The sequence below is a fragment of the Phyllobates terribilis genome, unplaced genomic scaffold (assembly GCF_046119375.1).
Source record: "Phyllobates terribilis strain yellow unplaced genomic scaffold, ASM4611937v1 Scaffold_306__1_contigs__length_2273795, whole genome shotgun sequence".
NCBI lineage: Eukaryota > Metazoa > Chordata > Amphibia > Anura > Dendrobatidae > Phyllobates > Phyllobates terribilis.
Window position 1 is genome coordinate 340,622 of NW_027363066.1, and position 144,179 is coordinate 484,800.

The following is a 144,179-nucleotide window of genomic DNA, read 5'->3' on the forward strand; positions in this document are numbered from 1 at the left end:
GGCCTTTGTGAGGAACCACGTTGCGCAGACTGTAGAGAAGCAGATGGCATTTGTGACTCCTCATCCTCCACCTCTTCCAAAACCTCGTCCCTTAGTGCTTGCAGTGTTTTTTCAAGCAGGCAGATAAGGGGGATAGTCATGCTGACTAGTGCATCATCTGCACTCGCCATCCGCGTGGAATAATCGAAGGCACGCAAAACGTGGCAAATGTCCTTCATAGAGGCCCACTCAGTGGTGGTGAAGTGTGAACAGCGCGCACTGCGACTTGTTTGCGCCTGCTGCAGCTGGTACTCCATTACTGCTGCCTGCTGCTCACACAACCTCTCCAACATATGTAACGTTGAATTCCACTTGGTGGGTAGGTCACATATGATGCGATGTTCCGGAAGACGTAATCGGCGCTGCAGAGCTGCAATGCGTGATCTTGCGTTGCTGGAACGCCGCAAGTGAGCGCACTCTATGCGGACCTTGTGAAGCAGTGCATCAAGATCCGGATAGTCCCTCAAAAAACTCTGCACGACCAAGTTGAGCACATGTGCCAGACATGGGATGTGAGTGAGGTTGCCTAGGCCCAGAGCTGCCACCAGATTTCGGCCATGGTCACACACTACCATGCCTGGCTGGAGATTCGCTGGCACAAACCACACGTCGCTCTGCTGCTTGATGGCATTCCAGAGCTCCTGCGCTATGTGCCTTCGATTCCCCAAAGAAATTAATTTTAATACGGCCTGTTGACGTTTGGCCACGGCTGTGCTCATATCGGTCATCATAACAGGTAACCGTTCACGGGTCAATGTGGAGGTAGACCGTGACGGCTCCTGCAACGCTGATTCAGAGGAACTGGAGTATGAGGAGGAGTCAATGTGTACAGACTGGATTCCTGCAATCCTTGGAGTTGGCAGAACACGTACAGCGCCACTCTCAAGATCTGTACCCGGCTCCACAACATTTACCCAATGGGCAGTGAGGGAAAGGTATCGTCCCTGTCCATGCTTACTGGTCCACGCATCGGTGGTCAGGTGGACCTTGCTACTGACGGCGTTTTGTAGCGCATATTTAATTTTTCCCTCCACATGATGTTGCAGGGCAGGGACAGCTTGCCTGCTGAAATAAAAGCGGCTGGGCACGTTGTATTGTGGGACTGCCAATGCCATAAAGTTACGGAAGGTGTCAGTCTCCACCAGCCTGAATGATAGCATTTCAAGGGCCAGTAGTTTAGCAATGCCAGCATTCAGAGCCTGTGCTCGGGGGTGGTTTGCCGAGTATGGGCGCCTTTTCTCCCATGCCTGTGCTAACGATGGCTGTAGACTGGCCTGGGAGTGTGAGGATGACTGGGAAAGTGGTGCTGTGGGTGGAATTACACTGTGTCTCTGTACAACAGTGCCAGAGATTCTTCCATGGCGATCCTGTGAGGAAGCCGAACCAGCTGTGTGTGAGCTGGAGGAAGAGGCTACAACACGAGCTGAAGAGGTGGCAGGTGGCGCTGTAGGTTGGCCTAGGTCTTCAGTGTGTTTTTGTAACTCCACCACGTGCTTGGTCCGCACATGTTTCCACATATTTGTGGTATTGAGGTTGCTGACACTTTTCCCTCTTTTCACCTTCTGATTACACAGCTTGCATTTGACAAAGCAAATGTCATCTGCAACTGTGTCAAAAAAGGACCAGGCACTGCAAGGCTTGGGAGCGCCCGCTTTGGATTTTGGAAGAGCCATGCTCCTAATGGGTGCCGAAATGGAGGCTACAGGCAACCAAGTCTGCCCCCTCCCTCTCCCTCCTTTTTGGGCTGTTTGGGGAATCTCTTCCTCAGAGCTGCTCCCACCACCTTCCTGTCCCTCACGCCATGATGGGTCAAGGACCTCATCATCTACACCACCCTCTTCAAACAACTGCTTCTCCTGGGTAGTCTCGACAGCACAGTACGCACCAGAAAGTGGCACCTGAGTCTCATCATCAGATGCGTACTGAGGTGTGCTGCTGACCATAGGCACTGGCCCACCCGCCTCTTCAGATTCAGAGAGACAAAACGGTTGCGCATCACTGCATACTACCTCTTCTTCAAATTCTCAAATTCTGCTTGGCTGGCCCCCTCTTTCCAAGCCAAGAGATTCAGAGAACAGAAGTAGAGATGGCTCCTGTCCAGGGCTCTCTGACTGCCTGGGCAATTTGGCAGGTGGTGAAGAGACAGATGGGTGCTCTTCAGTGCTCAGGACCTGAGAGGATCTGGAACTAATTGAAGTCGATGCGTTAGCTGCCATCCATCCGACAACGGCTTCAATTTGGTCCTCCCGCAGCAGTGGGGTACAGCTAGCTCCTACAAAGCTGCGCATAAAGGACTGTTCCCTGGTAAAACTGGGGGATGCTGAGTCACTGGTGCCCGCAGCAGGCACAGAATCCCCACGTCCTCTCCCTGCAGGCACAGAATCCTCACGTCCTCTCCCTGCAGAAACTCCATGCCCACGCCCACGACCACATGCCTTACTCCCTGCCTTCTTCATCTTGGTAGACTGAAAAAGATAGGCAGAAAAGTACTAAGGGCTTAGTGTGCTTATTCCTGAACAGCTGCTAACAGGTATAAGAAACACTAATTTTATAACGTGTGGACTAGACTTTAATATGAGCTAATGTGGCCTACACAACTGTAAAGTGGAGTGTTTGGTGAACTTTATTTAGTTTTTTTTTGTCACAAAAAGACACTGGATGTGCCTAAAGATGTAATAACGATAGTATCACAAACTTTTTGTAGCTATTACAATGTAGGAAGGTAACCTACAATGCAATAGATGAGGCTGCAAAAAATAGGCTAATACTAATCTGGCTGGGGCTGCAGGGCCCAATGCTGCAGAAAGGCTCCTCTAACTACTCCTATATAGTGTGTTTGGAACCAATTTAGCTGAATACGGATGGAACCACCACACTAATAGGAGAAATCAGGAAAAATTATGAATTGGCAAAAAAGGACAATGTATGAGGCAGTGACACACACTTAGTGCACTACAACCAGACGTGGTTGAAGCACACACTACAGGGTGAGCTGCACTCACACACCAGACCTTGTAGACAGCGGTGAACAGTACAGAGAACTGTGCACTAGCACTGCAAGGCACAGCGATTTATAAAGTAGCTTGGGTAAAGCAGAATAGACCAAATAGGTAGCTAAAACTGTCCCTCAGAACAACAGCGTCCTATCCCTAACTGAATTCACAGCAGAGTGAGCTCAAAATGGCGGCGGCGGCGGCTTTTATAGTGCATCATGACATCATTTCAGCAGCCAATAACAGCCATGCCATTAGTTAAGATGCCTACATGCCTAACAGGATGTGCCCACACTTCTTAGGATCCTCATTGGCTGAATAAAATGAAAATGGCTCATTGCATTATGGGAACTTCCGATTCTGGTATACGATATTGCAAAAGTATCGGAATTAAGTATCGGAATTCCGACACCGCGAATATCGACCGATACCCGATATTTCAGTATCGGAATGCTCAACACTAATTATTACACATAATGCCAGTAATTACTCATCGGTGTACTATGGTAACACTTCCTGGCACAAGTCATTCTCACACCCAGTACCAGTAATTACTGATCGGTGTACTATGGTAACACTGCCTGGCACAAGTCATTATCACACCTAATACCAGTAATTACTGATCGGTGTACTATGATAACACTGCCTGGCACAAGTCATTATCACACCTAATACCAGTAATTACTGATCGGTGTACTATGATAACACTGCCTGGCACAAGTCATTATCACTCCTAATACCAGTAATTACTGATCGGTGTACTATGGTAACACTGCCTGGCACAAGTCATTATCACTACTAATACCAGTAATTACTGATCGGTGTACTATGGTAACACTGCCTGGCACAAGTCATTATCACACCTAATACCAGTAATTACTGATCGGTGTACTATGGTAACACTGCCTGGCACAAGTCATTATCACTCCTAATACCAGTAATTACTGATCGGTGTACTATGATAACACTGCCTGGCACAAGTCACTATCACTCCTAATACCAGTAATTACTGATCCGTGTACTATGGTAACACTGCCCGGTACAAGTCATTATCACACCTAATACCAGTCTTTACTGATCGGTGTACTATGGTAACACTGCCTGGCACAAGTCATTATCACTCCTAATACCAGTAATTACTGATCGGTGTACTATGATAACACTGCCTGGCACAAGTCACTATCACTCCTAATACCAGTAATTACTGATCCGTGTACTATGCTAACACTGCCTGGCACAAGTCATTATCACTCCTAATACCAGTAATTACTGATCGGTGTACTATGATAACACTGCCTGGCACAAGTCACTATCACACCTAATACCAGTAATTACTGATCCGTGTACTATGCTAACACTGCCTGGCACAAGTCATTATCACTCCTAATACCAGTAATTACTGATCGGTGTACTATGATAACACTGCCTGGCACAAGTCATTATCACTCCTAATACCAGTAATTACTGATCGGTGTACTATGCTAACACTTCCTGGCACAAGTCATTATTACACATAATACCAGTAATTACTGTTACCATAGTACACCGATCAGTAATTACTGGTACTGGGTGTGAGAATGACTTGTGCCAGGAAGTGTTACCATAGTACACCGATCAGTAATTACTGGTACTGGGTGTGAGAATTACTTGTGCCAGGAAGTGTTATCATAGAACACTGTTCAGTAATTACTGGTATGACCCCCCAAAAGAAATTCAGCAAATTCTGTGCTCCCAAATCCACATCCCCCCTCCCTTCTGAGCACTGCAGCGTGTCTAAACCACATTTAGTGTCCACATGTTTGGCAGGGGTATTATTTCCAAAATGAGGTCACTTGAGGGGGGATTCTGCTCTTCTAGCATTTAGGGGTTTCGGTATATGGAGTCCGCAAACTATTCTAGGAAAATCTGCGCTCCAGCAGGCAAACAGCGCTCCGTCCCTCCCGAGTGTCGCGGTATGGCCAAGCATTACTGTACAGACACATATGAGGTATTACCACATTCAGCAGAAATTATGGGACAAATGTTGGTGCCATTTTTATCCATTATCCCAGTGTGAAAATGTAAAATCTTGGGCTAAAACAAAATTTTTGCGGTAAAAATGTAATTTTTTTTTCCTCACTGCCCAATGGAATAAAATTCTGTGACACACCCTTGGTGTCAGTATGATCACTGCCCCCCTAGATGAGTTCATTGAGACGTGTAGTTTGTAAAATGGGGTCATTTATGGGGAAATCTGCTGTTACGGCACCTCAGGGGATCTTCTAGTGGGTCATGGCACCCTCAAACCATAACAATAAAATCTATACTATAATATGGTGCTCTATCCTTTCTGGCCTTTGCACTGTGTCTCAAAAGTAGTTGCCAATTACATGTAGGGTATTGGCGTACTCAGGAGAAATTCCACAACAAAATGAGAGGCCATTTTCTACAGTTACCCTTGTGAAAATAAAAAATTGGGGGCTAAAAATACATTTTTGTGATTTTTTTTTTCACGTCTCTATGTTATGAACTTCTGTGAAGCACCTGAGGGTTCAAAGTGCTCATCACACATATAGATAAGTTCATTGAGGGGTCTATTTTCCAAAATGTGGTCACTTGTGGGGGTTTCCGCTGTTTAGGCACATCAGGAGCTCCCCAAACGCAACATGGCGTCCGCTAATTATTCCAGCAAATTTTGAATTCAAAAAGTCAAATGGCGCTCCTTCCCTTCCGAACCCTGCCGTGCGCCCAAACAGTAGTTTTCTGCCACATATAGGGTATTGGCTTGCTGAGGAGAAATTGCACATCAACTTCTGGGGTCCATTTTTTCCTGTTAACCTTGTGAAAATATAAAATTGGGGGCTAAAAGAAAATTTTGAGATTTTTTTTTTTCACGTCTTTATGTTATAAACTTCTGTGACGCACCCACAGAGCACGCAGCATGCCCCTCACAGAGCCACAAGCCCATAGCATGCCCCCACAAACCCACAGCATCCCCCAGAGCCTCTACAGAGCCTGCAGCATGCCCCCAGAGCTGCCACAGAGACGTAGCATGCCAGCAGCATAGCACCCAGAGCCAGCAGCATAGCACCCAGAGCCAGCAGCATAGCACCCCCACGCGTGCATCTCCCCACAGAAACCCGCAGCATGCCCTCACCAGCCACACAAAGCCCGCAGCATGTCCCCACAGAGCCCCCAGCATCCCCCCAGAGCCCGCAGCATGCCCCCAGCATCCCTCCAGAGCCCGTCCCCACATAGCCACCACTAGCCCCCACAGAGCCCCAAGCATGCATCCCCCCCAGAGCCCCCACAAACCCGCAGCATCCCTCCAGAGCCCACAACACTGACTTCCTCCTGCAGCTTCACCGGCAGCTGTGTCTCTCTGCCTGAGACTATGGAGTCTGGTGCTAAACTAGAACACGCCCATAATGCAGTCAGGACACGCCCCCCGGAAATGACGCCAGACCTGGAAGGAGTTAATACATTCTAGCGTTTACCGTGGTGGGAGACATGGCGGATGACTGCGCACCCCACACTGAGCTCCTGGGGGGGGCAGCCTGGCTTCCTGTGGATGTGGTTAGTCCTCTGCACTATAGAGAGCGGCACATAGACTGCTGTATAGCAGCAATGGTTGGTGACGGGTCAGAGCCGGGGATTACAGGGAGCCGCAGCCTCTCACCTCTCAGCAGTTGGACTATAAACCAGGTTTCCAGTCACTGACAGTATGGCTGGAGCTCTGCCCATGATGCACTGTTAGAACTTAGCGATTTCTGCCATGTTTGGAGGTTCCCGGATTCTGTATTTTTCTGCTCAGTGTTTGTCCAGGAGGAAAAGGACCACAGAGCGCCAGTCCTGGCCACAGGTTGTGTCTGGTACTACAGCTCTGGTCTAGTGACGTGACAGGTGCTGAGCTGTAATGCCACACACAGCCTGTGCCCAGGGGTGGCGCTGTAATCCAACAGCTCTGGCTTTCTACTCTGGGAAAACTTATGTAAGGCTGAATTCACACATCTGTGCTCCACGGACCGAGCTCAGATCTGACAACCGCGGGGTCACCAGTGCTGATCTGTGATTATCTCCTAGGAATAGATGAGGCATGGATCAGGTCCGGAGGGTCGGGCCGGGTGGTCTCGTCCCACCACGGATGTGTGAATTCGTCCTTAAGTTAATATCTTAGTGTTGGAGTTCTCCTTTAGAATTTGTGTTTACATGAGAGTAATTTATTATAGTTTATTGTGTAACTTTCGAAAAAGGTATCGATTACTAATCCTGAGTTACAGCCAGTGTTATAGTCTAGAGCTGCGTTCAGAGATCTGCAGGCTTCTGAGCTGAAATCTCCCAGCAGTCCTTGCTGAGATCACTATTGTTAGCGTTGAAATGTTAAGGCAGGTGCATACAACCGTGTCTTCGGTCGGAGTGCGATCTGACAAAACATTGAATCGCACTCTGACCAGTGTTTGTCCAAGGAGAAAAATCAGACATGTGCACGGCCCCATAGACAGTCTGTCCGAGGACAAAAATCACTATGCTTGAGTTTCATCTAATATACGGATCGCGCTCGGCCATGCGAGTTAATGAGTCCTTGGATAAGATCGGACTGCACTCAGATGACATCTGAGTGCAGTCCCATTTTTCATGGATTGACGTAATGGAAGAGATGGAGAATTTTTTTTTATCTATGTCTTGTATCTTGTTTTGTGTCACTTTATGTACAGTCGTGGCCAAAAGTCTTGTGACTGATACACAATTGTGGTGTTCACTTCAGTGTTTTTAGATCTTTTAGTCAGATGTTTCTGTGGTTACTGTAGTACAATTATCTGCATTTTATAAGTTTTACACTTTTATTGACAAATACATCAAGTTTATGGAAAGATTCAATATTCACAGTGTTGACCCTTATTTTTCAAGACTTGTTCCCTTCGCCCTGGCAGCTGGATATCGGCTGCTGGGCCAAATCCTGACTGACGACGGACAATTTTTGTCTAATCAGTGCTTGGAGCTGACTACATACATTTCTGATTGTCCACCTGCTTTTTGAGGATTGACCACAATCAAATTGAGATCTGGAGAGTTTACTGGCCATGAACCCAAAATGTCAATGTTACCCAGACACTTAGTTGTCACTTTTGTCTTGTGACATATTCTCCGTCATGCTGGTAAATGCATTGTTAATCACCAAAATGCTCCTGCTGTGTTCTTAGGCAAAATTGTGAGTGAACCCACTCCCTTTTGATGATGGATAACTCCACACATGACTCGTCTCGGGGTGCTTTACTGTTGGCATAACACAGGACTCAAAGTAGCGCTCAGCTTTTCTTCTCCGGACATTCATTCTTCCATATGCCCCTAACAGCACTGACGCCTGCCTGCTGCCATTCTTGAGCAAGCTCTGCACTGGTGTTGAACCAATTCCATAGCTGAATCTATGTAGGAGGTGATACAGGGACTTGCTGGACTTTCTTCGGAGTCCTGAAGTCTAAACAGCAAATTAACCTCCCCCCTATTAAGTTATTTATTATGGTGCCATTTATTACATAGAGCTTTACATGTGAAAAGGGATATACATAGCAAAAAACAAGTACAATAATCTTAAACAAAAACGAATCACCGACTGGTACAGAAGGAGCGAGGACCCTGCCCGTGAGGGCTTACATTCTACAATGAATGGGTGAGGATACAGTAGGTGAGGGTAGAGCTGGTCGTGCAGCAGTATGGTGGAGCAGTGGTTACTGCAGGTTATAGGCTTGTCGGAAGAGGTTGGTCTTCAGCTTCCTTTTGAAGGTTTCCACGGTAGGCGACAGTCTAATATGTTGGGGTAGAGAGTTCTAGAGTAGGGGGGATGCACGGGAGAAATCTTGTGTGCGATTGTGGGAAAAGAAGATAAGAGGTAAGTAGAGAAGATCTTGTGAGGATCGGAGGTTGCGTGCAGGTAAGTACAGGGACACTAGGTCACAGTTATATGGAGGAGACAGGTTGTGGATGGCTTTGTATTCCAAGGTTAGCGTTTTTAACTGGAGTCTCTGGATAATGGGGAGCCAGTGAAGGGATTGACAGAGGGGAGAGGCCAGGGAATAGCGGGGGGACAGGTGGATTAGTCGGGCAGCAGAGTAGAGTTATCTGACAGGAGAAAACCAACTCCTTTGCCATGCTTGCCGATGGGGCGAGGGGTGTGGGAAAGGTGGAATCCAACGTATGAAAGTGCAGCTGAAGAGGCCATGTCAGAGGGGGTGAGTCAGATACCATTGATGCCAAGGAAGGAAAGTTTGTTAGTAATGAAAAGGTCATGGATGTAGGAAAGTTTGTTGCAGACAGAGCCAGCGTTCCATAGAGCTCCTGTTAGTGGGATTGGTGAAGCGGGGGATGGGCAATAGGTATAGGGTTAGAAAGGTTGCGGAAATTTGATAGATTGTGGATGAGAGGTAGAAGTGACTGTGGGGATGTGGTGAGGAGGGCCATGATTTGGAGAGATATCGCCAGCAGTGAGGAGGAGCAGAGAAAGTGATATTAGTGGGAGCAGGAGAGCGTGAGGTGGCTGTCTGTGTTTGGAGACAGAGGATTGTATGTTGAGGAACAAATCTGAGGAGGTGAGATGGAGGGAGAGATGACCACTTCATTACTAGGTGTATGGATGAGAAGGGTTAGTAGAACGTGTAGGACTATAGTGGTGAGAGTGAAAACCAAGAGAAACATTTTTTACTATGGCTGTGCAGTTACCTTCAGTTATCTTCTGGTTCAATTCTGGTCTAACTCAGTGCAGCACACTGTAAGATTGCTGCCGGACAGGTCGTGGATGGGATCTATATGTCCCCGAAGTGATGGTGATGTAGGACCCGAAGAAGCAGGCTCCAGCACACATAGTGTAGGGAGTTAATGGGCCCAGATTAAAGGGCCGAGTTTTACGAGCAGCTGAAGGGAGCTGTTATGTTCCAAGTTCACTGATGAACATCTGCTTTCTTCATGTTGCGTTGCGATCTACCAGTGTCTCCGTAAGATTTGGCCGCTCTCTACTGTTATATGCAAGAGTGTGCCAATTTTCCAAAGGAACAAGGAGATTGAGTAGCTCAACAGCCTCTTGCCACTGATCGGCAAACTAATTTGGAGAAAATAATTGGACAAAGCCTGAAGGACGCTGTAATACAGGGCTGTGTTCTGGGGGATGGGTGAAGACATACACTGTGTTCCAAATTATTATGCAAATAATATTTTCTCAGATTTTCCCAAATTACCTATATGAATTGCAGTCATTGTAATTTTCCAGTCAAATAACTATTAGAGTACAATTGAAAGGTTTTTGTACAAACTGCCTATGATAACAGTATATTTTTAAAAAAATAAAAAACTCAAACTGCATGTTCCAAATTATTATGCACAGCAGAGTTTTCAACCTTTTCATTTTAATAAAGAACAAAAAAATTGTCATTTTTGAAATTATAAGCATTAGCAGGTTATTACAAACTGAAATCAAACAGTTTTCAACTCAAAACTTTATTCTAGGTGATGTTACATTTGCACATAGGACCGCTTGTTCGAAAGGAGCTTCTGAACTCTCTCGTCCATTGAATTTGTCAGGTTTTGGATGGTTTCTGCTTCAATTGTTTTGCATGAGGACAGAATACCCTCTCAGAGCTGTTGCTTAGATGTGAACTGCCTCCCGCCATCATAGACACTACTTTTGATGATGCTCCAGAGGTTCTCAATGGAGTTGAGGTCAGGGGAGCATGGGTGCCACACCATAAGTTTGCCCCCTTTTATGCCCATAGCAGCCAGAGATGCAGATGTGTTATGTGCAGCATTAGACGGCATTTAATTTGTCTTCAATGAAAAAAGACAAAAAGAATTGTCCTAAAACCAAATTGGATACAATTCCACACCAAACCTAAAAAAGGGTGTGGACAAAAGTATTGGCACTGTTTGAAAAATCATGTGATGCTTCTCTAATTCGTGTAATTAACAGCACCTGTAACTTACCTGTGGCACCTAACAGGTGTTGTCAATAACTAAATCACACTTGCAGCCAGTTAACATGGATTAAAGTTGACTCAACCTCTGTCCTGTGTCCTTGTGTGTACCACATTGAGCATGGAGAAAAGAAAGAAGACCAAAGAACTGTCTGAGGACTTGAGAAACCAAATTGTGAGGAAGCATGAGCAATCTCGAGGCTACAAGTCCATCTCCAAAAACCTGAATGTTCCTGTGTCTTCCGTGCGCAGTGTCATCAAGAAGTTTAAAGCCCATGGCACTGTGGCTAACCTCCCTAGATGTGGACGGAAAAGAAAAATTGACGAGAGATTTCAACACAAGATTGTGCTGATGGTGGATAAAGAACCTCGACTAACATCCAAACAAGTTCAAGCTGCCCTGCAGTCCGAGGGTACAACAGTGTCAACCCGTACTATCCGTCGGCGTCTGAATGAAAAGGGACTGTATGGTAGGATACCCAGGAAAACCCCACTTCTTACCCCGAGACATAAAAAAGCCAGGCTGGAGTTTGCCAAAACTCACCTGAGAAAGCCTAAAACGTTTTGAAAGAATGTTCTCTGGTCAGATGAGACAAAAGTAGAGCTTTTTGGCAAAAAGCATCAACATAGAGTGTACAGGAAAAAAAAAGAGGCATTCAAAGAAAAGACCACGGTCCCTACAGTCAAACATGGTGGAGGTTCCCTGATGTTTTGGGGTTGCTTTGCTGCCTCTGACACTGGACTGCTTGACAGTGTGCATGGCATTATGAAGTCTGAAGACTACCAACAAATTTTGCAGCATAATGTAGGGCCCAGTGTGAGAAAGCTGGGTCTCCCTCAGATGTCATGGGTCTACCAACAGGACAATGACCCAAAACACACTTCCAAAAGCAGTATAAAATGGTTTGAGAGAAAGCACTGGAGACTTCTAAGGTGGCCAGCAATGAGTCCAGACCTGAATCCCATAGAACACCTGTGGAGAGATCTCAAAATGGCAGTTTGGAGAAGGCACCCTTCAAATATCAGGGACCTGGAGCAGTTTGCCAAAGAAGAATGGTCTACAATTCCAGCAGAGCATTGTAAGAATCTCATTGATGGTTACCGGAAGCGGTTGTTCGCAGTTATTTTGGCTAAAGGTTGTGCAACCAAGTATTAGGCTGAGGGTGCCAATACTTTTGTCTGGCCTATTTTTGGAGTTTTGTGTGAAATGATCAATGATTTGATTTTTGCTTCATTCTCTTTTGTGTGTTTTCCTTGCAAGCAAATTAAATGAAGATAATAATGCCAAAGAATTTGTGATTGCAATCATTTTCAGGAAGAAACTGAGTATTATCTGACAGAATTGCTGGGGTGCCAATACTTTTGGCCACCACTGTAAGAAGCATGATCTGTGCTGAACAGTATGGATTGTAATCCAAAGCCTCCATAACCAAGCTTGGCATGGAAGGCACTCGGGAAATAGGAGTGTGAGTTGGGGGTCTCCCAGTGGTAATACAGTTGGAATCACTGCCTTATTAATACAACGGGGAACTGTTTTTATTTCAATTAACAATTTAAAGGGGTTGTCTGAAACCAACACTGATTTAATTCTAAATCTCTATTTAATTTAATAATCTAATTGCTTTTCTAATATACTTTAATTAAAAGTTAATCTGAATTTATCTAACTGGGGTGTGTTTGTATGTGTGTGTATATATTTGTTTTTTTTACTAACATCCTGTTTGATAAGATTTAGTTTGAAAATCCCCAGTGCATCCTGGGCTATGAAGACGGACGCGATCAGGGAGCAGAGGCTGCGGTCACTGCTGCTGCCTCTTTCCGCACCCTGAATGAAGCGTCATCAGTGATGCCTGTTTCAGGGGCTGGGCTAGTCCTTGCTACTCTGTGCATGTGTCGGTTGTCAATTCCAACTCTCAGTTGCTCAGCAGGATCTTGTCACTGTGCAATATTCTTTTTAATGCGCAGTGTCAGGGATTCCTCAGACGACACCGGGGCGATCACGCAATATCTCATCCTGCCGTCACTGTGTCACGGATTTCGTCCTGAATCGCGAGCACACGATCCAGATTACTCGACAGTTCAGCACTTTTTGGGGATTATGAATCTCAAGACTGCTACCTACCGGAAGCTAAAATGCAATAAATGAGGGGCCAGGTGAAGAAAGCCATAGCAAATTCTGTCAGGTCCCTTAGAGGTGCATTGTACCTGTTGGGTACCCTGACATCGTGCTTCCCAGGGGTTCTGTGAGCACAATACCATTCCAGGGTTCTACAGTGGGATCTGCTACATAATGAAGTTTCTCTTAAGGGGCACTTGGAAGGGAAGATGTCCTTATCACCCCGGTCAGTAAAATCTTTATAGTGGTGGCAGGATGAGCCTAACCTATCTCGAGGGGTTCCTTGTGTACTTATGGTCACTAGAACAATTACCGCAGATGCGAGTCCCAGAGGGTGGGGAGCCCATCTGGGAGACATGGTAGCCCAGGGGACCTGGTCAGATATCGAAAAGGGTCTCTCCTCCAATGCAAAAGAACTTCTGGCGGTAGACAATGCGGTGAATAATTTCTTACCTTTCCTTCAGGGCCAGAATGTAAAGATCCTCTTGGATAACCTAGTTGCGGTAGCATATGTGAACCACCAGGGGGGTACATGGTCAAGATAGCTGATGAAAGGGACAGATCATCTCTTCCAGATTACAGAAAGTCACCTCCTTTCCCTGATGGCCCTCCATATAAGGGGAAAAGAAAACACCAGAGCAGATTTCCTAAGCTGCTATCCTCTGATGCAAGGGGAATGGGAACTAAATCAAGGAATTTTTACCCAAATAGCCTCCTGTCAGGTAGATCTGCTTGCCACAAAACTAAATCGGAAGACAAAGATCTTGTGTTCCCTAAATCCCCTAGCTGTGGACGCTCTCCTGATACATTGGGATTTCAGCCTGGCGTATGCCTCCCCCACCCTGGTTGGCTCTTCTTCTCATGGTCATAAGAAAGATCAGGGAGGACAAGGCCAGGGTTCTGCTGATCGCACCCTTTTGGCCCAGGAGGCCCTGGTTCTCATGCCTGAGGAGCATGTCCATCTCCGATCCTTGGGTTCTTCCAGAGATTCCGTATCTTTCTCCAGGGTCCGATATTCCATCCTCAAGCAACTGGCCTCCACTTGACGGTGTGGAACTTGAAAGGACACTGCTAAATCGGAAAGGTTTTTCCCAAGGTCTAGAAACCATCCTGATGCACAGCAGAAAACCTGTTGCAACCCATATTTATGCCAGAACTTGGAGAAAGTTTTTGTCTTTCTCTGGTTCTGGGGTTGATGGGGGGGCGCCAATAGGAAACATCTTGGAGTTTTGACAAAAAGGTCATGAACTAGGGTTATCCACCAGCACCCTTAAAGTTCAGGTTTCTGCCTTGGGTGCCCTATATAGCTGTGATCTAGCGGGTAACTACTGGGTTTGTCTGTTCATTAAGGCAGCTTTTAGATCTAGATCTATTGAAAGCAGCTTGGTTCCCTGGGATTTAAATTTGGTTCTAAAGGCCTTGACTAGCTCGACCTTTGAGCCAATAGTCAGCAACCCTTAAATCCCTCTCCCTTAAGACCACTTTGTTAATAGCTTTAACCTCGGCCAGGAGAATTAGTGACATCCAGGCCCTGTCTATGGCCCCGCCGTTTACTCAAATTCTGGATGATAGGCAGGATCTGGTCTAAAAATCACTCTCTCGCCCTAAGGTAGCCACTCGTTTCCACAGACTTCAGGAAGTCCTCCTACCCTCCTTTTGTCCAAATCCTAGTAACCAGAAAGAGGTGGAGTTGCATACTTTAGAAGTGAGGAGATGTGTGGTTAGGTACCTTTCAGTTACCAAAAGCTTTAGAAAAGATAACTCGTAGTTTATATCCTACCAAGGGGCTAGGAAACAGTCTTAAGTCACGAAGTCCACCATAGCTAGATGGAATAGGGAGGCCATTTCTCTAGCATATACATCTAGCGACGAGGAAGTGCCAGAAGGGCTGAAGGCTCATTCCACCCGGGCTGTGGTGACCTCCTGGGCTGAGAAGACAGGTGTCTCAACAGAAGACATATGTAGGGCTGCTACCTGGTCCTGTCCCTCTACATTCCATAGACACTATATATGTTAGCTATGGGTATATCGGCTGACCTCACCTCTAGGAGAAGTGTTCCAGGCTGTGGTCCTTCAATAGATTACTTCATCTCTGTAATTCTCTCGCGGTGCTGCCATGGTCGACCGATAAAATCGTAAGTTACTTACCGGTAATGGGATTTTTCGGAGACCATGACAGCACCCTTACATTCCCTCCCTTCACGTTTGTGGGAGCACTCCCCTTTTATTAATTATAATCTCACACTCAATAGGTGTCGTGTGGTATGGCAATTTTGTGATGGTTTGCTGTGTTCATTAACCTGGCGGTCCTCTCAATGCTCTGTAATCCAAACTGAGGCGGGAGAGAGGTGGCGCCCTTTTAAGCCTGTAGGTTTCCTCTCCTTGGTGGGCGGATCCCCTCTCTCGTGGTGCTGTCATGGTCTCTGAAAAATCGTCGTTACCGGTAAGTAACGACTATTCATTTGATGGAGCAATCAAAAAGTTGTTCCCCAAAATGGTAAGTATTAAAAACGGGTCTTAGAAAATTGAAACACAAGCCAAACAATTTGTTTGCAAAGTTTAGAATTTTTTAAAAGCAGTAAAATGTTTTTGTTTTTTTCTTCTGCACCATTTCACTTTATTTAGAATTCATTGCCCTTGTTTTCTATATCTTGCACAGTAAAGTGAATGGTGTCTTTCAAAAATGCTGTAATTTTGTCCCACAAAATACCTCTCAACCCTGCTGTATTGAGTAGTGTCTGTGTTATTCAGCAAGTAAGAAAAAGATCTTCAGCTCACCTGGCCCAGCCTGCCAGTCCTCCTTTCCATGATCTCGGTGCTTGGAATTAGTCCATCCCCATCTGGGAGAAAAATCCTCAGTGAAAGTAAAAGGGCTCATTTAGATGCGGGCAGAAGTCATGTGGTTTATGCAAATTCATGATAAATAATAACAAGTCTGTCATAAGTAATGAGGGTCAAGTATTTAATCTTAAGACTTTCATGAACTGTGCTACTGACCACTGGGTTTATATCATTTTTTGCACGATATGCGGAAAACAATATGTGGGATCTACAAGCCGCAGTGTAAGAAAAAGACTGTCGGAGCACATTTATGACATTAACAATGTCACTACCCGCAGTCTTTCGGAGGCTTCCAAACATTTTTTGTATGAACACAAGGGGGATTTAAGTAGCCTGCGAGTAAGTGCTTTGGAATTTGTTTCTGCTTCCCGGCGAGGTGGAGATAGGGTTAAATTACTCCAGATGACTGAAGCTCGATGGATTCTAAAACTAAATACCAGATACCCAGCAGGACTAAATCTAAGACATGAATTGATGTATCTATATTAAAAAAGTTGGAACAAATTGAGGAATTTATTAAATACATTTTTTATTTTTTTTATTTTTGTGATCAATCTAGGGGACTCTATAATCAATAGTATACAAAACAAAGCATGCTAATTACGTTTTGTAATAATTTCCAGCCATTCTCATATGGTTTTAAAATAGAGATATTATTTTATTTTTTTGGGGGAAAAGTATGCCCTTGAAATCAAATGTTAGAACAATAATTTTTAGAAAATAGGTAATCATATCTTTAGAAGCTCTTATTGTTACATATATATTTAAATAGTGCATCAATTGTTTATTCAATGAATTCATATATATAAAAAACTTGGGTAAAAAGTGATCAAATAATTAGTGCATTACTAAGTGACAGTTCACATTGTAATATGTTTGTAGAGGATGGATGTAGTATAGGGTTATACTAGTGTTTAGATCACTGCTAGCCTTGAATTAGTGAGCTAATATCACAGCTGATTTTGGTGGGTGTTACCCTTGGCAGCTCCCTTGACTGTTTTCCTTGAAAAGTGCAACATTTATTCAGTACTTTATGCTATGACTAAGGGTCAAATATGATCCGAAACGCGGAAGCTTACACATGCTTTTATCTCTGTTGGAATTGTATTTTTTAACGATGGATTAAATAAAGGCTTTTTCTAATTTTTCTACATCGTGTGCTGGAAAACTATTTTTTACTTTCACTGTCTGTGTTATTCACTATGTAATATGTTGTTGTTTTTTATGGTATACTAATGTATATTGACTAGTGATGATCGAGCGTGTTCTATTAACCTCTTCGGCGAGCACGCTGTCTAACAGCCGTGGCACTTGCAGGCACGTCGACCTTAAAAGAAATTTCGAGCATGCCAAAATATTCAGCGAGCACCCGAACGTGCTCGCCGAAGGGGTTGATAGAACACTCTCGATCATCACTAATAGTTACCAGATGCCTCTAAGGATTCGTTTTTGGCCTCTGTTTTACTGATGCTTGAAGTGAAAATTTTTGTAGCGCTAATGATTAATTAATATACCCCTCCCTCCTATTCCCATTCATGACCATGCAGGATTTGGAAAGCTAAATCCATAGACACCTCTATATCTTTTATCTGTTGCTGCATTTGAGTGCTCTGGGTGTAACGGAGCACTTACCGAGCCTCAGCCTTCCAAGGTTGCTTCCCTGCCCAGCACCAGCCTCTTTATCTTGATTGATAGCTCACTGTCTGATTTTCCTTGCCTGGTGCCTGACGTTCCAAAAAACTGTGAGCTATCATTGACACCTGAGGCTAAGTTCCCACCATGAGCTTTCGTGAGTTTTTGATGTTACAGATTTAAAGCAAAAAAAAAAACAAGTAACCTATTTTACTTAATAGGTGCAGGAATGCTGTAGAAAATCTGCAACATCGAAAACTCCCCAAAAGCAATGGGAACGTAGCCTAAAGAGACTGATGCTTGATGTGGGAGATAATCTCAGGAGACAGAGACTTAACTCCTTATTTGCATGTGAACCAAAATGCTATTTACTTAGAAGTGCAGCAACAGATAGAAGATATAAAAGTGTCCATTGGTTTAGATTTACATTTCAAAGGCCTGCATGCCCACATCTGAGGTTTAGAAGATTTCCTTTTAAAATTAGTGTGTTGCTTTGAACTGGAGCTATTGCTCAATCAGTAGCGCCACACTTAGTCACAAGGTAGCCCTAGCCTAATGGAGCACCATAGACACTAGCACTGGGAACTTTCCCTCCGTACACGCAGAACATAAACAAAAAAAAAGCAATTTGGCACATTACTTATTTATGTAGATTTATAGAATGAAATGTTGGATCTCGTACGAGCTCTATCCTTGTTTTTCACAGAGCTCATATCTATTATAGTCTAGGGCTGTTCACATATTTCTGCGGGCCGCGTATTTTTCACCGAAACACGTTGACCTGTCGGATTTTGATCCAAATCAAAGTTTAGAACTTCTCGGATGCAAAACAAAGCTGATGAAAATCGGTCTTTTTTTTTTTTTTTTACCTACAAGAGAAATCACTGTGGTCTGAATGAGGCCTTACTCTATTGTTTATTTTTTTAAGCAGCGTTCATTCCAGGCTGCTGTACACATGAAGAGGGTTTACACACCTAAAATACATATATAAAACACAGAAACAAGCTACCATTGACAGACTATTATGGAGGGGGACACTGCCACCACGAGCTAACAGTGTGGATTCTGGTGTCTCGCTCCTTCCCTCAGGGTGTATTCCAAAAGCCGCCTCCAATAAGCAAGTTCTGGCCAAGCTGCAGGTGGAGAGGGAGCCGGGATTACGGTGAAGGCCCAGACTGCGTCTCTGCTTTACACTTACCAGGGAAAGAAGTATCTCCTGAACCTGATCCACACTCCGGTGAGTGTGACGTTTCTTCTTGATTTGTTTCTCTGTGGTCTTGTTGCGGATGTTCAGATACTGAATGAGTTATACAAAATGCAGCAGCTGCTCTAATAATAATAATAATAATAATAATTAATTTACAGGGTGGGTCATTTATATGGATACACCTAAATTAAATGGGAATGGTTGGTGATATCATCTTCCTGTTTGTGGCACATTAGTATATGGGAGGGGGAAAACTTTTCCAGATGGGTGGTGACCATGGTGGCCATTTTGAAGTCAGCCATTTTGGATCCAACTTTATTTTGTTCAATGGGAAGAGGGTCATGTGACACATCAAACTTATTGAGAATTTCATAAGAAAAACAATGGTGTGCTTGGTTTTAAGGTAACTTTATTCTTTCATGAGTTTTCTACAAGTTTATGACCACTTATAAAATGTGTTCAAAGTGCTGCCCATTGTGTTGGATTGTCAATGCAGCCCTCTTCTCCCACTCTTGACACACTGATAGCAACATCGCAGAAGAAATGCTAGCACAGGCTTCCAGTATCCGTTGTTTCAGGTTGATATCACCAACCATTCCCATTTAATTTAGGTGTATCCTATAAATAGCCCACCCTGTAGATCAGGGGTCTCAAACTCGGCTAACTATATGGGCCACACATAGAAAAAATGTGAATTTGAAGGGCCGCATTCTTTGCAGGATGATATGACATTTTTAATGATACCATATTGTTTTTTCTATACACCTTTTGATTATTTTTTGACCATTGTTTTTTTTTTTTTTATTTTATTCTTTTAAATGGCATTCATTTTATGGCCTATGGTACAGTTTTATAGTTTTTACAATTTGTATTTACTTTTTGTGCCCCCTAATTGGCCACATACAGTGATTTTTTTTTTTCTCACAATTAGCACCATATAGTAATTCTAACCAATTTCTTATAGTAATGTCCCCAGTCTTGGTCCTCATCTTGTAGTAATGTGCCCATCCTGGTCCTCATTTTGTAGTAATGTCCCCCATCCTGGTCCTCATTTTGTAGTAATGTCCCCCATCCTGGTCCTCATTTTGTAGCAATGTGCCCATCCTGGTCCTCATCTTGTAGTAATGTGCCCATCCTGGTCCTCATCTTGTAGTAATGTGCCCATGCTGGTCCTCATCTTGTAGTAATGTGCCCATGCTGGTCCTCATCTTGTAGTAATGTGCCCATGCTGGTCCTCATCTTGTAGTAATGTGCCCATCCTGGTCCTCATCTTGTAGTAATGTGCCCATCCTGGTCCTCATCTTGTAGTAATGTGCCCATCCTGGTCCTCATCTTGTAGTAATGTGCCCATCTTGGTCCTCATCTTGTAGTAATATGCCCATCCTGGTCCTCATCTTGTAGTAATGTGCCCATCCTGGTCCTCATCTTGTAGTAATGTGCCCATCCTGGTCCTCATCTTGTAGTAATGTGCCCATCCTGGTCCTCATTTTGTAGTAATGTCCCCCATCCTGGTCCTCATTTTGTAGTAATGTCCCCCATCCTGGTCCTCATCTTGTAGTAATGTCCCCCATCCTGGTCCTCATCTTGTAGTAATGTCCCCCATCCTGGTCCTCATCTTGTAGTAATGTCCCCCATCCTGGTCCTCATCTTGTAGCAATGTGCCCATCCTGGTCCTCATCTTGTAGCAATGTGCCCATCCTGGTCCTCATCTTGTAGTAATGTGCCCATGCTGGTCCTCATCTTGTAGTAATGTGCCCATGCTGGTCCTCATCTTGTAGTAATGTGCCCATGCTGGTCCTCATCTTGTAGTAATGTGCCCATGCTGGTCCTCATCTTGTAGTAATGTCCCCCATCCTGGTCCTCATCTTGTAGCAATGTGCCCATCCTGGTCCTCATCTTGTAGCAATGTGCCCATCCTGGTCCTCATCTTGTAGTAATGTGCCCATGCTGGTCCTCATCTTGTAGTAATGTGCCCATGCTGGTCCTCATCTTGTAGTAATGTGCCCATGCTGGTCCTCATCTTGTAGTAATGTGCCCATGCTGGTCCTCATCTTGTAGTAATGTGCCCATGCTGGTCCTCATCTTGTAGTAATGTGCCCATGCTGGTCCTCATCTTGTAGTAATGTGCCCATCTTGGTCCTCATCTTGTAGTAATGTGCCCATCCTGGTCCTCATCTTGTAGTAATGTGCCCATCCTGGTCCTCATCTTGTAGTAATGTGCCCATCTTGGTCCTCATCTTGTAGTAATGTGCCCATCCTGGTGCTCATCTTGTAGTAAGTGTCCATGCTGGTCCCTAACTTGTAGAACATTCAACTGAAAAGAATCACTGACTTAAGCGGCCCTCAGGACCAGGCCGCAATCATTACGGGGGCTCCGGTGCCTGGGGGCCGCACTAAGCAGCCTCAGGGGCTGCATGCGGCCCTCGGGCCGCGTGTTTGAGACCCCTGCTGTAGATATAACACTGTTTTTTTTTTATTTTTTTTGTTTTTTTATAGACGCCCATAAGAGCTATCCAATATTTTAACATTGAAAGAGTTTGCTCTCAGATTACAACTTATCACTTATCCACAGAACAGATTGCTTGCTAATTGCTGGGGGACCCATCTCTGGGACTCCCAATCACAGGAAATCAGGTGCACGAGCCATATTACGCCCATGGATTGGCAGATGAGCGTGTGCACTGCTGCTCCACTCAAAGGCTAATGGGCTGCCGAAGATGGCCGAATTCACAGCTCAGCTATCTCCATCTGTCCCGTAGACAATGGCACCACTCCATTAAAAAAGGGGATGTGAGACATCAGTTCTTCTGATCATTGGAGGTCCCGGTTGTCACACCCGTACAGAATAGCCATAAAGTTGGGATCTTGGCACAGCCTATTTAAGAATGCTATAGAAAAAAAAAACCCAGCTCACCCACAGCGGCTCTCGGCGTGCTGAAGCCCGGAGATCGTGTGGCCTCACGTGTGTAAATCACAGGAAAAAGAAAAGGAACTCCAGCTCCATAAAATCCATCTTCATTATTTCATCTTTAAAAGTCCATTAATCCACAAGGTTCAAGTGAAAAACTTATGCAACATAGCAACATGTTTCACACGCTCAGCATTCTTTGTCCATCTACATACGAAATGACTCCCCTCACATTTAAATATGGTTATTTAAGAATGCGCCTTGTATCCATCAATCCATATTTGTCCAACATGTTTTCCCTTTTAAAGTTTTTGTACTTTTGTAGGGTCATGTTGATTTTAGCTATGAAGTTTCAAGGTCCCTTTCTGCATGCCAAGGTGTATTATTGGTGGTCGACGCAAATGAGGTACTTTTTCTTAGTGACGTTGTATATAATTATAATGCATATGCTACCTGTAAGGTAGATATAATTTATGATATACTGTTACTTCTTTATTGTTCCAGATTTATTGTACACTTGCATCTATACTCTTATTAGATTCTGATTATATAGAGACAGAGACTCTGATTCCAGCCATGTCTCAATAACTGGCTGCTTGTTTTAGTTTTATCACTCAAGGACTAGTAAACCTGCTACCATGTAGTCCTCCACATTCATGAGCTCTATATATAACCCCACCCGCACCACTGATTGACAGCTTTCTGTGTGCCCTGTGCATAGGCAGAATATCTGCAGCTAATAAAGGGATTTTATCAACACTGCATCAAGCAGCTCAGTAAGTGACACATCGCTGGAATCCAGGTACCACGGGTTTACCGTAACTAGAGGGGCCAGAAGTCTGCGGCGTCTGAGCTCCTGCACTGATTAGAAGCACTTCACTATCATATTAAACCGTGAAGGTTTCTGCTAGCAGTGCAAAGGTTAATCTGTTCAGTTGAGAGCTGCTAGAGCTTTCCAGCTGTTCAGTGTTGGCCTCTCCCCTCTCCTATATATGCTCGCCTCTGGCATTCTGGAATTCCCAGTGTTAGATTTATGCTGCCTAGTTCTGGAGTCTGAGGTGTTGGTTTTTTGAAGAGGCGTTTGTGTGTTAACCGCCGTCTTTGCCAGAGACATAAGGAGACACTCCAATTTCCAGGGGGCCTGGGGTCAAGGGCACCTAGGTTTGAGTTAACTGAGGAACCCATGCTGTTGGGTGTGGCATCTTGTTCTGTTGGTCCAACTGTAGTTCGGCAGAAAGTGTGTGCGTGCGTGCGCAGATATCATTGTGTGATGTCTGTTTATATGTATTTTTGTGTTTCAAATGTGTTTATGCATGTATGTATATGTCTGTATATGTTTGTGTGTGTGCGTGACTGCATACATGTGGCCTCCTGCTGACTATAGTTGGCACCGTGCGGCCTCCTGCTGTCTCTGGGGGGGGCGCCGTGCGGCCCCCTGCTGTGTATAGATGGCGCTGTGCGGCCCTCTGCTGTGTATAGAGGGCGCCGTGCGGCCCCCTGCTGAGTATAGTTGGTGCCGTGCGGCCTCCTGCTGTCTCTTGGGGGGACGACGTGCGGCCCCCTGCCTTGTATAGATGGCGCAGTGCGGCCCCCTGCTGTGTATAGATGGCGCCGTGCGGCCCCCTGCTGTGTATAGATGGCGCCGTGCGGCCCCCTGCTGTGTATAGATGGCGCCGTGCGGCCCCCTGCTGTGTATAGATGGCGCCGTGCGGCCTCCTGCTGAGTATAGATGGGACCATGCGGCCTCCTGCTGTCTCTGGGGGGGGTGCCGTGCGGTATCTATACTCAGCAGGAGGCCACACGTAGCCATCTATACACATATACTCAGCAGGAGGCCGCACGTAGCCATCTATACGGTGCCATCTATACACAGCGGGAGGCCGCACGTAGCCATCTATACACAGTGGGAGGCCGCACGTAGCCATCTATACACAGCGGGAGTCTCGGTGCTTTGCAAGAGCAGTCAATAAATTCTGCTTGACTAATTCTGAGCACCATAAAGTCTGGTTCGCTTCTAACCTGCTGTCTTCATTTTCAGCTTGCTGAATTCTAACTCATTTACTGTCATTCGAGACGATGCCTTTGCTGGTCTCTTTCACCTTGAATACCTGTAAGTGCTCCACTTAATGTCATATTTTTGATTCTGTTCTTCTTCATCTTTTGGCATGTGCAATTGTATGAGCAAGTATTCATATGAATTTATGACCTACTTAAACCTTGGAGGACCTTAAATTTTATTCAATCAAATTTTTTTCCAGTTTAAAACTATGGGACATATATGTGCCTTGGTCCTCAAAGGGTTTTTAAAGGGGCTGCAAACATAAATACGAAAAAAATAATTCAATTAGTGCTTTTTGTGTTCATTTAATTTTTATTTGAAGTCCATTTTTTTACATACCTTGAAATTAAGCCCTACCCCATGGAATGAAGCCCTACCTACATGACATCTGAGAGCTACATGGATGCCGCTTGTGAGGTGCCTGTCCGTCACTACTATTCAGTTTTAGGGTCCACTCACTAAGCCATATATTCTCTCATGCAAGAGAATAGGGCCAATTATGCTAATGACACTCGGCTCAAACTCTGTGAGAGTTTCAACTGAGTGTGATCTGATTCTCTCGCAGCACAGATATGGAGAAGATGGAGAACTTAATTTCTCCATCTTCTCCATAGTCTCTGTGAGTGTTCATCGGACTGCACTTGGATGACATCCGAGTGCAGTCCAATGTTTTACGTGCACCCATAGACTTGTATGGGTGCACATGGTCCGAATATCGAATGAGATTATTTTCTCATGCCAATAATCGCAGATCTGCACTGTCCCATAGTATAACATAGGGCCGAATCCTATCCGATAAAACATCACATAGCATTCGGCCGTGTTATACGACAGTGTGAGCGAGCCCTTAGAGTCCAGGAATATTTACATGCAGATGATGATATTACTCTCCAAGTGTATATTTTTTTAGGCGAGTTCATAGTAAATGCTTTGCCTTTTTTGACATGTGATCAACTAAAGAACAAGAAAGATTTAGGACCTCCCCTATAGAGAAACGGAAAATAGTTTGGAGGACTTGCATGTCCTTTTTTATTTATTATGAGAAAATCATAAAAGATCCCGTTTTTTAACCATGCTGTGACTTTCTGCTGAGGGAGAGGGAGAGAGCTGCCCTATTCAGAGTCTGTAATAAGACCTGCTGACAAAAGTGTTGAAGATACAGTCAAATGTGAATTAACCGGTTCCCGACCGCCCACTGTAGATAAACGTCGGCGCTTGCTGGGCTCTGTGCAGCGCCGACGTTTAAAAACGGTGGGTGGTCTCGCAGCGCTCAGGACCCCCCAGGGTCCTGCAAGTGCTGCGATTCCGGTGCAGAGCGTTAGCTCTGACAGGGAACATCATCGGGACCTGATTGGATCAGGTCCCAGTGATGTTAACCCTTTGCTATGTTCTATATGCCGCGATCTATAGTGATCGCGGCATATAGAAGATAGAAGGAGGAGAGGGGGTCGTCTTACTTACCTCTCCGACGACCCCTGATACCTTCCAGGACCTGGCGTTGCTATGGCAGCTGGAGGTCACATGACCGCCTCCAGCTCTGCCATATATGGTGTCCTGCCTGGCTCAGCCTGCAGCTGAAGCCAGGCAGGAGACTGACTGTGACACAGTCAGCGAAGATCTCATTTAATGTAATATATGTCTATTACATTACATGAGATCAGTGATCAGAAAAATAAAAATTAATGTCCCATACAGGGACTAAGTAAAAATGTAAAAAAAAAGTTTTTAAACTATTAAAAAAAAATCACAAAATAAATAAATAAAATATTAAACCAATAAATCCGTATATTTTTACAAAACCAAAAAAAGTACACATATTTGGTATCGCCGCGTCCAAAACAACCCGAGCTATAAAAGTGTCACACTAATTAACTCCTTCTGTGCACACCGTAATAAAAATAAATAAAAAACGGAGCAAAAAAATATGCTTTTTCATCATATTGCCAAACAAAAAGTGGAAAAAAATGCGATCAAAAAACAAAATAGAAATAAAAATGGTACCGCTGAAAACTTCATCTTGTTCTGCAAAAAAAAAGCCGCCATACAGCTCCATCAGCCAAAAAGTAAAAAAGTTATAGCGCTCAGAATAAAGCAATGCAAAAAAATTTTTTTTCCTATAAAATTGTTTTATTGTGTAAAAGCGCCAAAACATAAAAAAAAAATACAGTAAGTGTAGTATCGCTGTAAACGTACTGATCCGAAGAATAACGCTGCCTGATCACTTTACCACACGCAAAATGGCATAAAAAAACCCTCAAAAAATCATTCCTGAATTGTTTGTTTTTGTTAATTTTACCTCCCAAAAAACGGAATAGAAAGCGATCAAAAAATGTCACGTACCAATAAAAATGGTACCAATAAAAATGTCAACTTGTCCCGCAAAAAACAAGCTGTCACATGACTCTGTCGGCCGAAATATGGAAAAATTATAGCTCTCAAAATATGGTGATGCAAAAACTAGATTTTGCAAAAAAAAGCGTCTTTTAGTGTGTGACAGCTGTCAGTCATAAAAACCCGATATAAATCTGGTATCTCTGTAATCGCACCGACCTGAAGAATAAAGTAATCTAATCAGTTATATCACACTAGGAACGGCGTAAAAAATAAATAAAACAAATTCTTCACCTGCTACTGATTTGTTTATTATGTCTCCCAAAGATCGCAGTAAGGCTCTGCTCACATTTATCCTGTGCTCTGCGCTGAGCGCTTACACCAGAGTTTCCGTATAAATCTCTGAAATACGTGATTCAGCTGGAACCCATGATGGAAGATTCCCTGTAATGAGGCAGATATAGGATAGGCCACTGTGGACGCCGTCTGGCCTGTGATCCCACGGTGTCATTTGTTTTAGGCGTGCATAAAAGTGCGGTTGGCCACAGTTTTGTGCACTTCTGAAAAAAAGGACACCGCTAAACAGAGGCCAGACAGAGTCCAGAGTAACTCTGCTGCCTCATTACAGTGAATGGATCCGGCAGGGGTTTCATCTGAATTACATCACTTGGAAATTTAGATGGAAACCCCGATGTAAGTGCTCAGCCTAGAGCGCCGGATAAATGTTACGTAAAATGTTCCCAATAAAAGCTTCAACTCAGTCCTCAAAAAAAGCTAATCCCCACTCAGGTCCATCATCTGTTAAAAATATAAGGGACTTCCAAGTTACTGGTAGCAGAAAGGCTCTGGAAAAGCGAAATGGCCCTTGCCCCCCCAAAAGAAATTCAGAAAATTTTGTGCTCCCAAATCCAAATGCCTATTCTACAATAATTTGTTCTCCAATTGTCAAATAGCACTCCTCCCCCCCAGATCTCGCCGTATGGCTGAGCGGTACGATACAGCCACATATGGGGTATTGACACTTTTAGAAGAAATTGTGTGACACATTTCGGCACCATTTTTACCCGTTGCCCTGTGTGAAAATGTAAAATCTGAGAGTAAAACATTTTTTTGTGGTAAAAATATAATTATGCTTTTTTCACTGCCCAATGGTATAAATTTAAAAATTAAAAAATACTCACTACTTCCCTAGATGAATTTCTTGAGAGGTGTAGTTTACAAAAAGGGGTCACTTGTGGGGGTTTCTGCTGTTTCGGCATGTCAGCGACTCTTCAAATGTGACATGGTGTCTGCTGCCTATCCCAGCCAACATAGCGCTCCTTTCTCTTCCGAACCCTGCCGTACACCAAAGCAGTGGTTTTCCCCCACATATGGGGTATCAGCGTGTTCAGGAGAAATTGCACAACAAATTTCATGGTGCAATTTTTCCAATTACCCTTATGATAATACAAAATTAAGGGATGAAAAACGTTTTTGTGGGAAAAATGTAAACATTTTATTTTTACAGCTCAATATTATAAACTTCTATGAAGCACCTTGGGGTTCAAGGTGCTCACCACACATCTAGATAAGTTCCCTAAGGGGTATAGTTTCCAAAATGGTGTCACTTGTGGGGGGTTTCCACTATTTAGGCACATCAGGGGCTCTCCAAACGCAATATGGCGTCTGCTAATTATTCAGACAAATTTTACATTCAAAAAGTCTAATGGCGCTCCTTCCCTTCCGACCCCTGCAGTGCGCCCAAACAGTGGTTTTCCCTCACATATGGGGTATCAGCACGCTCAAGAGAAATTGCACAAAAAAATTTTGGGTCCATTTTTTCCTGTTACCCCTGTGAAAATAAAAAAAATTGGGTCTAAAAGTAACACTTTTGTGAAAAAAGTTAAATGTTAATTTTTTTCTTCCACATTCCAAAAATTCCTGTGAAGCACCTGAAGGGTTAATAAAGTTCTTGAATGTGGTTTTGAGCACCTTGAGGGGTGCAGTTTTTAGAATGGTGTCACTTTGGGTATTTTCTGTCATAAAGACCCCTCAAAGTGACTTCAAATGTGATGTGGTCCCTAAAAAAATGTTTTTGTAAATTTTGTTGGAAAAATGAGAAATCGATGGTCAACTTTTAACCCTTATAGCTCCCTAACAAAAAAAATTTTGGTTCCAAAATTGTGCTGATGTAAAGTAGACATGTGGGAAATGTTATTTATTAACTATTTTGTGTGACATATCTCTCTGATTTAAGGGCATGAAAATTCAAAGTTTGAAAATTGCAAAATTTTCGCCAAATTTCCGATTTTTTCACAAATAAACGCAAGTTATAGCAAAGAAATTTTACAACTGTCATGAAGAACAATATGTCACGAAAAAACAATCTCAGAATCAGGGGAATACGTTGAAGCGTTCCAGAGTAATTAATTCATAAAGTGACAGTGGTCAGAATTGAAAAAATTGGCCCGGTCACGAAGGCAAAAACAGGCTCTGGTGCGAAGTGGTTAACAATGAAAAAAAGTTAATTTCACAAATGGCTTGTATTTTTTTAATGCAAACTTTTTTTGTGTTTACTGCTCCTTTTAAAGGGAATCTGTCATCAGGTTTTTGCCACCTAATCTGAGAGCAGCATAATGTAGGGTTAGAGGCACTGATTCCAGTAATGTGTCACTTACTGGGCTGCTTCGTGTTGTTTTGATAAAATCATTGATTTGTCAGAAGGTAATTATCACTAGATGACTAGTAAGTTCTGTAGGACCCCACCCCCATCACTGATCAGTAGATTTCTGTGTACACTGAGCATGGGCAGAAAGCTGCCAATCAGTGGTGTGGGTGGGGCTATACAGAGCGCAGCATTCAGAGAGCTGCTAGATCTGCAGCAGATAAAATGGTGATTTTCTCAAAATGACAACAAGCAGCTGAAAAAGTGACACATCGCTGGAAACAGGGCATCTGCCCCTATATTGTGCTGCTCTGATGGGGCAGCACAATTAATATTGTGCCAAATTAATTTCCCGTGAACTATCACATGATCTATCACAGGGGATCATGTGACATGTCACGTGATAAATCAGGTGTGTGTGTGTGGGGGGGGGGCCCGCGACTTCTAAACTGCCCAGGGCCCTTGCTACTCTTAATCCACCCCTGGTCATGAGTCTCGGTTGGCAGGTCATCCAGGAATTTCTGAGACTAAGAGACTTATAAGTCGCAGTTTTTGGTGGCCTGGATGGCAGAAGGAAGTCATCAAGTGGGTGCGTCAATGTACTGTGTGTGCCAGGTCAAAGGCTTCACATACCCCTGCTGCGGGGTTGCTTTGCCCTCTGGAGTTTCCTAGTGCGCCTTGGATGCATCTCACAATGGATTTTATTACTGATCTTCCTGTGTCCGAAGGTTTCACTGTCATCTGGGTGGTCGTGGACCGTTTTAGTAAGATGTGTCATTTGGTTCCATTCATTAAGTTGCCCTGCGCCAAGACACTCGCTAAGGCGTTTGTTAAGGAGATTGTCAAGCTCCATGGCGTTCCCACGGATATTGTTTCTGATAGAGGACCTCAGTTTGTGGCTCGCTTTTGGCGTGCTTTTTGTGACAGGTTGGGAGTCCATTTGTCATTTTCGTCTGGGTATCATCCTGAGTCTAATGGACAGACTGAAAGAAAGAACCAGGATATTGAAGAGTTTTTGCGTTGTTTTGTGGCAGACAATCAAGAGGTGTGGTCTGAGTTTCTGCCTCTCGCAGAATTTGCTCTTAACAACCATACATCCTCCTCTGCTGGGTGTTCTCCTTTTTTTGTTGTACTGGGAGACATCCATCTTTTGGTTTGTTCTCCAAATTGGGGTCGGCGGTGCCGGAGGAGGAGAATTTTTCTGGTGATTTGGAGAGAGTTTGGACTAATGTACGTTGCAACCTTCAAGAGGCTAACAAGAAGTCCAAAAAGTATTTTGACAGAAAACGTAAGGAGGTTTTGTTTACTGTGGGTGACATGGTTTGGTTGTCCTCAAAGAACCTGCGGATGAGGATTCCCTCTAAATAATTGGGTCCTAAGTTTGTGGGGCCATTTAAGGTGCTTCAGGTGGTTAACCCGTCTGCTGTTAGGTTGGATGTCCCTACTTCCTGGAAGATTAATCCTGTGTTTCATGTTTCCTTGTTGAAAAAGGTTGATGTACACTACCGTTCAAAAGTTTGGGGTCAATTAGAAATTTCATTATTTTTGAAAGAAAAGAACATTTTTTTTCAATGAAGCTAACATTAAATGAATCAGAAATACACTCTATACATTGTTAATGTGGTAAATGACTATTCTAGCTGCAAACGTCTTGTTTTTATTGCAATATCTACATAGGTGTATAGAGGCCCATTTCCAACCACCACCACTCCAGTGTGTTAATGGTACATTGTGTTTGCTAACTGTGTAAGAAGGCTAATGGATGTTTAGAAAACCCTAGAAAACCCTTGCACAAGTATGTTAGCCCAGCTGAAAACGGTTTGGCTGATTTGAGAAGCTATAAAATTGACCTTCCTTTGAGCTAGTTGAGAATCTGGAGCATTACATTTGTTTGTTCTATGAAACTCTCAAAATGGCCAGAAAAAGAGAACTTTCATGTGAAACTCGAGAGTCTATTCTTGTTCTTAGAAATGAAGGCTATTCCATGCGAGAAATTGCCAAGAAACTGAAGATTTCCTACAACAATGTGTACTACTCCCTTCAGAGGAGAGCACAAACAGGCTCTAACCAGAGTAGAAAAGAAGTGGGGGGGCCCCGCTGCACAACTGAGGAACAAGACAAGTACATTAGAGTCTCTAGTTTGAGAAATCGACGCCTCACAGCTCCTCAACTGGCAGGTTCATTAAATAGTACACGCAAAATGCCAGTGTCATCGTCTACAGTGAAGAGGCGACTCCAGGATGCTGACCTTCAGGGCAAAGTGGCAAAGAAAAAGCCATATCTGAGACTGGCTAATAAAAGGAAAAGATTAATATGGGCAAAAGGACACAGACATTGGACAGAGGAAGATTGCAAAATAAGTTTTATGGACAGACAAATCCAAGTTTGAGGTGTTTAGATCACACAGAAGTACATTTGTGAGACGCAGAACAACTGAAAAGATGCTGGAAGAGTGCCTGATGCCATCTGTCAAGCAGGGTGGAGGTAATGTGATGGTCTGGGGTGGCTTTGGTGCTGGTAAAGTGGGAGATTTATACAAGGTAAATGGGATTTTGAATAAGGAAGGCTACCACTCCATTTGGCAACGCCATGCCATACCCTGTGGACAGCGCTTGATTGGAGCTAATTTCATCCTACAACAGGACAATGACCCAAAGCACACCTCCAAATTATGCATGAACTATTTAGGGAAGAAGCAGGCAGCTGGTATTCTATATGTAATGGAGTGGCCAGCACAGTCACCAGATCTCAACCCCATTGAGCTGTTGTGGGAGCAGCTTGACCATATGGTACGCAAAAAGTGCCCATCAAGCCAATCCAACTTGTGGGAGGGGTTTCAGGAAGCATGGGGTAAAATTTCTCAAGATTACCTCAGCAAATTAACAGAATGCCAAAGGTCTGCAATGCTGTAATTGCTGCAAAGGGAGCATTCATTGACGAAAGCAAAGTTTGAAGGAGAAAATTATTCTTTCTAATAAAAATCATTATTTCTAACCTTGTCAATGTCTGGACTATATTTTCTAATTATTTTGCAACTCATTTGATAAATAAAAGTATGAGTTTTCATGGAAAACACAAAATTGTCTGGGTGACCCCAAACTTTTGAACGGTAGTGTATCTGATAGGGATGCCACTGTCACAGTTCCTCCTGTGGTGGAAGACGGCGAATATGAAATTTCTCGTATCCTGAATTTGAGATGGCATAGAGGGAGATTGCAGTATCTCGTCGCATGGAAGGGTTTCGGTCCCGAGGATAACTCCTGGGTAAGGGCGGATGATGTCTCTGCCTCTAGACTTGTCAAAGCTTTCCACAGGAGGTTTCCGGATAGGCCTGGGCCTGGAGGATCTGGAGGATCCTCATAAAGAGGGGATACTGTTAGAACCCTCCTGTTTGTTTTCTTTTCCTTCCTGTGTTTTGCGGTCATGTGACCATTTGCCATTATATTCCAGCTCCGCCCTTTTGGCTGTGCTGGACTTCAGTTTTTGACTGCTTCTCTAGCCAGGTGCTTCTGTGCCTATCTGGCAGCTCACTTGGTCCTTCTGGGACCTTTAGTACCTTTTTGTCAGTTTGTATTTTTGTGTTCTGCAACTACTTCTCTGTTTAGGAGGTGTCCCATTTTTGTCCCAGTCCTTAGTTCTCTTAGGGAACCCTTCCTTAATGCTATAGGTCTCTGTTCAGACTAGCGGAGGACTAAGGTGGGTCTGTTTGCTAGGAACAGACAGCCCGCTACATAGTAGGGATTCAGCTTAGTCTTATTGTAGGGACAGCCTTCCCCATCTTTCCTTAGTTCATGTTGCAGGTCATGACAGCAGAAGTTCCCCGGTCCTCCCTTCACACTTGCCGTTGGGAGATCAGCGGCCCTAGCCTAGCGACTGGCGCAACCTGGCCGCGAATTGGCGCCGGATTTGAAACACGCAGGCCACCATCAGGAGATCAGCGGCGACGCAGCCGCGAGATGACCGGTGCTAGCCAGTCATCTCCTGGCTGCTCGCAGCAGAAGTACCACGACCGGCGGTCTCGCTCCGCGGTCCTCCCTTCACACTTACCGTCGGGAGATCAGCGGCCCTAGTAGGGGGGCTGTGTGCATGCTCATACTGTATAGGGGGATGTCTTCTGAATTAATTCAGAATGAAGTATGAATTAATTTCAGCCTATTGGCTCGGCCCTCCACAAGTCACGGTGTCTCATGTGGCCCCAGGAAAAATTAATTGCTCACACCTGATCTAACCCAATGTTTCTACCAGTGCCAATTAAAACTATGTTCACACGTTGCGATTTTGCTGTGTTTTTTAATGAAAATTTATGTAACATTATATGTTGCATTTTACAGTACCAGCAGAAAGCTACGAGATTTCTGAAATCTTATGCACACACATAAGATTTTTTTTTCCTGACTGCATTGGAAAACTGCTGCGTTTTTCAAAAAAAAGGCAGCATGTCACTTTTTTCTGAATTTTTGCAGCGTTTTTTCTCCTAAAAGAAAGCAATTAGTAAGTGCAAAAATGCAGCAAAAAAAAGCAAGTATCAGGTTTTGCAGCGTTTTTAGTGAAAAAAGCGGGTACAGCATTATGTGAAATACATTTATTTTTGTGATTTTCCCAAGTTTAAATCATGATGTCTTGATGTCCTAACATGAGCATTGCAATTAGGATTAGTACAGCTTAATTAAATTAGTGATATGTGAAAGGAATCATTGGCTCACCAAGGTGTTAAATTGAACAATACCTGAGCAACTCAAGGGCTTACCAAAGGGTGAAAGTAAACAGTGTCCTACAATCTCAATGCTTTGCCAATGTCTAAAGGAAAATATTTCCAACCAATTCACCTCCCTCCGGCTGTTACATTTGTAATTGTGTATTTTTTCATGAACTCATATGAGCTTTTTTTGTTCACAAAAGCTAGTTTAACATCCCTGGCAGCGTGCTGGCATGGCTTACCATCTCCCACCATGCAAGACCGCCAACTTACCTACCAGTCCAGGCTGCACACTATGCTCGTCTACCTGCTGTGTGCATGTCTCTTGTCTGCTGGCTTAGGGCGGCGGCGCTGGCACTTCCTGATTCTTAAAGTTACAGTGTGCGCAGTCCTAATGCGTCCCCAGCCTCTGTTTCCGCCACCCTGGGGGCTGAGTAACCAGGCCTGTTACCTGTATCTGTGACTTCTAGTCTATTACCGCCACACTGGGGGCTGAATGCCCAGGCTCGTTCCTGTATCTTTTTCCTGTGTCAGTTCCTGTCTGAACTGTGTCCTAGCCAGTTACCTGTTTGTCTCTGTCCCTTTTCCTGCAGTGTCTGAACCAGCACCTAACTCCTACTCATCTCTGTACTTCTGTGTTTGAGTTTTGTGTCCACTCAATACTTCATAGCAAGTACCTTGTGTGTATCTGGTTCTGCTTGTCCTGTTTCCCTACCTCCTGTGTTCTAAGAGAATGTCGCGCCCAGGGGATGGGGAGGACTTGGCGCCCAGGCCTTGTTGAGGCCTGACCTTGGGGGATGTTGCGGTGGTCGGCTCCCGGGCCCGTACCCTGGGCCTCTCTTTAAAAGCGGGTTGATGGATAATTATATGAGTTCGTGACGCCACCTTTGGTATCTGGTGAGGATCACCAGCGCTGCAGCAGTCCGCTGAGGCCGGTGATAAGACAGCTTGTTGGTATAGCTCCCCACAGGTGGAGCTGGGCCTTTGGGCAGCATATGGAGAGGGGGAATGCAGGACAGAAGAGACCCAGCAGGGACTACTGAAAGACAGGCAGCCACACACAGTTCTCTTCTGTACCTTTTACTGATGGAAATTCAGGCACATCCCGGAGCACTGCAGGGTGAAGGGTGCATTTCAGGATTCTCCCCAGGGAGCGGGTATAGGGCCTCCTGATTCTTGCCTCTTCGTAATAAGTTCCTGACCTGCCTGAAGCTAGGCCTAACTTTGTCTCCGTCCTGCACCGGCTGACTTTGTGGTAGGGCCTTCTCTTGGAGTGCACGCTCCCAGCTTACGGGGCCTATGGGTCTCCTGGCTCTGTTACGTATCAGCTCTCTGGTGATCCTGGGACCTGTAGTTCTCCAGGGATTCCAGTTATGTCCTACTGGGTCATAGAGATCCCGGTAAGCTCGGACCCGGTGTCCGGTATATGCTTCGGGGTGAGCTGGTTAAGCTCCTCTGCCCCCACTGCTACTCACTTTCCACTCGCCTTCGGCCATGCTCGGGCCCTCATTAGGCTACTCACACTCACGGCAGCTTGCCGCGCTTCACCGCTCTTACGGCGTCGGCATGCCTTGGGCTCTAACCTGAGCTCCTTGAGTCTGGACTGGGCTTCAGGACCGCTGGAGGCCTAACTTGCCTCACACAGCAACCTGCGTGCTTCTTCTCACACACAGCTCTTCACTCACTGTGCACTTCAGACTCTCTCTGCCTAGCTCCACCTTCCCTATTTATATCCCTAACGGGCTCCCTCTGCTGGTCTGAGGTGGAAGGTGGAGATGTGTTAATGTTTATGGGAGCCTCTTGTGGAGGAATCCATTAATGCACCCCTCTAGGATCTGTGGCTCCAAGCGCAGCTGGGCGCCACACTGTGTTTGCCAGTCTGTTCCATGTGAACAGAGCTCTGCTCCGATTGTCCTCGGCACCTGCGGCTCTGCTTGTCCTCGGCACCTGCAGCTCCGCTCTGCTCTGCTTGTCCTCGGCACCTGCGCCTCCGTTCCTGTATCCCAGTCTGTACTGGTCACTATCCAACCTGTTTACCTACCTGCCAGTAGCTGCCTGTCTGTATACCAGCCTTACCTGCCTGTTCCTGCATTCCCCGGTGTGGGTCAACAGCTGTGTGATCAGGGTCTGACCTGGAGTAGCACCTGGGCCACCTCCCTCGTTCCTCCTCAGACCACGGAGTCAATTAAGCCGCCGTGCATCTGTGGTCAGATCTGGCGAGGCCCCTAGTCATGCCCCTCCAGGAGCTCCTCGGTTCGTGGCCCAGTGGGACCACTAACCACGTTCACGCCAAACAGTCCGGGCGTGAGCATAACAGCTAGAATAGTCACTATCTTTTCAGACATAAAGATCTTTTTCAAATAAATAATTTGATCAAATTGCACTTTTTTCCAAAAGTGGTTTTATGTTTTCACACAGGTCTTGCATTGGTACTCTGTGTTCATGCTTCAGTGGTGGAAGCAAAGCTGAACTTTGGGATCCTAAAAAATCCAGCAAAAAAAATCCAGCAAAGCCTGCTTTTTGTAAACACCTTCTTTACTGCCAAGAGAGCAGGTTTTGCCTGCAGAAAAAAAAACGCAGCAAAAATGGAACATGTGAACATAGCCTAAGTCTTACATAAAGGTTTTAACACTGACACACAGTGTAGGGATTGTACTCACTCAGGTGCGATGACAGGCAAAAAGGAGGCATGTTTCTTTAAATGTCCGTAGCGGTTTATTGGCTTCATGAACTGTGAAAAGAAAAATGCAAACAAACAGCCTTTAGTCCAGGCAAAAGCAAAAGTAAGACAGTCCTTTAGCAAAGTCTCTGGTAAACCAGACCTATGGTCACACAGGCTGGTTCTCTGGTCCAGCACTCAGCTCAGTCTGGAGACAACAAACAGGAGACCTTCTCCCTCCAAACACAGCCCATGTGCCAAACAGCCTCCATTTTATAGGCTGTTAACCACACCCATTCTCTCCTAACAACCCGTAACCCGTCTCCCAGGTGCACCAATTAGTCCTCTTAGTGCATGCGTGCACTAGAGAAAGCACTCTGGGTTACATTACAGAGACCAGCCATCTCTGTGATACATACCTCCCATCGTCTACGTGACCATTAGCCTCCTTACATCAGCAACAAACTTGCATTCATTTTCATGAACATTAGAGCTATTTTTAGTATATACTGTATTTTGCAGGTTATAAGACGCACCCCAAATTTTGAGAAGGAAAATAGGAAAAAAATATTTTTAATAAAATGGTGGTTCATCTTATAGTCTGCTTTTATGATAGCTTACCGGGGGGAGGGAAACTGTGGTGGATCGGGGTCCGAGAAGGTTGGGTCGCTGCTGCAGGAAGTGGAGCCTCCACACTTCCCATGGTTTTCAATGCATTGAACTTCGGGTCTCACTGTAATAATGTTCATCATCCTGGCCTCTTCCTGTAATAATGTCCCCCATACTGGGTCTCTTTCTATAATGATAATAATATCTCCCATCCTAATTCCTTTCTGTAACAATGTCCCCCATCCTCTAACCATGAACCAGTTTGATAACAAACGTTCTACCCTCACCCGCCCACCACCAACAAATCAAAGCTTTAAGGCATAACTACAAGGCCTAAACATTTTTTTTTATTTTTTGAGGGCATTATTTTCACACTTCTTTCAAATTTCCAAACTAAAACCACAAGGGTAATAATAAAATATCTTTTCACATGACCATTCTTTTAACCAAATTAATTAAATTTAAAATAAAAAATGTGCTCAGTTAGATTAGACACTCCTAGTTTGTTTCTAAACATCATTTAAAAGGGTTATCCCTCCACCAACAACAAGATTATCACCTATGCATGTCCGGATTCTTGTTTTTGCCTCTCTGGCCAGTGGATATGAACATAGCCTGCAATATTAGAAGTGGAAGTGAAATATTGTACCATTGAAGCAGGTAACTTTTATGAAGCCACTGAACAATCGACAAGGCATACATACCATGCAGGGAGACGACGGGGCAGTTATGGTGCACTTGGTAATAGAAGGACCAGTCATGGTTGGTCCCATCTGTTTTGCTTTGAAAAGAAAGAAGCTGTGCAGGACCCTCCTTCAGAGGTTCTCAGGTCCAGACTTGACAATCTGTATAATGTCATTTACCAGAAGGTCTCATCTGTTGAACTGTACAGCTGCTCCCAAAATTGTCCTGCTCTGATTCAGCAGTCTGTAGACCAACAATCCAAGGGAGCATTATTTCCGTCTTGCCCCATGAAGTGAAATAGAGTAAAGAGGAGACTGAGCTGAAAGGGATCCCTAATGAAAAGAAAAAGATTGAATCTGCGATTATTCAGGTTATCATGACAGTTATGGCCAGACGCAACTCTCACTTCCCATTTTGCTCCTTCTTAAGCCCCTTACTGTTTTCACTCACTACAATACACCTTTTGAGGCTCCATACAGTATAATGTCTCTAAGAATGCATCCAGCACACTGAATGATACCTCCACCCAACAATGAATTCTCCCAAACACACATGAACTCCAAAACAGTATGATGTACCCACAGTATATACCCCCACATAATGAGACCGCCATATCACCTCATATAGTATAATGGCCCTACCAGTACAATTTCCCCAAACACACATGAACGCTCCCACAATGGTCCCCATCACCACAGAGTATGATGGCCCTATAAGTACTGACTGATAAAAAAAATATCACTCACCTAGCCACGTTCCACTGTTGTGCTGCTCCATTCGCGTGAACTGAGGCTCTGTGCAGCAGGCTCCATCTTGTGATGTAATTGTGCCTGCTGTGCTGGGACTCAGACATACAAGCTGAATGGTAGAGAAAGAATCAGACAGATCCCTGTTGCACCATTTTATTCACTGTCGGACTGGGGTATATAGGGCCCACCAGTGATATTAATTCTCAGAGTCCACCTTAGACCTATATGATAACAATGTTCTGGAAGTGTATAGAAAAGTACACATCACTTTAAGCCTCCACTTCTGATCATACAGATCGTTGTGGGTCAGGAAGTAGATGAGACATATGTTGTTATGCGCTCCTTCCATGATGGGAAGCCAAATACGTTGTACATATGGTGTTCAGCTTCTCCTGCTGCCCTATACTGATCGTTTGCAGATCTCCAGTGCCATGTCACTGATGATTCTATTTACATGGGCTGCAGATCACACAACCTGGACGCCCTAAGTGTCTTTTGCAGCATGTCAGTGGTTTAAGGCTCAAGACCATGAAGCCAGTGATTGGCTGGAGATGTCACATGGGGCATCTGGGGTGAGATTTCTGCAGCAATTGTAAACAAAAGCATCAGGGAATGTGACATTAAAGCTGCCAGGAGTTAGGAAGATGAGTATCTATACATTTATTAAAGGGGTTGTCCAGGCAAAAGTGCTCATTGCCTGGAGGCCAGATTCTGTAAAAATAACAAAATAAATCATACTCAGCTACTGTCCCCCTCCTGGACTCAGTGCAGACAGCCCTATGGTCTGCAACATCATTAATTATGACACTGTTTTACCAGACACACGACTGCTACAGCTTGGGATGCATAGAAAAAACCTGAAGGTCTGAACTGAAACGTAAGTAGATGTGCATGCAAAATGTAAATGCATGTTCACACAAGGCCATTAAACGGAGAGAAACCAAAGACAAGAAAAATACCCAAATAACTGAAAGTAAATGTATAAATCGCACAGTGAAAAAATAATGATAAATAATAAAGGGTATTTAGTTAACATAATTTTGATCAAAATAATGTGAAAGCCATCCCGCCACTTCACAGCAACCCTTATGGGACAGTCCTAACTCTAATATTAAAAACCTTACCATTTGTCAAGTGACATACATATGGACAAGGGCAGAGAGACTGGATGCCTAGTGTGAGCATAAGATGCATGCAGTTCAAGTTACCTGACCGTTGCGGCCTATCACAAGCTGCAGTGCTCCTGTGTCTGGTAGAACGGTGACATTATTGTGACTTATCACAGATCAGTCTGCACTGAATCAAGGAGGGTGACTGCAGGTGAGTAAGGCTATGTGCCCACGATGCAGAAATGAAGCAGAAAATTTCTGCATCATTTCTGCATCTCCCTGGCAGAAAAAACGCATGCAGGTTGTACATGCGTTTTTCCTGCGGAATACATGCGGATTCACATGCGTTTCCACATGCGTTTCCGCATGAGGATTGACAAGCGCTTTCCAGGCGATTTTAGCATCACCTGGAAAGTGCTTGACAACTAGGTCACACTATACACTATATAAATCCATGCAACCGGCATGGATTTATATAGTGTGACCGTAAAAGAATGTTTAAAAATAAAAAAATAAAGCTATACTTACCCTCCGATGGCCCGGCGTGTGCTGCCGGGCTTGTTCCTGGCTGCCGGGATATCGCGAGACACTGCGCTGAAGGGCCTGCGGTCACATGACTGTGACGTCACCGACTGTGACGTCCTTCAGTCTTGCACGTAAGCAGAGGGAAGGAGACCGGGGGCCGTCGGAAGGTGAATATATCTTATTTTTTATTTTATTCTTGTTTTTACAGCTTTTTAATGGTACCTGGGTGTGGAGGAGAGTCTCATCTTCTCCACACTCGGGTACCATCCGCACATTAGAATGCGCCAATAACGCAAGTACAAAAGCAGTCTTGCGGTATTGGCGCGTTCTAATGCAAGTCTATGGCGGCGAAAATGCCGCGTTTCCGCAAAATTAATGGACATGCTGCGGATTTTTGAGCGCAGCATAAACGCTGCGGAAACACATTAAAAACACATCGTGTGCACACAGCCTAAGACTAATTTTGTTGTTTTTATTTTTACAAAATCAAAGGGTATGTGCCCACGATCCGGCTACAGCAGCGCTTTGGACACAGCGTATTTTCACTGTGTCCGAACCAGCAGGTAAATCCACATGTGAAATTAAAATGCTGCGGCTCGTAAAGCTGCACCACTGGTGAGTTTACGCAGCAGCAAATAGAAGCACAGTGGGCATGGGATTTCTATAAATCCATCCACTGTCCTTCTACTGTACAACGCAGCAGTTTGGACACAGTGTAGGTGAGCTGCGTCCAAACCGCTGCTACTCCAGATCATGGGCACATACCCTAAGCCCTCATGAAAACCCTTTACCAGATAATCTCTTTAATGGACATGTCTTATTGCTGGGGTACAGTGCTTTCATTATTTTGCATTACACCTTCAAATGCAACCTGACAGCTGACTCCCATCATCCACGGGCAGCAGGTATCAGGCACGGGCTGTATGATCTGAGCCAGGTATGTCTGACTCTGGAACCCTGCGGTGTTTACGAGAAGAACGTATTTTGAAAGCTGTTGGGGACTGAGCCGCACAGTGGATGTGTAATGCCCAGGGGATGGGGATTACTCGGCACCCGGGCCTTGATGCCTGGTCTTGGGGGATGTCGCGGTAGTCGGCTCCCGGGCCCATATACTGGGGTCTCTTTTAAAAGAAAGGGGATAATGAAAGTTCGTGACGCCACCTGTGGTGTCTGGTGAGGACCACCAGCGCTGCAGCAGACCTCTGAGGTCGGTGTTCTGGCAGCTTAGATGTTGTAGCTCCCCACAGGTGGAGCAGGGCCTCAGAGCAGTGTCGAGCCCAGGGGATGGGGATGACTCGGTGCCCGGGCCTTGTTGCCTGGCCTTGGGGGATGTCGCGGTAGTCGGCTCCCGGGTCCGTACCCTGGGGAAACTCCTAAAAGGGGGGGGTAAAGGAAATTTATAGAATGTTCTTGACGCCACCTGTGGTGTCTGGTGAGGATCACCAGCGCTGTGGCAGTCCGCTGAGGCCGATGTTAGGGCAGCTTGGATGGTGTAGCTCCCCACAGGTGGAGCTGAGCCTCAGGGCAGCGTAAATGTAGAGATGCAGGATCAGAGGGGATCCAGTCGGGTCTGAAGAAGGATAGGCAAACACACTCAGTTCGCTTCAGTACATTTTACTGGTGGAAGTTCAGGCACATTACGGAGCACTGTAGGGCAAAGAGTGCATATCAGGATTCTCCCCAGTGAGCGGGTATAGGGCCTCCTGTTTCTTGCCTTTGTGTAGTAAGTTTCTGACCTGCCTGGAGCTAGGCCTAACTTTGTCTCTGTCCTGCACCGGCTGACCTTGTGGTAGGGCCTTCTCTTGGAGTACACACTCCCAGCTTGCGGGGCCTCCGTGACTCCTGATTCTGGTACGTATCAGCTCTTGGGTGATTCTGGGACCTGAAGTCTTCCAGGGGTCTCCGGTTGTATCTACAGGGGAATATAGGGCCCTGTAGACGCGGACGCGGTGTCCAGTATATGTTTTCTGGAGTGAGCTTGTACAGCTCCTCTGCCCCCAATGCTACTCACTCCTCTAGCTTTCAGCCTCGCTCGAGGCCCTTACTAGGCTATACACACTAGCAGCTAGCTGGCTGCTTCTTCACCGCTCTTATGGCCTTGGCACACCTTAGGCTCACTAACCTGAGCTACTTGAGTCTGACTAGAAACTGACTGAGAACTGTTCTGCTCTGACTGTGAGCAGGAACTTAACTAGTACTCACTGAGCTTCACTGCAGTCTAACTTCTGCGGGAGCTACTCTATGACTGCCTAACTCCACCCTCCAGTGCCCTATATATGTCCCTATCCGGGCTCCCTCTGGTGGTCTGAGGTGATAGGGTGGAGGTGTGTGTATGCTGTAAGGGCCTCTTGTGGAGAAATCCGTCCATGCACCCCTCAGGGATCTGTGGCTCCATTGCGCAGCAGGGCGCCACATTTCCCCCTAGCAAAACTCAGCACTCCCGGGCTGAAGCACATTTTATGAAACAATAAAACAACAATAGCATAACAATCTTCCCTTACGGGAGGCACATTTTCTTAAATGTTGCATAACAAAACATGGATAAATATATATATATATACATTGCAATAAGCAACCTAGAAGTCCAAGTCTCTTCCGGAGAGGTTGCTCAAAGGGGCACTCCAGGGAGCGCAAATATTCACAAGAAAAGTCTTTGGGCTGCACATAGTCCTCAGCCACAGAGTTCTTAGGTACCCATACGGGTAATGGGAAGTAAATGGGGTAAGTGTCCATATCATTTGAATTGTCCATTAGGGGGCAAAATATAAGTTAGTCAGCACATAAATCAATAAACACATAGCAATATACAAGATAATACAATATTGTACAATACAATGCTATATAATACCCCAGGGGCAACTATCTACATTAGTCAGAGTTTCTACTTTACTCAGTGTACTTGACAGGGGGTTGACCTTTTGTGCTATGTATGGACCTGCGTAGTGCGGTGGTCTGTGTGGTATCAGTATTGTCAGCTACCCGGTTTGTTCTACTAGTGATGGTATTGAGAAACTACCTTAACCTCCCTTTGGGCCTGGCAAGTTCACCATTGGCTGGGCCTTCTTGCTCTTCTCCTGCCGGGGATCCTTCATGCGGGGATTCTTCTTGAGCTGGCTCTTCTGCAGCACTAGGCTCTTCTGCAGCACTTACAGGTTCAACTTCCTGTGGAGGGTCTTCTGGCTGTTGGAAGAAGTGGAGTACCGGGATTATGATTATGACTGCTCCTCCTATTTTAGGCCAATCTGCCGGGAAGTCTCCTAAGTCAGTATGGATTACTGCTTCTTCAGGTTCCTCCAGGATGATGAGAGGCACTTCTTTTTGGGGCTTTAGCAGGTCTGGACACAACTGCAGGTGGTCTCTAGATACCGTTGCAATCGTTCTTCCCCCGTCTTTGCTAATCAGACAAGTCTTTTTATTATCAAATCTTGAATTCAACACAGTGTAGGGTTCTCTCTCCCACTGGTCATCATGTTTTTGGTTTCTTCGCTTCCTTTTCAACACCACTTCTCCTGGTGTGAAGGGTTCTACTGGTGCACTTTTATTGTAGTGGGCTTCCTGCTTATCTCTCACCCGAGTGAGACTGTCTTCGACACAGGCTTGTACTCTTCTGTACTGCTCCTGTCTGGTTCTGTCCCAGTCTTCAGTGGTCACATCTGCTTCTGGTTCTACAACACCAAGCTCCAGGTCCATGGGCAACTTTCCTGGTCTTGCTCGCATGAGATATGCTGGAGTGCAATTGGTGGAACTCACAGGTATGTGGTTGTACAGATCTACCAGGTCAGGTAGTAGGTCTGGCCACTGATTTCTCTCCTCAAGTGGTAAGGTCTTCAGCAGGTCAATGACAATGTTGTTCATCTTTTCACAGAGACTGTTGGTTTGTGGGTGGTACGGTGTAGTTCTTATCTTTTTACACCCGTAGAGATGGCAGAACTCTTTGAACAGCTCAGCCTCAAAGGCCGGGCCTTGGTCCATCAGCACCTGCTCAGGGTATCCATGGGGTCTGCAGAAATATGCTTGGAACGTTTTTGCTGCTCTTTCTGCCGTCATGTCTTTGACGGGGGCGACCACCAGGAACCTGGAGTAGTGATCCACCATGGTCAGGGCATAGGAGTACCCTGACCTGCTGGGTGACAGCTTGACATGGTCCAGGACCACGATCTCCAGGGGTCAAGTCGTCTTGATGGGTTGCAGGGGTGCCTTCTGGCTGCTGTAGTCTTTTCTTCTGAGGCTACAGGGTCCACAGTTTCGGAACCACCGCTCAATAGAGATGCGCATTCCTACCCAGTAGAATCGACACTTCAGCAGGGTCTTTAGCTTGTTCCTGCCAAAGTGCCCCGCCTGATCATGGTAGGCCTCCAACACCATTTGGATGTCTGTCTTGGGGACCACTATCTGCCATACCATCTCATGGGTTTTTGGATTGACGTACCTCCGACACAGCTTCTCATGGTAGATAAACAGCCGGCTTCTCTTGTTCCACAGCTGTTTTGCTTGGAGAGACGCATCCTTCTCCAGGGAGGAACCTTCTTGGGTTATGAGTTCTTTGATACGGCTGACAACCGGGTCACTGTCCTGGGTCTCTTTCCAGCTGTGGTGAGGCAAAGGGTTTAACGTCTTTCCACGCTGCCTCCTGGAGGCTTGTTGCTCGTGGATCATCCCATTCCGGTGAAAGGCAGGTAGCTCAATCTCTTCCAGGTCATCCACTTCTTCTTCTGTGTCTTACTGGTCAGGCATCCTGGACAGGGCATCGGCGTTGGCATTCTTGTGGCAAGCCTGTTACTTTATTGTGAATTGGTAGTTTGACAGCCGAGCCATCCATCGTTGCTCCATGGCTCCTAGCTTGGCTGTTTCCAGATGAGTCAAGGGGTTATTGTCAGTGTAGGCAGTGAACTTGCTAAAGGCTAGGTAGTGCTTGAATCTTTCAGTGATGGCCCAGACCAGAGCCAGGAACTCTAACTTGAAGCTGCTATAGTTCTCTGGGTTCCTCTCTGTCGGGCAGAGCTTTCTACTTGCGTATGCGATCACTTTCTCTTGGCCATTCTGCTTTTGACTTAGGACAGCTCCTAATCCTTCATTGCTGGCATCAGTATACAGCAGGAACGGTTGGCTGTAGTCAGGGTAGGCTAGGATCTCTTCTCCAGTCAGGAACTCCTTCATCTCTTTGAATGATTCAGCCTGCTCTTTACCCCAATGGAATGGGGGATTTCTGCCTTTGGGGGACTGTCCTACCAGGAGGTCTTGCAGAGGCGCTGCTTTCTTAGTGTAATCTTTCACAAACCTCCGGTAGTATCCTACTAGTCCCAGGAACTGATGTACCTCCTTGAGGTTCTTCGGCTCCGGCCTTTTCTGGATGGCAGTGACCTTCTCCGGGTCTGGTGCTACTACTTCTGGACTGACAATGTGCCCCAGGTACTGTACCTTTCTCTTGAGCAGGTGGCATTTTGAGGGCTTCAGCTTCATCCCATACCGGGACAGAGACTCAAATACTTCCGCCAGGTGCTTCAAGTGGTCCTCATACATTTTGGAGTACACTATCACTCCCCACTGTTCATCCTTCTTTATACCCTCCATGCACATAACTGCACCCGGTAATTGAGTACTGCACTTAAACATACAGGCTGATGACCAGATCATACAGCTTTATATGACAATCCCGACTTATTATAATTGCCTGACCTGATATAACAAGCACTCTCCACCTATTGTGTCCCCCCATTTCCTTGTAGAATGTAAGCTTGCGAGCAGGGACCTCACCCCTGATGTTACTGTTAAAGTGTCTCACCTGTATTGAATTTATTGTTTGTACATGTCCCCGCTTAATTGTAAAGTGCTGCGGAATATGTTGGCGCTATATAAATAAAAATTATTATTATTATCCAGGTCCGGGGGCATTGCAGAGTCCAAACGGCATACTGTTGAACTTGCAGAGTCCCATTGGTTTGGTGAAGGCCGTCTTCTCCTGATCCTCCTCAGCCACTGCTACTTGACAGTACCACTAGTGAGGTCAAGGGTGGAGAAGTAATTTGCAGACTTTAAGGCAGCCAGGGATTCCTCTATACATGGTAAAGGGTTCAATACGTGGTAAAGGGTATGCATCTTTATATGTAATGCGATTTACTTGTCTGTAATCTACACACATTCTCATGCTTCCATCCTTTTTCCTGACTAGTACTAGGGGAGCTGCCCAGGGACTACAACTATCCCTTACTACCCCTGCCTTCTTCATGTCGTGCAACATCTCCTTGGCTTTCTGGTAGTGTGCTGGTGGTATAGGCCTGCAACGTTCCTTGATGGGTGGATGATTGCTTGTGGGGATATGGTGTAGTACCCCTTTAATCCTCCCAAAGTCAAGTGGGTGCTTGCTGAATACCTGTGCGTATTCCTGTACCACCCGGTATACCCCCCCGTTTTTGGTGGGCAGGCGTGGTGTCTGTCCCAATATGGATCTGTTGACACCAATCCTCCACCTGGGTTGCTGGGTCATTATCCTCCACTTGGTCTGGTGAGGCTAAGGACTCCGCCGTGTGAATGGAGTTGTTATTTACAGCGTGTAACTTGGCAACAGTGGCATAACGTGGTAATCTGACCTCGTCTTCCCCATAGTTGAGAAGAGGATGGGCACCCTCCCATTGCGTACATCCACTACCCCTCTGGCAGTTAAGAGTGTAGGTCTGTGCTCTGAGCTAAGGGGTTCTACTACCGCCTGGTAGCTCTGTCCTTTGAGACCTATCGCTCCTCTACACCAAATAAGCATTTCACTCATTGGGGGAATCACAATGGGTATCGGGTCTGTTACCCGCACATTACCAATCTCACCACCGGTTAGCTTTACTTGCCGCTGGTACATCAGGGCTCGGATCTCTTTCTGGAGCGCTCTCTTCTGCCCTGGTCTGGCGGCGTTAGAGAGCTGTTGGAGCAAAAACAACACTTCCTCCAAACAGTTACCAACAATGTTAGTGCCTAGTACCATGTACAGTCCATTCTCATTAGAGATAGTCTCTACTACAATGAGTCCCTGGTCCTCCAGCTCCACTCTCCCCATCTTTACCGCTACATCCTTAACCCCGACTAGGTTAAGAGGGAGGCCATTGGAGGTATAAACGGAGAGATCTGGATCTGGGGGTTGGAGATTGTCCATGGATCAGAATCTCTTGTAAAGGGCATCAGGCATTATGGTTACCTGAGATCCAGTGTTCAGCAGGGCAGGTATCGCAATGCTGTCCAGGATTATGGACACGAAAGGTCTTCCTCCCACGAACCTGCCGTGCCAGTCTGAGGGGCCTGCTGAGTCTATTCCTGGGTGTTGGCCCTTGGACCCAGGGTTTGCTCGTTTAAAGGACAATGGCACACTGTGTGGCCTGCCTTCTGGCAGCGGTGGCAGACAAACTCTCGTTGAGGGTGGCGTTGGTTGTTGGTCCTTCCACGGGGCGGCGTTGTAATCCTCCGAGGCGGCGTTGTCCTCCTCTGGGGCGGTGGCATCCTCCTCCGGGGCGGCGGCGTCCTCCTCCTCCCTCTCATCCAGGGGACATCCTCAGGGCAGTCTGCTAGCAGGATCCTTCCCTCCCTCTCTGGCTCCGTCCTTAGCTGCAGGGCACTCATCACAGTGGCCAGGTTTTTAGTCAGCTGGCGCACTTCTGAAGGTAGACTGTCCAGCTCACTAGGGGGCGCTGCTTGCTCTTTGGCTTCAGCGGCCAGCGGGGAAAAGGTGGATGCTGCGGGCATTGGAGTGGCCCCACCCTGGTAACATTGGATAGCAGTATCTGCTGTTTCCCTTTATAGCCATGTCCTTAAGGGTGTCAAAGGTAGCATCTGGATGATCCAAGGACCACCAACGCACAGTCATGCTCTCCTCTTGGGACTTCAGCCCTCGGACAAACTGTTCTTTTAGCATTTTATTTTCATCAGTTATGCTGGTTGGACTAACCTGTTTCAGAGCTCGCAGGGCCCCTTGTAAACGGCAGGCATACTCCCGAACACTGTCCTCCGGTTTCTCAGCACAGTGATAGAACCTTATCCGGAGGTCCATCTCAGAGCGGTCCTCAAAGACAGTCTGTAACTTTTTGAAGATTGTGGACTCTGACTCCTGGTCTGCGGCCGACCAAGTTTCTACCTCCCGATCCGCAGCACCAGTCAATTGTCCCAAAACAACAGCGGCTCTATGTTTGCCCGTCATAGAGTACATGTCCAGTATGCTGCATATTTTCCGCTTGAATCCAGACAGGGTGTCTGGTTTGCCGCTGTACTGGGGGAGCCACTTCGCTCCAAGTATGTACGGTAGAGTCATGGGTACGACAGGGGCTACAGGTCCTGGTGATGGAGCGGCTGTTCGGTCCTGCGCGACTGCGTCCGCGGGTGGGTTATCGGGGCTGTCAACCTGGGTCCCGGCGTCGGGCTGCTGCTGTGACATCCTGGCGCCCCCCTAGCAAACCGTGGCCTACCTTCTTTTCTGTAGACCGCAGCTCCGTAGGTGACGGTCTTTCGCTAGGACCTTGCATTGCTTTACGTCCTCCGTCGGAGCGCTCGCTGGGGCTTCCTGCCAGGACCTGACGCTGCGTCAGTACGTGGGGCGTGTCTGAGACTTCGCGGGATTTTTAAGGTACGCCTCCAAGTTTCCCGCGGTTACGCCCTTCTTCTCGCGCGGTGACGTAACAATGGCGGCAATCTTCGCCACAGTCAATATACAGTTTATTGTTAAAGGCGCACAGTACCCGGTGGCAACGGGCACAACTTCCTCCATTGTCGCGGGTACGCAATCCTGTTCGTGACGCCAGTTAGAGTTGTCAAGCCCAGGGGATGGGGATGACTCGGCGCCTGGGCTTTGTTGCCTGGCCTTGGGGGATGTCGCGGTAGTTGGCTCCCGTGCCCGTACCCTGGTGAAACTCCTAAAAGGGGGGTAAAGGAAGTTTATAGAATGTTCGTGATGCCACCGGGTAAAGGAAGTTTATAGAATGTTCGTGACGCCACTTGTGGTGTCTGGTCAGGATCACCAGCGCTGCTGCAGTCCGCTGAGGCCAATGTTAGGGCAGCTTGGATGGTGTAGCTTCCCACAGGTGGAGCTGGGCCTCAGGGCAGCGAAAATGTAGGGACGCAGGACAGAGGGGACCCTACCGGGTCTGAAGAAGGATAGGCAAACACACTCAGTTCGCTTCAGTACATTTTACTGGTGGAAGTTCAGGCACATTCCGGAGCACTGTAGGGCGAAGGGTCCATCTGAGGATTCTCCCCAGTGAGCGGGTATAGGGCCTCCTGTTTCTTGCCTTTGTGTAGTAAGTTTCCGACTTGCCTGGAGCTAGGCCTAACTTTGTCTCTGTCCTGCACCGACTGACCTTGTGGTAGGCCCTTCTCTTGGAGTACACACTCCCAGCTTGCGGGGCCTCCGTGACTCCTGGCTCTGGTACGTATCAGCTCTTGGGTGATCCTGGGACCTGAAGTTTTCCAGGGGTCTCCGGTTGTCTCTACAGGGGAATATAGGGCCCTGTAGACGCGGTGTCCGGTATATGTTTTATGGGGTGAGCTTGTACAGCTACTCTGCTCCCAATGCTACTCACTCCTCTAGCCTTCGGCCTCGCTCGAGGCCCTCACTAAGCTATACACACTAGCAGCTAGCTGGCGCTTTCTTCACCGCTCTTATGGCATCGGCACACCTTAGGCTCACTAACCTGAGTTACTTGAGTCTGACTAGAAACTGACTGAGAACTGTTCTGCTCTGACTGTGAGCAGGAACTGAACTAGACCTAACTGAGCTTCACTGCAGTCTAACTTCTGCAGGAGCTCCTCTCAGACAGCCTAACTCCACCCTCCAGTGCCCTATATATGTCCCTATCCGGGCTCCCTCTGGTGGTCTGAGGTGGTAGGGTGGAGCTGTGTGTATGTTGTAAGGGCCTCATGTTGAGAAATCCGTCCATGCACCCCTCAGTGATCTGTGGCTCCATTGCGCAGCAGGGAGCCACAGCAGCGTAAGTGCAGGGGTGCAGGACAGAGGGGACCCAGCCGGGTCGGAAGAAGGATAGGCAAACACACAGTTCACTTCAGTACCTTTGCTAGTGTTATTTCAGGCACGTTCCGATGCACTGTAGGGTGAAGGGTGCATATCAGGACTCTCCCCAGTGAGCGGGTGTAGGGCCTCCTGTTCTTTGCCTTTTCCTTGGTAAGTTTCTGACCTGCCTGAAGCTAGGCCTAACTTGGTTTCTGTCTTGCACCGGCTGATCTTGTGGTAGGGCCTTTGGTTGGAGATCACTCTCCCTGGTAGCGGGGCCTCTGTGACTCCTGGCTCTGTTACGTATTAGCTTCTGGTGAACCTGGGACTTGAAGTCTTCCAGGGATTCCGGTTGTCTCTACAGGGGATATTGGACCCTGTAGACGCGGACCCGGTGTCCGGTATATGTTTTCTGGGGTGAGCTTGTAAAGCTCCTCTGCCCCCTATGTTACTCACTCCACTAGCCTTCGGCCTACTCGGGGCCCTCACTAGGCTACAGACTAGCAGCAGGCTTGCTGCGCTTCACCGCTCTTATGGCGTCGGCACGCCTTATGCTCACTAACTGGAGCTACCTGAGTCTGAACTGACCTTAGCACTTCACTGTCTGCAGCAGACTGACTGCCTAACTCCACCCTCTGTATATATATATGTCCCTCTCTGGGCTCCCTCTGGTGGTCTGAGGTGGTAGGGTGGAGGTGTATGTATGCTGTGAGGGCCTCTTGTGGAGAAATCCGTCCATGCACCCCTCTGGGATCTGTGGCACCAATGCGCAGCAGGGCGCCACATTCCCCCCTAACAAAACTCAGCACTCCCGGGCTGAAGCACATGTTATAAACAATAAAAGTAACAATAACAAATCTTCCCTTTATGGGAGGCTCGGTTTCTTAAACGTTGCATATAAAACACGAATAAATATGTACATATGCACAATGCAATAAGCAACCTCGAAAGTCCAAGTCTCTTCCTGTGAGGTTACTTAAAGGAGCACTCCAGGGAGCGCAACTAATTACAAGGCAGAGTCTTTGGGCTGCACATAGTCCTCAGCCACAGAGTTCTTATGTACCCTTACGGGTAATGGGAAGCAAATAAAAGGGAAAGTGTCCATTTCACTTAAATTGTACATTTTCAAGGGAAAAAAATACAAGTTAATAACCACATGAATCAATAAATACATGCACAGTATAATACACAATACTATACAATACCCCAGGGGCAACTATCTATACTGTCAGAGTTTCTACTTTATTCTCTGTACCTGACAGGGGGTTGACCTCTCGTGCTACGTGTTGATCTGCGTAGTGTGGGGTTCTGCATGGTATCAGTGTCTGCATTGTCAGTTGCCCTACCAGCTCTATGTGAGACTAGATTGTAAAACTGCCTTAACCTCTCTCTGGGACTGGCAAGTATACTGTTGGCTGGGCCTTCTTGCTCTGCTCCAACCGGGGATCCTTCTTGAGCAGGCTCTTCTGTAGCACTTACAGGTTCTACTTGCTGTGGAGGGTCTTCTGGCTGTTGGAAGAAGTGGATTACAGGGATTATCACTGCTCATCCTAGTTGAGGCCAATCTGCCGGGAAATCTCCTAATTCAGTGTGTATTACTGCTTCTTTAGGCTCCTCCGGTATGATGGGAGGCACTTCCTCTTGGGGCTTTAGCAGGTCTGGACACAACTTCAGATGGTCTCTAGATACCGTTGCAGTCGTTCTTCCTCCATCTTTGCTGATTAGACAGGTCTTTTTGTTATCAAACATTGAATTCAACACAGTGTAGGGTTCTCTCTCCCACTGGTCATCAAGTTTGTGGTTTCTCCGCTTTCTTTTTAACACCACTTCTCCTGGTGTGAAGGGTTCGGCTGGTGCACCCCTGTTGTATTGGGCTTCCTACTTGTCCCTCACCCGAGTGAGACTGTCTTTGACACAGGCTTGTACTCTTCTGTACTGCTCCGGTCTGGTCATGTCCCAGTCCTCAGTGGACATATCTGCTTCTGGTTCTACCACACCAAGCTCCAGGTCCATGGGCAACTTTCCGGGTCTTGCTCGCATGAGATATGCTTGAGTACAATTGGTGGAACTCACAGGTATGTGATTGTACAGATCTACCAGGTCAGGTTGTAGGTCTGGCCACTGATTTCTCTCCTCAAGTGGTAAGGTCTTCAGCAGGTCGATGACAATGTTGTTCATCTTTTCACAGAGACTGTTGGTTTGGGGGTGGTACGGTGTAGTTCTTATCTTTTTACACCCGTACAGATGGCAGAACTCTTTAAACAGCTCGGCCTCAAAGGCTGGGCCTTGGTCCATCAGCACCTGCTCAGGGTATCCATGGGGTCTGCAGAAGTACGCTTGGAATGTCTTTGCTGCTGTCTCTGCCGTCAGATTTTTGATGAGGGCGACCTCCAGGAACCGGGAGTAGTGATCCAGCATGGTCAGGGCATAGGAGTATCCTGACCTGCTGGGTGACAGCTTGACATGGTGCAGGGCCACGATTTCCAAGGGTTGAGTCATCTTGATGGGTTGCAGGGGTGTCTCCTGGCTACTGTAGTCTTTTCTTCTGAGGCTACAGGGTCCACAGTTTCGACACCACCTCTTAATGAAGCTGCGCATTCCCACCCAGTAGAATCGACACTTCAGCAGGGTCTCTAGCTTGTTCCTGCCAAAGTGCCCCGCCTGATCATGGTAGGCCTCCAACACCATTTGGATGTCTGTCTTGGGCACTACGATCTGCCACACCATCTCATGGGTCTTGGGATTGACGTACCTCCGGCACAGCTTCTCTCGATAGTGTAATGCAGCAGCTTGCTAGCATTACTGTAAAAGGTCCAGGATGTGTTTTACCTGACCATGTACCTTCCTCTTTAACTGACTGGTCACATGACTGTGACATCACACAGGTCCTGTATGCACAGTAAAGCTCTGTACACATGACTGGGACAGCACACAGGACCTATACACACAGCTGACTGATCACATGACTGTGACATCAGCAAGGTCCTGTCAGTATGTGGGTGTCTGTGCACAGGATATATAAACCCTGGTGATTTGAGACAGGTGTGTTCGGTGTGAGGCCTGTGCTCCGTGTGTGTGGGACACCGTTTCTGAGAGGCCTAGTGAGGCCGAGCGTGAAGCCTGGCAGCCTGAATGGCCGAGCCCGGATCCTGTGCGTGGATGCCTGTCGCCTTTGGAGAAGAGCCGGCTTGTTGAGGAACCCTGAAAGGCGCAGGCTGGATGTCAAGTGTGGAAGACATACCAGTAGCCTACGAGGGGAAGACCGCAAGAGACCCCTAACTGGGAAGCCACAAAGCCACAGTGGTGGCAAGCGTAATGGACTGCAGCAGCTAAACCCGGTAAAGGTAATACCCTGTGCTATATGGACATTGTGATATGAACATTGCTATTTTTACCTTGCCGTAAGCTGTAACCTGGTGCAAGTGGGCCTGTGTGCCACTTGGCTCATGAACATTGTGTTAATGTGTGTCGGCATGCCACGGAGTTGGACCCGGCGAACTGTGGCTTATGAAGTAATAAACTGCAGCATTGTGAGAAAATACGTAAAGACATTGCACGTGTGCATTGATTGACGCAGCGAAGCGAGTAACCCCAGTATGATGACTAGCGCTGCCGTACAATAGATAAACAGCCGGCTTCTTTCGTTCCAGAGCTGCTTTGCTTGAAGAGATGCATCCTTCTCCAGGGAGGAACCTTCTTGTGTTATCAGTTCCTTAATACGGCTGACAATGGGGTCACTGTCCTGGGTCTCTTTCCAGCTGTGGTGAGGCAAAGGGTTTAACGTCTTACCACGCGGCCTCCTGGAGGCTTGTTGCTCGTGGACCATCCCATTCCGGTGAAAGGCGGGTAGCTCAATCTCTTCCAGGTCATCCACTTCTTCTTCAGTGTCTGACTGGTGAGGCATCCTAGACAGGGCATCGGCGTCGGAGTTCTTGCGGCCCGCCCGGTACTTAATTGTGAATTGGTAGTTTGACAGCCGAGCCATCCACCGTTGCTCCATGGCTCCTAGCTTGGCTGTTTCAAGATGGGACAAGAGGTTATTGTCAGTGTAGGCAGTGAACTTACTGGAGGCTAACTAGTGCTTGAACCGTTCAGTGATGTCCCAGACCAGGGCCAGGAACTCCAACTTGAAGCTGCTATAGTTCCCTGGGTTACTCTCGGTTGTGCGGAGCTTCCTGCTTGCATAGGCGATCACCTTCTCTTGGCCATTCTGCTTCTGACTCAGTACAGCTCCTAATCCTTCGTTGCTGGCATCAGTATACAGCAGGAACGGTTGGCTGTAGTCAGGGTAGGCTAGGATCTCTTCGCCGGTCAGGATCTCCTTCATCTCCTTAAACAATTCAGCTTGCTCCTTACCCCAATGGAATGGGGGATTTCTGCCTTTGGGGGACTGTCCTACCAGGAGGTCTTGCAGAGGCGCTGCTTTCTTGGTGTAGTCTTTCACAAACCTCCGGTAGTATCCTACTAGTCCCAGGAACTGACGCACCTCCTTGAGGTTCTTCGGCTCCGGCCTTTTCTGGATGGCAGTGACCTTCTCCGGGTCTGGTGCTACTCCTTCTGGACTGACAATGTGCCCCAGGTACTGTACCTTTCTCTTTAGCAAGTGGAATTTTGAGGGCTTCAGCTTCATCCCATACCGGGACAGCGACTCAAATACTTCCGCCAGGTGCTTCAAGTGGTCCTCGTACGTCTTGGAGTACACTATCACGTCATCCAGGTATAGTAGTACAGTCTCGAAGTTGCGGTGTCCCAGGCAGCACTCCATCAATCTCTGGAACGTTCCGGGGGCGTTGCAGAGTCAAAACGGCATACTGTTGAACTCGCAGAGTCCCATCGGGGTGGTGAAGGCCGTCTTCTCCCGATCCTCCTCAGCAACAGCTACTTGCCAGTACCCACTAGTGAGGTCAAGGGTGGAGAAGTAATTTGCAGACTTTAAGGCAGCCAGGGATTCCTCAATACATGGTAAAGGGTATGCATCTTTATGTGTAATGCGATTTACTTGTCTGTAATCTACACACATTCTCATGCTTCCATCCTTTTTCATGACTAGCACTAGGGGAGCTGCCCAGGGACTACAACTATCCCTTACTACCCCTGCCTTCTTCATGTCGTGCAACATCTCCTTTGCCTTCTGGTTGTGTGCTGGTGGTATAGGTCTGTAACGTTCTTTGATGGGTGGATGGTTGCCTGTGGGGATATGGTGTTGTACCCATTTAATCCTCCCAAAGTCAAGTGGGTGCTTGCTGAATACATGCACGTATTCCTGTACCACCAGGTGTACCCCCTGTTTCTGGTGGGCAGGCGTGGTGTCTGTCCCAATATGGATCTGTTGACACCAATCCTCCACCTGGGTTGCCGGGTAATTATCCTTCACTTGATCTGGTGAGGTTAAGGACTCCGCCGTGTGAATGGAGTTGTTATCTACAGTATGTAGTTTAGCAACAGTGGCTTAGCGTGGTAATCTGACCTCGTCTTCCCCATAGTTTAAAAGACGGACGGGCACCCTCCCATTGCATACATCCACTACCCCTCTGGCAGTTAAGAGTGTAGGTCTGTGTTCTGAGCTAAGGGGTTCTACTACCGGATGGTAGTTCTGCCCTTTAAGACCTATTGCTGCTCTACACCAAATAAGCATTTCACTCATTGAGGGAATCACAATAGGTATCGGGTCTGTTACCCGCACATTACCAATCTCACCACCGGATAGCTTTACTTGCTGCTGGTACATCAGGGCTCAGATCTCTTTCTGGAGCGCTCTCCTCTACCCCGGTCTGGCCGCGTCAGCTAGCTGTTGGAGCAAAAACAACACTTCCTCCAAATAGTTACCAACAATGTTAGTGCCTAGTACCATATACAGTCCAGTTTCATCAGAGATAGTCTCTACTACAATGAGTCCCTGCTCCTTCAGCTCCACTCTCCCCACCTTTACCGCCACATCTTTAACCCCTATCAGGTTAAGGGGGAGGCCGTTAGAGGCATATACAGTCATGGCCAAAAGTTTTGAGAATGACACCAAAATTATATTTTTACATGATCTGCTGGCCTCTGGTTTTTATTAGTGTTTGTCTGTTGTTTATATCACATACAGAAATATAATTGCAATCATATTGTAGCGTCGGCGTCCCTGCCCTCTGCTAGGCAGGGACGCTGTTCCCCTCACCTCTCTGCTCCGAGCCCGGCGTCCTCCTCCCGCTCTTCCCGGCCACTGTGCTTAGGGCGCGCACGCGCGCGCTCCCTCCCTCTTAAAGGGGCCGCGCGCGCCGTCCTAAGGAGTCCCCGGCCAATGGCCGGAGGACTTCACCATATATAAGGCACCTCCTCCAAAATGGAGGTGCCCGAGCAATGTTGTTGCACTGTTCACTACTCTGCTTCAGCCCTCAGGTCCCGTTGCCAGTTACCTGCCAGATTCCTGCCAGCCTGCTGTCTTATTCCTGCCTGATACTCTGCTACCTGCCTGCTAGCCTGAGGTCCGACGGTCTGCCTTACTACTCCTGTCAGTCTGTCTAAGGACCAGCTTGCCCGCTCACCTGGGAGCGCACATCAACTACCTGCCTGATTGCCTGAGGTCCGACGGTCTGCCTTCCAACTCTTGTCAGTCTGTCTATGGACCAGCTTGCCCGCTCACCTGGGAGCGCACATCTGCTACCTGCCTGCTAGCCTACCTGGAGGCTCTGCAGTCACGTGCTGTGACCACCTGCCTGTCCAGTGACTCCTGCCCGCTCACCTGGGAGCGCTCATCTGCTGCCTGTCTGCTAGCCTACCTGGAGGCTCTGCCGTCACGTGCTGTGACCACCCGCCTGTCCAGAGACTTCTGCCCGCTCACCTGGGAGCGCTCATCTGCCGCCTGTATGTTGGTCTTCCTGGAGGCTCCGCCGTCACATGCTGTGACCACCCGTTTATCCAGAGACTCTCGCCTGCTCACCTGGGAGCTCACGTCTACCATCAGCCGCCACAGGTCGTACCAACTCTTTACCCAGAGACTGCCCCGGTCACTTGCCGTGACCATCTGCCCGTTCACCCAGAGACTGCCCCGGTCACTTGCCGTGACCATCTGCCCGTTCACCCAGAGACTGCCCCGGTCACTTGCCGTGACCATCTGCCCGTTCACCCAGAGACTGCCCCGGTCACTTGCCGTGACCATCTGCCCGTTCACCCAGAGACTGCCCCGGTCACTTGCCGTGACCATCTGCCCGTTCACCCAGAGACTGCCCCGGTCACTTGCCGTGACCATCTGCCCGTTCACCCAGAGACTGCCCCGGTCACTTGCCGTGACCATCTGCCCGTTCACCCAGAGACTGCCCCGGTCACTTGCCGTGACCATCTGCCCGTTCACCCAGAGACTGCCCCGGTCACTTGCCGTGACCATCTGCCCGTTCACCCAGAGACTGCCCCGGTCACTTGCCGTGACCATCTGCCCGTTCACCCAGAGACTGCCCCGGTCACTTGCCGTGACCATCTGCCCGTTCACCCAGAGACTGCCCCGGTCACTTGCCGTGACCATCTGCCCGTTCACCCAGAGACTGCCCCGGTCACTTGCCGTGACCATCTGCCCGTTCACCCAGAGACTGCCCCGGTCACTTGCCGTGACCATCTGCCCGTTCACCCAGAGACTGCCCCGGTCACTTGCCGTGACCATCTGCCCGTTCACCCAGAGACTGCCCCGGTCACTTGCCGTGACCATCTGCCCGTTCATCCAGAGACTGCCCCGGTCACTTGCCGTGACCTCCTACCCGTTCTTCTAGAGACTGTTCCGGTCACCTGCTGTGACTGCCTGCCTGGTCGCCACCCGCTCCCTTACAAGGACCGCCCCCTTGTATAGTAGCCCAGAGGTTCCACCTCCCAGACCCGTTACAGTTTGCTCGGGCCATGGAACCCGGTGGCACCCAAGCTCCCTCGCTCTCGGACCTCTGTCATGAACTGTCCCGTCAGAGGTCCCAACAGGAGTCCATCCTGGGTCACCTGCGGAATGTCAATTCTCGTCTGGACACTCTGACTGCTCCACCAGCAACCACCGCCAGTGCCATGACTCGCAACCCGGCAGCTCCGCTGTCCACCAATACCATGGTATCCTACCCCGGACCCCGGCTTTCTGCACCTCCTCGCTTCGGAGGCGACTCCGCCCAGGCTCGGGGCTTCATAAATCAGTGCACCCTGCACTTTGAACTCCTGTCCCACCAGTTTAACTCCGACCGGGCCAAAATTGCCTTCATCATGTCCCATCTCACCGGGGAGGCCCTGGCCTGGCTAAATCCTCTATGGGAGAGAGGAGACCCCCTGGTGTCTGACTTGCCTGCCTTTCTCATGGCTTTCCGGAAAGTCTTCGACGAACCCGGACGGAAGACCTCATCCGCATCATCTCTGCTACGCCTCCATCAGGGAAGTCTCACCGTGGGCCAATATGCCATACGGTTCCGTACCCTTGCCTCGGAGCTGGCCTGGGATAACGACGCTCTGGTATCCGTCTTCTGGGAGGGTCTGTCCGGCCGTATTAAAGATGAACTTGCCGGTCGGGACATTCCTACCACTCTCGATGACCTAATAACTCTTGCCACCCGGATTGACCTACGGTTCCAGGAGCGTGCCAAAGAGGTCACCCGTGAGAGGAGGTTTCCACGTCTAGCTCCTACTTTTCAGAAATCAGTCTCTCCCCAGGTACACTCTCCTGAGCCTATGCAGGTCGACCAGACCAAGATGGTCAAAACCCGTCAGGACTTACGCCGTGCCGAAGGGAGCTGCTTCTACTGTGGCAGTAAGGAGCACCGGATCCGTACCTGCCCGGAGAGGTCGGGAAACGCCTGTGTCTAGGTTCGCTCAGAGAGGTCAACCTAGACAAGAATAAATCCTCTCCATCTCTGCTACTGTCAGTCTCTATTATCTGCGGGGAGAATCGTTATTTCGAACTAGCCCAACTTGACTCTGGAGCGGCCTGGAATCTTATCTCACAGTCCCTGGTAGAAAAATACCGCATTCCCACCAAACCTCTGGCTGTACCAATATCTGTCGCTGCTGTGGATGGGGGCCTCTTACCACGTCCCATCCAACTCATCACCGAATCCGTAACTCTGCAGGTGGGAATGCTGCATTCTGAGAGCATCTCTTTTCATGTTCTGCCTGGACTCTCTCACGCCCTCTTACTAGGTCTACCTTGGCTCCAGAGACATGCACCCGTGCTTGACTGGCAGACCGGAGAAGTCCTTCGCTGGGGACAGGACTGTCATAAGACTTGTTTGGTTCCTGTTCATCCCGTCCGTCCTTCTCCTACCCCAACTAATCTACCTGGACTTCCGATTCCCTCTTGGTCATTTGCTGATGTCTTTAATAAAAAGGAGGCAGAGACATTACCCCCTCATAGACCATACGACTGTCCTATCGACCTGTTACCCGGTACTACTCCTCCCCGTGGGCGTATTTACCCATTGTCCGCTGCTGAGACCCTGTCGATGTCCGAATATATTGAGGAGAATTTGGCCAGGGGATTCATCCGGAAATCTACCTCCCCGGCGGGAGCAGGCTTCTTCTTCGTAAAAAAGGAGGACGGCTCTCTCCGTCCCTGTATAGACTATAGAGGCCTTAACCAGATCACGGTGAAGAATAAGTACCCCCTTCCGCTCATTCCAGAATTATTTGATCGCCTGAGGGGGGCTAGAGTCTTCACCAAACTGGACCTCCGTGGGGCGTACAACCTGGTCCGTATCCGTCAAGGGGATGAATGGAAGACTGCATTCAACACCCGGGACGGCCACTATGAATATCTGGTAATGCCCTTTGGTCTCTGTAACGCTCCTGCCGTCTTTCAAGAGTTGGTCAATGACATCTTCCGGGACCTTCTCTACTCCTGCGTTGTGGTGTACCTGGACGACATCTTGGTCTTCTCTCCGGATCTCCAGACTCACCGGAGGGACGTTCGTCAGGTCCTGCTCAGGCTCAGGCAGAACCACCTCTTCGCTAAATATGAGAAGTGCCTCTTCGAGCAGACCTCGCTTCCGTTTTTGGGCTACATTATTTCTCAGACCGGCCTACGAATGGATCCAGAGAAACTGTCTGCCATCGAGAAATGGCCCCGACCGGAGGGGTTGAAGGCCATTCAGCGGTTCCTGGGCTTCGCCAACTACTACCGCCTCTTCATACCGCACTTCTCTTCCCGGACTGCCCCAATTTCCGCGCTCACCCGTAAGGGTACTAATCCCAAAGAGTGGCCGCCCGAAGCAGAGGAGGCCTTTCTTTCCTTAAAACAGGCCTTCTCTTCCGCCCCGGTGCTGCATCGTCCGGACGGCAACAAGCAGTTCTTTCTGGAGGTTGACGCCTCCTCCTCTGGAGCCGGAGCTGTACTTACTCAAAAATCTTCTTCCGGGAGGATGGTAACTTGCGGCTTCTTCTCTAAACTCTTCTCCTCCTCAGAGCGCAATTATTCCATAGGAGACCGAGAGTTATTGGCCATCAAGCTGGCATTGGAGGAGTGGCGTTACCTACTCGAGGGGGCTCTTCATCCGGTAATAATTTACACTGACCACAAGAACTTGGCTTATCTCCAGCATGCCCAGAGACTTAATCCACGCCAAGCCCGGTGGTCCTTGTTTTTTGCTCGCTTTGATTTTGTTCTACATTTTCGCCCGGCTGACAAGAACATCAAAGCAGACGCCTTGTCCCGATCCTTTCTGGTATCTGATCTCGAGGAAGAACCTAAACATATCATCGATCCCGCCAGAGTAATGCAGGTGGCTCCCGTGAGTCTAAATCGTCTCCCTCCTGGTAAGACGTTCGTATCGGTACCTGATCGGGAGAGGATCCTACACTGGGGTCATTCGTCTAAACTAGCTGGCCACGCCGGTCAGAAAAAGACCCTCCAGCTTATTTCCCGGCACTACTGGTGGCCTAACCTGCGCAAGGATGTAATAGACTTTGTTTCTGCCTGTGTGTCCTGTGCCCGCAACAAAGTTCCGAGACACCTGCCAGCCGGTCGCCTTCTTCCTCTGCCAGTACCTGCTGCCCCCTGGCAGCATATAGCGATGGACTTCATAACTGATCTTCCCGTCTCTGCCGGTTGTACGGTCATTTGGGTGGTTGCTGACCGCTTTTCCAAGATGGCTCACTTCATTCCCCTGCCAGGCCTCCCGTCTGCACCCGAGCTGGCTAAAGACTTTATCCGCCACATCTTCCGTCTTCATGGCCTGCCCCGTCACATCGTGTCGGATCGTGGGGTACAGTTCACTTCTCGTTTCTGGAGAGCCACTTGTAAATTGCTAGACGTCACCCTGGACTTCTCCTCCGCTTACCACCCACAGTCTAATGGTCAAGTGGAGCGGATCAATCAGATCCTGACCAGTTACCTCCGGCACTTCGTTAATGCCCACCATTCTGACTGGGTGGATCTCCTGCCATGGGCCGAATTCTCGTACAACAATCACGAGAGCGAATCTTCCTCCAAATCCCCGTTTTTTGTAGTCTTCGGTCAGCATCCTCGGATCCCGTTTCCCGTCTCCACCTCGGTGGACAATCCGGCTGCGGAATCTCTTGTTAACAAATTTTCCTCCACATGGGAGAGTACCCGGTCCGCACTCCTTCTGTCATCCGAGCGTATGAAAAGACATGCTGACAAAAAACGTCTGGATCCTCCTCAATTCCGTCCAGGGGATAAGGTCTGGCTCTCATCCAAGTATGTCCGGCTCAAGATTCCTTCCTATAAGTTAGGGCCTCGGTTCATCGGTCCTCTGGAGGTCATCAGTCAGATCAACCCGGTGGCCTATAAATTGAAACTCCCGGCCAACTTGCGGATCCCTAACTCCTTCCATGTATCTCTCCTCAAACCTGTGGTACTTAACTCTTTTTCCAAGTCTACAGGCACGCCTCCTGCTCCGGTTTCCGCTGAAAACGAATATGAGGTAGAGAACATTCTGGCCACCAAAAGGGTAAGAGGGAAGACCTTTTTTCTAGTAGATTGGAAGGGGTTTGGTCCTGAAGAGAGAACGTGGGAGCCCCGGGAGAACATCCATGCCCCTCTCATCCTTGCTAAATTTCTGTCTGGCCTAAAAAAGGGGGGGCCTAAAGGGGGGGTACTGTAGCGTCGGCGTCCCTGCCCTCTGCTAGGCAGGGGCGCTGTTCCCCTCACCTCTCTGCTCCGAGCCCGGCGTCCTCCTCCCGCTCTGCTGGCAGCGCGCGCTCCTTCCCGGCCACTGTGCTTAGGGCGCGCGCGCGCGCTCCCTCCCTCTTAAAGGGGCCGCGCGCGCCGTCCTAAGGAGTCCCCGGCCAATGGCTGGAGGACTTCACCATATATAAGGCACCTCCTCCAAAATGGAGGTGCCCGAGCAATGTTGTTGCACTGTTCACTACTCTGCTTCAGCCCTCAGGTCCCGTTGCCAGTTACCTGCCAGATACCTGCCAGATTCCTGCCAGCCTGCTGTCTTATTCCTGCCTGATACTCTGCTACCTGCCTGCTAGCCTGAGGTCCGACGGTCTGCCTTACTACTCCTGTCAGTCTGTCTAAGGACCAGCTTGCCCGCTCACCTGGGAGCGCACATCAACTACCTGCCTGATTGCCTGAGGTCCGACGGTCTGCCTTCCAACTCTTGTCAGTCTGTCTATGGACCAGCTTGCCCGCTCACCTGGGAGCGCACATCTGCTACCTGCCTGCTAGCCTACCTGGAGGCTCTGCAGTCACGTGCTGTGACCACCTGCCTGTCCAGTGACTCCTGCCCGCTCACCTGGGAGCGCTCATCTGCTGCCTGTCTGCTAGCCTACCTGGAGGCTCTGCCGTCACGTGCTGTGACCACCCGCCTGTCCAGAGACTTCTGCCCGCTCACCTGGGAGCGCTCATCTGCCGCCTGTCTGTTGGTCTTCCTGGAGGCTCCGCCGTCACATGCTGTGACCACCCGTTTATCCAGAGACTCTCGCCTGCTCACCTGGGAGCTCACGTCTACCATCAGCCGCCACAGGTCGTACCAACTCTTTACCCAGAGACTGCCCCGGTCACTTGCCGTGACCATCTGCCCGTTCACCCAGAGACTGCCCCGGTCACTTGCCGTGACCATCTGCCCGTTCACCCAGAGACTGCCCCGGTCACTTGCCGTGACCATCTGCCCGTTCACCCAGAGACTGCCCCGGTCACTTGCCGTGACCATCTGCCCGTTCACCCAGAGACTGCCCCGGTCACTTGCCGTGACCATCTGCCCGTTCACCCAGAGACTGCCCCGGTCACTTGCCGTGACCATCTGCCCGTTCACCCAGAGACTGCCCCGGTCACTTGCCGTGACCATCTGCCCGTTCACCCAGAGACTGCCCCGGTCACTTGCCGTGACCATCTGCCCGTTCACCCAGAGACTGCCCCGGTCACTTGCCGTGACCATCTGCCCGTTCACCCAGAGACTGCCCCGGTCACTTGCCGTGACCATCTGCCCGTTCACCCAGAGACTGCCCCGGTCACTTGCCGTGACCATCTGCCCGTTCACCCAGAGACTGCCCCGGTCACTTGCCGTGACCATCTGCCCGTTCACCCAGAGACTGCCCCGGTCACTTGCCGTGACCATCTGCCCGTTCACCCAGAGACTGCCCCGGTCACTTGCCGTGACCATCTGCCCGTTCACCCAGAGACTGCCCCGGTCACTTGCCGTGACCATCTGCCCGTTCACCCAGAGACTGCCCCGGTCACTTGCCGTGACCATCTGCCCGTTCACCCAGAGACTGCCCCGGTCACTTGCCGTGACCATCTGCCCGTTCACCCAGAGACTGCCCCGGTCACTTGCCGTGACCATCTGCCCGTTCACCCAGAGACTGCCCCGGTCACTTGCCGTGACCATCTGCCCGTTCATCCAGAGACTGCCCCGGTCACTTGCCGTGACCTCCTACCCGTTCTTCTAGAGACTGTTCCGGTCACCTGCTGTGACTGCCTGCCTGGTCGCCACCCGCTCCCTTACAAGGACCGCCCCCTTGTATAGTAGCCCAGAGGTTCCGCCTCCCAGACCCGTTACACATATTATGAGTACCAATAGGTTATATTGACAGTTAGAATGAGTTAATGCAGCAAGTCAATATTTGCAGTGTTGCCCCTTCTTCTTCAACACCTCTGTAATTCTCCCTGGCATGCTCTCAATCAACTTTTGGACCAAATCCTGACTGATAGCAGTCCATTCTTGCATAATCAATGCTTGCATTTTGCCAGAATTTGTTGGTTTTTGTTTGTCCACCCGTCTCTTGATGATTGGCCACAAGTTCTCAATGGGATTAAGATCTGGGGAGTTTCCAGGCCATGGACCCCAAATCTCTATGTTTTGTTCCATGAGCCATTTAGTTATCACCTTTGCTTTATGGCAAGATGCTCCATCATGCTGGAAAAGGCATTGTTGGGCGCCAAAATGCTCTTGGACGGTTGGGAGAAGTTGCTCTTGGAGGACATTCTGGTACCATTCTTTATTCATGGCTGTGTTTTTAGGCAAGACTGTGAGTGAGCCGATTCCCTTGGCTGAGAAGCAACCCCACACATGAATGGTTTCAGGATGCTTTACAGTTGGCATGAGACAAGACTGGTGGTAGCACTCACCTCTTCTTCTCCGAATAAGCTGTTTTCCAGATGTCCCAAACAATCGAAAAGGGGATTCATCAGAGAAAATGACTTTGCCCCAGTCCTCAGCAGTCCACTCCCTGTACCTTTTGCAGAATATCAGTCGGTCCCTGATGTTTTTTCTGGAGAGAAGTGGCTTCTTTGCTGCCCTCCTTGAAACCAGCCCTTGCTCAAAGAGTCTCCGCCTCACAGTGCGTGCAGAAGCACTCACACCAGCCTGCTGCCGTTCCTGAGCAAGCTCGGCACTGCTGGTAGTCCGATCCCGCAGCTGAAACAGTTTTAAGATACGGTCCTGGCGCTTGCTGGTCTTTCTTGGGCGCGCTGGAGCCTTTTTGACAACAATGGGAGCTCTCTCCTTGAAGTTCTTGATGATGCGATAGATTGTTGACTGAGGTGCAATCTTTGTAGCTGCGATACTCTTCCCTGTTAGGCCATTTTTGTGCAGTGCAATGATGGCTGCACGTGTTTCTTTAGAGATAACCATGGTTAACTGAAGAGAAACAATGATACCAAGAACCAGCCTCCTTTTAAAGTGTCCAGTGATGTCATTCTTACTTAATCATGACTGATCGCCAGCCCTGTCCTCATCAACACCCACACCTGTGTTAATGGATCAATCACTAAAACGATGTTAGCTACTCCTTTTAAGGCAGGACTGCAATGATGTTGAATTGTGTTTTGGGGGTTAAAGTTCATTTTCTGGTCAAATATTGACTTTGCAAGTACAGTAATTGCTGTTAAGCTGATCACTCTTTGACATTCAGGAGTATATGCAAATTGCCATTACAAAAAATGAAGCGGTAAACTTTGGAAAAATTACTATTTATCTCATTCTCAATACTTTTGGCCATGACTGTACGGAAAGATCTGGATTTGGGGGGTGGAGATCGTCCATGGATCAGAATCTTTTGTAGAGGACATCAGGCATGATTGTTGCCCGAGATCCAGTGTCCAACAGGGCAGGTATCGCAATGCCGTCCAGTATAATGGACAGGAAAGGTCTTCCTTCCACGAACCTGTGGTGCCAGTCTGAGGGGCCTGCTGAGTCTACTCCTGGGTGTTGGCCCTCGGCCCCAGGGTTTGCCCGTTTAAAGGACAGTTACGCACTGTGTGGCCTGCCTTCTGGCAGCGTTGGCAGATGAACTTTCTTTGAGGGTGTCGTTGGTCGTTGATCCTTCCACGGGGTGGCGTTGTCCTCCTCCGGGGCGGCATTGTCCTCCTCCAAGGCGGCGTTGTCCTCCTCCTCCTGCTCATCCATGGGACATCCTCAGGGCTGTCGGCTAGCAGGATCCTTTCTTCAGTCTCTGGCTCCGTCCGTAGCTGCAGGGCACTCATCACAGTGGCCAAGTTTTTAGTCAGCTGGCGCACTTCTGAGCGCAGACTGTCCAGCTCACTAGGGGGCGCTGCCTGCACTTTAGCTTCAGCAGCCAGCGGGGAAAGGGTGGGTGCTGCAGGCGTTGGAGTGGCCCCACCCTGGTAACGTTGGATAGCAGTATCTGTTGTTTCCAGGGGTTTCAGTCCCTTGATAGCCATGTCCTTAAGGGTCCACAGCATAAGGAGAAAGGATTACCCGCTTCATGAATAGTTCAAAAATAGGTTTCTTTATTGTGAAAAAAGCTCTTTAAAAACAGATTCCATAGTCACATAGTGTAGCCAGGGCAATGCGTTTCGAACGCTAAAGATGTGTTCTTTGTCAAGACCGGCTTGCAAATAGCATACCCATGGTATATAAACCATTGTTCACCAATCGCATACAAAATGGAAGTCACATGATACATAAATTTGCATACAAAAATATAAAACCAATTTGCAGAGTATATGCATAGTGAAAACAATCACATGACAAAGAAGAAATCACATATGCATAGAAAAGTTACTCGCTATAATGGAACAGTAGTACGTCATCGCGATCGCGCGCGCACACAGGCTGTGCGGGCGCGATCGCCGCCGGGTGTCAGCTGATTGTCACAGCTGACACCCAGTACTATGTGCAGGGAGCAGTCCCACACCGCTTCCGGCACATTAACCCCCGCAATACTGCGATCGAAGTCGATCGCAGCATTGCTGTGGCAAGGGGAGGTGATCGCCGATACTCGCCTCCAGCTCTGTCTGCCATGGCTTCCAGGATGTTGCCATGACGACCCGATGTCGTCATGACAACATCCGGGTCACCAGACAGCAGGGAGATTTTTTGGACATGTTCAGTGCATCTCCAAACTATCTTCTCCCTGTCCAGCGCTGACAGCCTGCATGGCACAGGGATGGTGCTCCATTCCTGTGCCATGCAGGCGATCATAGAAAAAAAAGTGAAAGTCCCATAGTGGGACAAAGTAAAAAAGTAAAAAACCTCCCAGAAAGTGAAAAAAAAAAAAAAAAAAAAAAAAAATTGTAAAAATATTAAAAAATAAATAAAAAAATAATCCACTAAAAATAAAAATATATTGTACCCATCAATAAATATTATTATGAAAAAAAAGCAAAAAAACAATAAAAGTACACATATTTGGTATCGCCCGTCCATAACGACCTGACCTATAAAACTGTTCCACTAGTTAACGCCTTCAGTGAACACGGTAAAAAAAAAAAAAAAACGAAGCAAAAAATAATGCTTTATCATACCGCCAACCAAAAAATGGAATAACACGCGATCAAAAAGACGAATATAAATAAAAATGGTACCACTGAAAACGTCATCTTGTCCCGCAAAAAACAAGCCATCACATGACTGTAGGCCAAAATATGGCAATGCAAAAACTAGATTTTACAAAATATGTGCCTTTTTAGTGTGTGACAGCTGTCAGTCATAAAAACCCGATATGATTCTAGTATCGCTGTAATCGCACCGACCCGAAGAATAAATTAATCTCATCACTTATACCGCACGAGGAACGTCGTAAAAAATAAACGCTAGGGCTGGTGTTGGGGTTGTGCTAATGTTAGGGTTGGGGTTGTTTTTTTTTTCAAAAGTAAAAAAAAAAAAAAAAAAAAAAAAGATGACGATATGGCAACTATTGTTGAACGCAAGTGCTCGCTACTTGAGTTTGCATCGGGTGCTCGGGTATGCACTGAGTATCGCGGGTGCTCGAGTCTCCGCCCCATATGCTTCGCGGCCAAAAAAACCTCGCGGGGATTGCCTGCCATGCACGAGCGATCCCCGCATGTTTTTTTTGGGGTGTCTAATAACCGTGAAACATGTGGGCGGGGACTCGAGCATTTCACTTGAGCACCCGTGATATATGGTGCATACCTGAGTACCCGATTCAAACTCAAGTAGCGAGCACTTGCGCTCAAGAGTAATGACAACTTATTCAATATGATGACTTAATGTTATCAAATTCTGTGTCGTACCTCTGGGTTCAAAATGTTCACTATACCCCTTAATAAAATCCTTGAGGGATATAGTTTCCAAAATGGGGTCACTTTTGGGGGAGCTCCACTGTTTAGGCACATCAGGGGCTCTCCAAACGCGACATGGTGTCCGCTAACAAATTGAATGGAAAATCGGCTCAAATTGTTAGCGGACACCATGTCGCGTTTGGAGAGCCCCTGTGTGCCTAAACATTGGAGCTCCCCCACAAGTGACCCCATTTTGGAAACTAGACCACCCAAGGCACTTATCTAGATGCATAGTGAGCACTTGGAACCCTCAGGTGCTTCACAAATTGATTCGTAAAAATGAAAAAGTGGAAAAAAAAATACTTTTTCATTTTTACGAATCAATTTGTGAAGCACCTAGGGGTTCCAAGTGCTCACTATGCATCTAGATAGGTGCCTTGGGGGGTCTAGTTTCCAAAATGGGGCCACTTGTGGGTTTCCACTGTTTAGGCACATCAGGGGCTCTCCAAACGCAACATGGCGTCCGCTAATTATTCAAGCAAATTTTACAATCAAAAAGTCAAATGGCGCTCCTTCCCTTCCGAGCCCTGCCGTGCGCCCAAACAGTGTTTTTTCCCCAAATATTGGGTATCTGCGTGCCCAGAGGAAATTGCACAACAAATTTTCGGGTCCATTTTTTTCTTGTTACCCCTGCGAAAATAAAAAACATTGGGTCTAAAGTAACATTTTTGTGAAAAAAGTTAAATCTTCATTTTTTTCTTCCACATTCCAAAAATTCCTGTGAAGCACCTGAAGGGTTAATAAAGTTCTTGAATGTGGTTTTGAGCACCTTAAGGGGTGCAGTTTTTAGAATGGTGTCACTTTTGGGTATTTTCTGTCATAAAGACCTCTCAAAGTGACTTCAAATGTGATGTGGTCCCTAAAAAAATGGTTTTGTAAATTTTGTTGGAAAAATGAGAAATCGCTGATCAACTTTTAACCCTTATAGCTCCCTAACAAAAAAAAATTTTGGTTCCAAAATTGTGCTGATGTAAAGTAGACATGTGGGAAATGTTATTTATTAACTATTTTGTGTGACATATCTCTCTGATTTAAGGGCATAAAAATTCAAATTTTGAAAATTGCAAAATTTTCTAAATTTTCACCAAATTTTCATTTTTTTCATAAATAAACGCAAGTGATAGCGAAGAAATTTTTCCACAATCATGAAGTACAATATGTCACGAAAAAACAGTCTCAGAATCAGGGGGATCCGTTGAAGCGTTCCAGAGTAATTACCTCATAAAGTGACAGTGGTCAGAATTGTAAAAATTGGCCTGGTCATTAGCGTGCAAACCACCCTCGGGGGTAAAGGGGTTAAAGACCAATCCGGATAACCCCTAGATTTCAATTTATTTTTACACCTGATGAATTCTTCCTCCAATTTATTTGCATTGTTACAGTTACGTTTAATTCTTGTCAGTTCCCCCACAGGTATAGCTTTTATAGTATGGCGCGGATGTCCGCTTTTGGCGTGTAGAATGGTATTCCCAGATATGGGTTTGGAAAATGTGGAAGTAGTGATGGAACCGTCAAGAATCTCCAATTTTAGATCAAGAAATGATATATACTTAGAATCAAAGGTGTAAGTGAAAGAAAGATTGAATTCATTGTTATTTAAATACTTGATGAATTATGGTATGGCAGACACATCCCCACTCCAAATACAGATCAAATCATCGATGTATCTGCCATACCAGAAAACATCACGAGCCCATGGATTGGCGAAGGTGTACAATGCAACATATTCCCAATGGGACATTGCCATATTGCCAAAGATGTGGAATAGCTAGATCCCATGGATACTCCTCTACATTGGAGATAAAATTCCTGATTGTACATAATAAAATTGTTAGTCATAAGGTATTGTGTACAAGACAAAAGATAATTAATTAAATCCAAGGTATAATTACTATACCTATTAAGATGGAAATCCAATGCTTGCAGAGCGACATCATATGGTATACTTGTGTACAAAGACACTGCATGACACCCCAACCATGTATATCCCTCCTGCCATGTGATATTTGTTAATTGGTCCAGAACGTCTCTTGAATCAAGAAAACCTGCAGATCTCTGCACTAGCGGTTGAAATAATGTATCTATCCAATTACCAAGATGCTCTGTAACAGAATTAATATTAGAAATGATTGGCCTCACTGGGGGGGGGGATTGATGCCCTTATGTGTCTTGGGTAGACCATATAAAAGTGGTAGCATGTGACGCGCCCCCTGGGCCTGTGCTGTGCAGGGGGATACCCGGAGCCGGATCGCTGGGGGTTGTAGTTCTCCGTGGCGGTGACCCGGTCCGTGCCCAGGGCGGTCAAACCAGTGGCGGTCTTAAGTAATAACAATGTCCGACTACGCCACCCGTGGATTGCGGTCAGTGGGGAACGCCGCTGCGCTGCCGACCGCTGAGGTTGTTTGCGCAGCCGAGTATGGGATAACTCCCCACGGGAGAAGTATTGCCTCAGGGGAGCTAATGTGGATGATGGGAGTGATGGTGTGAGCGTCCCGGTAGTAATGGTGCTGGTGCGGCAAGGAATCACAGAGACGTGTGGTGCAGTTCAGGGTCTTTACTGATGGTATAAAGCAGACCCTCCCGGGAGTACTGGTTAGCAGTAGGGGCCTGGTCAGTCTGGGAGCAAGCAGGATCTCCCCTGGCCAGGTGGAGTTGTAGGCCTCCCCGACTATCTGCACTCTTTCCTGGCTACCTTGCTCTATGCGGGTAGAAGTAGCCCACATCCCTGAGTATACCGTGTGGTGCTCACCCGTATGGCCGGTGACTTGGGGCCTTCCGTTAGCCTTCGCTTCACGATGGCGGTGCTGGTCCCTTGCTTGTGACCGTGCCTTCGGGTTTCTAAGGCCAGAGGACATGGAATCCCCTGCCGGTTGGATTCTGCTGCTGGACCTGGATGTCCCCACAGCCTCGGACTTCGTGTCCGGGTTAGTGTCTTCAGCCAAGGCGAGCTTTCTAGCTTCCAGCCTCTGGCACAAGCTCCTGCTCCTACAGAGCTCCTGTTGTAACTTTCCCTGTGTCTGGAACTGAACTCTTTCTCTCCTAATCCTGCCCCAGACCCAGTTTATAAGGGCAGATTCCTCCCCTCCCAGGTCTGGGCGGGCCGTGTTGCATGCTTAGGGCTCCTGACCAGAGAAACCTCCCACTTTCTCTCAGACATAATATCTCTATTACTGTGGTAACCAGACCCCTGGGGTACCACATTCCCCCCTAGTAAATTTTAGTACTCCGGGACTAAACACATTTTTAAAACATAATAACAGGGTATAAACAATAATACAATAACATATTTACAAGAAGCTTTAGTTCTTTAAAGGTCACGGCGTGTCCGCAACCGGGTGTCCATATCACCCAAGGTGAAGTTTTAAGCGAAGTAGGGGACCTGTCCAAAGCAAACCCCTTGCGTTGGCCTTGGGCGTGGCTGCAATGCTGGAGCTAGCTACTTTGGGCCACAAGTAGGCCACGCCAGACAGGTTTTCTTTTCCACGGCCGTCTTCGCAAGAGGCACCAAGGTGCAACTATCTACAAAACTGTTCCGGTTATCCAGTGTCCATAACCTGTTAGTCCAAATAAATCTGCAGGGTAACTGAGAAACATAATTAGTAACAGGCAACAACAAAAACCATAAACAGTTAACAGATAAATTCACAGTGCATTAGTTTAGATTTTCCAGCGAGCGGGCATCTGACCTCTAGTGACTCAAGTGGACCTACGGAGCTCACTAACTGGTCCTGCACTACAGGGTGTAGGAGGTGTTATGGGTAAGCTGGGCAGCTGTCTGCGCACTCTTTGGCTCACTAGGGGCACGGCAGGCTCACTACTAGCAGAGGGTTGATTCTCCTGGGCTGCTGGTATGGATTCTTCTGCCTCCTGGGCCGGCTGTTCTTCCAGCTCTACCTGGTCTTCTGTAGGCACTTGAGGGGCTGGCTGGAGAAAGGTGAGGACAGGCACCACGATAGCGTTGTTTACTTGTGTCCGGGACCGGGGAAAGTTTCCGAGTACAGTGGTGATCATTTCCTCCTTTTCCTCTACGGGTTGAGGGTCTTCCTGATCTTCATCCGTGCTTTGCAACTTCTCGGGGCACTTTTTCAGGTGGTCTCTGGAGACAGTGGCTGTGGTCTCTCCTCCATCCTTGCTGATGACGTATACCTTTGGATTATTGTGGCTTGAGGGCAGTACGGTGTACGGGTCCTTTTCCCACTGGTCGTCCTACTTATGGAGCCGCCTTTTTCTTTTCAAGACCTGCTCTCCAGGTACCAGGGGAACAGCGGGAGCATGTTGGTTATAAGTCCTCTCCTGCCTTTCTCTTGATTGACAGAGACTTCGCTCGACGCTCTCTTGTACTTTCCGGTACTGCTGCTGCCGTTCTGTATCCCAGTCTGTCTCTGGTGAGGTGTCCTCGGGTATCAGGACTCCCATATCCAGGTCAACAGGCAGCTTACCAGGTCTTGCTCGCATTAGGTAAGCCGGGGTACAGTTGGAGGAACCTACCGGGATGTGGTTATACAGGTCCACCAGATCGGGCAGTTTCTCAGGCCACAGACTGTGTTCTTCCAGGGGCAATGTTTTTAGCAGATGTATCACCACCTGGTTCATCTTCTCGCAGAGTCCATTGGTTTGGGGGTGATAGGGCGTTGTTCTTATCTTCTTGCAGCCATACAGGTTGCAGAACTCCTGGGAGACCTCCGCTTCGAAGGCTGGTCCTTGGTCCGTCAGCACTTGGTCCGGGTACCCGTGTGGGCGGCAGAAGTGCAGCTGGAAGGCTCTAGCTGCTGTTTGTGCTGTTAAGTCTTTGACGGGGACCACCACTAAGAATCGGGAGTAGCGATCCACGATGGTTAGGGAGTAGACATACCCGCTTCTGCTTGGAGCCAATTTAACATGGTCCAGAGCGACCAGTTCCAGCGGCTGCCTGGTGATGATGGGCTGCAGGGGAGTCCTCTGGCTGGCACGGTCCCTTCTTCTTAGATTGCACGGGCCACAGTCTCTACACCATCTCTCAATGGCTCCTCTCATGCCTATCCAGTAGAACCGTTCACGCAGCAGGAACTCCAGCTTCTTCCATCCGAAGTGCCCTGCCCCATTGTGGTAGGCCTCCAGCACCATAGCTGCGTCCCGTCTCGGTACCACCACCTGCCAGATCAGCTCATGTGTCCGGGAATTGACCATTCTGCAGCACAACTTCTCCTTGTAGAGGAACAGTCTGCTCTTCTCCGTCCACAGTTGCTTGGTCTCTTCCGGAGCGTCCGGGTCTAGGCGGGCGTCAGCCTGGGTCAGCATTTCCTTCACCAGACGGACTGCGGGGTCACTGTCTTGCGTCTCCACCCAGTTGTAGTGGGGTAAGGGGTTGAACGTAGCGGATCGCTGGCCCCTTACACGGTGGGAATACTGGGTAATCCCATGACGGTGAAATGCAGGGAGTTCGATCTCTTCCAATTCTTCTGGATCCTCACCTTCGTCCGGTAGGTTTGGCATCCTGGACAGGGCGTCCGCGTTGGTATTGGAGCGTCCTGCCCGGTATTTGATCGTGAACTCAAAATTGGACAGGCGGGCCATCCATCTCTGCTCCAGGGCACCCAGTCTTGCAGTGTCCAGGTGTGTCAACGGGTTGTTGTCCGTGTACACGGTGAACCTGGAAGAGGCAAGGTAATGCTTAAAACGTTCGGTTACTGCCCACACCACTGCCAGGAACTCTAGCTTGAACGAGCTGTAATTCTCCGGGTTTCTTTCCGTGAGTCGCAGTTTTCGGCTGGCGTAAGCAATTACCTGTTCTCTCCCCTACTGGATCTGGGACAGTACGGCTCCTAGCCCGATGTTGCTTGCGTCCGTGTAGAGGATAAAGGGCTGGCTGTAATCGGGGTACGCCAGGATTTCATCCCCCGTGAGGGCCATCTTCAGCTGGCCGAACGACTCCTCTTCCAGCTTTTCCTATTTGAAGGGTGGCTTCTGGTTTTTGGCCTTCCTGGACTGGCCTATCAGGAGGTCTTGCATAGGAGCTGCCTTCTTGGTAAAACCGGGAATGAATCTTCGGTAGTAGCCTACCAACCCGAGGAACTGCCGCACTTCCTTTATGCTGGATGGTATTGGCCAGTCCTTAATCACTGTGATCTTGTCAGGGTCGGGGGCTACTCCGTCAGCACTCACCACGTGTCCCAGGTACTGTACCTTTGGCTTCAGTAGGTGACACTTTGAGGGTTTTACTTTTAGGCCATAGTTTGCCAGGGCTTCAAACACTTCTGCCAGGTGTTCCAGATGGTCCTCATAGGTTTTGGAATAGACGATGACATTGTCCAGGTATAATAGGACCGTCTCGAAGTTCCGGTGTCCCAGATTGCATTCCATCAACGGTTGGAAGGTTCCTGGTGCGTTGCAGAACCCGAACGGCATACAGTTAAATTCGCTGAGTCCCATCGGGGTGGTGAATGCGGTCTTCTCCCGGTCCGCCTCTGCTACAGGAACCTGCCAGTACCCGCTAGTGAGATCCAAAGTAGAGAAGAAGTTAGCAGATTTTAATGCAGCTAAGGACTCTTCTATCCTTGGTAACGGGTACGCATCTTTGTGTGTGATACGGTTGACCTTCCTGTAGTCTACACACATTCTCATGGTGTTGTCTTTCTTTTTCACTAAGACTAGTGGAGCTGCCCAGGGGCTACAGCTGTCCCTAATTACCCCAGCCTCCTTCATGTCTTTTAGCATCCCCTTGGCGTGTTGATAGTGTGCAGGGGGTACGGGTCGGTATCTCTCCTTTATGGGAGGATGGTCTCCCGTGGGGATGTGATGTTCTACCCCCTTCTACTCGCCCGAAGTCTAGCGGGTGTTTACTAAACACTCTCTCGTACTCTTGAACCACCCGATAGACTTCCTGTTTTTGGTGTGAGGGAGTGGAGTCAGTACCCAAATGCAGTTGCTGACACCAGTCCTCCATTGGTTTCTTAGAGCCGTTACCTTCCTCTGGTTGAGATGGAGGCAAGGGTTCCACGGCCTGTACAGAATTCTGGTTTATGGTGAACAATTTGGCTAGCGTGGCATACCGGGGCAGGTATACTTCTCTCTCCCCGATATTGATGATGCGGACGGGCACCCTCCCATGGCGTACATCGACCACCCCCCGTTCTGTCAAAATGGTGGGCCTACTGTCTCAGTAGACGGGTTCTACCATTGCTTGGTAGTCTCTACCTCTTAGACCAATAGCTGCCCGGCACCAAATCATCATCTCACTTTTTGGGGGCATGGCAATAGGGAACGGGTCACACATTCTCACGCTACCTATCTCACCACCAGATAGTTCCACTTGTTGCCGCTTCATCAGTGCCCGGATCTCTTTTTGGAGCACACGCTGCTGGCTGGAACTGGCGTTCTTGGCAACCTGCTGCAAAATAAGAATCACCTCTGCAAGACAGTTTTCAATTACGTTAGTACCTAGGGTGATTTTTGGGTGACTCTCGCGCCGGTCAATGTCCACAATGATCAGTCCTTGTGCCGGCAGTTCATTTTTACCGACCTTGATGGTCATTTCCCTAAATCCTATCTGTGGCACGGGCTGACCATTGCTGGCGATAATGCTCAGGTCGTCATCTGGGTAGCGGGTTATGTCCGAGTCATTCCAGTACTGCTTAAAGAGCACGTACGGGATGGTGGTCACCTGTGACCCAGTGTCTAGTAGGGCACTCATAGGAATGCCATCCAGTACCACAGGCAAGACCGGACGTCCCCCTAGGTATTTGTCATGCCAGTTCGATGGGCCTGATGATCTTATGCCTGGGGGTTGGCCCTCTACCCCAGGTTGTGCCTGTTTAAATGACAGTACCTTGCCATATGTCTGGGTTGATTGCAGCGGCGGCAGATGGGTCGTCCGTCCTCATTGTACCTGTCGCTGGGTCTTCCTCTGGCCGGTGGGGTCCTCCTCAGTCGGCGCCACGGGACGTCCTCCTGTCCGGATGCCAGCTGGATCTTTCCTGGAGAACAGACCTGTAAAGACTGCACAGTTCTGGTTAGCGCGGCAACGCTCTTAGTCAGCTCTTGGACCTGATGGTGCAGGTCTGTAGCCGGGTCACTGTTTAAAGCCTGCGCATCAGCTCCCACAGGCCCTGCAGACAAGGGCGCCGTCTCCTGGTGATAAGTGATAGCAGGGCGCCTGTGGGTCACAGCGCCACCTGGTGCCGGTTCTCGGAGCACCCAGATGGCTCTGTCCTTGAACTGTGCAAAGTCCAGGTCAGGGTCCTGTAAGGCCATTGCCCGCAACTGGGTTCGGTGGGCATTGCACAGTAGACCCTCTATAAATTGTTCGGTCAACAGCTTGTCTTTATTTCCCACGCTGTCAGGGTCTGCCTGCTTAATGGCTCTCAGGGCCTCTTGTAGGTTTAGAGCATAGTCTCTTATACTTTCATGTGCCCGTTATTTGCACCCATAAAATCTTAGTTTTATCTCGGCTGAGGTGCGGGTGTCAAACGTGTCTTTCAGCCGGGCTAGTATCTCTCTGACAGTCCTCTTCTTCCCAGGTGACCAGGACTTTACCGCCCTTTGGGCTGCCCCGATTAACTGGGCCACCAGAATGCTCACTTTTTGCTCTTCTGTGAGGGGGTATACCTGGAAGAGGCTATCAAGTCTTTCCCTAAAGTCACTCAGGGTATGTGACTCTCCTGAGTACTGGGGTAGCCAGGTTGCCCCCGGGATATAGGGCATGGTGAATGGCATGACTGCTGCAGCGGTTGCGCTGGCAGTGGCTGTGGCAGTGGAGCTCCCCTCGGTGTCCGACATCCTCCTTCCCCCCTAGTGGACCGTGGCCTACCTTGCGATGCTCTTCTTCCGTAGGCCGCGGCTCCACAGTCGATCGTCGGGGTTGAGGACCTGGCGTCGCGCTCCGATGACGTCAGCGTCGCTCTTCCTCCCTTCCAGGACCTTGCGCAGCGTCGGAGTGTGGGGCGGAGCGTGGGGCGGAGCTTCGGATCTCGCGCGCTTTCGGCGTCCACGCCCCTCTTCTCCCCGTGCGGCGTCCCGAATATGGCACCCGAAGGCGGGAAGCAGCCGCGGATGGCGGGAAGAAGGCAGAAGATGGTGGGAAATGGTCCAAGATGGCGTCTGATGGCGGGAATCGGCTCTGGATGGCGGGAAACTACTCCGGACGGCGGGAAACTTCACCACAGGTAAGTTCAAAAGTCTTTTTCAGGCACGCAGTACCCGGTGGTTGCGGGCACGAAATCCTGCCGACTACGCCAAAGTTGACGCGCCCCCTGGGCCTGTGCTGTGCAGGGGGATACCCGGAGCCGGATCGCTGGGGGTTGTAGTTCTCCGTCGCGGTGACCCGGTCCGTGCCCAGGGCGGTCAAACCAGTGGCGGTCTTAAGTAATAACAATGTCCGACTACGCCACCCGTGGATTGCGGTCAGTGGGGACCGCCGCTGCGCTGCCGACCGCTGAGGCTGATGTTGTTTGCGCAGCCGAGTATGGGATAACTCCCCACGGGAGGAGTATTGCCTCAGGGCAGCTAATGTGGATGATGGGAGTGATGGTGTGAGCGTCCCGGTAGTAATGGTGCTGGTGCGGCAAGGAATCACAGAGACGTGTGGTGCAGTTCAGGGTCTTTACTGATGGTATAACGCAGACCCTCCCGGGAGTACTGGTTAGCAGTAGGGGCCTGGTCTGTCTGTGAGCAAGCAGGATCTCCCCTGGCCAGGTGCAGTTGTAGGCCTCCCCGACTATCTGCACTCTTTCCTGGCTACCTTGCTCTATGCGGGTAGAAGTAGCCCACGTCCCTGAGTATACCGTGTGGTGCTCACCCGTATGGCCGGTGACTTGGGGCCTTCCGTTAGCCTTTGCTTCACGATGGCGGTGCTGGTCCCTTGCTTGTGACCGTGCCTTCGGGTTTCTAAGGCCAGAGGACATGGAATCCCTTGCCTGTTGGATTCTGCTGCTGGACCTGGATGTCCCCACAGCCTCGGACTCCGTGTCCGGGTTAGTGTCTTCAGCCAAGGCGAGCTTTCTAGCTTCCAGCCTCTGGCACTCGCTCCTGCTCCTACAGAGCTCCTGTTGTAACTTTCCCTGTGTCTGGAACTGAACTCTTTCTCTCCTAATCCCACCCCAGACCCAGTTTATAAGGGCAGATTTCTCCCCTCCCAGGTCTGGGCGGGCCGTGTTGCATGCTTAGGGCTCCTGGCCAGAGAAACCTCAACTTGCTCTCAGACATAATATTTCTATTACTGTGGTAACCAGACCCCTGGGGTGCCACATATGCGATGCTCAACATTGAGAAAGTCTTTTTGTTTAGCTGTAATAACCCCTAAAACAAAGCCTTCGTTTATTATAGCATGGGTTATTATTTTGTAATCTGTGGAGGGATTTGATGGAACCTTTGTGTAAGTAGTTGTATCAGAGAAAAGCTCCAACATTTGGTTGTGATACATGTCTGCATCCATAACTACTACTAGTCCGCCTTTATCTGACATCTTAATAATGATATCCTCCATCCGTTTTAGTTCCTGTAATGCCTTCATTTGTTTTTTGTTCAAATTACTTTTTGAGCTGTTATTTTCCACCTGCATATGGAGATTTTTTAGTTCACGTTGAATAGTTTACTGAAATTTATCCATTGCTCCCGTTCTTGATTGTATAGGATAAAAAAAAGGATTCCGCCCTGAAAAAAACTCTGCTGAATTGGTGCTAGGTTGTGGAGAGCAATTTTCTTTTTCCAAATCTTGAAGGTGTAGTAATGCTGATTGTTCCTGAAAATTAAGAGTCCGAAATTCATTGGTTATTTTGTCATGATCTATATTGTTAGGTGCAGATTCAGTCTCATCAAAAAATGTCTTTTTACCGTCAGGTTTCTTACAAATTTATTGACATCTTTCAAGGTCCCAAAGAGATCAAATTTTCTATCAGGTGCAAAATTCAGTCCATAGGATAGAACTTGTATTTGTTCACTTGTGAGCTGGTGTTTGGATAAATTCAGGAAATTCTTTGTAGGGGATGAATCACATGTTACTTTCTGTAGCGAGAAGTCATTCTTGAGGTGCTTGGAATGTTTCCGTCCACCTCGTTTGCGTTTCTTCTGCGTTTTTTTATATTCTGGTAATAGGAAAAATCCTTAGTTAAGTGACTGGAATCTGAGTCATTAGTGTTACCATCCGATATATCTGGATCGAATGAACTAAAACTGACATGTGATTTCTGTGGAGTTTTTTACAATTATAGGAAGGTGTACGTTTTAGTATTGATCTGGGTGTGTGGACTTTTTCCCACCTTCCCCATTCATACACCTGATCCAGCTGGTAGTCATTATTATCTCTGATGAATTTAGATTTTTTTTCTCAAAGTAATAACTTCTTCTAACTTTGAGACATTGACATATATGTTTTGCATTTTGTTTTCAAAAATAGTTTTATCAAAACGCTCTTTGAGTGAATTTTTTAGGGATTTAATATCAGTATTTAATTTTGACAATTTTAGTTCTTCCTCCGCAATAATCAGTTTGATCAGCACTATAGAACAGTCTGAAAGTGCTTGATTCCACTTGTTGACAAAAGCAGGGGAATAAACTGTAGTTGGTACTTTTTTTAAACAAAGTCCTCTAGGTATCATGTTTTTAGAAACATAATTTTCGAGGGTTTTGTGATCCCACCATATTTTTGTTTCACTCATAATTAATTTTTCTATGTCATGAAATTCATCAGATAATTTTGTTGGTAAACTACTGCTGGAATTTGTGTCCAATGAAAATACCTCCACTGCTTTGCGAACTCTATTTTCATTTATATCAGTCATATTTGGACTATTACAAGACGTCTTAGTGAAGGAAAAAAAAAAACTCAGTTTTTTTTTAAATGTCCAAAAAAATAAGCTTAAATAAGCATAATTTCTTCCAACTTAGAATTAGTTATCTGGAGTGCACGGTGATAAAGTTCAACAATGGAGTAGTAATAAGGTAACACCAGCTCACCTGAGCAATGACGTCCTAAAGCAATGTGCAATGAACCATTCGCAGTAGTTCCACAGCATAAGGAGAAAGGATTACCAGCTTCATGAATAGTTGAAAAATAGGTTTCTTTATTGTGAAAAAAGCTCTTTAAAAACAGATTCCATAGTCACATAGTATAGCCAGGGCAACGTGTTTCGAACGCTAAAGATGTGTTCTTTGTCAAGACCGGCTTGCAAATGGCATACCCATGGTATATAAACCATTGTTCACCAATCGCATACAAAATGGAAGTCACATGATACATAAATTTGCATACAAAAAATATAAAACCAATTTGCAGAGTATATGCATAGTAAAAACAATCACATGACAAAGAAGAAAACACATATGCATCTTTAGCGTTCGAAACGTGTTGCCCTGGCTACACTATGTGACTATGGAATCTGTTTTTACAGAGCTTTTTTCACAATAAAGAAACCTATTTTTGAACTATTCATGAAGCTGGTAATCCTTTCTCCTTATACTGTGGAACTACTTTGAATGGTTCATTGCACCTTGCTTCAGGACGTCATTGTTCAGGTGAGCTGGTGTTACCTTATTACTTTTCCAATGTCCTTAAGGGTGTCAAAGGTGGCATCTGGATGATCTAAGGACCACCAACGCACAGTCCTGCTCTCCTCTTGGGACCTCAGCCCTCGGACAAACTGTTCTTTTAGCATTTTATTTTCATCAGTTATGCTGGTTGGACTAATCTGTTTCAGAGCTTGCAGCGCCCCTTGTAAGCGCCAGGCATAGTCCCGAACACTGTCCTCCGGTTGCTGAGAGCAGTGGTAGAACCTCATCCGGAGGTCTGTCTCAGTGCGATCCTCAAATACAGTCTGTAACTTTTTAAAGATTACGGGCACTGACTCCTGGTCTGCGGCCCACCAAGTTTCTACTTCCCTCTCCGCAGCACCAGTCAATTGTCCCAAAACTACAGCGGCTCTTTGTTTGCCCGTCATAGAGTACATGTCCAGTATACCGCATATTTTCCGCTTGAATCCAGACAGGGTATCTGGTTTGCCGCTGTACTGGAGGAGCCACTTCGCTCCAGGGACGTACGGTAGAGCCATGGGCATGACAGGGGCTACAGGCCCTGCTGATGGAGCGGCTGTTTCGGCCTGCGCGGCATTGAGCGCGTGTGGATTATCGGGGCTGTTAACCTGGGCCCCGGCGTCGGGCTGCTCCTCCGACATTGTGGCGCCCCCCTAGCGAATCGTGGCCTACCTTTTTTTCTGTAGGCCGCAGCGCCGCATGTGACGGTCTTCTAGCTAGGACCCTGCGTCGCTTTGCGTCCTCCGTCAGAGCGCTCGCTGGGGCTTCCTGCCAGGACCTGCGTGGGGCGGGTCTGAGACTTTGCGCGCTACTGCAGGTACGCTTCTTAGTTTTCCTGCGGTAACGCCCTTCTTCTTGCGCAGTGACATAACAATGGCGGCGATCTTCGCCACAGTTCAATATACAGTTCGTTATTAAAGGCACACAGTACCCGGTGGCAATGGGCACAACACTCTGTCATTGTCGCGGGCACGATATCCTGTTCGTGACGCCAGGAAAGAGAGATGTAATGACCAGGGGATGGGGATTACTCGGCGCCTGGGCCTTGATGCCTGGTCTTGGGGGATGTCGCGGTAGTCGGCTCCCGGGCCCGTACCCTGGGGTCTCTTTTAAAAGAAAGGGGATAATGAAAGTTTGTGATGCCACCTGTGGTGTCTGGTGAGGACCACCAGCGCTGCAGCAGTCCTCTGAGGCCGGTATTCTGGCAGCTTAGATGTTGTAGCTCCCCACAGGTGGACCAGGGCCTCAGGGCAGCATAAGTGCAGGGGTTCAGGACAGAGGGGACCCAGCCGGGTCGGAAGAAGGATAGGCAAACACACAGTTCACTACAGTACCTTTACTGGTGTTATTTCAGGCACGTTCCGGAGCACTGTAGGGTGAAGGGTGCATATCAGGACTCTCCCCAGTGAGCGGGTGTAGGGCCTCCTGTACTTTGCCTTTTCCTTGGTAAGTTTCTGACCTACCTGAAGATAGGCCTAACTTGTTTTTTGTCTTGCACTGACTGATCTTGTGGTAGGGCCTTTGGTTGGAGATCACACTCTCTGGTAGCGGGGCCTCTGTGACTCCTGGCTCTGGTACGTATTAGCTTCTGGTGAACCTGGGACTTGAAGTCTTCCAGAGGTTCCGGTTGTCTCTACAGGGGATATTGGACCCTGTAGACACGGACCCAGTTTCCGGTATATGTTTTCTGGGGTGAGCTTGTAAAGCTCCTCTGCCCCCTATGTTACTCACTCCATTAGCCTTCGGCCTACTCGGGGCCCTCACTAGGCTACAGACTAGCAGCAGGCTTGCTGCGCTTCACCGCTGTCATGGCGTCGGCAAGCCTTATGCTCACTAACTGGAGCTACCTGAGTCTGAACTGACCTTAGCACTTCACTGGCTGCAGCAGACTGACTGCCTAACTCCACCCTCTGTAAATATACGTCCCTATCCGGGCTCCCTCTGGTGGTCTGAGGTGGTAGGGTGGAGGAGTATGTATGCTGTGAGGGCCTCTTGTGGAGAAATCCGTCCATGCACCCCTCTGGGATCTGTGGCACCAATGCGCAGCAGGGCGCCACAGATGAATCGGACAGACATAACTCTGCGGCTTCTCCCCACCGGCTGCCAGTGACTGACAAGTTGCCAGTATTACTGCATGCATGATTGAGAGACCGGTCAGTCACTGGCAGCGGGTGGGAAAAGCCATCGGGTCACGTCTGTCCAACTAGTCTACCGTGCGGCTAGTTCCATTGTGGCTTTTAAAGTATGTTTTTATCTGAAACTCCGCCACGTTTCAGAGTAAAACATTGCTGGCTGAGATCATCCTGCCAGATGGAGCAGCCGGAGCCTGTGGATGGAGCAGCATGTATCATGTCAGGTTCACTTTAGGGCGTGCTGCACCACAGACATCATAAAATGTATTTATTCACTTGTATGTTTATATGTGGCACTTCAGCCCCACCACACCAGGTCTTTCTCAAAGTTTTAATGGAGCTGAAATGCTACATATGAACACAGGAGAATACATGGATGTACCACAGATAAATACATGGACATCACATACACATCTACTATATAATCGGCTTATCCTGTCTTTCTGTCCGTCCAGGAAATCCCGCGTCGCTGATTGGTCCGGCCGTGGCCAATCAGCGACACAGGATTTCAGAACAAGATGGCGGCCGTCCTGCCGCATGGAGGTCAGCGGCGATGCAGCCGGGAGATGATCGGCGCTAGCTGCTCTCAGCGGAAGTACCCCGACCGGCGGCCTAGGCGGCGCCGCTCCCCGGTCCTCCTTTCACTCTTGCCGTCGGGATATCAGCGGCCTTAGCCGCTGATCTACTGACGGTAGCTGCATGGAGGTTACCGGTCCTCACTTACACTGTTCGCCGATTGTCGATATTGGCGCCAAATTTAAACACCCCTCTGCTGATTGGTTGCGGCAGCCTGGCCACGAATTGGCGCCGGATTTGAAACACACAGGCCACCGTCGGGAGATCAAGCACGCACATTCATTGACAGAGCGCGCAGTGGATGCTGGGTGTGACACGATGGGGGATAACCCCACCCACAGTCAGTCATTCACCATGGTACGCGGAACAGGAGACCCCTGGCTGCAGCAGCAAATAGTCGTGATGTAAGCGGAAGCAAGAGCCGGCTGCAGCCGGGGGAATTACGTGCTGGCTGTGCGTGGTCAGTGATGTTGTCACAAGCAGTATTGACAACATGACATAATTACAAAATTCATTAGGGGCCCCGGGGGGATACATTGGGGGGTTAATTTAAAGTAGTGCACAACCCATTTAAATATTGCTTCGCTGATTAGTCCCGCCCGGTCGGCCGCATACATATTCTAGAATACCTGATGCGTTAGAATCGGGCCACCATCTAGTATGTACACAAATACATAGAGATGACATATAACACACCTCTATACAAACATATTACACATACATACATATAAATACCGTATATACCCACACATTACACATGGACTTACCCTCCCTGCAGATGATTGCACATGGATGTACAGTGGGTACGGAAAGTATTCAGACCCCTTTAAATTTTTCACTCTTTGTTTCATTGCTGCCATTTGGTAAATTCTAAAAAGTTCCTTTTTTTCTCATTAAAGTACACTCTGCACCCCATCTTGATTGAAAAAAAACAGAAATGTAGAAATTTTTGCAAATTTATTAAAAAAGAAAAACTGAAATATCACATGGTCATAAGTATTCAGACCTTTTGCTCAGTATTTGTTATGCACACGCCCGGACTGACTGGCGTGTGTGTATTTAGTGATCCCACTGTACCATGAACCGGGGAGTGCCTGGAGGGGCGTAACTAAGTATCAACCCGATCCGACCAAGGTCGCACGGTGGCTCAGTCGACTCCGTGCACCAGGGAGGAACCGAGCAGAGGGACCACGTGCTACTCCAGATCAGACCCCGGACACCGCTGTTGACCCACACCGGTGAATGCAGGAACAGGCAGGTTAGGCTGGCATACAGACAGGTGGGTATTGACAGGCACGACTGGTATGCAGACAGGTGGATACTGGTAAGCACGGCTGGTATGCATACAGGGGGGTACTGGCAAGCATGCCTGGAGTGCAGACAGGGAGGTACTGGCAGGCACAGCTGGCGTGCAGACAGGGAGGTACTAGCAGGTTGGAGCGCAGGCTGGATAGGGTCCAGTACAGACTGGAATTCAGGAACAGAACCGCAGATGCGGTAGACAAGCAGAGTAAAGCGAAACCGCCGGAACGGAGGACAAGGCAGAGCAAAGCGAAACTGCTGGTGCGGTGAGCAAGTAGAGCAGAGCGAAACCGCAGATGCAGTGGACAAGGTAGAGCAGAGCGAAACCACAGGAGGGGTGGACAAGGCAGAGCAGAGAGCAACCGCCGGAGCGGTGGGCAAGGCAGAGCAAAGCGAAACTGCTGGTGCGGTGAGCAAGTGGAGCAGGGAGAAACCGCAGGTGCGGTAGACAAGGCAGAGCAGAGCAAAACCGCCGGAGCGGTGGACAAGGCAGAGCAGAGAGGAACCGCCGGAGCGGTGAACAAGGCAGAGTAGAGGGGAACCGCTGCAGCGGAAAGCAAGCAGAGCGAAACCGCTGGTGTGGTGGACAAGGCAGAGCAGAGAGGAACCGCTGGAGCGGTGAGCAAGCGGACCAGGGCGAAACCTCGGGTGCGGTGGACAAGGCAGAGCAGAACAGGGCGGAAGGTGCAGGCAGAGAGGACAGGGCTCTGTTCACATGGAACAGACTGGAAGGGACAAGCAGAACCAGATACACACAAGGTACTTACAATGAAGTAGCGAGTGGACTCTAAACTCACAAACAGAAGTACAGAGACAATGAGTTGGAGTTAGGGGCAGGTTCAAACACTGCAGGAAAAGGGAAGGTACGGACATAGAGACAAACAGGTAACGAGCTAGGACACTGTTCAGACAGAGACTGAACCAGGAACAAGGTAAAGGAACGAGCCTGGGAACTCAGCCCCCAGGGTGGCGGAAACAGACTAGAAGTCACAGATACAGATAACGGGCCTGGGCATACTGCCCCCAGGATGGCGGAAAGAGACTAGAAGTCACAGATAACAGGTCTGGGTAAACGGCCCCCAGAGTGGCGAAACAGACAAGAAACAGAACAAGACCTGGCAACTCAGAGGCGAAGGAGCACACTGAATGATAGTGTTACTCAGGCACCTCCTTCAGGGTGAAGTGAGTTTAAATATCCAGTGACTCACAGCAATAGGCTGGGGACGCATTAGGAGTGTGCCCACAGCAGGTATAAGAATCAGGAAGTAACTGGGCCGCCGCCCTAAGCAATCAGACCAGAGGCATGCACACAGCATGAACAGGAGCAAGGTTTGCAGACTGGACTGAAGGGTAACATTGCGATCTTGCATAGTGGGAGGTGGTGCACTATGCAAGCACGCCACCACGGATGTTACAGTATTGAGTAGAAGCACCCTTTTGAGCTAGTACAGCCATGAGTCTTCTTGGGAATGATGGAACAAGTTTTTCACACCTGGATTTGGGGATGCTCTGCCATTCTTCTTTGCAGATCCTCTCCAGATCCGTCAGGTTGGATGGTGAATGTTGGTGGACAGCCATTTTCAGGTCTCTCCAGAGATGCTCAATTGGGTTCAGGTCAGGGCTCTAGCTGGGCCAGTCAAGAATTCAGAGTTGTTCTGAAGCCACTCCTTTGTTATTTTAGCTGTGTGTTTAGGGTCAGTGTCTTGTTGGAAGGTGAACCTTCGATCAAGTCTGAAGTCCAGAGCACTCTGGAAGAGGTTTTCATCCAGGATATGTCTGTACTTGGCCGCATTCATGTTTCCTTCAATTGCAACCAGTTGTCCTGTCCCTGCAGCTGAAAAACACCCCATACCATGATGCTGCCACCACCATGTTTCGGATTTTATTGGGCAGGTGATGAGCAGTGCCTGGCTTTCTCCACATATACTACTTAGAATTATCAACAAAAAGTTCTAACTTCGTCTCATCAGACAAGATATTCTAATTTCTCATAGTCTGGGAGTCCTTCACGTGTTTTGGAGCAAACTCTATGAGGGCTTTCATATGTGTTGCACTGAGGAGAGGCTTCCGTTGAGCCACTCTGCCATAAAGGGCCGACTGGTGGAGGGCTGCACTGATAGTTGACTTTGTGAAGCTTTCTCCCATCTTCCTACTGCAGATCAGCCACAGTGATCTTGGGGTTCTTCTTTACCTCTCTCACCAAGGCTTTTCTCCCACGAGTGCTCAATTTGGCTGGACGAATAGGTCTAGGAAGACTTCTGGTGGTCCCAAACTTCTTCCATTTAAGGATTATGGAGGCCACTGTGCTCTTAGGAGCCTTGAGTAATGCAGAAATTCTTTTATAACCTTGGCCAGATCTGTGCCTTGCCACAATTCTGTCTCTGAGCTACTTGGGCAGTTCCTTTGAGCTCATGATTCTCATTTGGTCTGACATGCACTGTGAGCTGTGAGGTCTTATATTGACAGGTGTGTGCCTTTCTAAATCAAGTCCTATCAGTTTAATTAAACAAAGCTGGACTCCAATGAAGGAGTAGAACCATCTCAAGGAGGATAACAAGGAAATGTGACTTAAATATGAGTGTCTGAGCAAAGGGTGTGAATACTTATGACCATGTAATATTTCAGTTTTTCTTTTTTAACAAATTTGCAAACATTTCTGTTTTTTTTCAGTCAAGATGGGATGCAGAGTGTACTTTAATGAGAAAAAAATGAACTTTTAGAATTTACCAAATGGCTGCAAAGAGTGAAAATGTTAAAGGGTCTGAATACTTTCTGTACCCACTGTACAGCAATGATGGGGCTGGTGGGGCTGGGGAGAGCAATGATAGGGCGGGGAGAGCGATGATGGCATGGTGGGGCTGGGGAGTGCAATATTGGGGCTGGGGAGAAGAATGATGGGATGGTGGGGCTGGGGAGAGCAATAATGGGGCTGATGGGGCTGGGGGTGGAATGATGGGGCTGCTGGGGCTGTGAAGAGCAATAATTGGGCTGATTGGTCTGGGGAGAGCAATGATGGGACGGTGGGGTTGAAGAGAGCAATAATGGGGCTGGGGAAAGGAATGATGGGATGGTGGGGCTAGGAAGAGCAATAATGAGGCTGATTGGGCTGGGGAGAGCAATAATGGGGCTGTAGGTGTTAGCGAGAGGAATGATGTGGCTGGGGAGAGCAATGATGGAGATGGGGAGAGCAATGATGTGACTGGGGCTGGGGAGAGCAATAATAGGGCTGGAGAGAGCAATGATGGAGCTGATGGGGATGGGGGAGCAATGATGGGGCTGATTGGGCTTCGGAGAGCAATGATGCAGCTGGGGAGAGCAATGATGGGGATGGTGGGGCTGGGGAGAGCAATGATGGGGCTGGGGAAAGCAATGATGGGATGGCGGGGCTGGGGAGAGCAATGATGGGGTGCTGGGAGAGCAATGATGGGGTGCTGGGAGAGCAATGATTGAAGTGCTGGGATAGAGCAATGACGGGGGTGCTGGGAGAGAGCAATGATGGAGGTGCTGGGACAGAGCAATGATGGGTGTGCTGGGACAGAGCAATGATGGGTGTGCTGGGACAGAGCAATGATGGAGGTGCTGGGACAGAGCAATGATGGAGGTGTTGGGAGAGTGCAATGATGGGGGTGCTGGGAGAGAGCAATAATGGGGGAGCTGGGAGAGAGCAATGATGAAGGTGCTGGGGCAGAACAATAATGGGGTGCTGGGACAAAGCAATGATGGAGGTGCTGGGAGAGAGCAATGATGGGGTGCTGGGAGAGAGCAATGATGGGGGTGCTGGGAGAGAGCAATGATGGGGGTGCTGGGAGAGAGCAATGATGGGGGTGCTGGGAGAGAGCAATGATGGGGGTGCTGGGAGAGAGCAATGATGGGGGTGCTGGAAGAGAGCAATGATGGGGGTGCTGGAAGAGAGCAATGATGGGGGTGCTGGGACAGAGCAATGATGGGGGTGCTGGGACAGAGCAATGATGGGGGTGCTGGGAGAGAGCAATGATGGGGGTTTCACTTTACTGGTACTGTAAAGCCTTATATATTTTCCGTGTGAACGTAACCTTTCAGTTAATTGAGTCACAGAGACTGAATAATTGATATAATTGGGCGGCGGAGATTATAGTTAATGGCGAGCATAGTGCTGCTTATCACGTTATATTTTGATTACTAAGTGGCTAATAGTATATTAATGGGTGGGTGGTGCATATCTGTATTCAGGGGCGCATGTATTTATACAATTTATGTGACCTTGTTATTTTCTAGGCTGGAGATCATCGTGACAAGACAAGTCGTGGCTGGGAGATGTCGACATGAAGGTCTGACCAGATGGAGAAGAAGCAGCAGAAACAGACTCTGATCATATGAGACGTCAGCGGTAAGTGCCTGGATGTAAATATTATTCTGTATCTGCACTGTTTGACTTTGAGTGATAATGTTGTCTGTAAAATCCCTTAGGCTGCATTCTCTTATTTGTGTGAAATGTTCGTGTGCTGCCAGATTTTTTCATCGGATGGTCCACGGACTCGTACAGTTTTATAAATCCATTCACACATCCTTGAAAATTCACGGATGTGAGAATGAGATCTGTGAGGGTCAGATAAAGTTCTGTTCAGATCCGAATTTGAGGATTAGAATAGGACATGCTCAATGAGTCTGTAAAAGCGGGCAGCACACCGACACTGCACACAGATGCAGGATTGTAGCCAAATTATGTATAGCATACTCCCTTAGTATATAGTGTACTCACTTATTATGTATAGCATACTCCCTTAGTATATAGTGTACTCACTTATTATGTATAGCTTCGTCCTTAGTTATATAGTTTCCTCTTTTATTATGTATAACACCCTCCCTTATTATGTACCATTATCTCTAGCTCTAGGGGGTCACAGTTGGGAAATCATACTGTGTTGGGGTCAGCAAACTTTGCTCTGTGAGTTGAGGTGGGGTACAGTAGGGTCATTATACTGTGCGTGTGAAGGAATTCACCATGGGGACATCATACTGTGTTTGGGGTGCACTTTTGTTGGGATCACACTTTATGGGGCAAGAAAAGAGGAATCTAGTACTTCAACAGGAGGAAAATTACTATGTAAAGGATGGAAAGTTGTGAGATCTACTCTTCTGTGACCCCCACAATTATTTATATTTTTTGGGGGAGGGGGGGTGCCCAGTTAGAACTTCTGCTACAGGGCCCCATGATTCCTATGTACGCCCCTGATTACAGGGCTGGAGGGGGAGAGCGGCGCTATAATATACAGAGGGGTGGGCAGAGAGAGCAGTGGCCATGCTGTAAGCAGCCTCTCTGCTCTGCTGGAGGCTAGAACCTCCTCTCCTTCTCTAACAGAGCAGACAGTGAGGCATCCTTTGTGCAGAACAACACAACTTTTTCAGAGGTGGATACCTTCTCCTGACTCCTGGGCCCCCTGTCTCACGGCCCCCATAGCAGCAGCGTAGTCTGCCACTATGGGCCATATGCCAGTGCCCTCCAACAAGAATTGAAAGACTCTTGTCTGGCTACAAAAAGCATTTACACGCTGTGATAATTTCAAAAGGGGGTGCTACTAGGAACTAACCATGCAGGGTGCCCAAACTTTTGCATTGACCTATTTTCCTTTTTGTAATTTTTAAAATGTAAAAGATGAAAATATATATTTTTTCCTAAAATACAAATGCAATGTGTCATCTTTAACTTTAGCCCTTTTAGAGATCATTTCATCTTCAACTTGCTTAACTGTTCACAATAACAGTAATTTTGACCAAGGGTGCCCAAATTTTTACACGCCACTGTAATTTATACTAATCCATAGAAGACGCTCATAGTGATACCTATCATGGTTGTGTCTTACTGCAGGTGGGAAACCCTACTGGAATAAACAAGCCATGTCTAAGATGCCTGTGTGGTTTACCAGGGAACAATCCCGTTAGGTCATGTTCCCACAAAAAAAAAAATATCCTTAACGGTCCAAGCAAAGTGAATACAATTTCATGAAAACTGCCCACTGTACATCTATAACCTCAGCTGAAATGTGCATATTTTGGTGCATTTTTTCTCTACAGTCATCTATGGGGATCTTGAAAAAAACACAGTTGAGTTTTGCAGTTGTGCAGTTTTTCTGTACCAAAAATGCATTGAAAATGCTGATTCAAATAAAGAGGAAAATGCAGCAAAAAAATGCAATAAGACAAAATTGTTATTGAGTATTTTGGTGTGGACACCTGTAGAAGACGTCGCTAAAAAGCAGCAGGAAAAAAAGGCACAAAAATCACTACGTATGAAGCAAAACCTGCAATGACCCATGTCCCTTTATTTGTATTATAACTGAGGCACTTATGACAGAGATTTTTCTGGAATGAGACTAGTGATGAGTGAGCACTAAAATGCTCGGGTGCTCGATGCTCGGGTCCAGCAAATTGGAATGCTCGGGTGCTCGACCAGAGCAATGAGCCCAATATAAACTCAAGCATTTTTCCGGTGACTACCCCCAGCGGTCTGCAGAGGGCCTAAAACTTGCACAAATTGATGGGAACAGTGCTCAAATGACATGGGAACAGCATGGGGAAGACACCTGGAAGCATTTCTGACTCCCATGTCACTGCTGTCAACAATGTTGTCAGAGCTATTACGCCACTTTTACGGACTCACAATAAAACATACAAAAACTAAACCAAAATGGATTTTCCTGGGAAATATGTTAAGGAACATCCTTTCCAGGAAAATGACTTGTATATAAGGCAAAATGAATAACCAAAAACAAAATGCTCCTCCACACCTTGAGCTATGTTCACATGTAGCGTTTTTGATGCGTTTTTGCACTTTTGCATTGCTTTCAACCAAGACATATGCATTCACCGGGAAATGTCATTTTAACATTGGCCATGTGGTGTGTGAGACATGATCAGACACATCCTGTTTCATTTTTGGACTCTGAAAGTCCCAAAGCCTATTTTTATAGGGCCAGCAGTCGGCCCTCGCTATTATTAGAGAGCCATCAGCCGGCTATGCTTTGTTGTTCCCATTATTAATGAGTGGGTCTCCTATACAGTTATTGAAGGGGCTGCCAAAAATTTGGAGGAACTCCAATGCCCCTTGCTAGAGACGTAGAGGCCAGAGAGCCTCCTAAAAACAATCTTCCCATTGTTAGGAAGTGGGTCTCTCATAGTGTTTGCCTATGCAGTGAATGCAAAAGCTGGCAAAAATTTGGAGGCACTCCAATGCCCCTTGGAGGAGACGTAGAGGTCAAAGAGCCTCCTAAAAACAATGTTTATTAGGAAGTGGGTCTCCCATAGTGTTTTCCTATGCAGTGAATGCAAAAGCTGCTAAAAATTTGGAGGCACTCCAATGCCCTTTGCAAGAGACGTAGAGGTCAAAGAGCCTCCTAAAAACAATGTTCCTATTATTAGGACGTGTGTTTCCCATAGTGTTTTCCTAAGCAGTGAATGCAAAAGTTGCCACAAATTTGGAGGAACTTGCAAGACACGTAGAGGAGGTGATATGGTAGATATGGTGGTGAATGTTATGGTGATAGAGGATGAGGAGAAGGCAGAGAACAAGAGCAAATAGACAATATCAGGAAGCGTATACCCATGTATAGGTGTGAAGAGGTGCATGGGAATAGACCTCCCAAAAAAAGACACTGGATTTGAGTTTATGTTACACTGCTAGCTATCATTCGGTCGTGTTGAGAAGTCTGGCCCAATCCAGCTCTTGTTCATTTTTATAAGAATCAGCCTGTCAGCATTTTCAGTTGACAGGCGGATGTGTTTATCAGTTATAATTCCACCAGCGGCACTAAAAACCAGCTCTGACAAAATGCTAGCGACAGGGCAGGCCAGGACCTTCAAGGCGTAGAGAGCCAGTTCATGCAACGTGTCCAGCTTGGATACCCAATAATTATAAGGCACAAAGGAATCACGGAGGACGTTGGTATGGTCAGCAAGGTATTCCCTCAACATCTTCCCAAACTTTGCACTCCTTGTGAGAGTACCCCGCGCCTCAAGGCCTGTAAGATGGGAGGGTCTGAAAAAACTGTCCCAGAACTTTGGCAGTGTTCCCCTGCCTCTGCTGGATTGGAGTTGTGTCTCTCTCGTCTGTACTCCTTGGTTGCCAATGAACTGTGACCTCTACCGCCAGCGTTTTCAGATGGGAATTTTTTTAATAATTCCGCAACAAGGGCCTTCTGGTACTGCCCCATTTTAGTAGACCTGCCCGCCTTGGGAATTAGAGATAGAAAGTCCTCATTGTAGCATGGGTCTAGAAGTGTCATTAGCCAGTAATGACTGTCATCCAAAATTTGGAAAACGCGAGGGTCATGGGAAAGGCAGTGTAACATAAACTCAGCCATGCATGCCAGATTGCTAACAGGCAAGACTTCTGTGTCCTCACCAAGAGGACGACTGACCATGCTCTCCTCCTCCTCCATGTCCTCAGGCCATCCACGCTAAACAGACGGTATGACAGTTGTGCAGGTAGTACCATCTATAGAGCATGAAATTAGCTCCTCCTCCTAATCTTTCTCATTTTCACCCAGTACACATTGGGATGAGGTGAGGCTGGGCTGTGTGTAATCACCCTGTATGGTTCCTTGCTCCATCTCATCATGCTCCACCTGCAATGCATCCTCTTTGATTGTGAGCAGAGAGTTTTAGAAGACAGAGAAGCAAGATGGTGATGCTAATTATGGTATCATCACCGCTCACCATCTTGGTGGAGTCCTCAAAGTTTTGGAGGATGGTACATATTTTTGACAGGTCTTATGTGTGGAGTCTGAACTGAATACCGATGGCCTTGTTGATGCTGGTAGTCAACAACTGCCCTCTTGTGCTCGCAAATCCTTTCCAACATCTGCAATGTAGAGTTCCAATGCGTGGGGACATCACACATCAGTCGGTGAGCTGGAAACTGCAAACGCTGCTGAAACACGGCAAGGGCAGCGGAAGCTGTAGATGACTTTCTAAAATGGGCACACAGGCGGCGTACTTTGACAAGCAGATCCGGCAGTTCCGGGTAGGTTTTGAGAAACCGCTGAACCACGAGGTTAAGCACTTGAGCCAGGCATGGTACGTGTGTGAGCTCGCCTCGCCTCAGAGCTGCCACCAGGTTCCAGCCATTGTCACACACACGACATTGCCTGGCTGTAGGTTCAGCGGTGTCATCCACAGATCTGCCTGCTCTTTCAGAGCTGTCCACAACTCTTCAGTGTTGGGTGGTTTGTCACCTAAGCATATTAGCTTCAGCACATCCTGCTGCCGCTTGGCCCAAGCAATGCTGCAGTGCTTCCATCTTGCGACTGATGTGGTAATTTCAGAGATGGATGCTGAAGAGGAGGAGAAGGTGCAAGAGCTGTAGAATGTGGGGGCAACCCTGATTGACCCAGGGCCCGCAATCCTCAGCGTCGGGAGGACGTGTTCCGTCCCAAAGTCTGACTGGGTCCCGGCTTCCACTATGTTAACCCAGTGTGCTGTCAGTGAGATGTACCGTCCCTACCCACAAGCACTTGTTCACGTGTCCGTGGTTAGGTGGACTTTCCCAGTAACTGCTTTTTTGTGGGCACGGCTAATGTTGAGGGACACATGCTCATGTAATGTGGGGATGGCACACTGTGAGAAATAGTGGCGGCTGGGGACCGAGTACCAAAGGACGGCCGCCGCCATCAGGTTGCGGAAAGCTTCCGTCTTCACAAGCCTAAAAGGCAACATTTCGAGCGCAAGCAGTCACGAAATGTGTGAATTTAGTAGTGTGGCCTGTGGGGCATTGGCTGCGTATTTACACTTGCATTCCAAGGACTATGGTAGGGACAACTGAATTCTGAGCTGGGACAAGGACATGGACATGCTTGCTGATGGTGCTAGTTGAGAGTGTGCAACAACAGGTGAAGGCTAGGAAGCATCTTCGCATGTGCCATGGACAGAGGATTGACTTGCATGCACAACAGCAGAAGAAGTGTGGCACCCCGGGGGTCTGGTTGCCACAGTAATAGAAATATTACGTCTGAGAGCAAGTGGGAGGTTTCTCTGGTCAGGGGCCCTTAACCATGCAACATCTCCTGCCCAGATCTGGGTGGGGAGGAATCTGCCCTTATAAACTGGGTCTGGGGCGGGATTAGGGAGTCAGAGCCTGGAGAGGGAGAGTTACAGCAGGAGCTCTGTAGGAGCCAAGAGCTGAAGACCAGGGGCTGGAGCTGAGCAGAGCTCGCCCTGGCAGAAGAATCCAAGTACCAGACACCGGAGTCCGAGGCTGTGGGGACGTATATTCACCCAGCAGCAGAAACCAGCCGGCAGGGGATTCCAGGTCCTCTGGCCATAGAAGCCCGGAAGCTCAACCACAAAGAAGGGACCAGCACCGCCATCGAGGAGCGGAGGCTACCAGAAGGCCCCAAGTCACCAGCCATACGGGTGAGCACCACACGGTATACTCAGGGACGTGGGCTACTTCCACTCGCTTACAGCAAGGTAGCCAGGAAGAGTGCAGATAGACGGGGAGGCCTACAACTCCACCGGGCCAGGGGAATTCCTGCTTGCTCGCAGACTGACCAGGCCCCTTATGCTAGCCAGTACTCCCGGGAGGGTCTGCTTTAATATCATCAGTAAAGACCCTGAACTGCACTGCAAAGACTCTGAGTCGTTTCTGCTTTCCCACCGCATACAGCACTACTAGTACTGGGACTCCCGTGCACCATCACCCTCATCATCCACATTCCCTGCCCTGAGGCTATACTCTTCCCGTGGGGAGTTATCCCATCTTTTACTGCGCACACCACACCAGCCTCAGCGGACTGCCTCGCACCGGCGGTACACCCTGACCGCAATCCACGGGTGGCGTAGTTGGACAATTAACCTAAAACCCTACAAAATACCGTCATTGGCCTGACCTGGGACCGGGTCACCGCCACGGATACTACAACCCCCCAGAAGCCCGGTTCCGGGTGCCCATCGGCCCAGGGGGCGAGTCAGCTTTGGCGCAGTCGGCAGGATTTCGTGCCCACAACCACCGGGTACTGCGCGCCTTCAAAAGACTGTCCTACCTGTTCTGGTGAAGGTACCTGCCATCCGGAGCCGTATCCCGCCATCTTCAGCCGTTCCCCGCCATCTTCAGTCGGTTTCCCGCCATCAGACGCCATCTTCAGGACGCCGCGCGGGAAGAAGAGGGGCGTGGACGCCGAAAGCGCGCGAGATCTGAAGCTCCGCCCTACGCACCGACGCTGCGCAAGGTCCTCGAAGGGAGAGAGAGCGACGCTGACGTCATCAGAGCGCGACGCAAGGTCCTCCACCCTGACGATCGTCTGCGGAGCCGCAGCCTACGGAGAAGAAGCAATGGAAGGTAGGCCACACTTAACTAGGGAGGAGGAAGATGACTGACACGGAGGGACCCTCTACCACCTGCGCGGCCGCTGCCGCAGTAATGCCATTTACAATGCCCTATATCCCCAGAGCGGCCTGGCTGCCCCAGTACTCAGGGGAGTCGCATACCCTAAGCGACTTTAAAGAGAGACTGTACAACCTGTTTGAAGTATACCCCCTGACAGAGGGACAAAAAGTGAGCATATAGATAGGCCAGCTAACCGGGGCAGCCCAACGTGAAGTGAAGTCCTGGTCAGTCGGAGACAAGGAGACTATAAAAGAGATCTTAACCCGGCTGAGGGACACCTTTGACACCTGCACCTCAGCAGTGATCAAAATGAAATTTTATGGGTGCAAGCAGTGGGCCCAAGACAGTATAAGAGACTATGCTCTGAATTTGCAAGAGGCCCTGGGAGCCATTAAACAGGCAGACTCTGACAGTGTGCGGAATGCAGATGAACTGTTGACTGAGCAATTTATTGAGGGTCTGCTGTCCAACACCCACCGAACCCAGTTACGTGCAATGGCCTTGCAGAACCCTGGTTTAGAATTTGCAAAGTTCAAAGACAGCGCCATCCGGGTGCTCCGAGAACCGGCACCGAGTAGCACTGTAACCCACCGGCGCCCTGCTATTACCTATCACCAGGAGGCGGCGCCCTTGTCTGCAGGGCCTGTGGGAGCTGATGTTATGTTCTGCTACCAAAGCTAAGGAAAGAGAGGAGATCTGTCCCTACTATAAGACTCAGCTGAATCCCTACGATGTAACAGGGAACCTGATCCTGCGATCAGACCTGCTAAAGTCCTAATCTAGTCTGTACGGAGACCTATAGATTTGGGGAGGGAATCCCTACAAGTACTAAGGACTGGGAGGAATATGGGACACCTCCTAACAGAAATAGTAGCAGACAGACGAACAAACAAAATAGATAGAACATAGAGGTCCGTAGACCAAGCAAACTAACAGAGATAGATACAGAGCACAGGCTAGCTAGAAAGTAGATATACAATGAAGTCCAGCAAAGCCAGAAGGGCGGAGCAGGATTAAATAGGCCAACAAGGTCATGTGACCAGCAAAGGAAAAAAAAACCTAACAGCAAGGTTCTAACAGTACCCCCCCTTCTAAGAGGATCCTCCGGATCCCCTAGGACCAGGCTTATCAGGAAATCTCCTGTGAAACGCTCTGATAAGTCTGGACGCGGAAACATCATCTGACCTCACACAAGAGTTATCCTCGGGTCCGAAACCTTTCCAGGCCACAAGATACTGCAAACTACCTCTATACCGTCTAGAGTCAAGGATGCGAGAAATTTCATATTCCCCGTCCTCCACCACCGGAGGAACAGAGGCAGAGGCGTCACCATCCGACACAACAGCTTTTTTTAACAGAGAGACATGAAAGACCGGATTAATTCTCCAGGAGGTAGGAACCTCCAACCTAACAGCAGATTGGTTGACAACCTGAAGCACCTTAAAGGACCCTACAAACTTGGGACCCAATTTCTTAGAAGGAATCCTCAACCGCAGATTCCTAGAGGACAACCAAACCATGTCACCAACAGCGAACAAAACCTCCTGTCGTTTCCTATCAAAGTAGTCTTTAGATTTTCTGTTGGCCTCCTGAAGATTACCACGCACATCCGTCCAAACTCTTTCCAAATCACCGGAAAAATTCTCCTCCTCAGGCACGGCAGATCCCAACTTGGAGAACGACCCAAACGACGGATGTCTCCCAGAACAACAAAAAAAAGGCGAACAACCAGCAGAAGAAGATGTATGATTGTTCAGAGCAAATTCGGCAAGTGGCAGAAACTCAGACCACCCCTCTTGATTGTCTGCCACAAAACAACGCAAGAACTGCTCAACATCCTGGTTTTTCCTTTCTGTCTGGCCATTAGATTCAGGATGATATCCGGACGAAAACGACAAATGAATTCCCAACCTGTCACAAAAGGCACGCCAAAAACGAGCCACGAACTGAGGACCCCTATCAGAAACAATGTCAGTAGGAACGCCATGAAGTCTGACAATTTCCTTGACAAAGGCCTTAGCGAGAGTTTTAGCGCAGGGCAGTTTGACGAAGGGAACCAAGTGACACATCTTGCTAAAACGGTCCACGACCACCCAGATGACAGTAAAACCCTCAGAGGGGGGAAGGTCAGTTATAAAGTCCATAGCCAAATGTGTCCAAGGAGCACTGGGGACCTCCAAAGGACAAAGCAACCCCGCAGCAGGAGTATGTGAGGACTTAGATCTAGCACATATAGTACATTGGCGCACCCACTTAATGACTTCCTTCTGCCATCCAGGCCACCAAAAACTGCGACCCACCAATCTCTTGGTCTCAGAGATTCCGGGATGACCTGCCAACCGAGATTCGTGACACTCAACAAACAAATCTCTCCTAAAGGTCCCAGGCACAAACAACCTCCCATGAGGAGTGTTAAATGGGGCATTCTCCTGAGCTTTAAGAATCTCATCTTCCAAAACGGAGTCTAAAGCAGCTATCACAACACCTTCTTGTAAAATGTTTTCCTCTTTCTCAGCACCGACTATGGGAGAAAAACTGCGAGACAAGGCATCCGCCTTAACATTCTTAGTACCAGGGATGTAAGTAACGGAGAAATTAAACCGCGAGAAAAACAGTGCCCACCTAGCCTGACGGGCATTCAGGCGCTTGGCAGCGTCAAGATATATCAGATTTTTATGATCCGTAAGAACCTGAACGGGAAATTCCGCACCTTCCAAGAAGTGGCGCCAGTGTTCAAATGCGAGTTTAATAGCCAATAATTCCCGATTACCAATATCGTAATTCAATTCAGTCTCCGAAAATTTTTTTGAAAAAAATGCACAGGGATGTAATCCATCCCCGTTATCTTGAGACAATACTGCGCCAACCCCCACAGAGGAAGCATCAACCTCAACCAAAAACGGCCTAGTAACATCAGGCTGCATAAGGATGGGAGCAGAGGTGAACCTCTCCTTGAGATACACAAAAGCTTCAATGGCCTCAGAAGACCACTGAACCGCATCAGCACCTTTCCTGGTGAGATCAGTCAGAGGTTTGACAATACTAGAAAAATTTTTTATGAATTTTCTATAGTAATTGGCGAAACCCAAAAACCTCTGTATCGATTTCAAACCAATAGGCCTAGGCCATTCCTGCACAGCCTGAACCTTAACCGGATCCATCTCAAAACCTTTGCTGGAGATAATGTAGCCCAAAAAACTAATTCTCTGTACAGCGAACTCACATTTCTCCAGCTTAGCAAAAAGCGAATTGTCCATTAATAACTGTAATACCTCACGCACGCTCTGCCAATGAGACTCCAGATCTGGCGAATAAATCAAAATGTCATCCAAATACACAACCACATTTTTACCGATCAAAGGTCTAAGGATGTCATTAATCAGATTCTGAAAAAATGCAGGAGCATTAGTAAGACCAAAAGGCATAACCAGATTCTCAAAATGACCCACAGGAGAGTTAAAAGCAGTCTTCCATTCATCACCCTCCTTCATGCGCAACAGATTGTATGCCCCCTTAAGGTCAATTTTAGAGAACCACTTGGCCCCCAATAACTGGTTAAACAGATCAGGAATCAATGGCAGTGGGTAAGGATTGCGTACCGTAATTTTGTTAATCTCACGAAAATCCAGACAAGGACGTAAACCGCCGTCCTTTTTTTTTACAAAAAAAAATCCAACCGCCACAGGAGACTTAGAGGGCCTAATGTGACCGGCGGCCAAACTTGTCTGTATGTATTCCTCCAAAGCCTTCCTCTCAGGAATAGTAAGGTTAAATAAACGACTTTTAGGAAGAGTCGCTCCAGGGACAAATTCAATAGAACAATCATAGTCTCTATGGGGAGGCAAAACCTGCGATTCTTTCTCAGAAAAAACTCTCCAAAAATCCTGAATAGGAACAGGCAATTCTCCCCTATCCAAAGCTGCAATACGCCCGTTACAACACTTGTCATAACATTTATGGCTCCAGGATTTAATTTCACTGGTAGACCAATCCAGTACAGGATTGTGAAATTTTAACCAGGGCAAACCCAATATTACTGGAGAAGGCAAGTTATTCAACACTACCAAATCCAATTTCTCATGGTGAACACCATTAATAGTGAGAGGAAATTCACAGACCTTGAGAGTAATATTCTTCAAAGGGGAGCCATCCACAGAAACCACAGCAATGGGGGATGATAAAGGTTCAGGTTTTAAATTGAGTTTTTCCACGAATCCCCCATCAATAACATTCAGTGTAGACCCGCAATCAACAAACACCCGAAATTCCATTAATTTTTCCTGAGCAATCGTGGAAGCAGCTAAAAATATACCCTTGGAATTTAAACAGGCAATACGGGCGTGACTGACCATTTTTTTTTCTTTCTTCATACGAAGCTCACAGCCTTTAATCAAATGACCAGATTTCCCGCAATAGAAACACAAGCCTTCTGAAAAACGACGGTGTTTTTCTTGAGAGCGAGGTGCCACCGATCCAATCTCCATCGGTTCACCACTGTTAGTACACACATTATCATAACCAGAAACTGACATAGCAGAGGATTTGCTCTCATTAACCCTAGCACGCAGTCTTCTATCCACCCGTATAGCTAATTGCATAGCCTGTTGCAAATCTTCAGGTGTAGGATAAGCAATTAGCAGGTCTTTAACCCTTTCACTGAGCCCAGCAAGAAATAGACTTTTCAGAGCAGAATCGTTCCACCCTGTTTGAGTGGACCAACGACGAAAATGTGTACAATATTTTTCCATATTACCTGATCCTTGTTTTAAACGTCTCAACTCAGTCTCAGCTGATGCCACACGGTCAGGATCATCATATAATAGTCCTAAAGCAGAAAAAAAACTATCCACTGATCTGAAGCATGTATCACTAGGTTGCAAAGAAAAGGCCCACTCCTGAGGCTCTTTGCGCAAAAGTGACATTATGAACCCTACGCGCTGGGATTCATCCCCAGAGGACTTGGGTCTCAAACGAAAATACAATAAGCAAGCATTTTTAAATGAAAAAAATTCTCGATGTTCACCAAAAAATAAATCCGGCAAACATACCTTAGGCTCCAAGAAATATGCTCCAGGACAGTTACGCACGTGCTGACGGAGCTCGGCCACTTCCAGAGAGAGTCCCTGCAGGTGTTTAGCCAAATCCTGAACCGACACCATGATGGAACAAAAAAAAAATCTGTCCTTAGAGAATTTACAGGCTGGACTTACTGTTATGTTCTGCTACCAAAGCTAAGGAAAGAGAGGAGATCTGTCCCTACTATAAGACTCAGCTGAATCCCTACGATGTAACAGGGAACCTGATCCTGCGATCAGACCTGCTAAAGTCCTAATCTAGTCTGTACGGAGACCTATAGATTTGGGGAGGGAATCCCTACAAGTACTAAGGACTGGGAGGAATATGGGACACCTCCTAACAGAAATAGTAGCAGACAGACGAACAAACAAAATAGATAGAACATAGAGGTCCGTAGACCAAGCAAACTAACAGAGTTAGATACAGAGCACAGGCTAGCTAGAAAGTAGATATACAATGAAGTCCAGCAAAGCCAGAAGGGCGGAGCAGGATTAAATAGGCCAACAAGGTCATGTGACCAGCAAAGGAAAAAAAACCTAACAGCAAGGTTCTAACAGCTGATGCGCAGGCTTTGGATAACAACCCGGCTACAGACTTGCACCACCAGGTCCAAGAACTGACAAAAGCGTAGCCGCGCTAACCAGAACTGTGCAGTCTTTACAGGTCTCTCCTCCAGGAAAGATCCAGCTGGCATACGGACCGGAGGACGTCCCATGGCACCGACAGAGGAGGATCCCAACGTCCAGAGGAAGACCCAGCGACAGATACAACGAGAACGGACAACCCATCTGCCGCCGCTGCAATCAACCCAGACTTATGGCAAGGTACTGTCATTTAAACGGGCACAACCTGGGGTAGAGGGCCAACCCCCAGGCATAAGATCATCAGGCCCATCGAGCTGGCGTGATAAATACGTAGGGGGGGCGTCCGGTCATGCCTGTGGTACTGGATGGCATTCCTATGAGTGCCCTACTGGACACCGGGTCACAGGTGACTACCATCCCGTACGTGCTCTTTAAGCGGTACTGGAATGACTCGGACATAACCCGCTACCCAGATGACGACCTGAGTATAATCGCCAGCAATGGTCAGCCCGTGCCGCAGGTGGGGTTCAAAGAGGTGACCATTAAGATCGGTAAAGTCGAACTAGCGGCACAAGGACTGATTATTGTGGACATTGACCGTCATGAGAGTCACCCTAGAATAACCTTGGGAACTAACGTGATTGAAAATTGTCTTGCAGAGGTGATTCTCATTTTACAGCAGGTTGCAAAGAACGCCAGTTCCAGCCAGCAGCGTGTCCTCCAAAAAGAAATCCGGGCACTGATGAAGCGGCAACAAGTGAAACTATCTGGTGGTGAGATAGGTAGCGTGAGAATGTGTGACCCATTCCCTATTGCCATGCCCCCAAAAAGCGAGATGATGATCTGGTGCCGGGCAGCTATTGGTCTAAGAGGTAGAAACTACCAAGCAATGGTAGAACCCGTCTACTGAGACAGTAGGACCACCATTTTGACAGCACGCGGGGTGGTCGATGTACGCCATGGGAGGGTACCTGTCCGCATCATAAATATCGGGGAGAGGGAAGTATACCTGCCCTGGTATGCCACGCTAGCCAAATTGTTCACCATAAAACAAAATTCTGTAAAGGCCGTAGAACCCTTGGTTCCATCTCAACCAGAGGAAGGTAACGGCTCTAAGAAACAAATGGAGGACTGGTGTCAGCAACTGCATTTGGGTACTGACTCCACTCCCTCACACCAAAAGCAGGGAGTCTACCGGGTGGTTCAGGAGTATGAGAGAGTCTTTAGTAAACACCCACTAGACTTCGGGCGAGTAAAGGGGGTAGACCATCACATCCCCACAGTAGACCATCCGCCCATAAAAGAAAGATACCGACCTGTACCCCCTGCACACTATCAGCATGCAAAGGGGATGTTGCGGGACATGAAGGAGGCTGGGGTAATCAGGGACAACTGTAGCCCCTGGGCAGCTCCACTATTTCTAGTGAAAAAGAAGGATAACACAATGAGAATGTGTGTAGACTACAGAAAGGTCAACCGTATCACACACAAAGATGCGTACCCGCTACCTAGAATAGAAGAATCTTTAGCTGCATTAAAAATCTGCTAACTTCTTCTCCACTTTGGATCTTACTAGCAGGTACTGGCAGGTTCCTGTAGCAGAGGCAGACAAGGAGAAGACTGCATTCACCACCCCGATGGGTCTCAGCGAATTCAACTGTATGCCGTTCGGGCTCTGCAACGCACCAGGAACCTTCCAGCTGTTGATGGAATGCTGTCTGGGACACCAGAATTTCGAGACGGTCCTGTTATACCTGGACGATGTCTTCGTTTATTCCAAAACCTACGAGGACCATCTGAAACACCTGGCAGAAGTGTTTGACGCCCTGGCAAGCTACGGCCTAAAGGTGAAACCCTCCAAGTGTCACCTCCTGAAACCAAAGGTGCAGAACCTGGGACACGTGGTGAGTGCTGACGGAGTGGCTCCTGACCCCGATAAGAACACCGTGATTAAAGACTGGCCAAGACCCTCCAGCATAAAGGAAGTGCCGCAGTTCCTCGGGTTGGTAGGCTACTACCGAAGATTCATTCCCGGTTTCACCAAAATGGCAGCCCCTATGCAGGACCTCCTGATAGGTCAATCCAGGAAGGCCAAAAACCAGAAGCCGCCCTTCAGGTGGGAAAAGCTGGAAGATGAGTCCTTCCGCCAGCTGAAGATGGCCCTCACGGGGGATAAAATCCTGGCGTACCCTGACTACAGCCATCCCTTTATCCTCCACACGGACGTGAGCAACATCGGGCTAGGAGCCGTACTGTCCCAGATCCAGCATGGGAAAGAAAGGGTAATCGCTTACGCCAGCCGAAAACTACGGCCCACGGAGAGAAACCCTGAGAATTATAGCTCATTCAAGCTAGAGTTCCTGGCAGTGGTGTGGGCAGTGACCGAACGTTTCAAGCATTACCTTGCCTCTTCCAAGTTCACCGTGTACACGGATAACAACCCGTTGACACACCTGGACACTGCAAGACTTGGTGCCCTTGAGCAGAGATGAATGGCCCGCCTGTGCAACTATGAATTCACCATCAAATACCGGGCGGGACGCTCAAATGCCAACGCAGATGCCCTCTCCAGAATGCCAAACTTACCGGACGTAGGGAAAGATCTGGAAGAAGTCGATCTCCCTGCGTTCCACCGTCATGGGATTATCCTGTATTCCCACCGTGTAAGGGACAGGCGCTCTGCTATGTTCAATCCCTTACCCCACTACAGCTGGGCGGAGACACAAGACAGTGATCCCGCAGTCCGTCTGGTGAAGGAAATGCTGACACAGGCTGACGCCCGTCTTGATCCAGACGCTCCGGAGGAGACCAAGCAACTGTGGAAGGAGAAAAGTAGACTGTTTCTCTACAAGGAGAAGCTGTGTCGGAGAATGGTCAACTCTAGAACACATGAGCTGGCCTGGCAGGTAGTGGTCCCAAGACGAGACTCGGCTATGGTTCTGGAGGCATACCACGACGGAGCAGGGCACTTCGGATGGAAGAAGCTGGAGTTCCTGTTGCGTGAACGGTTCTACTGGGTAGGCATGAGAGGAGCCATCGAGAGGTGGTGTAGAGACTGTGGCCCGTGCAACCTAAGAAGGAAGGACCGTGCCAGCCAGAAGACTCCCCTGCAGCCCATCATCACCAGGCAGCCACTGGAACTGGTAGCTCTGGACCATGTGAAACTGGCTCCAAGCAAATCTGAGTACGTCTACGCCCTCACCATCGTAGATCACTACTCCCGGTTCCTAGTGGTGGTCCCTGTCAAGGACTTAACGGCTCAAACAGCAGCCAGAGCCTTCCAGCTGCACTTCTGCCGTCCACACGGGTATCCGGAGCAAGTGCTGACGGACCAAGGACCAGCCTTCGAAGCGGAGGTCTTCCAGGAGTTCTGCAATCTGTATGGCTGCAGGAAGATAAGAACAACGCCCTATCACCCTCAGACCAACGGACTATGTGAGAAAATGAACCAGGTGGTGATAGACTTGCTAAAAATGTTGCCCCTGGAAGAACGCAGTCTCTGTCCTGAAAAACTGCCTGATCTGGTGGACTTATATAATCACATCCCCGTAGGTTCTACCAACTGTACCCCGGCTTACCTAATGAGAGCAAGACCTGGTAAGCTGCCTATTGACCTGGATATGGGAGTCCTGACACCTGAGGCCACCTCGCCAGAGGCAGACTGGGATACAAAACGGCAGCAGCAGTATCGGAAAGTACAGGAGAGCGTCGAGCGGAGTCGGTCTCAAGCAAGAGAAAGGCAAGAGAAGGCTTATAACCAGTATGCTCCCGCTGTTCCCCTGGTACCTGGAGAGCAGGTCTTGAAGAGAAAGAGGCGGCTCCACAAATTGGACGACCAGTGGGAGAAGGACCTGTACACCGTACTGCCCTCAAGCCATGAGAACCCAAAAGTCTGTGTCATCAGTAAGGATGGAGGAGAAACCACAGCCATTGTCTCCAGAGATCACCTGAAGAAGTGTCCCGAGCAGCTACAAAGCCCTGAAGAAGATCAAGAAAACCCTCAACCCGCAGAGGAAAGGGAAGAAATGATCAGTACCGTACTCGGAGACTTTCCCCGGTCCTGGACTCAGATCAACAACGCAGTCGTGGTACCCGTCCTCGCCTTTCTCCAGCCAGCCCCTCAAGGGCCTACAGAGGAACAGGGAGTGTCAGAAGAGCAGCCGGCCCAGGAGGCAGAAGAATTCATACCAGCAGCCCAGGAGAATCAACCCTCTGCTAGTAGTGAGCCTGCCGTGCACCGAGTAAGCCAAAGAGTACGCAGAAAGCTGCCAGACCTACCCGCAACACCTCCTACACCCTGTAGTGCAGAGCCAGATAGTGGGTTACGTAGGTCCACCAGGAGTACTAGAGGACAAATGCCCGCTCGCTGGAGAATCTAAAATGTCATCTGTAAATTGCAAATGTTGAAAATAGTTTATGATTTTGTTACCTGGTTACTAATTATGTTTCTCTAGTTACCCTTCAGGTTTATTTGGACTGACAGGTTATGGACGTTGAATAACCGGAACTACATTGTAGATAGTTGCACCTTGGTGCCTCTTACGAAGATGGCCGCGGAAGAGAAAACCTGTCTGTCGTGCCCTCCATGTGGCCCAAAGTAGCTAGCCTCAGCCTTGCAGCCACGCCCAGGGCCAACGTTTGGGGTTTGCTTTGGACAGGTCCCCCTACTCTGTTCCAAGACTTCACCTTGTTGGGTGACATGGACACCCGGTTACGGACACGCCGTGACCTCTAAAGACTAAAGCTTCTTGTAAATATGTTGTTGTATTATTGTTTATACCCTTGTATTTGTGTTTTCTTGAAAATGTGTTTAGTCCCGGAGTACTAAAATTTGCTAGGGGGGAATGTGGCACCCCAGGGGTCTGGTTGCCACAGTAATAGAAATATTACGTCTGAGAGCAAGTGGGAGGTTTCTCTGGTCAGGGGCCCTTAAGCATGCAACATCTCCTGCCCAGACCTGGGCGGGGAGGAATCTGCCCTTATAAACTGGGTCTGGGGCGGGATTAGGGAGTCAGAGCCTGGAGAGGGAGAGTTACAGCAGGAGCTCTGTAGGAGCCAGGGGCTGAAGACCAGGGGCTGGAGCTGAGCAGGGCTCGCCCTGGCAGAAGAATCCAAGTACCGGACATCGGAGTCAGAGGCTGTGGGGACGTATATTCACCCAGCAGCAGAAACCAGCCGGCAGGGGATTCCAGGTCCTCTGGCCATAGAAGCCCGGAAGCTCAGCCACAAAGAAGGGACCAGCACCGCCATCGAGGAGCGGAGGCTACCAGAAGGCCCCAAGTCACCAGCCATACGGGTGAGCACCACACGGTATATTCAGGGACGTGGGCTACTTCCACTCGCTTACAGCAAGGTAGCCAGGAAGAGTGCAGATAGACGGGGAGGCCTACAACTCCACCTGGCCAGGGGAATTCCTGCTTGCTCGCAGACTGACCAGGCCCCTTATGCTAGCAAGTACTCCCGGGAGGGTCTGCCTTAATATCATCAGTAAAGACCCTGAACTGCACTGCAAAGACTCTGAGTCATTCCTGCTTTCCCACCTCATACAGCACTACTAGTACTGGGACTCCCGTGCACCATCACCCTCATCATCCACATTCCCTGCCCTGAGGCTATACTCTTCCCGTGGGGAGTTATCCCATCTTTTGCTGCGCACACCACACCAGCCTCAGTGGACTGCCTCGCAGCGGCGGTACACCCTGACCACAATCCACGGGTGGTGTAGTCGGACAATTAACCTAAAACCCCACAAAATACCGTCATTGGCCTAACCACCATGAGCCACGGGACCGGGTCACCGCCACGGATACTGCAACCCCCCAGAAGCGCGGCTCCGGGTGCCTCTCGGCCCAGGGGGCGAGTCAGAAGCAGTGGTGCCACCCACAGACACTGTTCCTGGACCCTGAGGTTCAGCCCACTTAGGGTGCTTTGTTGCCATATGCCTGATCATGCTGGTGGTGGTCAGGCTGGTAGCTTTGCTACCCCTGCTGATGCTGGCCTGGCAGGTGGTGCAAATGACCTTTTTGGGTTTATCAGCAGTGTCATTGAAAAACAACCAGACTCGGGAAGACCTAACAATTGTACTGGCAACTTCCGTTGAGTTGATGTTACAGGGAACGGTTGCCCGCCTTCTGTCTGCTGCCACCACACTGCTTCTTTCTGCCTGTTGGGGTGCTATGCCTCTCTCCCCCTGTGTGCTGCTGTCCTCACTCTGTATGTCCCCCTGTCAGGTTGGGTCAGTTATGATATCATCCGCCACCTCGTCTTTCACTTCCGCACCCTGGTCCTCCTCCTAAATTTCTGACAATTGTGTCTCATCATCGTCCACCTCTTGTGACAGTTTCCCACCGTGGCTGCTCAAATATTTGGGCATTGCTACATGCAATCTCCTCTTGCCCCGCTTCAAGTGGACCGGGTGAGAGGCCCGAATCTATAAATTGAAAAGTGAACAGCTCTTCGGAGTGTCCAAGTGTGGGATCAGTTGTCTCCGGGCGCTCTGCATGGTGTGAGAAAGGAGGAGCAGGGTGAGGAATATGCGGTCCAGACTCACGTATACTGAGACTTGACTGTGTGGAAGACAGCGTGGTTGTGGTGGTGGCAAAGTGAAGCATTATCTGCTATCCAACCAATAACCTTTTCACACTGCTCTGTGTTCAATAGTGGTGTTCTGCGGTCCCCTATTAATTGGGACAGGAAGGTCGAGCGAGAAGATGTGGATGTTTGTTGTGGCACAATTTCAGCTAGCCAACGGCCTCAGCCTCGTCCTCTGCATGCACCATCATCAACATCACGTCCACTTCCCCGTCCCTTGCCAAGCTACTTGCCCATTTTAAATGGAGGACAATATTTTCCACGTTCACTACAAATGGCTGGATATCAACCACAGCGATATGTGATATGTGTGACGGAAAACCACAGTTTTAAATAGCTGACCTGTAGGTAACTATTTTTAACAGCAACCTCGTGTCAATAACTTCACTGACACACTGCAGGAAAATTTCAATGGAGGCCAGAAATGGCAGAATTTTCAGCGCACTTATATGTGATCCGTGTTATGGACAATCCACAGTTTTAAGTAGATGGATTTTTAGCACTGTAATATGGAAAGGATCTGGCTGTATTCTGCAGTGCCAACAAGGAAATGGAGCAGAAAAATGGTATTCTCTGGATTGCTTTTTAAGCAAATAATGAGGATTAAGATCCCAAAAAAATAATCCTGGCCCCTGATACCTGGAGCTATTTCTAGAAATATCTGTAAAAGCACCAGCAGCAGACAGAACTGGAATGGACCCTCTTTCTATATGCACTGTAATCTGCCACATACACTGCCTGCCTGCCTAGCACTGATATCTATGCAGCTGGATTAGTCCTCAGAAGGACTGTTAGTAGAGATGGATATGTGTATAATATATGGTTGTATAACTACACTAACTAAGAAACAAGCAAATCTCTCCTTAGCTCACCTCTCCCTACACTGCATGATGCAGTGACTGTGACGAGCATGGCGGCACAAGGTCTGATATAGACCCGATGACTCTGTGCGGCCAACCAATCATTGTAATGCCACAACCAACAAGGCTGTGGCATTACAGTGTGTCGCAGACAATTGCTGCATGTTCATTGTCTCTCTAAGGAGCGCCAAACATGCAGAGAGGGGGCCCGAGCTCCCGCTGAGCAAGTCAGGAAATACTCGGCGAGCGCCGAGCATCTCTAGCAGTGAGATGCTCGGGCGAGTACCGATCAGTAGCGAGCATGCTCGCTCATCACTAAATGAGACTTGTTCACATATGAATGTATTACAGTTTATGCACGTGCAATTCAGAAATAGGCAGAAAATTAGGATTAGTATCTAATATAATGTAGTTGGTCTGGGCTTTCATCACAAGTGACATGCTCCAATTTAGTTGTTCACCAGGTTTTTGCCTACAGTTCATTCATTCAGAGTCATACCTGGTGTAGCATCGGCGTCTCTGCCTCCTGCCCGGCAGAGACGCCGTCACTCTTACCGCCATGGTCCTGCTCCGGCGTCTTCCGGCCTCCCTGCAGCTGCTGCTGGTGCATGCAGCTTTCCCCGCTCTGTGCTTAGGGCGCACGCGCCCGCTCCCTCTCTCTTAAAGGGGCCTCGTGCGCCGTCCTGAAAAGTCCCCGAACAATGGCCGGAGGACTTCCCCTATAAATGGCACTTCCTCCAATATGGAGGTGCCCATGCAAGGTTGTAGCTCTGTCTACTTACCTCTGCTTCAGCCCTCAGGTCCCGCTGCTAGTCTGACTACCAGTCCTGTCCGCCAGCCTGACCCCCCTTCTGCCCGACAGTCTGTCTACAGTCCAGTCCGCCAGTCTGTCTATGGGCTCTGCCCACCTGCTTACCTGGAAGCACCTACCTGTTACCTGCCGTGCCTGCCAGCCTGCTTACCTGGAAGCACCTGCCTGTTACCTGCTGTGCCTGCCAGCCCGCTTACCTGGAAGCACCTGCCTGCAACCTCTTGTGCCACCAGCTTGTCTACCCGGATCACCAGTCAAGCCCGCCTGCCGTGTTCATCCGCTGTACCGGTCAGTCCCTACCTTCTGACCCGTGGGAGTCACCTGCTCTCATACAAGGTCTGGCCCAGAGTAGCACCTGGTCCCTCTGCTCGGTCCTTCTCTGGTCACAGAGTCGATTGAGCCGCCGTACGACCCCAGTCAGTCCGAGTTGATACACAGTTACGCCCCTCTGGTCCCTCCTTGCACCGCTAACACAGAGGTTCCACCACCCGGATCCGTAACACCTGGTAGTATATGGCAGTTCTAATTACTTTCATAGAAGCTAGAAGTAATCTATAAATATAATTCTATATAAAAAAATAAAAGAACCTGAATGCAATAGAGGATATCACCAGGAAAGTTTCAGATCCTTAGGCATTACTAAGGCTGGTGCTACTTGGTGACTTTGACCATAACCCAGGTTTCATAGCCAAAGATCGCATTACGACCTCTAGTATACCGCAAATGACTCACCCCCTGGGCCGTGTGTGTAGGGGAACACCTGGAGCTGGGTCTCTGTGTAATACTGGGGGTTGTAGTCTCCGTGGTGGCGGCCCGGTCCCGTTGCTCAGGGTAATGTTTAATTGTCTGACTACGCCACCCGTGGATTGCGGTCACTGAGAACCACCGCTGCGGGGCAGACCGCTGAGACCGATGTTGTGTGCGCAACAGAGGGTAGTATAACTCCCCACGGGAGGAGTATAGCCTCAGGGCAGCGTCTATAGACGGTGAGTGTTGTGGTGCGTGGGCGCAGCAAAAATGACTCAGAGTCCGTGCAGTGCAGTTCAGGGTCTTTACTGTTGGTGATGAAGAAGGCCCTGCCGGGAGTACTGGCTAACATTAGAGGCCTGGTCAGTCTGTGAGCGAACAAGAGTCCCCCTGGCCAGGTGGAGGTATAGGCCTTCCCGTCTGACTGCACTCTTCCTGGCTACCCTGCTGTAGTCGTGTAGTAGCCCACGTCCCTGAGTGTACCGTGTGGTGCTCACCCGTATGACTGGTGACTTGGGGCCTTTGGTTCCTTCCGCTCCTCGATGGCGGTGTCGGTCCCTTGCGTGTAACTGAGCCTCCGGGCTTTCTATGGACAGAGGACCTGAAATCCCCTGCCAGGTGGTTTCCGCTGCTGGATGTAGATATCCCCACAGCCTCGGACTCCGGTGTTCGGTTCTCTGCGTCTTCTGCCAGGATGAGCTCTATCAGCTCCAATCCCTGGCCTTCAGCTCCTGGCTCCTACAGAGCTCCTTGCTGCTGCTCTGTCCCTTCCTCTGGAACTAGACTCCCTAACACCACCCCAGATCCAGTTTATAAAGGGCAGGTTCCTCCCCTCCCTGGACTGGTGCAGGAGGTGTGGCATGCAGTATTGCTCCTGACCAGGAAAACCCATGCTCGCTCTCAGACATGGTATTTCTACCACTGTGGCAACCAGACCCCTGGGGTGCCACACAACCACAACAAGCAAGTCACAAAAAGTTGGAACCACTTGGATTATCTCACTATGCTACAGGTTGTCTTCTATATAGTTTTATTTTTAAAAAATAAGCCTATTGTGGTCTGAAAATATGAAGAAAATAAATAGATACTCAACTACAAGACCGCTCCTTCACAGACCTACCCATACAGATCCCCTGTTTCTTCCTGGTTCAGATTGAATGTCAATGTTGCAGCCAGTCAGTGGCTGCTGACTGTCTGCAGTGGCTCTACAGCAAGATACGCAGTCAGCAGGGTGGAGAAATGGCAGGGGTCAGGTAGTTGAATATCTATTTTTTCATTATATATATATATATATATATATATATATATATATATATATATATATTATTTTAAATCCAGTATACCCAGTTTTAAAGTATAAATAAAGTAATGCACAGGCCATTTAACTAGTTTTCTAATCTGTCTGTTCACCAGTAATCAAAAGTATGTTTATCTCAGCGGCTGATGAGGGGCTTGTAAAGGGGGCAGGGGTTCCTCATGAGCTGCTAACTGAGAACGATCTAAATGACTAATGCAACAAAATGACTCATCAATCAAAAAAATGAGACATGAGTTCTTTAAATATTAAGAAGAAACTTAGATGACATTTGTATTAATTTCCTCTACAATTGGGAAAATAATATTAATGAGCCCATACCTGCAGGCTATATAATTTCCATCGATGACAGATACTGTAGGAAATACGGATCGGGTGCGCTGGATTTCAGCATGCAGAATCTTTCCTTTTCACAGGAGACAAAATAATCCTGAAGACCTTGGCAGCGGCTTATTCTCATGTTCAGCTGTACAAGTGCACGCTTGTCCGCTCCAGGAGTGCATGCATATGGGGGACTAGTGAGTGATGATAACTGTCAATCAAAGAAGTGTTTAAAGGGAATCTGTCACCAGACTTTTATCATGTAATCTGACAGCAGCATAATGTAGGACCAGAGACCCTAATTCCAGTGATGGAATGGGCTGTTTGCTGTAGTTTTTATAAAATTATGGAGTTCTCAGCAGATTATCACTAGAAGACTAGTAAACCTGCTGCCACGTAGTCCTCAACATTCATGAGCTCTGTATAACCCCGGCCACTCCACTGATTGGCTGCTGCTTTCTGCCTATGCACAGTGTACACAGAAAGCTGGCAATCAGTGGTGTGGGCGGGGTAATACACAGCTCAGCATTCAGAGACCTGATAGATCTGCAGCAGATAAAACTGTGATTTTATCCACTGCAATAAGCAGCGCAGTAAGTGATACATCACTAGAATCAGCGTCTCTGTCCCTGTATTATAATGCTCTTAGATGGGGAAGCAAAGACCTGGTGACAGATTCCCTTTCACTGACATCTATCTAAGGTGTATGGCTGCCTTTACTCTGACTAAAAACAGAAAGTGTAAAACCAGTATGCCCTACAACAGTTGTAGAAATGATGGGTTAGCTGGCTTTTTTTATCTTTTGGGCTACTTTACTATGTTTTGCAGCAATTGTATATTTCCAGGGTTCAGAAAATGTAGAATCATGGCAAAAACAAACTCCAGAGTACAATGAAGACCTGGTTATATACACTATTTAACACTATATTTCATTTACATCATACATTACTGGGATTTTAAAAATAAGGCAACCCCTCTCCAAATGATGTATTAGGGCAGTGGTGGGGAACCATCAGCTCGCAGGCCATTTATGGCCCAAGATTTCCTTTTCTCCCGCCCCCGGGCAGGTTCCTGGGGACTGCAGTGCTTGGGCCGGGGATCACAGCGCTCTGTGCTGACTGCCGGCACTACTTAATGCTGCGGTGCATAAAATAAATGATTACATCCTACTTTGTGGATGGTATCGGCGTACTCTGCCCTCCGGTCCCACCCACAGCAGTAGCAGAAGCCCCTCCTGTGATGTATACTGTATCTATTACCCACCATGGACCAAACCTCCAGATACCACTCACCATCAGAATAAATAATTTATGTGTAAGGTGCCTCAGCGAGGTAGTCGTGGGCGAGCTGTAGCCCCTGCTCGCTCTGGCACCCTACAGGCAATACGTGTCCTCCCTCTGAAGTGTGGCTGTGTATGTGGTGCTCTCCACTTACTTCAAGCCATCCAATCGCAGCTGTCTCCAGGCATTTCTCTTCTGGGACCAGGGCAGCAATAAATTCAGAGGACACGATGTTCATAACCATAACTGTGACTTTACTTGGGGAAGAGGAATATGTACAATATTTACAGGCAGATATAATGGATAAGGCCCGACAGGTTATTATCTCCCTCACAGGCACTGGCAACATCTTCAGCCCTGGTTCCCTCTTTGAGTGAAGCATCTCTGTGACTCTATTTCTAGCCCAAGAGACTCTTCTGCAATACCAACAGTGTTCCGGATCTGATATCTCCCCCACGTCTTAGCCTGGAGTCCTATTTATCTTCCTCTGCTACCTGCAGACTAGAAGTGCCCCGGGTCCTCAATATCACCGTGGCGTCTTGTGGCTGGTTACAGGTACTGCAGCCCACAAGGAATTATGCCAGGAACAAGCTCTATAACACTCAAGGCTTGATCAGGGCACTAAGTCCCCCCTGTACTCTACTGACTGAACCACTGAAGCTAACCCCTTAGCTTGGCCTAACAACAGTTCAGAGAGGTTTAACTACTTCATTGTCAAGAGGAAGGCTACATCCTTCCCCACTATTACATTCCCCCACACTTTATTGTTGGTCGTCCCCTACCACACTAAACAATCAATACAGATCAGCATTTATGGCATCATATCACATTACTATATTACTAAAACATTTTACTACAAGACTGGTCCTGAAGTCTTCTTCTTGGGAAGGAGACCGGCCCTTCTCGGTTAAGGGCCCCGGAACTGAAATTCAGGACAGTCCATTGTTATAACACTTGACACTTGCTCAACAATACTGGTCCTTCTTGGTAAGGACCCTGGAAATGCAATGTTCATGTCCATATTTTTTAAGACAAGTCACCCACTAATAGCCTTCAATCTCCTTTGAAGGCTGCATTCTGAGGCACACGGTCACAGGGAACACCCCGTGAGTCTCTCTCTTCTTGGCCCTAGCGGGGGTCACCGGTTCTTCCCGCTAGGCCGCAAGTCTCTTAGGTTTAGAAGATAGCCATCATCAAGGTGTGCCTCAGCGTTGCAAATTCCAGCAGAAAAAGGCGCAAACCAACCTTCAACTGTCTGCTGCTACTACAGGCCCACCTGGCCTCGAGGGTATCTCAAACAGTCCCTCTGATTCCTTTTCAGAAAGAGAAAACACACAGGCCTTCTGGCCAGGAAGGTATCAACAGTCCTTCCTAGAATAACAAAGGCGAGGCGCCTTAAACTTCGTTTCCTGAGACTCGACTGGTCTTCAACCTTTAACTAGGGGTTCCTCGAAACTCGACCCCTCAAAATAGCCTGCTGGATGAATCGAGTAACTGCAACTGCCCAGAGGGCACCTTGGTCACTGCTCAGGTGTCTCACAGAATTTCTCCATTTTCTTCCAGACTCCTCTCAGGCAGAACCAAGCCACTTCCAGCTGAAGTTATCACTGGAACTACCTGCACATCTGCATCAGACTCCCAGAGTGAAGTCAAGGCCCAAAGTCCTTCCTGAAGCTCCTCTACCATCTTCCTCCCCTCAGCATACCACCGCTCTATGCTACTGAGGAATTCACCGCAGCTTTTTTGGGTTGGCAACTGAGCAGCATGCAATAGTTGCTGGCTTGCGTCCGGCCTTACTGAACAGGATGGAGCTGAGGCTTGCATAACTTCTGCAGTGGGACACACCTCTTCTTGGTATTCTAGAGAGGTCATGGACGCTCCAGTCCCTGGAGCGGTGTACGCTGAGTGCCTCCATTTAGGCTGAGCCACAATAACTGGGAATGGTAATATGTCTGGAACTACTTGATCGCGGTGATCAGGTCCCCAGGGCAGACAAAAGACTCCAAGTCCCCGCCAGTACTCGTCCACTGCATACGGGTCCCCATATTGACTCTCACCGCTCATGCCTTCCATCTCTTCATCATCACCGCCAATGCTCATTCTCAATACAGGCTGGGCTCTTGGCTCGTAAACACGGTGTGTCATCACAACTGATATCTTCCCCAGCTCCTTACCTCTCATGCGCTGTTAGAACTCTCCTGTTAGGTTTTTTCTAGTTTGCTGGTCACATGACCATTTTTGCCTATTTACTCCGGCTCCGCCCTCCTGGCCTTGCTGGACTTCATTGTATTTTCTACTCTTGAGCTAGCTTGGTACTCTGTTACCTTTCTCTGTTAGTTTTGCTAGGTCTTCTGACCTCTATGTTCTATGTTGTGTGTTTGTCTTTTACTGCTACAATTTCTGCTAGGAGGTGTCCAACTTTATCCCAGTCCCTAGTTCTTGTAGGGATCCCTCGCTTGCATCTATAGGTCTTCGTACAGACTAGCCGAGGACTTTAGCGGGTCTGATCGCAGGATCAGGTTCCCCGTTACATCGTAGGGATCCAGTTTAGTTCTATTGTAGGGACAGATCTCCTGTCTTTCCTTAGTGCTTGTAGCAGATCATAACATGCGCTGGGACGAAAATGGTGCTGGTCGCTCGCTGATGACGCGCGTCCTGCCCGTCCAACTCCTCCTCTTTCTGGGCTGGCCTTCTGATGCGACCATCGCGTCACACCTAACTGTCAGCAGCTCCGCCTTCAGCCGTGCCTCTTCTCTGGGCGCGCTGGTACTCACTGGGCCGGACTTCGTTTTGTGCCGCGCCCTCTTCTTCACTGAACGTCCCATTCTGGGACGCATCTTCACTGCTGGGCCCATCCTTCTTTGGGCCAGAACTCGTAGGGGCTGGACATCTTTTCATGCTCTCCGGTGACGTCCACTCCTACGATAGGGGGTTCTTCTCCTAGACTTTACCGCCACTGTCACCATCTTGGAATCCATGCTTCGGGCCGCCATCTTGGGCCGCATGTCTTCCAACACTTTCTCCTCAGTGTTCTTCGTCGGCTCTTCCCCGTTTTCTTCATGCGAGGAGCTCACATCCTGCCGACTTCGCCAAATGTAGGGTGCCTCAGCGAGGTAGTCGTGGGCGAGCTGTAGACCCTGCTCGCTCTGGCACCCTACAGACAATACGTGTCCTCCCTCTGAAGTGTTGCTGTGTATGTGGTGCTCTCCACTTACTTCAAGCCATCCGATCATGGCTGTCTCCAGGCATTTCTCTTCTGGGACCAGGGCAGCAATAAATTCAGAGGATACGATGTTCATAACCATAACTGTGACTTTACTTGGGGAAGAGGAATATGTACAATATTTACAGGCAGATATAATGGATAAGGCCCGACAGGTTATTATCTCCCTCACAGGCACTGGCAACTGTAGCGTCGGCGTCCCTGCCTCCTGCTAGGCAGGGACGCTATTCCCCTCACCTCTCCGCTCCGTGCCCGGCATCTTCCTCCTGCTCTGCTGGCAGCGCGCGCTCCTCCCCGGTCACTGTGCTTAGGGCGCGCGCGCGCTCCCCCTCTCTTAAAGGGGCCGCGCGCGCCGCCCTAAGGAGTCCCCGGCCGATGGCCGGAGGACCTCTCCATATATAAGGCACCTCTTCCAAGATGGAGGTGCCCGAGCAATGTTGTTGCAATGCCTTTCAACTCTGCTTCAGCCCTCAGGTCCCGTTACCTGCCAGTCACCTGCCAGATTCCTGCCTGTTTCTTATCTACCTGCGGTCCGACAGTCTGCCTACCAGCCCTGCCAGTCTGTCTATGGATCTGTCTGCCTGCTCAACTGGGAACGCTCACCTGTTACCTGCCTGCTAGCCTACCTGGAGGCTCCGCCGTCACGTGCTGTGATCACCTGCCTGTCCAGAGACTCTTGCCCGCTCACCTGGGAGCGCTCACCTGCTACCTGCCTGCTAACCTACCTGGAGGCTCCGCCGTCACGTGCCGTGACCACCTGCCTGTCCAGAGACTCTTCCCCACTCACCTGGGAGCGCTTACCTGCTACCTGCCTGCTAGCCTACCTGGAGGCTCCGCCGTCACGTGCAGTGACCACCTGCCTGTCCAGAGACTCTTGCCCGCTCACCTGGGAGCGCACATCTACCACCTGCCTGCTAGCCTACCTGGAGGCTCTGCCGTCACTTGCCGTGACCTCCTGCTTGTCCAGAGACTCTCGCCTGCTCACCTGGGAGCACACATCTGCTACTTGCCTGCTAGCCTACCTGGAGGCTCTGCCGTCACAGGCCGTGACCACCCGTCTGTCAAGAGACTGTCCCCGTCACTTGCCGTGTCCTCCTGCTCTTCAACCCAGAGACTGTCCCTGTCACTTGCCGTATCCTCCTGCCCTTCTACCCAGAGACTGTCCCTGTCACTTGCCGTGACTACCTGCCCGCCTTCCCTGGGAGCCACCTGCTTCCTTACAAGGACTGCCCCTTTGTATAGTAGCTCAGAGGTTCCACCTCCCAGACCCGTTACAGCAACATCTTCAGCCCTGGTTCTCTCTTTGAGTGAAGCGTCTCTGTGACTCTATCTCTAGCCCAAGAGACTCTTCTGCAATACCAACAGTGTTCTGGATCTGATATCTCCCCCACGTCTTAGCCTGGAGTCCTATTTATCTTCCTCTGCTACCTGCAGACTAGAAGTGCCCCGGGTCCTCAATATCTCTGTTGAGTTTCTCCGGCCGGCTAACAGGACTGTTGCGCAGGGAGACCTTTGCACTGGTGATCCCACTGTCTGAGGGTATGGAGCTCCCGTCTACCCTAGCAGCCACCATATAGTTAGGCTGCCCGTACAGTTCACTGTCCTAACTCTTTCTGGCCCATCACTTCCTGCTTCTTGGAACTAAGCAGGGATTTTCCTAATGTGCCCACCCTCTGTAGGCTGCCATCAGACAGCATTAACCCCATCACTGCCTGTAGCACTGCTAGCTGACTCAACCTGACATCTGCACCCAGGACAGTGGCATCTTGTAGCTGGTTACAGGTACTGCAGCCCACAAGGAATTATGCCAGGAACAAGCTCTATAACACTCAAGGCTTGATCAGGGCACTAAGTTCCCCCTCTACTCTACTGACTGAACCACTGAAGCGAACCCCTTAGCTTGGCCTAACAACAGTTCAGAGAGGTTTAACTACTTCAGTGTCAAGAGGAAGGCTACGTGAAGTGTTGGCATAAAATTTTACATAAATATACTTGGAAAAGGAGTAAATAAAAGAAGTTAAAGTGGACCTGTCACCAAATTTCGTGATACATTCTGAATACATTATTTTAGACTTTGAATATCCTTTTAAGACATGTATGATGCTATATGAAAGCTTTCCTGCCTAATTTGAAAATGAGTTTTTATGAGTCTAGGTCTAGCTGGACTCATAAAATGCTGTTTTAAATTTCAGAATTAGACAGCCATTTTGATATTGATTTACATGGTAAGCACACCAGTCTCATCAGCTTTAAAACACATGACTAACAGATCCACTCTTAAGGTGTATTCCCATCTTAGACAGTTGTGTCCATAGAATATGCCATAAATGTCTGACAAATGCCGTTTTCACATTTGTACTCCACACCTTTTTTTCAGAATGGGTGTTCCCTCTCCTGCTTTTATATTTTTTTCTGTAACTCCCATGTAAATCAATTAAGAAGACCACGAATATGCACGATCATCTTTCTATTCATAGTAAATTGGAGTGCATCTATCAGACAGTGATGACATATCCTGTGGATAGGCAATAACTATTTATGTTGGAAATACCCTTTTATTAGACTGTTTAATGCTTAAAGGGGTTTTCTATGAGTTAAGAAATTCTTAGCCTGAAATGTTTTTGTGTTGAAAGTTATTTCAATGCATTTTCTCTTGATTTGATGTTTTTTCTGGTACCATTATCCTGGGCACATGCCTCTCATTGGCTTTCAGGTTTGAAGTCATGTTGCCAGTTCAGTTTACCATAATTATAACTTTACATTGTGGTATTCCATTCCCATCATCTTTATCCCACCACTATACCTCCTTTTTCCATCTATAACCACAGAATACCTTTCTTGCTGCACTAATATATTCTACTACCTATTGAGCCCGTTCTACGCCCGGGTGGTGAGCATTTTTTTATTAATATATGGTCTCCCATGCTGGTATGTGCTGCCCCCATCCTGATATTTGTGCTCCCCAATCCTGTTCCTCCATCCTGTTATGTGCTGCCCTCATCCCTATCCTGGTATGCATGGCACGCCTTATTCCTATCCTTGTATGCATGACACCCCTCACCACTAATTTTGGTATGCATGGCACCCTCATCCCCAATCCTGGTATGCATGGCACCCCTCACCCCCAATCCTGGTATGCATGGCACCCTTCATCCCCAATCCAGGTATGCATGGCACCCTTCATCCCCAATCCTGGTATGCATGGCACCCTTCATCCCCAATCCTGTTATGCATGGCACCCCTCATCCCCAATCCTGATATGTATGGTACCCAATACCTCATCCTGGTATGCATGGCTTCCTCATCTCGAATACTGGTATGCATGGTACCCCTCATCCAAAATCCTGGTATGTATGGCACTACTCATCCCTATCCTGGTATGTATGGTACCCCTCATCCTGGTATGCATGGCACCCCATCCCTCATCCTGGTATGCATGGTACCCCGCATCCCTATTCTGGTATGTATGGTACCCCTCAACCTGGTATACATGGCACCCCTCATCCCAATTCTGGTATGTATGGCCTCCTCATTCCTCAATCCTGGTATGCATGGTACCCCTCATCCCTATTCTGGTATGCATGGTACCCCTCATCCTAGTATACATGGCACCCCTCATCCCAATTCTTGTATGTATGGCCTCCTCATCCCTCAATCCTGGTATGCATGGTACCCTGCATTCCTATCCTGGTATGTATGGTACCCCTCATCCCTATTCTGGTATGCATAGTACCGCTCATCCGAGTTTGCATGGCACCCCATCCCTCATCCTGGTATGCATGGCACCCCATCCCTCATCCTGGTATGCATGGCACCCCATCCCTCATCCTGGTATGCATGGCTCCCCATCCCTCATCCTGGTATGCATGGTACCCCACATCCCAATTCTGGTATGTATGGCACCCCTCATCCTCCAATGCTGGTATGTATGGCCTCCTCATCCTCCAATCATGATATGCATGGCACCCAACCACTCATCCTGGTATGCATGGCTCCCACATCACCAATCCTGGCATGTATGGCCCCCGCATCCCTATCCTGGTATGCATGGCACTCCTCATCCCCCAATCCTGGTATGCCTGGCACCACATATTCCGATTCTGGTATGCATGGTACCTCTCATCCCTATTCTGGTATGCATGGTACCCCTCATCCTGGTATGCATGGCACCCCATCCATCATCCTGGTATGCATGGTACCCCGCATTCCTATCCTGGTATGTATGGTACTCCTCATCCCCAATGCTGGTATGCATGGCACCCTTCACCCCCCAATACTGGTATGTATGGCACCCCTCACCCCCAATCCTGGTATGCATGGCCCCTCTCATCCCCCAATCCTAGTATACATGGTACCCTTCATCCCCCAATCTTGGTATACATGGTCCACTCACCCCTCAATCCTGGTATGCATCATCCCCTCACCCCCAATACTGGTATGCATGGTACCCCTCATCCTGGTATGCATGGTACCCCTCATCCTGGTATGCATGGTACCCCTCATCCTGGCATGCATGGCACCCCATCCATCATCCTGGTATGCATGGCACCCCATCCCTCATCCTGGTATGCATGGCACCCCATCCCTCATCCTGGTATGCATGGCTCCCCATCCCTCATCCTGGTATGCATGGTACCCCACATCCCAATTCTGGTATGTATGGCACCCCTCATCCTCCAATGCTGGTATGTATGGCCTCCTCATCCTCCAATCCTGATATGCATGGCACCCAACCACTCATCCTGGTATGCATGGCTCCCACATCACCAATCCTGGCATGTATGGCCCTCTCATCCCTATCCTGGTATGCATGGCACTCCTCATCCCCCAATCCTGGTATGCATGGCACCACATATTCCGATTCTGGTATGCATGGTACCTCTCATCCCTATTCTGGTATGCATGGTACCCCTCATCCTGGTATGCATGGCACCCCATCCATCATCCTGGTATGCATGGTACCCCGCATTCATATCCTGGTATGTATGGTACTCCTCATCCCCAATGCTGGTATGCATGGCACCCCTCACCCCCAATCCTGGTATGCATGGCCCCTCTCATCCCCCAATCCTAGTATACATGGTACCCTTCATCCCCCAATCTTGGTATACATGGTCCACTCACCCCTCAATCCTGGTATGCATCATCCCCTCACCCCCAATACTGGTATGCATGGTACCCCTCATCCTGGTATGCATGGTACCCCTCATCCTGGTATGCATGGTACCCCTCATCCTGGCATGCATGGCACCCCATCCATCATCCTGGTATGCATGGTACCCCACATTCCTATCCTGGTATGTATGGTACTCCTCATCCCCAATGCTGTTATACATGGCACCCCTCACCCCCCAATCCTGGTATGCATGGTACCCCTCACCCCCCAATCCTGGTATGCATGGTACCCCTCATCCCCCAATCCTGGTATGCATGGTACCCCTCAACCCCCAATCCTGGTATGCATGGTCCCCTCATTCCCCAATCCTGGTATGTATCGTACCCCTCATCCCCCAATCCTGGTATGTGTGGCCCCCTCACACCCCAATCCGGGTATGTATGGCACCCCTCATCCCTTTCACGCTGCACACATGCAAAAAAAACACTTATACTCACCTTTCTTCCCTGTTCTCCAGTGTTGCAGTGTCATGTTCTGCTGGAGGCCAGGGGAGGAGTGAGCGCCGGAGTATGTGCATGCCCATACCACGCTGTCCAGCGCCATTTTGCTGAAGACACACTGCAAATGTGTCTTCAGTAAAATGGCGCCGGATAGCGCTATGCGCATGCGCCGACTCCTTCACTCTTGCCACGGTGTCCGGCGAGAAGAGAGGCACCGCGGCAACACTCTTCCCGGTCAGGTAAATATGTAAGTATGGCGCCGGAGATCGCGGTATTCGTTCAGTGTCCACTCATACCGTGATCTCCAGTGCCATACACTCCTCTTACCTGTAACGGCTCTATGCATTCTTCTGTCTGGAGCCAGACTGCACATCACGCATGCGCAGTCTATAGAGGTTTCAGACAGAGGGACACTTGCAGAGTTATATTATAGATTCCCATTACATCCCCTTGCACCAGGTCCACCTTTCCATATGTGATGGGCTGGAGGCTACTGAAATGGTGCACAGTTTGGAGCGACTGTGGGGTAAGTACAGTGACTAAGGAATATGACCGTTCTCAACATGAACTGTGATATGCAGGGAATTTAGTGGAGGAGACTATACTGGGGTTACAGAGCAGTAGCTGATGATGTTAGCCCTATCCCATGTGTGAAGTAGTGCTTTTGCTTCAAAAGCATCCAGCAACTAGAAGAGTTAACACAATCACAGGGACAGGAAGTGGTTTGCTTCAGAAGCATCCAGCAACTAGAGGGGTTAACACAGTCACAGGAAACAGGGAGTGGTTAGCAGATCCCCAGGGCGATTGTGGGGAACTTGTTTACTATTCTGGCAGCAACCAAAGGGATGAGTGGTGTGTGATCTGTCTCTCACAGAAGTTCAGGCAAGTGAACCATAATGGATCAAGATTCCAGTACAGAGTGAAGCTGGGAAAAGGTCAGAATCACATTGTACTGCTAGTTGAGGAAGTCTATCATCGGGCAAGAAGATAAAGACTGGAAGGAATTGTGTCACAGGGATCATCTCCCTCACCAAACCCTCCCCCCTCCTCCATCTCACTGTACTATAAAGAATGCTGTTGATTTCTGTGCCTTTGTGAAGAAGCTGTTTAATGTTGAAGAAGGACTTGATTTGTACTGGCTGTGCTTCTATATTAAATTCTACTGTTCACCTGATCATGAGGACTCTGTCAAGTGTGTCTGTGCCAGCAAGTGAATACATCTTATGCCTGAGAAAGCTGCAATGTATGGACGCTCTGAGTAACTGTTATCCCAGGATTCCAAGAATTCATGAGACCTGTCTCACCCCAATCTAAACCTAGCAGCATGCACGTAACTCATGTACAACATGTGGTTGATGATGTGGTGCATATTGGGGCAGTGACATTAGTTCGGGAAAGCCATATGACAGATGGCCATAACATCACTGTCATGATGGGAAAGAATTGGCAGCGAGATCATGTGACCCAACTCCCCACAAAAAAAAAGTTGAATTAACTCTAAATTCCTTGCCATGTGCATATTCACTACAGCAGTCAAAAATTAAATTAGTCACAGCGGAATGAATAGAATATAAAGAAGACACAGACACAATGAATAGAGTTTATTAATTTATTTTTATTCTCATCTATTATCAAATTTAGTTACATTTTTCATCCAGTGCCATTTAAAGGATTTACTGCATAAAAAGTATATGAACCAGAGGAAGGCAAAACAACCCCATGTGTGGGGAAAAATTCCTTCCTGACCCCAAGCAGTGGCGATCGGCTAGTCCCTGGTTCACTGCAGTGTCAGCTCTGGATGGGACCCTGTCACACCTTTACATGGAATATTTTATATGAATCTAACACATATATGTCTATCTTATCTTTATATCTAGGCTATTTAATGCTTATGTCTAACCTTTAATGCTTATGTCTAACCAAGGGCACACTACACTGGTCGATTTTTGGGAATTGGGGTTTACCTATACTTATTACATACCTATGCTTATCCTTTCTTACATATACTTTACTTAACTATGCTTATCCTTTTTTATTTTTTATTGAATGCTAAATATATTTATCCCTTTTTATCAGCACTTATCCTTTTTTACCTATTCTAATCCTTTCCCACTTATAATTCTCCTCTTTTACCTATACTTATCTTTTTTTATTAAATTTTAAATATACTTCTTCATTACTTATTCTTATCCTTTTTTACCTATACTTATCTTACCTACACTTTTTTATCTATACTAATCCTTTTATTTCCTAAACTTACCTATGCTTCGTTTTTTGCCTATATTTATCCTTTTTTATCTAAACTTATTCTTCTTTACCTATACTTACATATGCTTATCCTTTTTAACCTATAAATATACCTTCTTGCCTATTTTAAATCCTTTTTTGTCTACACTTATCCTTTCTTCTTACCAATACTTATACTTTCTTACTTATAGATGCCTATATTTATTCTTTCTTACCTATATTTACCTATACTTATACTTTCTTACCAATACTTACCTATAGTTATTCTATCTTACTTAGACTTATTATTTTTTTCCTATACTTATCCTCTTGCACCTACACTTATCCTTACTTATATTTTCTTACTTATATTTACCTATACTTATCCTTTCTTATATTTACCTACACTTATCATTTATAGATATATCTATGTGGAGGTTCCTGATGATGTTGGATGTCCTATCTTCTGGTCTTCTCTCCATGGTCTTCTGGAAGCTCAGGTACACAGCTTGCTCTGAGATTATTGAGCTGGTGTCTTGTTGAGGGTTTTCTAGTTGACAAATGAAAACCCTCTGAACATGGCCTGGTCCTTTGGTGTTATAGATAATGCAGCCTCTGCCACTTGGATCTTGTCAAGCTTAAAAGCACGGAATCTGGGTTTAGGCTTAGTTGGCTATAGAAAAGATACAGAAAAAAGTAATGGTGAACTTGGTGACTAATCAAAACAGTCTTGACTTGAAGTATTGAAAAAAATGGCTCAATATTAAATGAATGTTTTCAAATGTAAATAAAATATCTTAGAGACAACACCAGCACCATGAGTATTGCAGCTCCAGTCGAGTCACTTCAAAGAGCTGCAGTGCCACTAATCATCTCTATGACCAATCATACTTCTGTCTCATCATGCATAGGATGCAGAATTATGTGCAGGTAGTACGAGAAGTTTCTAAATAAGTACAATCTGTACTTATTACTTCAACTCTGAACACTTTGACCTGTTAACAGACTCTTTCCAAATTGGTCTAGCTCCATCAGTCATTTGTTTTTAAAAAATGTGTTCATATTTTTTGTTTTATTTTTTCTTCTAGTCAAAATCACCAGTGGAGACTATAAAAAGGAGAATTATTATTGAAAAATGTAGACTAATCTTCTTTAGATGCACTTCCAGGTTTGCCTGAAAAGTTATCAAAATTTTGTGAACTGGTCCTTATGGAGAGCTCATTTAAATTTATTTTTAGCCAAGAATCTTCTTCTTTAGCTACAGCTGCAGATCCCTTTGCAATGCTTTGCCAGATTAAATGGCTTGCACCTGACAGAACATATGACTAGTTATTTATTTGCATATAACCTGTAAGAGTCTGAAAGAAGTACAATACTATAGACTAGATATGCACACTAATAAATTAAATAGTCCAACCAGCCCAGTCGTCTATAATAGTAATGTAAAGATTAGCGCTGTCTAAATCATTTTCCAACCCTGACCTTAAACATAATGTATCACAGAGCCCAAAGCGTGGAAGCTTGTGGGAGAGTATCTTATTCAGATCCATGTAACAATTCTGTACATTCACTTACTACAGGGATATATGGTGGGGCCATCCTAAGGGCTTCCACTGAGACCCAATCGATTCGCTGGAAGAAGGGGTGTTCTCGGATGTTACTATTGACTCCTAATCGCTGGACAGGATCTTCCTGGAGGAGCTGTTCAATGATGTCCTTGGCGCCGGAGGAAGATTCATCAAAGAGTGTTGGATGGTAATTACACTCACTGGTCAGCATTTCGTTTAAGATGACTCCAAACGAATACCAGTCTACTCCGGCGTTATACTCCTCCATGTCCAGGATCTGCCATAGAGAAGCATTATTAGTAGTGCTACCTCTTGTATGTCACCGTACTTATATGTCACTTATATTATTATGTGATTCTACAGTAAATGACAGGAAGTCTTATTACTTAATCAAGAGACAAAAAGTATCTCTCATAATTATGCGCCATAAATTAAATTAATAAAGGTTATTAAAAATCAGAATGAATGTAATATGTATGATTGTGATGGCACACACAACACTCAGCTCAGTGTATTACCGGCTCAGACTTTTACCTCTTCACCCTGGGTGATTTTTCATTTTTTCGCCCCCTTCTTACAATAGCTTTATTTTTTATCTACATAACCATATGAGGGCTTGTTTATTGCGGGACGAGTTGTACTTTTGAAGGACACCATTGATTTTATCATGTGATGCACTTGAAAGTGGTAAAAAAAAAATCAAATGTATTAAAATTGCAAAAAAAGTTCAATTTCAATATTTTTTTTTACATTTTATTTTATTTAGCATGTTCACTATAAATCTGATATGGCAAAATAATTATCGAGGTCAGTACAATTACGCAGATACTAAACGTGATTAAATTTTTACTGATACCATTTTGAGGTAGATACAATGTTTTGATCACCTCTTATTGCATTTTATTAAAATGTTGCAGAGTGATCAGACTTTTACCAACACAGCAATACCAGATATGTGTATTTTTACTTTTTTAATGTTTTTTTTATTTTTAATGGGGCAAATGGGTGGGTGATTTGAACTTTTCTGTGTTTTTTAGTTTCCTCATATTTGTAAAAACATTTTTTACTTTTTACTGTATTTATTAGTCCCTTTAGGGGAATTAAAGCTGCGACTGTCTGATTGCTGATGCACTGCTATGTATAGTTAAAATCACAATCTCCAATTAAATCAGCCATCATCAGCCGGAAAAGATGCGGGCTCGGCGTGCGACCCCGCATCAAAGGCAGGGACATGACATATGACCAACATGTATGCCATATGTCATGAAGGGGTTACTTTTATATTGTTGATCAGAACAGGTCATCAATATAAGATTGGTGGAACACCCGGCAGTCCCACTGATTAGCTGTTATCTCCTCCGCCGGTGGTTGAAAATAACGAATAAACAGAGGTCACAGCTCCGTTTACTGGTTAGTGGCAGCTGCTGGTATTACATATTAGCCCCTACTGAAATGAACACGGACTGATCTACAGATCTCGGTCCTGACCAATATACAGTACAGAGGTGCGATGTTCTGCTCTGATTACATCAGGTTGCAGTCAGAGATAAGAACAGCTAATCAGTGTGATCGGTCCCCCAATGATTTTATATTGATGAACTAGCCTAAATAAAGCTCATCAATGTGAAAGTATCCAAAGACCTTCTAAACACAAAAAATAAAAACATTCTATTCTCACCTCAGGAGCCATGTAACCCATGGTCCCAGCGAAACCGGTGGCTGTTCGGTCTCCATGCATGTTTTCAAGTGCGAGACCGTAATCCGTGATCTTAATGTGGCCCGTATCAGCCACCAGGATGTTCTCGGGCTTTAGGTCTCTGAAAGAAAAAATAAAAGTAACCTGAGTATAAAGTAAGTGTCCTTATATCGGTGGTCATATGATGACATTCGTGAATAAACATATTTTCTCTTCCTGCTGCACTTTCCTCATTTGAGAACTCCTTTACAGTATGCCCTAACTGTATCACTGTAGGGATCATTGTATTATATGTGACGGCCGCTCAGCTGCAGCTTCCTGACAGTGATACCAGATAGGACTACTAGACCCCAGTTACAGGACATCAGTCTGCGGATCACCAGGGTTTAGGAGCTGAGTGCAGCCAAGCTTTAAGGGCTTGTACACATGACCGTATTTTTGGAAAGAGTGTGATCTGACAAAACATCGGATAGCACTTTGACCAATATTATTCTATGGGCCCGTGTACATGTCCGATTTTCTCCTCGGACCGATCGCAGCATGCCCGATTTGGAGAGAATATACGCTGGTGTGACCCAGCCTCAGGCTGAGTTCACACGATGCGTATTTCATGCGTTTCCGCGGCGTTTTTGCAGTTGCGTAAACGCCGCGGAAACGCATGAAAAACGCATGGTAGAAGGGAAGCAATGTTCCCCAATGGAAATCCGCATGTGCTGTGCCCATGATGCGGATTTTTCCGCAGCGTGAACGCTGCGGTCAAAAATCCGCAGCATGTCAATTAATTTTGCGGAAACGCGGCGATTTCGCCGCCATTGACTTACATTAGAACGCGCCAATTCCGCAAGACAGCATCTGTACTTGCGCTATTGGCGCGTTCTAATATGCGGATGGTACCCGAGTGTGGAGGAGAGGAGAGTCTCATCCACACCCAGGTACCATTAAAAAAGCTGTAAAAAAAGAATAAAATAAAAAATAAATGTATTCTTACCTTCTGTCGGCCCGCACAGCGCTCCCGCTTGGTTCCCGGCACTTGCAGTGAGTTGTAGGACCTGCGCAGACGTCAGAGTCATGTGACGGGTCACGTGACGCTGATGTCGGCAGGTCTTTCAATTCAAAGTTGCCGGCAGCCGGGAACTTTGTAAAGCAGGACAGCGCGGGCCATCGGAGGTAAGTATATACACTCTCTCGGGTCACACTATATACAGTCATATGAAAAAGTTTGGGCACCCCTATTAATCTTAAGCTTAATGTTTTATAAAAATTGGTGTTTTTGCAACAGCTATTTCAATTTGATATATGTAATAACTGTTGGACACAGTAATGTTTCTGCCTTGAAATGAGGTTTATTGTGCTAACAGAAAATGTGCAATCTGCATTCAAACAAAATTTGACCGGTGCATAAGTATGGGCACCCTTATCATTTTCTTGTTTTAAATACTCCTGCCTACTTTTTACTGACTTACTAAAGCACTTTTTTTGGTTTTGTAACCTCATTGAGCTTTGAACTTTATAGCCAGGTGTATGCAATCATGAGAAAAGCTACTTAAAGTGCCCACTTGCAAGTTGTTCTCCTGTTTGAATCTCCTGTGAAGAGTGGCATTATGGGCTCCTCAAAACAACTGTCAAATGATCTGAAAACAAAGATTATTCAACATAGTTGTTCAGGGGAAGGATACAAAAAGCTGTCTCAGAGATTTAACCTGTCAGTTTCCACTGTGAGGAACATAGTAAGGAAATGGAAGAACATAGGGACAGTTCTTGTTAAGGCCAGAAGTGTCAGGACAAGAAAAACAACAGAAAGGCAGAGAAGAAGAATGGTGAGATAAGTCAAGGACAATCCTCAGACCACCTCCAGAGAGCTGCAGCATCAACTTGCTGCAGATGGTGTCACTGTGCATCGGTCAACTATACAACGCACTTTGCACAAGGAGAAGCTGTATGGGAGAGTGATGCGAAAGAAGCCGTTTCTGCAAGTACGCACAAACAGAGTCGGCTGAGGTATGCAAAAGCACATTTGAAGAAGCCTATTTCTTTTTGGAAGAAGGTCCTGTGGACTGATGAAACCAAGATTGAGTTGTTTGGTCATACAAAAAGGCGTTATGCATGGTGGCAAAAAACCACAGCATTCCAAGAAAAACACTTGCTACCCACAGTAAAATTTGGTGGAGGTTCCATCATGCTTTGGGGCTGTGTGGTCAATGCCGGCACTGGGAATCTTGTTAAAGTTGAGGGACGCATGGATTCCACTCAGTATCAGCAGATTCTTGGCAATAGTGTTCAAGAATCAGTGATAAAGTTGAAGTTACGCAGTGGATGGATCTTTCAGCAAGACAATGATCCAAAACACCGCTCCAAATCTACTCAGGCATTCATGCAGAGGAACAATTACAATGTTCTGGAATGGCCATCCCAGTCCCCAGACCTGAATATCATTGAACATCTGTGGGATCATTTGAAGAGGGCTGTCCATGCTCGGCGACCATCAAACTTAACTGAACTGGAATTGTTTTGTAAAGAGGAATGGTCAAAAATACCTTCATCCAGGATCCAGGAACTCATTAAAAGCTACAGGAAGCGACTAGAGGCTGTTATTTTTGCAAAAGGAGGATCTACTAAAAATTAATGTCACTTTTCTGGTGAGGTGCCCATACTTATGCACCTGTCAAATTTTGTTTGAATGCAGATTGCACATTTTCTGTTAGTACAATAAACCTCATTTCAAGGCAGAAACATTACTGTATCCAACAGTTATTACATATATCAAACTGAAATAGCTGTTGCAAAAACACCAATTTTTATAAAACATTAAGCTTAAGATTAATAGGGGTGCCCAAACTTTTTCATATGACTGTAAATCCATGCTGTTTGCATGGATTTATATAGTGTGACCTAGTTGTCAAGCACTTTCCAGGTGATGCTAAAATCGCCTGGAAAGCGCTTGTCAATCTGCATGCGGAAACGCATGTGAATCTGCATGTGGATCCGCATGTATTCTGCAGGAAAAACGCATGCACAATCTGCATGCGTTTTTTCTGCCAGGGAGATGCAGAAATGATGCAGAAATTTTCTGCTTCATTTCTGCATCGTGTGCACATACCCTCACACTGACTACATTACCTGTGGATGACGCCCTTAGAATGGAGGAACTGGATCCCACACACTAGTTCGGCGGCATAAAATCTGACAAGGAGAAAATTAATAAGTATCAGATCCCATAAATAGTAAACTTAGGAATTGATATTAGTCAATAGGAGCATCATTCTATATTATTCTGTCATTGGACAATTTTCTTTCATTATTCTAAGCATTTTCATTTCAGATACTTTACACAACAATGAGAATGAATCTGAGCTCTTGACTGTTATAAAGTATTTCCACATTCAGAAGTAGAGAAAATCTCAGGAGTCAGGACCTGACATGTCAGGAGTGGAAGTAACACTGTGACCTACAGTATCTAACTGCCCTTTTATATACAACGTAACTTAGAGGGTTTTTTTAAGAGGTTATCTGGTCTCAGAAGAAAAGTCTGCAGTCACTCTATGTATGGGCATTGCACACTTACACGATTTGGCAGTCTGCCATCATGTAGAGTGATTGCTGACTTTTCTTCTGAGACCGGACAACTCCTTTAACACATTACCTGGCACTGGTGATGTCAAGCGGCCCCTTCCTGTGTAGAAGTTGGTAAAAGTCCCCGCAGCTCATGAATTCCATACCAAGAAAAACATTCATCTGTAACATGGAACATTCTCATTTATTATACAGTAAAGGCAAATACACAATTCAGTACTTTAAGGGGGTTTCCATCCAAGAAAGTTAAAGTATATTGCAAAGATATGTAGTCACTCAATAAAAAGGTGGTTTAAGTGCTGCGACCCATAAAATTCTAAACAATGATATAGAATATATTAATAAATTTAGAAATTCTTGTTTCAACCAATGTTTGGTAATAATTATTTTTCATTTAATTATAGACATAGTGTCACGGATGTGTCAGGTGTGACAGACAGTCGCTCTGGATCCAGCTGTAGAAGGTCACTGCGCTTGGCATTGCAGACACCTTCTTAATCCTCTCATCTCTGCAGTATAGTTATATCCTTCGCCCTTCAGGACCCAGCAGCGACCTCCACCTTCTGCTGCTGATTGACACACCCTTGCTTGGTAGTTAAAAACTCTCAGTTTCTCCAGAGACTCGCCAGTGATGGCACTATGTACCTCTGTACAGGCTTGGAGTACTAGCAGTCAGCCAATCTCATTTTTGGTGCTCTTGGGGGACAGTTGGTGTTATCTTTCTGCTTTCTGCTCAAGCTAATTGTATCTCCTTTGTTTGTTTACCTTGTTGTCTTTAGTTTGTAGTGGGGCCTGACTAGTGCTCACCCTGTCCCCTCCCTATCTAGGGCCTAGCTCTAGGGACATTCAGGGCTCAGGTTCCTGCTCAGCGATATGTGCAGAACCTATATAGGGACGATAGGGTAGGCAGGGTGATATTAGATCTGCATAGGGGTCTCCACTCCTCCTTGCCCTAGTTGTTGGGCTCCCCCTATTCTTCCCGTTCTTGTACACTTATTCCTTCCCTCACCTTGATTGATACATAGGCCCAGATTCATAATTTGCATTTTTTTAATCACTTTCCTGTCTTGTCTTGCCGTATTTGTTGCTGATTTTGGTGCTAAATTCTTCAAAATGGCGCACACGATTAAAGAATTTGGTGAAAAGTCAAAAATAGTCTTGTTTCTGCCTTGAACTGTTTTTGCAACTTTTTGGCCTCAAAAATCACACAAATTGCAAATTGGCCCAAAAATTTGGCCAAAAAACTGGCTTTCTCAAAAAATACGCCAAGGGGGACTGAAATGAAGGCTGTGTCATATTTGCGACTTCACAATTGATGATTTAGATAAAATCATCTGGAATCACTAAACTCTGGCAAAAAAAAGGGGAAAAGCAGGCAAGCTCATATAAAATAGACTTCAAAAACGGCGCTAATAAAGTGAAGAATTGAGTTCAAACAAAAGAAGGGGCAAAACCAGACAAAAAACAGACGTAAAGGCAATGATGAATCAAGGACATAATGTTATCTCTCTGTTTTGTATAAAGCTGCTATACAGTAGCTGTTTTCTGTGCATTCTGTTTCCCAAAAAGTGGAATGAGGCTGTATGACCACTATGCGTTTTTTACGCATTTCCGCAGCAGAAACGCTTAAAAAACGCTTGGTAGAAAGTCTGCAATGTTCCCCAATGATAATCTGCTTGTGCTGTGCACATGCTGCGGAAATTTCCGCTGCGGATTATCATTGCCGAAAAATCCGCAGCACTGCCAATTATTTCGCGGAATCGCGGCGATTTTGCCGCCATTGACTTGCATTGAATCGCTTAATATCCGCATGACTACATGTGTACATGCGGATATTAAGCGATTCAATGTGTGAATGGTACCCGGGTCTGGAGAAAAGGAGACTCTCATCCAGACCCGGGTAACATAGTACCTGCAAAAAAAAAAGAATTTAAAATAAAAAAATACATTATACTCACCTTCCGATGGGCCCCGGTCTCCATAGCGATGCGTCCTGGCTCCCACGCTGACGTTGACAGTCGCGTGACCTGTCACATGACTAAATGACGTCATGGAAGATGGAAGGTCCTTTTACACAACCGCGAGACACCAGGGAGACTGGACGCATCGGATAAGGTGACCGGGGGCCATCGGAAGATGAGTATATGTTTTTGTTTGTTTTTTTACCATTTTTATTCTTTATTTTAACTAACTTGGTCACACTATATAAAAATCAATGACAGTTGCATCGATTTATATAGTGTGACCAAGCTGTCAAGCACTTTCCAAGTGATGCTAAAATCGCTTGGAAAGCGCTCGACAACCCGCATGCGAAATCGCATGTGAAAAACGCTTCACATACGCTTGTCCCTGGCAGGAAAAACGCATGTAAAATCCGCATGTACAATCCGCATGTGTTTTTTCTGCCAGGGAGATGCAGAAACGCTCAGGAAAAATCCGGAGCATTTCTGCATCGTGGGCACTTAGCCTAAAAGACAGTTATAAAGTCCTGTGTACTTTATAATAATACTAAAGTAAAGTCCAGGCTATGCAGAAAAAAACAGCTATGTTAATAACAACAACAAAGCAATGAGTCTTGTAAAACAGCAACACAAAAAATATTTGTTTGTTTTTTTGTTTGGTTTTATTTTTTCACTATGTTAATGTAGCAAAACATAAAAATTATATAAATCTGTTTTTTCCATAATCCTAAAGACCCTGAGAATAAAGTTAACATATTATGTAAGTAGCATAAAACCCCCAAAATACTAACATACTTGCTATTTTTTTCAATCCAACCCTAGAAAATGAATAAATGTTATCCAGTACAATATGTGCACTCTAAAATGGTGCAATTAAAAATACAACACGTCATGCAAAATTAAATATAGACTTTCAAACAGCTATAGTGATAGAAGTATAGAAAAGTTGCACTTTTAGGTTATGTGCCCATGATGCAGAAATGCTGCATATTTTTTCCACTTCTCCCTGGCAGGAAAAATGCATGCGGATTTTACATGTGTTTTTCCCGCCAGGTAGAAGAGTTTGTCAAGCATTTTTCCATGCATTTCTGCATGCGGGTTATCAAGCGCTTTTCCAAGCGATTTTAGCATCACTTGGAAAGTGCTTGACAACTTTGTCACACTATATAAATCCAGGCAACCGGCATGGATTTATATATTGTGACCAAGTAATAGTTAAAAAAAAGAATAGGAATGGTAAAAAATAAAAAATAATGATTATACTTACCTTCCGATGGCCCCTGGTGTTTTCTCCGCTCCGTCCGGTCTCCCCGGTGTCTCGCGGTAGTGTGAAAGGACCTGCGATTACGTCATTGAGTCATTTGACAGGTCCTCACACCACCGCAAGGCGAGCAAGAGACCGGGCGCATCGCTGAGGAGGCCGGGGGACATCAGAAGGTGAGTATGATCTTTATTTTTTTAATTTTAAATTCTTTTTTTTTACAGGTTCTATGGTACCCGGGTCTGGAGGAGAGTCTCCTCGTCTCCAGCCCCGGGTACCATCCGCACATTGAAACGCTTAATATCCGTGTGTGCAAATGTGCTGACACGGATATTAAGCGATTCAATGCAAGTCAATGGCGGCAATTACGCTGCGTGTCCGCAAAATTAATGGACATGCACAGCACATGCGGATTATTATTGGGGACCATGGGGCACGTATAACCAAGCGTTTAAGCGTTTTCGCTGTGGAAATTCTGCGGCAAAAATGCTTGAAAAACGCATAGTGGGCACGCAGCCTAAGACTGCAGAGATGAAAAAAAAAAAGAAAATTGCTGCTCTCTTACAGCCTCTGCTCCTTCTTTATGGGGATAAAGGGGTTGTTCAGGTTAGGAAAAAGACTTGCTTTTCTTCCAGAAAAAAAGTATTTCTGCCCATGAGCTGCGACTGGTATTTCAGCTTAGCCACATTCAAGATTATACTGAACCATTTTGCTCTGAACATTAATACCCCGTACATCACCTCTGTAGAGTTTGTCCCTGGCAGAGGTATTGTCCATTGAGCAGTGAAGCTTGTAGTGCATGCAGTGACATTTGTTAAAGGGGTTTTCCACTCTTATGATGTACCTATCCTTAGAATAGGTCATTAATATCAGTTTTGTGGGGGTCCGATCAGCTGCTACCATCTCTGCCAAAAGCCGGATGTAAACAGTGTACAGAGCAAACAAGGTTTAGTGGTCGCTCCTGGTACAGCAGGATAGCTCCTATTTAGGCAAATAGGTCATCAACATAAGAGAAGTGGCCACTAAGTAGTCACAATTCTACCTTGGTCTGGAATCCAAAGTCCGCGTGGACGAGGAAGGGGCTTCCAGATGCCAGCTGAAGAACTCGCCTCTCCACCATGACATCCAGCCTATCACCTCCGGCTAGCAGGGCTCTTTTGCTGATGATCTTAATAGCAAATTCTTGGCGGGTTAAAGTATCTTCCGCCATCAGGACCTTTCCAAAGCTTCCGATGCCGAGCACATGGTGGAATAATAATCTCTCTTTGATGGAATGAGAGATTGTGCTGGAGCTGGATGGCCGAACACCGCTGCATCCTATCAGGGGAGAAAAATAGGAAATATTACAATAAATCTAACATTTACAGGACATTATTTAGACTGAGGAAATCTTCTGTTCTAAGTAAAGCTTGTACTTCATTTTATAAATTGTCTTAATGGATTTTATTAGTAAGAAACTTAGTATTCATGTAATCAATCTGACATAGTTTTGTCTGTTAAAGAGGAGAAGTCATAAAATAATTCCATTTCCATTATACACTTGGTTGTGATTAGGTTGAACAATATGAACATTTAAAGGGTTTTTCCATAATGACACTTATCACTAGCGACAAATCGCATAGATTTTACCAGGACATTCGATTTACAGTGAATTTATACTCCTCAAATTCAATTTCCTTTATTAAGCTCTGGAGTACTGGGGTGTGGAAAGACTCCCAAAGCATAGTAAAGGTAAGATGTAGAAAAAAAGAACCCAAAAAACTAATACTCACCTCACTTCTCACCTTTCCTGCTCTCTGTCCCCCGCAAGGTCCTTGTCGCTGCTCCTTACCACCAGAGTGCACTGATGGAATCCGGTCATCTTCACACTAAGACAGGACTTCTGGCCGTGACTAGGCCTGGGATGTCCTTGCATGTGCGAAGGAATTTCCCGGGCCTACTCGCAGCTGGAAGTTCTGGTCTAGAGTCACGAAGCAAGTCATGATGTTAAGACATGCGCCACGATCTTACGATGAGCGCTCTAGACCAGGACTTTCAGACACAGGGACATCCAGGGTCTACTCCCAACCTAGTGTGAAGAGGCGTCAGTGCACGTTGATGGTAAGTAGAGGTGTTGAGGACCGTACGGGAGAGAATGAGTAGCAGAGACATTCGTTTTTTAACCTTTTGTCGCCCCTGTACAGTTCAACAAGATGGTGGCCACCATTTTGCTGAATTCCTACAAGCTACAAAAATATGGAAAAGAATACTGATTTTTGTAAAATTCAACTTCACTTGAATAAACTATCCATTCTCTACTTATCACCTTTTCTGGGACCCTCATGATCACTAGAACAAGACACCTGCAGTCGACCAGTGCGAGGGCATTTGATAGGGTGGGGGTGAAACATGCGCACGGTCGGACTGGGGTGTCTGGGGCCCACAGGGAAAATTGACTCTAAGGACCCACCCTACAGCTATATGCAAATACCTGTTATCCGTTACCCCTGTTATAGTGGAGCGTCGCCTGTAAAATGCAGGCAGCTCCTGCACATCTACTGTGCACCATTATAACTGGGATGTACAATTCTGGTAGTTTATATTACAGGGGTTCTTTGATGAAAACAAGTTATCACCAATTCACTGGTTAGGTAGGAGATATCTTATTGATCGGTGGAATCCGACCATTGGAAACCGCACCGATCAGAAGAATGGGGAACTTTTATCCCTGACAGGACACTTTTATGTCCATTTTAAAATGGAGCTGCATGTGGGATATCTGACCGCAGCTCCATTTATTCTCTTTGGGGCTTCCAGAAAAAAACAAGAGCAGAGCTCGCAGCCACTGAGGGAATGAATGGATCGGTGGTCGAGTTGCCCATGAGCTCCAGTCTAATGGGGAGAAAAACTTTACATTCTGCAGATAGGTGCAGGTCCCAGCAGTCAGACCCCCACCAATCAATAACTTTTAGGTCACGTTCACAGAATTTTTTCATCACTTATTTGTAAGCCAAAACCAGGATAGGAACAATCAGAGGAAAAGTATAATAGAATCACGTCACCACGTCTGTATTTATCACCCACTCATGGTTTTGGCTGACAAATATTGATGTAAAATCCTGACCAAATACTGAACGTGTGAATGTGGCCTTAGGATAAGCGATTATGTGTTTCCACTGGAGAACCTCTCTAAGTGCATATTTGCTATTGTGTAATAGACACAGGACAGGGAGGGGTTAAATGTCAATGTAATTAATCTCTATTGAAAATAAAGGATCTTATACTTATTGATATGAGAGAGAACAAGTGAATCCTCCAAACACAACGTAAACTCCTATACCAAGACCAATAATACCACGTAGAAGGGGACAAATACCGTCACACTATGATCAGACCACATATTACCATCTTCTCCCCCCTCATCATGGACTCCTACGTAGCATCCTGTCCCTCCCAATCATGTGCCCCTATATAGAATCCTCTCCCTCATGTGCCCTTATATAGCATCCTCTCCCTCATGTGCCCTTATATAGCATCATCTCCCTCATATGCCTCTATATAGCATCATCACCCTCATGTGCCCCTATATAGCAACCTCTCCCTCATGTGCCCCTATATAGCATCCTCTCCCTCATGTGCCCCTATGTAGCATCCTCTCCCTCATGTGCCTTATATAGCATCTTCTCCCTCATGTGCCCCTATATAGCATCATCTCCCTCATGTGCCCCTATATAGCATCATCTCCCTCATGTGCCCCTATATAGCATCATCTCCCTCATGTGCCCCTATATAGCATCCTCTCCCTCATTTGCCCCTATATAGCATCATCTCCCTCATGTGCCCCTATATAGTATCCTCTCCCTCATGTGCCCCTATGTAGCGTCATCTCCCTCATGTGCCCCTATATAGCATCATCGCCCTCATGTGCCTCTATATAGCATCCTCTCCCTCATGTGCCCCATATAGCATCCTCTCCCTCATGTGCCCCTATATAGCATCCTCTCCCTCATGTGCCCCTATATAGCATCAACTCCCTCATGTGCCCCTATATAGCATCCTCTCCCTCATGTGCCCCTATATAGCATTCTCTCCCTCATGTGCCCCTATATAGCATTCTCTCCCTCATGTGCCCCTATATAGCATCATTTCCCTCATGTGCCCCTATATAGTATCCTCTCCCTCATGTGCCCATATATAGCATCTTCTCCCTCATGTGCCCCTATATAGCATCATCTCCCTCATGTGCCCCTATATAGCATCATCTCCCTCATGTGCCCCTATATAGCATCATCTCCCTCATGTGCCCCTATATAGCATCCTCTCCCTCATTTGCCCCTATATAGCATCCTCTCCCTCATGTGCCCCTATATAGTATCCTCTCCCTCATGTGCCCCTATGTAGCGTCATCTCCCTCATGTGCCCCTATATAGCATCATCTCCCTCATGTGCCCCTATATAGCATCCTCTCCCTCATGTGCCCCATATAGCATACTGTCCCTCATGTGCCCCTATATAGCATCCTCTCCCTCATGTGCCCCTATATAGCATCAACTCCCTCATGTGCCCCTATATACCATCCTCTCCCTCATGTGCCCCTATATAGCATCATCTCCCTCATGTGCCCCTATATAGCATCCTCTCCCTCATTTGCCCCTATATAGCATCATCTCCCTCATGTGCCCCTACATAGTATCCTCTCCCTCATGTGCCCCTATGTAGCGTCATCTCCCTCATGTGCCCCTATATAGCATCATCGCCCTCATGTGCCTCTATATAGCATCCTCTCCCTCATGTGCCCCATATAGCATCCTCTCCCTCATGTGCCCCTATATAGCATCCTCTCCCTCATGTGCCCCTATATAGCATCAACTCCCTCATGTGCCCCTATATAGCATCCTCTCCCTCATGTGCCCCTATATAGCATTCTCTCCCTCATGTGCCCCTATATAGCATTCTCTCCCTCATGTGCCCCTATATAGCATCATCTCCCTCATGTGCCCCTATATAGTATCCTCTCCCTCATGTGCCCATATATAGCATCTTCTCCCTCATGTGCCCCTATATAGCATCATCTCCCTCATGTGCCCCTATATAGCATCCTCTCCCTCATGTGCCCCTATATAGCATCATCTCCCTCATGTGCCCCTATATAGCATCCTCTCCCTCATGTGCCCCTATATAGCATCAACTCCCTCATGTGCCCCTATATAGCATCCTCTCCCTCATGTGCCCCTATATAGCATCAACTCCCTCATGTGCCCCTATATACCATCCTCTCCCTCATGTGCCCCTATATAGCATCATCTCCCTCATGTGCCCCTATATAGTATCCTCTCCCTCATGTGCCCCTATGTAGCGTCATCTCCCTCATGTGCTCCTATATAGCATCATCTCCCTCATGTGCCTCTATATAGCATCAGCTCCCTCATGTGCCCCATATAGCATCCTCTCTCTCATGTGCCCCTATATAGCATCATCTCCCTCATGTGCCCCTATATAGCATCATCTCCCTCATGTGCCCCATATAGCATCCTCTCTCTCATGTGCCCCTATATAGCATCATCTCCCTCATGTGCCTCTATATAGCATCATCTCCCTCATGTGCCCCTATATAGCATCATCTCCCTCATGTGCCCCTATATAGTATCCTCTCCCTCATGTGCCCCATATAGCATCCTCTCCCTCATGTGCCCTTATATAGCATCCTCTCCCTCATGTGCCCCTATATAGCATCAACTCCCTCATGTGCCCCTATATACCATCCTCTCCCTCATGTGCCCCTATATAGCATTCTCTCCCTCATGTGCCCCTATATAGCATCATCTCCCTCATGTGCCCCTATATAGTATCCTCTCCCTCATGTGCCCCTATGTAGCGTCATCTCCCTCATGTGCCCCTATATAGCATCATCTCCCTCATGTGCCCCTATATAGCATCCTCTCCTTCATGTGCCCCATATAGCCTCCTCTCCCTCATGTGCCCCTATATAGCATCCTCTCCCTCATGTGCCCCTATATAGCATCATTTCCCTCATGTGCCCCTATATAGCATCCTCTCCCTCATGTGCCCCTATATAGCATCCTCTCCTTCATGTGCCCCTATGTAGCATCTTCTCCCTCATGAGCCCTTATATAGCATTATCTCCCTCATGTGCCCCTATATAGCACCTCCCATCCCAAAATGTGCCCCTATATAGCATCCTCTCCCTCATGTGCCCCTATATAGCATCCTCTCCCTCATGTGCCCCTATATAGCATCCTCTCCCTCATGTGCCCCTATATAGCATCCTCTCCTTCATGTGCCCCTATGTAGCATCATCTCCCCCATGAGCCGTTATATAGCATCATCTCCCTCATGTGCCCCTATATAGCACCTCCCATCCCAACATGTGCCCCTATATAGCATCCTCTCCCTCATGTGCCTCTATATAGCATCCTCTCCCTCATGTGCCCCATATAGCATCCTCTCCCTCATGTGCCCCTATATAGCATCCTCTCCCTCATGTGCCCCTATATAGCATCAACTCCCTCATGTGCCCCTATATACCATCCTCTCCCTCATGTGCCCCTATATAGCATCCTCTCCCTCATGTGCCCCTATATAGCATCATCTCCCTCATGTGCCCCTATATAGTATCCTCTCCCTCATGTGCCCCTATGTAGCGTCATCTCCCTCATGTGCCCCTATATAGCATCATCTCCCTCATGTGCCTCTATATTGCATCCTCTCCCTCATGTGCCCCATATAGCATCCTCTCCCTCATGTGCCCCTATATAGCATCCTCTCCCTCATGTGCCCCTATATAGCATCAACTCCCTCATGTGCCCCTATATACCATCCTCTCCCTCATGTGCCCCTATATAGCATCCTCTCCCTCATGTGCCCCTATATAGTATCCTCTCCCTCATGTGCCCCTATGTAGCGTCATCTCCCTCATGTGCCCCTATATAGCATCATATCCCTCATGTGCCCCTATATAGCATCCTCTCCCTCATGTGCCCCATATAGCCTCCTCTCCCTCATGTGCCCCTATATAACATCCTCTCCCTCATGTGCCCCTATATAGCATCATTTCCCTCATGTGCCCCTATATAGCATCCTCTCCCTCATGTGCCCCTATATAGCATCCTCTCCTTCATGTGCCCCTATGTAGCATCATCTCCCTCATGTGCCCCTATATAGCACCTCCCATCCCAACATGTGCCCCTATATAGCATCCTCTCCCTCATGTGCCCCTATATAGCATCCTCTCCCTCATGTGCCCCTATATAGCATCATCTCCCTCATGTGCCCCTATGTAGCGTCATCTCCCTCATGTGCCCCTATATAGCATCATCTCCCTCATGTGTCTCTATATAGCATCCTCTCCCTCATGTGCCCCATATAGTATCGTCTCCCTCATGTGCCCCTATATAGCATCCACTCCCTCATGTGCCCCTTTATAGCATCATCTCCCTCATGTGCCCCTATATAGCATCATCTCCCTCATGTGCCTCTATATAGCATCCTCTCCTTCATGTGCCCCTATGTAGCATCATCTCCCTCATGTGCCCTTATATAGCATCATCTCCCTCATGTGCCCCTATATAGCACCTCCCATCCCAACATGTGCCCCTATATAGCATCGTCTCCCTCATGTGCCCCTATGTAGCATCATCTCCCTCCCCATCATGTGCCCCTATGTAGCATCATCTCCCTCATGTGCCGTTATATAGCATCATCTCCCTCATGTGCCCCTATATAGCATCATCTCCGTCATTTGCCCCTATATAGCATCCACTCCCTCATGTGCCCCTATATAGCATCATCTCCCTCATGTGCCCCTATATAGCATCATCTCCCTCATGTGCCCCTATATAACATCCTCTCCCTCATGTGCCCCATATAGCATCCTCTCCCTCATGTGCCCCTATATAGCATCATCTCCCTCATGTGCCCCTATATAGCATCCTCTCCCTCATGTGCCCCTATATAGCATCATCTCCCTCATGTGCCCCTATATAGCACCTCCCTCCCCATCATGTGCCCCTATATAGCATCATCTCCTTCATGTGCCCCTATGTAGCATCATCTCCCTCATGTGCACTTATATAGCATCATCTCCCTCATGTGCCCCTATATAGCACCTCCTATCCCAACATGTGCCCCTATATAGCATCGTCTCCCTCATGTGCCCCTATGTAGCATCATCTCCCTCCCCATCATGTGCCCCTATATAGCATCATCTCCCTCATGTGCCCCTATATAGTACCTCCCTCCCCATCATGTGCCCCTATATAGTACCTCCCTCCCCATCATGTGCCCCTATATATCATCGTCTCCATCATGTGCCCCTATATAGCATCCACTCCCACATGTGCCCCTATGTAGCATCATCTCCCTCATGTGCCCCTATAGAGCATCATCTCCCTCATGTGCCCCTATATAGCATCATCTCCTTCATGTGCCCCTATGTAGCATCATCTCCCTCATGTGCCCTTATATAGCATCATCTCCTTCATGTGCCCCTATATAGCATCCACTCCCTCATGTGCCCCTATGTAGCATCATCTCCCTCATGTGCCTCTATATAGCATCATCTCCATCATGTGCCCCTATATAGCATCCTCTCCCTCATGTGCCCCTATATAGCATCATCTCCTTCATGTGCCCCTATATAGCATCATCTCCCTCATGTGCCCCTATATAGCATCATCTCCCTCATGTGCCCCTATATAGCATCTCCCTCCCCATCATGTGCCCCTATATAGCATCTCCCTCCCCATCATGTGCCCCTATATAGCACCTCCCTTCCCATCATGTGCCCCTATATAGCATCTCCCTCCCCATCATGTGCCCTATATAGCATCTCCCTCCCCATCATGTGCCCCTATATAGCATCTCCCTCCCCATCATGTGCCCCTATATAGCATCTCCCTCCCCATCATGTGCCCTATATAGCATCTCCCTCCCCATCATGTGCCCCTATATAGCATCTCCCTCCCCATCATGTGCCCTATATAGCATCTCCCTCCCCATCATGTGCCCCTATATAGCATCTCCCTCCCCATCATGTGCCCTATATAGCATCTCCCTCCCCATCATGTGCCCCTATATAGCATCTCCCTCCCCATCATGTGCCCCTATATAGCATCTCTCTCCCCATCATGTGCCCCTATATAGCATCTCCCTCCCCATCATGTGCCCCTATATAGCATCTCTCTCCCCATCATGTGCCCCTACATAGAATCACCCCCCCCCCCATTCACTCACTACCCTGCCCATTCATTAAAATAAAAATACCTTCCTGTGCTCCCCACGTCTTCTGCAGCTTCATGTCGGTGTGGTCTTCTACAGGGCCGCCGACCGATCAGAGGCTGCTCGCTGGCTGCAGCCCGCCGGCCAGAGGCCTCTTCAGATCACTGCAATGCGCTGCGCACTGACATCAGCGCCCGGCGCGTAGCAGTGACGTTCAATGTCCGCCGGCCTATCAGTGGCCGAACGCTGACGCGTGCGGCTTTGATTGGCCGGCGGCCTTTGAACGTCACTGCTATGCACCGTATGTGCGCAGCGCATAGCAGAAGACAACAGATGTCTGTGACTTCTATCTGAGTTCAGGATAACTTCTCGTTTGAGGTCAAGGGCTAAGAATTTACATATGAATCAATGGGCATATTTGTGAGATGTAATATCTTGTATATACAGTGGGTACAGAAAGTATTCAGACCTCTTTAAATTTTTCACTCTTTGTTTCATTGCAGCCATTTGGTAAATTCTAAAAAGTTCATTTTTTTTTCTTATTAAAGTACACTCTGCACCCCATCATGTCTGAAAAAAACAGAAATGTAGAAATTTTTGCAAATTTATTAAAAAGAAAAACTGAAATATCACATGGTCATAAGTATTCAGACCCTTTGCTCCGTATTGAGTAAAAGCACCCTTTTGAGCTAGTACAGCCATGAGTCTTCTTGGGAATGATGCAAC

At 47.6% G+C, this 144,179-nt stretch overlaps 2 long non-coding RNA genes across 2 annotated transcripts; both read left to right on the plus strand.

Moving 5' to 3' along the window:
• Nucleotides 1-6,470: 6,470 nt before the first annotated feature.
• On the plus strand, nucleotides 6,471-22,222 carry LOC141220987 (uncharacterized). The gene is made up of 3 exons (XR_012289088.1): nucleotides 6,471-6,587; nucleotides 18,648-18,795; nucleotides 21,999-22,222. It is a non-coding gene; the product is annotated as an uncharacterized lncRNA (long non-coding RNA).
• A 1,489-nt stretch (nucleotides 22,223-23,711) lies between these two features.
• Nucleotides 23,712-90,377, plus strand: LOC141220988 (uncharacterized). Its single transcript, XR_012289089.1, has 3 exons — nucleotides 23,712-23,783; nucleotides 88,427-88,538; nucleotides 90,018-90,377. It is a non-coding gene; the product is annotated as an uncharacterized lncRNA (long non-coding RNA).
• The last annotated feature ends 53,802 nt before the right edge of the window (nucleotides 90,378-144,179 follow it).